The sequence below is a fragment of the Xiphias gladius genome, chromosome 23 (genome assembly GCF_016859285.1).
Source record: "Xiphias gladius isolate SHS-SW01 ecotype Sanya breed wild chromosome 23, ASM1685928v1, whole genome shotgun sequence".
In the NCBI taxonomy this organism is placed as follows: Eukaryota; Metazoa; Chordata; class Actinopteri; order Istiophoriformes; family Xiphiidae; genus Xiphias; species Xiphias gladius.
This window is the reverse complement of record NC_053422.1, coordinates 3,036,021-3,157,767: the sequence shown is the minus strand read 5'-3', so window position 1 is coordinate 3,157,767 and position 121,747 is coordinate 3,036,021. Positions and strand designations below refer to the sequence as shown.

At 44.0% G+C, this 121,747-nt stretch overlaps 1 protein-coding gene across 4 annotated transcripts; it reads right to left on the bottom strand.

The window, feature by feature from the left end:
- Nucleotides 1-11,602: 11,602 nt before the first annotated feature.
- On the bottom strand, nt 11,603-108,233 carry glra1 (glycine receptor, alpha 1). Of its 4 annotated transcripts, none has more exons than XM_040120812.1 (10): nt 108,007-108,233; nt 96,747-96,871; nt 87,003-87,041; nt 62,968-63,035; nt 50,844-51,067; nt 45,048-45,130; nt 42,951-43,088; nt 33,161-33,375; nt 28,586-28,732; nt 11,603-12,444 (listed from the first exon to the last, which is right to left on the bottom strand). In XM_040120812.1, the coding sequence occupies exons 1-10, from the start codon at nt 108,093-108,095 to the stop codon at nt 12,160-12,162; spliced, it is 1,413 nt and encodes a 470-aa protein (XP_039976746.1). In that variant the 5' UTR covers nt 108,096-108,233; the 3' UTR covers nt 11,603-12,159. The 4 variants fall into 4 exon arrangements, with proteins under 4 accessions (XP_039976746.1, XP_039976742.1, XP_039976743.1 ...); XM_040120808.1 differs by lacking the exon at nt 11,603-12,444 and adding an exon at nt 20,510-20,847; XM_040120811.1 differs by lacking the exon at nt 11,603-12,444 and adding an exon at nt 26,535-26,642.
- Between the last annotated feature and the right edge of the window lie 13,514 nt (nt 108,234-121,747).

Below are 121,747 nucleotides of genomic sequence, written 5' to 3'. Positions count from 1 at the left end.
GTGTCCTGAATTGTCAGCTTTTTTTTTTTTTTCAGACAGATGCAAACAGATGATCTCGAACAAATAAAACTTCAAACGCAGTAAAGGAGGAGCAGAAAAAACACAGTGACTCTTTCCATTAAATTACAAGTACAGCAACTTCTAAATAATGAACAGCTACTGTGTGTGTGTGTGTGTGTGTGTGTGTCTGAGACAGGGTTGGGGGGGGGGCGCTGGTACCTGCAGTTGATTTCACTTGAACATTTTGTTGCTATGGCAACCATTACTGCAATGGTTCCATAGCAACTGCAGTTTAACTGACACCGCTACATCCACCGACCTGTCACGGGCGGCCAAGCAAACGTTTACCCACTCCCCCGACGACGTTGCGTCCTTTCTCGAGCAGAGACCTGATGCGACGAAGCCCTGGCCCCTGCTTTCAGCCTCTGTTGGGAAATGTTATTAGTTGGCTGCGAAGCCACGCGAGGGCCGACCGGTATCGTTTCGGCGTACCGGACACCACGTTGTCACGCCGGCATCCGGGGCTCTGTAGACGCGTTCCTGCGACCACAATGACTCCACGACAACGCACGGTGGAAACCCCGCTGCTCACGGCACAAGCATCTGAATGACTGAGTGAATGATTGGCTCATTGGAGCCTTTCAGTACCTACCTGATGTTGCTGGTTTTGGGGCCAATGCCTCAGTAGTGCTCAAAATGTTATACTGATATAGTAACATCAGACCTTATGTAGCAATGATATGATGATAAGATACGATCCGTGTTAAAGTCAGGACGATAATGAGAAATCGTGTTTTGTTTTTTTGTTTTTTATAAAAAGATGTCTGCATCTGCACCAAGCATCAGCTTAACAGGGGAGAACTCCACGGCTGAAGGTTACACACATGATGTTCATGTATCCCTGATCCAAGAACAACTTTTTGGCGCTTGGATTAACCTCAGACCGCAGGATGAAGCCCGTCCAAACGCCCCCGATTCAAACTCCCGCCCTGATGAGAAGCAAAGCAGAATGACGTTTCTGTCTGAAGGTGTGTATTTTCATGACTCTCCCTCAATTACACCTTCTCCTCCTGCTCCAGGTGACATACGTTATACATTATACACCTTTGGTTTTAAACACTCTTCAACGCTGCGACTCGGCAGCCGGGTGGCGACCAGCTGCGGGGTCACTGTCCTGTAACTGACGTTGACCTCTGACCTCTAAGGCAGCAGAGGCAGCAAAGAGAAAAGGCCGAATTCTCCCTGGAGGACCGATACAGAGCCAGAAAAGAGGGAAAGCCGGCTTTAATGTGATGATGGTGTGTCTGCGGAGGCTGCCAGATTACGGGAGCAGAGCAGACACGCTTCTCGAAGCTGCGGAATCAAACCTGACTGGCAGGTCATGAGCTCATGCTGCTTGACGTCTTTTATATCACGTACAAAGTGCAGAAAAACGCTGGGAAATCTCGATAGTTAGGTCTGCAAAGGGCCAGCAAAAGGTCAGAAAAGACAGAGTTAAGTCAAAATTAAGATGGCAATGTAAATACCAGAAGGTAGTGCATAAACACACCTACTATAGACGTTTGAAAAAAAAAAAAAAAATAGGCAGGCGACAATTTTACCATTTTCATTTTGTGTATGTTTCAGGACACAGCATTAACCCCCCCCCGTCACCTAGACGCCCAAAGTGTTTTGGGCGATACCATGTTACTGTTGCTCGCGTGCTTTTAGCAAACGCTGTCACTCTCTTTCTTCAGTTCTGCTCCCAAACTATCGGTTGCTTCAGGCTTCATCTCCATTTCCAGACTTAGTGTCACCAGAACCATCCGATATCAAGGATTTTACGTGCTACTATGATGATCAACCTCAGGTAAACGGAGCCTATGAACATTTGAAAAACCTTTCGTAACATCCTTGACATTTTGACACTTGGGACTGGGACTGGGACTTGAGGGCTCACTTGTGGTCCCAGATCTCTAAAGACCCTGGGTATGTGTTTAAGGGTTACAGGCTGATTTTGACCATGTCTACAAAGCACCCGACTGTACTCTGTTGCTCACATGCAGGTGATGCTGTTTGCCCACTTTTTTACATGTTGCAACCTCTGCTGTTCTCTTCATTTAAAAAAAAAAGGGCCCAAACCAACAGATTAAAAGAAAATAGCAGCAGAGATTCAATTAAAACTTTGCAGACATTTGCATTACATTCCTGTCCTCGTGAAAGACATTTAATCTCCGCCACTTTGAGCTTTCTAATAACTGCAAAAATTGCCGACCACGCTCTCAGTGGGCGGATCATACACAGTGTAAGCTGAACAGTTTCTTACCGTGAGCCGAATAAGGATTTGAGCTCGGTCCTGTTGTAAAAGCAGCCACGTCGCAGCTCGTGTGGGACTCACTGAAATCCTGATTTCCTCGACTCGAATGGGCCTTAAGGGCATGTTTAAGTGGTACTTCATGGGATAGCTGTACATCCGGTGACCAGGAGAGTGTGTGAATACACACTCAGCCAGGCCGAAGACTGGTTTAAATGCTGTCATGGATGACAAAAAAACCAAAACCAAACATTTCATCTTGATCCGTTACTGAAGTTTGGAGTTGGCCTGGAAATGTCTGAGAAGTGCCTTCACCCGTATGATGAGCATTGATTTTCACCCTGAAACCATCCGAGTTTAAACGGTCCGTCTGTCCCGGTGACTCACGGCGTCCTAATAGTCAGAGTCTGCCCTTCAACATACGAACGAGGGCAAGAGTTTCCCGCTTACAACGATTTTCCTTAATGAGTTTCAGATTCATACACGACCTTTATTCATCTTACCCATGTCTCCGCTGTGTGGTTCCTGAAAGACGACACTCGTCACTCATTTTTACGCCGCGTGTCAGAGCGAGAAATATCAAGCCACAGGAGCCAGTAACTGCAATGACGGCAACATTTCGAAAGCCCCCGTGTAGGATGCGAGGATTCCCCTGGTGGTGCTTTCCCCCCAACGACAGCGGGCAAACCCCGCCACGGGGTCAGTACGGGGCAAAAGAACCGCTCCGCAGGAGGCCGACAGACACACAGCCCTAACACACAGGTCGGTGTGAGCAAAAGTGCGCTTTTCCACATCCAGGCACAGCAACGTCACCTTTTCGGAGGCGAGCTGGAGTCCACCTGATGAACCCAAGTCCAGCGCGCCCTCTCTTTTAGCTGGTTTTGGTCTCCAGCAGCTCCGGAGGGAAACATCTGGACCTTTAGCTGCTAATTGCTCCACCATGTTCAGCAGCTGGTCTCTGACCGTGTCGGTCTGCTGTTTGCCGCTGAGCAGGTAGCGGACAGAGGCTTTGTCGGAGCTGGTGTGCGGACGGTGTGGGTCTTTCAGCGTGAGCAGCCCCTTTCATGTCACCCAGATTTGTTAGATTCTTTGTTCACGTAATATTTCTCTACTGGACTCCAGGTTGTCCTGTTTCTAGAGCAACCACGGCTTTCACAAGTTGAGAGTGACCCAGGTGAATTCAGCTGTGTGTGTGTGTGTGTGTGTGTGTGTGTGTGTGTGTGTGTGTGTGTGTGTGTGTGTGTGTGGATAAACTCGAAAGTGTGTGAGGACAGAGCCTGGAGCTGGCTGCAGATGTTGTGTGTGTTATTCCAAACGTTATTCAATTTGTACCGAAAGAAACAGATTAACTGGCTGCTCTGAAGTAAAACGACGAACCAAACCAGCTCTTTTTAATGTGTTATCACACAACATCTGACAACTTCTACCGTGTGTATGTATAAATATATATATATATATACATGCAAGTTATTTCTCCAGAACTTTCAAGTTAACAAATTAAGCTGAATTTGAGGTTTTTAAAAGATGCTCTTAAAAGCCATTAGCAATCAGTTAAGTCAGGTCAGTGTTTGCTCAAGGACACGTGGTACTTATTTGACTCTGTTGCGGGGTTTGAACCTGTGACCTTCTACTTGCAGCCCTTGTTAAGACATGGCCAGCTCATTCATACAAGCAGTGCACTGTGCAGTTGTGTGTGGATCAGTGTTCAGTGAGAGGGCAGCCCCCCCCCCTGCTGTGAACAGACACATTGGTGGACCAACATGGCTCCCAGCATGTCCTGGTCCAGCTGGTGGCAAGGCCCCGAGCTCACACACACACACACACACACACACACACACACACACACACACACACGTCAGTATTTCGGTATTTGTGAGGACGCTCACTGACATTACCGGTTCCCTGGCCCCTAAAAACTAACCTCAACCTCCACAACTAAATGAAGAATCCCAACTTAACTTAACCTGAAAATAACCTCAACCCTAAAACCGAGTCTCCGCCCTCGACTGACCTGTGACGGAGTGAAGGACAAAGACGTTCCTCCAGAAACCAAAATGTTCTGACTGTAGGTGTAGACACAAAATTCTCTCTCAACACAGTGATCACATTACTATGTTTTAGTTGTCAGCACATTGTGTTGGCTTACATTGAATTCTTAGAGACTTAACTGCCTTTTTAAGAGAGTTTTTGTCTCTTGTCCCCACATGTCAACAATGTAGACAAGGTTGTTCCTTCAAGTATGGTGAATAGATAGCACAAACACACACCCTGCAGCCTTGTGAGGACCTTACTTTTATTTATTCATTTTTTTTTACTGAGCTTTTTACTGTTTTTATTTTATGATCCTGAATGCATTTGGCAGTGAATAGCCGTTTTGTGTGTGTGTGTGTGTGGCCACATTTAATGAGCAGTAAAAAGAAGAGACAGACCAATAAAACCTGGGAAAAAAGAAACACAAAGGCCAAAACATTGCCAGAGCAAGATGAGGGCGCTCTGTGCAGGAAGGGGGGCCGTTAAGAAAGGAGCGGAGCACGAGCCCACGGGCCTCATGGGCTTTAAAGACTTGCACACAGGTGATTCCTATCAGGTAATTATCCTCTCCTGGAATCTGAGCTGGTGGAGGTAGAACTGCAGCACATAGAGAAGGACAGAAATGGGATTTCACAAGCAAATGTGATTAAAGCCAGTTTCAATGAAATGTTGCTGTTGTCATTCTTTGATTTGTTAGGCAACACATATTCCATAAAGACAATATTCCACGCTCTAGCAAATAATAAATAAATATGACGTTGTACAACTCCTCCCCCAGGTTTCTTGAGCTCTCACTGGCTGTAGCTCGTCGCCGCACTCGTTGCCAGTCACAACCGGGCCACGGCTCTTTTCACACCGCTGGATTTGGGCTCCCAGCGAGGTCCTTCTATTTAACCCTGCTAGAAATCTTTGGGGCGTCTGCGATCCATCGGCGGGTCTCTTGGAACGCCTTTTCGAACGGGTCACGAATAGCGATCGGGCGGCGATTTGCCATCGCAGAGCGAACGCCGGTCCGGGGCCTTTCTCAGCGATCTCCAAAAACTGTCGGCGAGTGGAAAGTCGTGGCTAAAATCGTGTCGTGTGAACTTAGCATTAGCTATATCAACTTTATAAGGTGAACATATGGCAGGGCCATGTGCCTGTTAGCTTGTCTGGAAGCTCTTTTGCCTCCAAAGGCCAACAATAGTCAGGCCACTATAGAGGCTGCACTTTGGGCAAACAGGCAGGACAAAGACCTTCTACCAATGCCAGAGCACAAGGAAAAAGCTCGGACAAGATGCAAGGAATGCACGTGATTGTTATCTCCGCCAAGGAGGTTATGTTTTCACCCGTGTCCGTTTGCCGGTGTGTTTGTTCGTCAGCGGGATTACACAAGAAGCACTGAACCGATTTTCACCAACCGTGGTGGACGGATGGGGAGATCTGTGCTCCTTGGCGGAGGTCTGAGCTCTACCCAGTGCCGGTCTAGTTAACGCGTCTCAATGGAAGTGACCAAAAAATTCCCACGATGAACAAATGCACAACTGTTGAGACAGAAGTCTATCCGTCGCAGGGATGTCGGAGAATGAAAACACCCTGGAGCAAGGATTTATTTGCAATTTTTAATACTTTTTCTTTAATGATTACACAGATCCTTGAGTTGAGTAACAGAAAGCCAAAGATCCAACTCCAACAACCTTGACAATGTTCAAAAACAGGTAAAGAGATTTTTGTTCAGAAAACCTTTAATCGTTAATAGAATTAGTAGTATGACATATTTCAATAAATATTTAGATATATACAGTTACAGCAGAAACAGTACATTCTTTTTTTCTCTTCAAATTGCTTCACATTTTTTTTGTACAAGCCAAAATATCTGCCATTGTATTTATATTCATGCAAAATATTGTTTTTTTCAGATTAATGAAAAATAAAAAGGATTTGTTGAACTTTTCAGTTTTTTTTTTCATCCTGCTTTGATGTGCACTCTCAGATTATAAGCATCGTAATGAGCATCATAATTTATGCAAAGAAAACGGGTGCACTTTGTGCCAATACACAATAGAAGCAAGTAAAGCAAAATTAAGGCCATTCCAACTTGTGCAAGGAAAATAAATAAATGAAGATAATAATCCTAATAATAATAACGTTTCGTTTAGTTCACAGCAGTTCAGGACTCACTGTATTTTTCCTTCTCCCTCAGGGCATCGGATTGTACAATACATACAATAAAATACAAGAGAACCAAACAAAACCCCAAAAACCAATAGAATCATTAATCATCAACAAATCAAACCATGCTACTTTAAAATCCAGTTCAGAACCTAAGGATTTATAAACGTCCAAAAACATGTCCTTCATCATTCAGTCCGAATGCATGACATCGAACCTGAATGCAATATAAACCCAGTATCTATCTCAGGTTATGAACCCCTCCCTCCCCCAACCCCATACAGTATAACAATGATCAATACAATAACGTGAGGCCTATGACGAAGCTTAGAATGACTATGAAACACACAACACCCACACCTGAGGAAAGGGTATGAATACGTGGAAAATACTTCATGTAAAACGGTGGCTGGATGAATGCACGATACGCTTGTAGGTTCTCGTCTTGTAGTTGCATATTCAAACCCCCCCTATGGCACGACAAGATTTGTATGAACGCTCTTGAAAGTGGACGACCGCTGTTGGCAGAGAGGCTGACGGACAGAAGTGCTTCTGACTTTTTTCCGGACGCAGTGTCTATGGCACAGAGGGAAAAACAAATCGTCCCGATTGGACTGAGCCTGCTGACGTTTCTCAGTCGGGTTTAGGCCGTGATCAAGGAGGAGGCGCCGCTGCGAAACAGAGGAAGTAAGAGGTGGGTTTGTTTTTTTGTTTTTAATCATTAATGTATTTCTGTTACCCCACGAAGGAACTCTAGATGGCGCCGGTTTATATTGCAGTTGGAAAGTCAACAAAATCTTGACCAATTTCTTGCCCAGCGACCATTTATTTTGGCATTGACTCTGTAAGAGAGTGGCTCCATCCCTAACTCCTCCAATCACGAGAGCTGCCTTTTGGTACGGTAAGGATGAAGGATTTTTTTCTTTTTACTTTAGCGTACAATTACTTGTACGCACAAGATAACGATCTAAAAAAGTTTTTAGTATCTTTTGGGACTTTTAAGACTCTGTAGGGTTCAGGTGTCATGCATGCAGAATGAAGAACTCTTTTTGTTTACTTGTCATGACGTGCTATTTAAATACAACTGCCTTGTGTTTTAGCTAAATAGCGTGTTTGCTTGCTTTTGAACTAGTTAAGTAACGCTCGCCTCTCGTCTAGTTTGCTGCCTCGCTTCTACGTATATAAGCAGATTTTACTAGCAAGCTAATTGTGGAGCCAGCTGTGCGCTGCATTTTGCTTTTGTTGTAAGTTCACCTGTGGTGCCTGCATGTTACACAGAACGTGAAATACCGGAGTAACTTTGGCCAACACAGGAAAGCCATCTGGAAATTGCACACAAATTTCCTATAAAGCAAGCTAAGTAGCGTGCATGCTTTTGACCAGCCTGCCACAGGTAAGCGTGAAAGTCGACATCACTAGCGAGATTGTTCTAGCATTATCTCTGAGCTGCTCTATGGGAAAATAAGGGCTTTCTGAGGGAACTTGGGTGATTTCACTAACAGACCACGAAAGAAGGGTCTCATTTGTCCCATCAGAGAAACTCGATCTGGAGCTTGGACACAAATTCCCTATCAAGCAAGCTGAAGAGCATGTGCTCCAGCTTCTTGGCTAGCTTACCCTGCCTACTCTTCTCACACTTTGTAAGCACAAAATTCAGTGTTGCTAGCAAGCTACGTTTAGCTTTATCTCTGAGGTGCGTTTTTGGCAAAACTAAGGACTTTTTGTTGGAACACTGTAGATGCTGCTAAAGCCGACGCTCATCTCCATGAAACCGAAAGAAACTTCTTACGCTTAAAAACAGGAGTTGCTCATTTCGCCTTTTTCTGCAACTTTCATCACGTAAGTCAAAGTCTGAGTCAAAGTCATGCAAAACGCCTGCTGTGTACGTGACAGTAGACGTGTACGTCTGCTCTGACCAAACGACTGAACCTAAAACGCGTCCTTGGTGATCATGGCCTCGAGAAGGTTTACGTCACTGTATCCGGGAACAATTTACTGAATGAAATGCATAGTTTCTGGGGAGAAATGTATTCTATGGCACTTCCAGTTTAGAGTTAAATCACGTTGGAATGTGAACAGAAGAATGTGGCATAGCCCTTCGGATCAGTCTGACACACCCTGAAATAACTAAGTTCACGAAAAGCAGTATTAAAATATAACGGAATGAAACAAAGCAAAACATCTCCTACACACATGTTGACACACTGTAAGAAAGATCTCTTCTCATTTATACAGGAGCAATTTGTGCAGAGAGATCAAATATATATATATATATGTATTAAAAAAATCTTAATCTACTCCGCTTAAAATAAACAAACAAATAAATAATAAAAACATGTTTTGGAAGAAAAATTGTGTAGGTAGAAAGGGGATAAGGATTAAGGGAAAGTGAGTGATCAAATAAAAATACCCAACTTCCTTTAAAAAATTAAATAATACAAGAATGAGGAGGGAAATGTTCCATATCAAAATATTTTGTAGATATTATAATAATATTTGTAAATCTGAAATTAATCCAACGCAGTCCTCCGTCTTGCAATCAGTTATTGACCTCAAAGACAAAGTGAATATGATAAAATGTACCGGCCGCTACGTCAAACACGAGAAACAAAAAACACATCTTTGGTTTTGCTTCAAAACCAAGTTGGACTGAGGCTTGAACCTTTGAACAAGTAGACATTTTCGGCGAAGTGCGATTTTCAGTGCCACCAACAGCGGATTCAGACTGGTACCTAAACACGCCTTTGCCTGCGCGTGATGCTCAAGTGTGACGAGTCGGAATAAAACGCTCCGCTGTGCTGTTATTGCGAGGTCACGTACGTTTTAAATGTCCTCGTCCGGGAGGCGCTCCCCACAAGAACAGTCGAAGGAGCATTTGCCGGAAGTTTGAAAACCTTTTTAGCTTCACAATAAAAGTCCAGTTGTTTTATTTCAAACTCTGGACTCTGTATGACCGAGGTGATTTCTTCACAGGAGAGACAGTGGCTCACTAAACAACATATGGTGACGGAACAGTTCAACATTTCGGAAAATGCAATTGCTCGCTTTCCGTCAGAGAGTTAGATGTGAAGACACCATTTTTTATGTGTGTTAAGTAGGGAGCTGGGATTGGGAACGGGGGGGGCAGCTAGCCTGGCTCTCCCTAACTGTCACGGATAAAACCAGTCATGCTAAGCTAGGCTAATCTCCTCTGCACTCCTTGCACTAAACACACAGAACGCCATCGATCCTCTGGCCTAACTCTCTTACAGAAAGCTTAAAGGTGTATCTCCCGAAATGTCGAGCAATTTTCGGAAAGAGTTTGCCACGAAGAAGTGACGCTGTGGCGGAAAATACCGTATGTCTCTGAAACACAAGCCGAACACTCTTTTTGGATACACACAAGTTCAGGGTGAAAATTCAAAAGACAAAATGCAATAAGAATACAATAAATTTTAAAATCTGTATGAAACTAAGTATGAATTATTCATTTTAAGTTTTGCTTTGCTATAAAATTGTAAATTTCACTTTTGCTCCTGTTGTGTTAAAACCTGTTGTGGTTGTAAGTTTCTGCCTGGTAAAGTAAAGAAGCAGTTTGGGATTTTTTTTCTTTTTTTTTGAGTAAACGATGCAGACGTGACAAGATGACAGAGGAAAAGTCTGAAACAACCATTCACACAGCAACAGAGAACAATGGACCTGTACCATTTAGAGGTTCTGCCCTTTCTTTCCTAGTTCTGCCTGGCTCAGAGGTTTGGCTCCATCAGCTTCCTGCTGATTTCTACTGTGAAACATTTTTCCACACGGTCGTCTGCAGGCGTTGGGCAAAGGTGGCCAAGGGTTGCTACTTTTTACTGTTTTACCACTGTGTCGTCGCCGTTCCTTCCGTATCTACCTATAAGCACGAAAGACTTTGTTTAGCAGTTAGCAACGGGGTGAGTGAGCCAGAAAACAACTCACACATAGGTGGTGTTCTTGAGATGGAGGAGCTAAAAGAAAGGACAAAATCATAATTGCATATACTAATCATTGCATAGAAAAAGCCTGCTGCAAAGGAAAAGAGAAAAACCACCTGACCTGCCGAACGATCAAATCCTGTCCAACGTGGCTATGACAAAATAAAAGCTGTTGTTACGCTCCAACGGGATGATGACGTAGCTTCTCACCATTTATGAAGTTGGCAGCTACAGTTGGTGCATGTGAATGAGACGGAGATCCAGTTAATTAAGGTATAACAGGTGTTATAATCTGTACAGTTCACTACATATGTCCTCTCAGCTGAGGGTGGGAGGGGTTTGGGGTGTCACAATAAGGCGGGAGTCAAAGCAAGGAAGCACTAATAAGATGTAAACATATTCATGTTTCAGTTCCGATGAACACAGCGAGGGAGGCAAACGATCTGCATTTCACTCTGTCCAGGATCGATTTGTTCCACCTCCGGCTGACGAAAACAAACTGATATCTCAGGGATTAAACAAACCCCAGAAGTGGCGTTTGAGGGGACGGCAGCCGACGCGACAGCTGATGTCAAACCCGACACCCCCTTCCCCTCGGCGAGAAGGTCGGGGCTGCGGAGCGCTGCACGGCCGCAACAAGACATGTTTAGTTGGCACGTAGATGAAGAAACAATCCAAAAGAAAAACAAATGCAGTATGAAATAAATGAAAGACAGGTGGAGGAACACGTTGACCACATATAAATGAGATCTTTCGTCTCATAATCTCCAGCACTGCTCGTCCAGTGGGGTTTTTTTTCATTTTTTTTTTCTTCTTTTTGTCCAGTCGCGTCATCGACAGCGGCAGCAGCAAACCTCAATTGTCTCTGCAGTTCAAGGTTTCGTTGTGTTGGCGGCGGGGGTGGGTTGGGGGGCGGGGGGGAGGAAAAGCATCGACGAGTTCTTGCAATACACATTTGAAGCAAATGTAGATATATAGAATGCGTGATCCTTGCATTGCTTTAATTAATGGAAGCACCGATCCACCTTCCTTCCTTTTTTTTTTTTTTGGGGGGGGTGAAAAATCCCTCATTTCCAGATGCCCGCCTTTGGAGATAAGGTTCATATTTTTATTCCATTTACGATAGATATATGAGTATATTACACTGCTGTATGGTTCTTGCGCATCCCTCACCCCGTCCCCACATGACTTTTTCATAGAATTATATATCTGTCTTCACACAAAAAAACCTCAAATCAAATACCAAAACCTTTACAGACCCTCTCATCGTCTCCTTTCGCTCCAATCCATCCACTCCCACACAGTTCGTCGGGTGTGCCTGCAAAAGTCCGGGTTTACTTTTTCGCTTTTAATCTTTTCATTTATATATTGCCACATTCATATATCATGCATTTTACTGCATTGCTATTGCACTGGTCCGGATTATTCGGGAGGTGTAAAGGGAGGGGAGCAACAGGGCTGGGATTCGGGGCAGGAGAGGAGAATAAAGGGAAAAGAAAGCAATAGATATCTCAAATAATGTCTAGTAGGGGTCAGGTAGGGTTCGCCACCAAAAGCATCTCATCCTCGACCAAAAGTGAAAGAGGATGAAGGAAGAGGACGAGGAAAGGAGGCATGGTTGGCGTGAAAAAAGGGGCCATGATATCTCCTATTGGAGTCATCTCTCTCTGTTTCCTTCTCTCTTTTTGTTCTCTCTGCATTCTCCTCTTTGCACCATCTTCACCCTCCTCCTCCTCCTCCGCCTCTCAACTACTGCTTGTGGATGTCCTCGCTGCGGATGATCTTGTAAATGATCCAGTAGAAAATGTTAAAAATGAGGAAGACGAGCGGGAAGGCCACACGGGACACAGTGTCGATGCGCTTGGCCCGGCTGATGAACAGCTTCTTCATCTCCTCGATGCTCTTCTCGGGCGCGGCCGATGCCGGGGCGTTGTTGTTGTTGCCCTTGATGGCCATGCCGTCCTTGGCCTGCAGGCAGGCGGGGCCCATGCCGTAGCCGGGGAAGCTGAAGCGCCCCTCGCCCGTCTCATCCTCCTGCAACACAGGCCAAGACTCAGGCTGTTAGGAACCAGAGAAAGACATTACTGTTGGAGGTGTGTGTGTGTGTGAATGCGTTTGTGAATGGGCGTCATTTTGTGAATGAGGTGAGTACGAGCAGGTGTGGAAGGCGCGTAGGCCTATGTGTGTGTGCGAGCGCGTGTGTGCTAGACGCCAGGTCAATTTCAGTTTAGTTAATTAGACATGAAAATCAAATACCACAGATGATATGAAGTGAAAATGAAGAGTGAGAAGGCGAATCACTTTGTTACGTGACTCTGTGTCTGCATTAGGCTGAAACCTTTAGAGGGAATTTGTGTTCGTATTCCACTTTCTTCAGTCTGCATAATGTCTGCCACTGCATCCTGACTTTTTCCTCTCCTTTATTTTTTTGGATTCCTACAAATTAACATCGCTAGCTGATACGGTAAGCCAGACATAAAAGAATGAGACCTTGAAGCCAATGTAAGACGAGTGTTACCTAATTATTTTTTTCCTAAATTTCAAGGAATAATCTGATTTGCTGTCCCTCCAGGAGTTTAATGAAAATATCAACACCAGGCTCAATTCTGTCCATTCAGTAGGGAGGTGTCCAGAACATATCTAGCACAGTCTCCATCAAAAACAGGAAATGTGTACCTTCCAGCATTTCCAAGATTCTCTTAACCACCTATGTCGTGAAAGCGGGCATGCTAGTCACCACTGCGTCCGAGAGTCACCTCCGTTTGTCCAGAAAATTGCTCGGAGGTATTGCGTGCAGTCGAGTCTTAAACACACACGGTATAATTGTAAATCAGACACATCTGGATCTGCAGCAAAGCAGTTTTGATGAAACTAAATTGGTCTTCGGTTATTAAATACAAATAAATGTAAATGGCAACAGTTTATTTTACTGCTGAGCTAAAACTTCATTCAAACACAGGTCCCGCTCGGATCTACTCCATTTCAGGAGCTCAACAACAGCCATGTACCCAGGTAGTTATTTGGGCTGAGAGGTTCATGGATCTTTAAATAAAAATAGTGACCGAAGGCCTTAAAACACAAGGGTTTGTATTTTTAACTCAGCAATGCTGATGCACAGAAAGCAATCTGCACACGCAAAACACAATTTGAATACTGGTGAAAACACAAGAAACACATCCGTGATAACAACAATACAGTGACCGAAATGTGGGTTCACTAGAAAGGGAGAGAAAAAAATCATTAAGGTGGTAACTGATGAATATCAAAGTATCGTAGACATTCAGAATTTGTGTTCTCCTACAGTATGTCCATGTCTCTTCACTCAGAAGAAAAACAGACACAAAAAAATGCAGCTATATTGTTGCAGCTGCATGGACAATGTCACACCAGTTCATGAACATTGATGGTCCTGATGTTACCAGTGGTCAGTTGTGGCTGATCCGCTGGGCGAGTAGCAATTTATGGATTGGTCCTTGTGTAATGAAAGCCTGCGCTGGTTGGCTTTCTTCACAGTTAGTCATCCTCTCCCTGGATCTATAGGACTCAGAAGAGGGATGAAAAAGGTTGATATTCTATCCGTCCACTCTTTGTCCAACCGCTTTACTCCTGGACAGAGAACCATTCACCCAATTTACACCTGCAGGCAGTTTAGAGGCAAAAAAATAACCTAAGTCGCATGTAATATGCGCCGCGGAGCACCCGGGGGCAGACATGGGGAGAAAATGCAAACTCAATCTAGTGGCTTCATAGATTATGAGCTGATCAGTGATCACACTACACACCGAGCCGGTATCTTCCCTTTGTAAAAGTCATCAATATGAGCTGAAGCCCAACACCGAGCGTGTTTATCTCGCCCGTCGAGGGGAGCGAGGGGGTGAGCTGGGGTGATTGAATGGATTGAATTGATTGACGTGCGCTGTACCTCAAGGTTACGGCGTGTGCGCCGCGATTTCACCCGAGCGCGGTGAGATATTGAAAATTCTATCTGCACCGTCACCCTGCCTGCCATTATAGGAGACACAATGACTTCCTTATCTGGTTCGGAGACTCCGACACAAACGCTGTGACGGGCTGAGAGACACTGCGGGTGTGTGTGTGTGTGTATGCGTGTGGAAACTAAACGAGGAAAATAGCAGGTGCTCCAGGGTGCCCTTCAAAGTTAAAACAACACCCATGAAATTACAAATTAGCAGACAAGAAGCTCTCTGATGATTAGGAGTCATGTTTGTTTGGATTCATATTTTTCGACTTGGATTCCCTGTGGGAGCAGCCTATCAGCAGGACGTCTTTCCGGTGCGTTCTGGCTAAGAAAAAAGGAGCGTTTCGTGATCGGAAAACAAGCAGGAACGCAGCCTGAAGCAGAAGGAGCTGCTGGCAGCAGGAGAACTTAATGACTGACACAACACGTCTGCAGAAACAAATCAGCCCGCCAGTAAAAGGGAAGATGGCTCAACTCTCTACTGTGAGATCAGCCTCTAGTTGCCAGCAGCAGGAGAGAGGCAGAGTAAATGTGTGTGTGTGTGAAGGCTTATATGCTATCTGTGTATCCATAGATACAGTTCATTCAGAAAGTATTCAGACAGCAGCCAGAGCCCTGACTGGAACCCAATCGAACATCTCCGGAGAAACCTGAAAATGGCCGTCCACCGTTGGTCCCCATCCAACCTGACAGAGCTTGAGAGGATCTGCGGAGAAGATTGGCAGAAAATCCCCAAATGCAGGTCTGCAGAGCTTGTCGCGTCACACAAAAAGACTTGAGGCTGTAATCGCTGCCGAGGGTGCTTCAGCTAAGCACTGAGCAAAGAGTCTGGACACTCATGTCAATGTGGTAGTTTGGTTTTTCCTTTTTAATACATCTGCAAAAATGTCTAAAATTCTGTTTTAGCTTCGTCATTGATGTTGAGTGTAGATCGATGAGGGAAGAAAAATTAGCAGAAGGCTGCAACGTAACAAAAATGTGAAATAAGTGAAAGGCTCCGAATACTTTCTGAATGCACTGCGTGTGTGTGTGTGTGTGTGTGTGTGTTAGACCACCGGGTAGCAATCCATTTTTAGCGCCCATGTCCCCGTTCTGTCCTTGCGCCCACACCAACCCATCTATTACTGTTAATACATGTACACACAGACACACACACACATCGGGTGTCTACACATTAGCCACGATGCTAGCCGACCTCTGCCTGTCCTTCAGTGACGCTGCCAAACTATTACAGATGCTCTGCTTTATTCGCTCTGCCATGTGATTAATGTGGAGGGTGGAGGGACGTGAGGAGGAGGCGCAATGAGGAGGACAACGGAGGGACATGGGGGGGGGGTGCGACGAGGAGAGGAAAGAGAGGACGAGGAGGAGAAAAATAAGGGAGAAAGGAAGAGCCCTGCAGCCTTCAGACACCGTTCAGGGCAAACTTTCAACGTCAGAAGACCCCCTGACCGAAACCGGACCTATGCCCTTGGACATTTGTTGCATTCATGCCTGATTAGAAAATTCCTCCATTAGCACGGGAAGGACCGGGCTTGTACAGTCGATGGATGGATGGATGGACGGATGGGCAGAGGAGATAAACAGTGGGTGAAATAAAACTTTGCCCTTTGGGTTGGACAAAGGAGCTCAGTAAAACAGCTCTAAAAAAATGTTGGAAATGTGGCCGCTGAGTATCATAGTGCTTGAGGGCGTCTGCATTTCCCTGACCTGACCTAACCCCAACCTCTCCTGGCCACTGACACAGTTCCTCTACCTGCCATAAAGGGCGAGTCTTCGAGACTTATTCAGACCGGTTCATTACCATCCGGGCCGATACGGGTAGGGCACTGCGTCGCGGGTGATGTAAATAAGTCAAGTTTCCATTCGTGATGCTCTCTATGTAAAGGGCCTTTAGCTAAAGCACCTAGAGTGATGGGGGGGAAAGAAGTGGAAAATAAGAAGAAAGGCGAAGAGAGAGGAAAAACAGAATAACAGAATGAGAGGATGGAGTCAAGAAATCAAGCTGAGAGAGAAGAGGACGGACAAAAAGGTGGAGAAAGGTCGAGGAAAATCATCTGCAAAAAGGAGCCAGAGCAATGGAAGGAGGAGGAGGGACGGAAAGGAGAGAACAGAATGAGAAAAGAAGAGAAAAAAGAGGAGCGAGAGGACCTCTTAGCTCGCTCATCCATCACGCTTTCCTCTCTCGATTGAAGCATTTATACCTTCGCCTCTGCTGATGTGATTAATCGAGCAGATTAGCAGGAAGCAGAAAGCAAACTCCGTCAGGCCCGCTATCCTCCGCCATCTCCTCTGCAAATATTACCCTTTTATACTTGTTTCAGAGACCCGCATTTACATAGTACACGACCCGGAAAGGTGTCAGACCCAACTAACAGCGGCATCAGTCTCTCCTGAAACAGGCAGGAGGAGGAATTCCTTGGCTTGCGTTACGCTTTATGATCCCCCCCCCCCAGAAGCAATTCCAGCCCAGCATGGGGGAAGGAAACATATTATGAATTTGCCTTTGCTGATCCATTTTCTGGTGCATTCATTTCAAACCGTCCTCCACCCTCCCCTTCATGTCTCCCCTCCGCCTCTCTCTTCAGGCCATTTGAGGCCTTTTTTTTTTTCCCCAGGATGTTTCATTATCAATATGTCGGTGGTAGATGGATTCTGTGCAGTTGCAGTTGAGTGGAATGTCTAAGTAGATGTAAGTTTAAAAACGTTTCTCTTTTAGTCTGCGATTCTATTTATAAAGGTATTTAAAGATTTTGTCGGAGGTGCTTATAGCATTATGTCTCCGTGTTAATTTTCTTTAAATCTGTGATTTAAAGTTGGGTTGGACTGATATCCAGCCGTCGGTGGACTGTAATTCACGCCCGAGAACGCACCCAGAATCCATCTCAAGCTACCCCCTGGGGATAGTGTCCGCATCACTGCTAACATTTGATCTTATCTGTAGGATTACTGCGACTGCTGCTGAGCAGTAACACATTCGTGTCCAGTCGTCCTGTGAGGAAGACAGAGGAGAACGTTTGGTCACCTCCTCTTGTGTACAAGCACTGCGGCCTTGTATGGCGGACGCATGCCGACTGGAGCCGGGGTTTTTCATGTCGTCCATGAAGACTCCAGTTGTAGATGTACAGCAGGAGGTGCAGAAAATGCGCAGTTCCCCTTTGCTCCCCGCTTTGCTTCTATCCATCGATGCTACGGGCGTTAAAAGAAAATCGAATGACATGACGTCCCGTGATGTGGCTAGTGGTCAAGTTCAAGTGTGTCCTGGCAGTTTTCTGGGCACATCTGCCACCATCTGACTAAATACGACCCATTTTAGTATTTGAACACCTGCATACACTAGCTACAGCCAGAAAGGCTCAGTTGCCTTGTTTTTCAGAGTCAAACTTGATCACTGATGAGCTCATAATCTGTAACTTAGCTTACTTGTCTTTTTGTTGTTGACACACATCAACATTTGAGCTAATTTAGCCTTTTTCTAAACATTTTTCAAGCTCTTCTTGGCCTAAAAGTCGGACAAATCAACTGGCCGGTTAGGTAGTTATCGCCTGTGCAGCATTTGTTGTGGAGGGGCGAAGTCTTTAGCCACAGCCAGGCTACAAAAGTCTCATCAGAATGCGTAGATGTTGGGTGGGATTTATCATGGGTAAGAGGTTTTTAACATTTTTACTGTATCTTGTAGTTGTAGATGCACCAGTATCATGTTGAAAACGTAAGCTCTAAGGTAAAATGAATGAAATAGAGGCTACCGTTGCTTAAAAATGCAGCCCGACCAGGGCTCCACATCGCATCCGTACCGCTCTGTGAGCGCCACGTGCCCGGGCTAATCAGTTAGCTTATTAATTGACCTGTGTAGCATTTTTTATAAAAGAAAAATCACACATTTTGGTGCAAAGCAAAAGTTCAGTTACTGTGACAAAGGCCCGATAAAACCATGAAAGACAGGAGCAACACGCTGAGCATCCGCCTTAGTCTCAGAGCATAGAATGGTTGTGGTGACCCCAGCAGCAAATCTGGAGAATGTTATAAGAGGAATATCTGAGCCGTTTTAAAACAATGCTTCAACATGACAGTGTATGCTACAGTCCAGTTGGAATTTTTAGATACCGCAGCTATGTGTCATTTGCTTTTGGTGACGTCTGTGTTTAAAGACCCACGTCGGTTAAATTCTATAAACGCCCCCGATTATGTTTTTTCTAAAAATCTGGCAGTGAGGTTTTTGAATCTCCGTCCGTTCCCTTTTTTTCCCTCTCTCCTCCATTGGTTTCCACTGGAGCCCCCGCTTGCATTAAAGCATGGTATGTTAATGTCTCTCGTTCATCAAGCCGCTGACCTGGAAGGATTATCCACATGATCTGCTGCACCGTTCTTTTCTCTCTGCTCTTCCTCTTGCGGTTTCAGCGGTTGGATCTGAATAACATTTGAGGGCAGCCACAACACATTCAGCTTCGTGAAATAAATCTGACATTTAAATTTTAATTTCAGTCAGGGTTCACTTCAGCTCAACGTACGGTTAAATGTTCCCTTTGATTTCAGAAGGAAGAAGGATGCGAAAACATGGACATTAAACACTAAAAGCGAGTTAAATGTATGTGTATGTCGTTTTCATGATTGCTCACCAAGTGAAGTTCTGTTTGCACGTTCGCAATTTTCTTTTCACATGGTTTATTACAGAACACATACGGTTTTTATTAGTGCGTGCTTGAAAACCTGATTCAATTACATCTGTCTGTATTTTTTTTTTTGGGGGGGGGGAAATCAGCCCGAGAGGAACTCGGGTTCGATGCAGGATCGTAGACGGCCTTGTGTCCGAGGGGGCGACCTTTCAGTCTTGTAAAAACATAGACAGCCTGATGAAAAATTCACGTTTTCACTAATCCAGCGGCTTTTAGGAGCCAAGTAAGGGCAAGAGGTCAAAGCACTCTCCTCAGCCAACGGGGAGCCACATTATTCTGAATCTTAACCAAAAAATGTGCAAGTTCATAGAGTAATTTGGTCACAGTGAGTTACATTCATGACATATGTGTCGTAAGCACAAATGCAGACTGAGTATTGAAGGAAAGCGATGACCTCTGCGGCCGCTTCCACTGCAGCTTTCAACTGCGCGCTTCTCCATCTAATCAGGAAACAGTGAAAGTGCCACTTCGCAGCCAACCTGTCAGTCTGGAGGCTGAAGATCTCTGATCACTCTCCCCGTGCTTCTTTAGGCCTCCTAATCCCCACGCTCTCTTATCTGCCTTTGTTCTCAAAGCTGCTGCACAGCCTGGGAGATCAAGGCATTTAGAGCAAAACGGCATGTAGAGGCCCCCCCCCAGCCGAGAAAAGCCTAATCAAGGCTAACGAGCTGATTATAGCTGATCAATCAGAAAGTCGGTTTCCCTAATAAGGCGCTGTCGTTGTTAAACGGCCGGATGGCGTCTGCAGTAGCTGGGGGGGGGGTCACATTCCCTAAATGTTCATCTCTTTTCCCAGATGGCTGACTGAGACAGAAACAGAGCCAGCTGCAGGGGAGGCAGCCTCTCAAGGCTCACGTTGCCGAGGTGAACGAGGAGCGGAAGAGGACAGTCATCGGGCTCCAGTCGCTTTCTGCCCCGAGGCTAAGTGAAACATAGTTTAATGTACTTTCTTTACTCTGATACTGGACGTTATCTGGGACTTGTAATGTGGGCCAGTTATTCTCGATGCGTCTGACGGCAGTGATCGCGGTGCAGAATGGATAATTCCTCGCACACGATGTATTTCAATCTCGATCTAAAAACACTGATTTGCACTGAAGACCGTCCTGATTGAAATGGAGGTTAGAGGCAGCAATGTTCGACTTCCCTTTGATTTCTAGAGGGGCCCTTTCTTTTTGTCTGGAGAGCTTGTCTGTGTTAAAACAAGCGAGCTGCTGCCAGGCGGGCCTATCCTTCAAGGATGAGTGGCGCCATTGATCCGGTCCTTCTGCAGTGGCTTCGGCTCCCCAGCAGGGGGGGGTGTCGCTCCGCCTCGGCGCTCGGAGGAGCCCCCCTCCCTCCCGCCCCTCTCTCTGGGCTGTGGTGTCCGTCTATGCGATGCCATCTCGCTCTGTCTTTCTAATTAGACAGCCCTCCGAAGCAGGTATGCTCAGCGCGACCCCCCCCCTCTGTCTTCTTCTCTCTGGACTATCAGTGTCGCTCATGAATCAATAAAGCATCAGGGCAGAAACCACAGAAATCAGCGCAGCTGGGACTCCAACTGCTGCTGCTGCTGCAGCTGCCCCGCGCTGCAACGTCCAGCACTGCAAGACGAGCCCAGGTGCGGCACTGTATTCACGTCGAAGAAGGGAGGAACGGAAGCACCGTGGCACGGCCTTGCGTCTGAGTCAGTTCCGATCGGACTCCGCGGCCCCAAAACGCTGGACTATCGCTCCCAGAAGTCACGGAACCACTCGGCCATCTTCCCGGTTTCAATGCTGTGGCTGATCCGTGTACGTGCCCTCGCTGTTTCAAAGAACGGCACAAATGCGTCTCAACAGTTGCATGAAAGCCATAAAACCCTGGAGGGGGCCACTCTTCTCTCAGACTGTGGAGACCCCCCCCACTGTACTCACAGCTATTCACCACTGTAACCATGTGGCCATAATCACACTAAACCAACACCTCCAGGGAATGGTTGTTCTAATCCAGTGCTTCCTGCCACCAGAACCCAGTCATCACACAGAACTGAAGATGTGTGCTAACCTCGCCAGTGATTCCCATAAAACACTGTGCCGTAGGTCCTCGCCAATGCCGACAGAGATGACTTGGTTCCTCCCGCGGAGGAAAACCTTCTTCAGACAGCACACACGGACTGGTAATTGTGCCGTAATAAGAAATTAACATCATCCCCTCGAAGGGTGTCACTGTTGCGTCTGCAGTGACAGCGAGCGGGAATTCGGGGTATTACAGCTGTGGATCAGAAAATCAATTTGGACAGTTATCGTGATACAGGCGGCGTTGGAGCGTCGCTGGAGCGATCCACCGGTGAACACAGGATACCGCGAGACTACACGGAGCCTGCCTGCGTCTCGGCGCGCGCATGCCATTGTCAGTTTCAGGGCAACGAAGTGCTGTGGTGTAACAAGATGTCACTGCTGTCACCGATGCAGGCAGCAGGACGCCGTTCTCCAAGTTTGCGGGGACAGCAGAGCTGATTCATCGAAGGGGAAACCAAAGGAATGATGGAGAGCGGAATCAGTATTCTGGTTCCTGCCCTGGCCTATTGACCGGCAGACTGGATCAAAAAGTCCGACTGTGACAGAACCAAAGAAAAAAAGATTCTTTGGTTCTTTCACAGTCGGACTTTTTGACAATATCTGAATTTGGCAAACGCACGTGGCGAAAACATTAGGGTAGGACGGCGGTTATGGCCGATGAAGTAACGCGAATCGATCAGAAGAATCCTTCTCTGTCTTCAACAATTGCTCGCCGACCTGCCTCCTCCGACAGTGCTTGCTCTCCTACTCTCTCTCGTTTAAAAAAAAAAAAAAGGTCACTTGCTCTGCACGTTCTGCATGTGCTGCTTCATGCTGCTTCATGCTGCTTCATGCTGCTGCATGCGCCCGCAGCCCTGTGACACTTGTGTTGGGTGGAGCGTGGGACTGAATGTTGAGGAGTCTTGAAAGCTTCTCCTCGATCCGCCGGGGCTTGGAATCGTACCACGCCGCCTCCCCCGCCTCCCTCTCCTCCTGTTCTTTCCTTTTCGGAAGAGGGAGATTGGACCACGCAGTGACTGGAGGTAGCCCGGTAGCCTCAGCAGGGTGGCTGATGCGCGCCGGAGGCCGGCGGGGACAGTTCCTCTGCAGCGAGCTGAAACCTGACTGATAGCCCTCCCGGAGCCGTAACGGAGGGCTGTGGATCACATTAGATTCACATTAGAAGGACTGGACAGAGAGGTTAATTAAGAGCATGTGACGCCCCAGGACTGCCTCTCTCTCTCTCTCTCTCTCACTGCCTGTCAGTCTGGTTTCACCATCGCTGGATTTATTTCACAGCATCGCAGCTGGGATTAATGGTGATGATCTCACTGGGGGTAATCGTAATTTTAATAAGGAGATTTCATTCTTCAGTTTTTCAAATTGTGCTTGATGGAAAGCAAAAAGACCTGAGGAGCTGAATTTCACACTGAACACGTTGAATGGCTCCTCCATTCGGACTGCGTCACGCAAGCCTCTCGGCAAAATCCTATTTCAAATGCAAATACCTCAAAGTTTTCTCAGTGTCCTCAGAAGTGCGCGTAGTTTCGCAAAGCTTTGTTCTCGATGAACAGAAGGAAGCTCCTCAGCGTGTGCAGCTCTCGAGGCCTGTGATGAGATGAGGTAGTTTGTGCGCCAGCGGTGGGAAGTATATTCACGCACAGTACTTCAGTGCAGTTTTGAGGTACTTGTCCTCCGTTCTATGCTACTTTATTCTTCTAATCCACCATTTTTCAGAGGTAAATACTCTGCTTTCTACTCAGAGCCAACAACAATGTTGCACAGTTCGATACTTCAAGTATGTTTTTCTATACTTTTCTTTTTAATTCTCGTTTTGGTCTTATTTATGAATGTGATTATTTTCTTTACCTCTTGTGATTAACTGTACATCAAATGACGTTGAGGTTAAAACGTCTTCTCAGAAGTATTACTTTAACGCCCGCCTTATATAATAAAAGGTTTTAAATGCATCTCTGGAGCCCATCTGAACCCCAGTAAGACCCTTTCTTCATTAAATAGAGCATCCGACACTGAAACCACAGGGCACTACTTTCCATTTGGTTTTAAATCAAATTGAAGAAAAAAAAAAAAAAAGTCTGGTGATTCAGGCGTCCTGCAGGTATAATTTATGGAAATGAGTAATGATGCAGACTGGAATAATTCATTATACTCGGTGCATTATTTTCTAGTATGAATTGTTGTCATTTTTATACATCGATTATCTGATTACTTTTACGACACTTCGTTCTTCCTACTCTTATCTGTCTTATTCTCTGCTGCAAAGCTCTTGATCTGTTCTCATAAAATTTTCATCCAGTCTAAGGTGATGTTTCCACTTTCAGTAACATCTCTGTCATTTGGTTGATGGTTTTATTAAAGTTGCCTGACAGCGCTATCAGTACATTTTTTTTTTTTTTTTTTAACATGTGTGGCCTCAGTGTGAAAAGGCAGAAGTAACCGGACAAGTGTGTGTTCACATACATTCACTTTCCGCCACGTGTTATGGATAGAAAATCCCTGATGAATAAATCACGCAGTGTGAAAAATAGAGTCTTAAGGAGTCACTTGACTTCAGCTCCAGACAGAAAAGAAAAAACCCATCACACACACGTAATGAACCGAATATATGAAGATGAATAAAACGAAGCTCAGCCTTCGTCTTAAATTCACCTTCTGCTACACAACATGGCACAAAGAACCCCAAGGCCGAAAACAAACCATATTATGTAAGAACTCGAGGACCTGAATTTTATCCATTTTGTGGTATGGGGCGAAAAAACATCGACAAGGAATCCCTGATAACAAAAATGCTGTCAGCTTCAGAGTCGGTGTGTTGACCTCAACTGAACAGACGAGCTTCTTCATTAACAAAACTCAAATTACATAACGCAGCGATGGCCTAAATTCACCTCCTGCTTTCATCATACGAGCAGAAATAAACTGTCTAACAGAAAAATTATGCAAAAGGTTCAGTGTGCCAGATGTGGGTCAATCCTGAGCCCGAGGTCCTCTAGCTCTCCCTCTCTCTCTAGCTCTCTCTCTCTTCCTGCTGTTGGGGTGAGAGAGGGTTGAGAGACAGAGAGGTAGGCAAACAAACGGAGTGAGCGAGGCGGGTCTGGGATTGGGTCTGATTCACCTGAAAGTGCAGCGACAGCCGGACCACTAATCTACCTCTTCACCTACCATCACAGCTCAGGGGATTGGAGATTACAACAATGGGATTTAGGGTTTATACTGTTTTATTTTTATGTATTTTGTCCCTCAAACCCCCTCAGCTCCCTCACCACTCTTCCCTATTATGCTTCTGTTGACCGGGACTCTGAGACCGATGTGGAAGGAGGTTATACTCACCCAGACTCAGGCCGATTTACAAACTAAAGGTAGCGATTCGCTTATTTATTAATTCAGCTTTGTCCACGTAAGAACGATGCCGTCTGAAGGTGAATTTGGTGGTATAGAATAATTAACAACCAGGTCTTGATTGTCTTCAATGAAAAACGGTTCCCAAACTGGGGGTCAGGCCCCCCCCAAGCGGCACAAGATACATCTGAGGGGTTTTTTTTGTTTACTTTCTGAGATAACAGCGACTAAACTGACAAAGGTCAGTCTAGTCGATGTTATCTTAACACGATCTTAACATCGTTACGTTATCTTCATCAGCAGATGGAGTAACGGACCCGCTGATATTCAGTTTTCCATGTTGTTTCTGAGCACTGTTGGGATTACTTGTCCATGTTGGCTTAAGAGCTGAGGCTCAAAGTTAAGTCTTTCACCTTCAACAGCAACGGCAGCTGGGCAAACGATCTCACCTCAAAGGGCGAAGCTGTTCTGGAGCTTGCGACGTGCTTCGGCGAAGATCATGTGATATGAGCTCTGCTTTTGCTTGTGAAATCCTGGCAACCTTCTTAGGGACTCTCAAACTATTAAAACAAAACAGTTTGAGCGGGAACCATTACTAATTACACATTATTAACATATACAACCTGTGACAAGGGGTTCCGAGTGGGATTGCTTGGCTTTCAAGGGTCAAAGGCCAAAAAGGTTGAGAACCAGTGTTCTAGTTGAACTAGACTGAGAACACAACCTGCACCCAGTACAGGTAGGGACCCCAGAGCGCAAGGAGTTATTTTTAGGTGGTCAGAAGCCGAAACTAATGCAGAACAGCCTCAAGTGGTGATACCTCTAGTTACTGCTTGATACTGACTTCAAAAAAAATCCAGACAGTTCTGAAATTTATTCAAGTCCTACTTTTTTTTTAGTTCTAAAGCCTGCACCAGCCAAAAAAAAAATAAAAAAATCATTTTTTGTCATGTTTTATAGTCTGTGCCCAGTAATCCAATCAGTGAAATCCCCATGTTGGTAAATCTGCTGATGAAGACCAGACCAAACGGGTCAACACACACCAGTGATTAGTTCTCAGCAGTGCTGCACGTGGTTTCTTGTCATTTCATCATCACTGACAAGTGTTAACGATCTGCGCCGAATTTATTAGCAATGCATTTTGATAATCACGTCATTTATCAAGCTGCAAAAATGCCCCAAACTTACTTGCAGCTTCTCCAATGTGAGGATTTGGCTGCTTTTCTCTGTTTTACATCATTGGAACCTGAATATCTTGGGGCTTTGGACTGACGGTTGGACAATACAAACAGTTTGAAGACGTCACCTTGGGTTCTGGGAAACTGTGGTGAGCATTTTTTGTTGTTGTTGTTGCTATTTTCTGACACTGTATGGGCTAAAAGACTAGTCAATGATGGAAAAAAATGGCCAAAATGCATCTCAAAGAAAATAGTCCTCCCTTATTATAATAATAATAATAATGATAATAACTGTCACAATGTCCAGGCCCAATGTCCTCACTTTGCAGCACCTTCGTCATCTTACCGGCCTCCTGAGGTCCTCACAAATACGGTAACACATGGACGTGCTCACACACACACACACACACACACACACACACACACACTAAAATGTGTCAAACTCAATCAAGCAGCCTTAGTCAAGGCAGGCACGAACACATGCCCTACAACGCCCAAAAACGCACGACAGCACTCGTGGATGCACTCGTGCGTGTCCACCGGACGTATGGATACGATCCCCCTCTCTCTCTGTCACACACACACGGATTCAGCTATTTACGGACTGTTTACTGCAGGCTCATCGTGCATTTCTTGTGGGCGTTTGCATTTTCTTGCCCTCCGCCCACATAAACACAAACCACCAGTTTCACAATCAACCGGCTCTTCAATATTCCCCGCGGGCCTGACAGCTTTACTCCTTATTCAATACAGCAGCCCGGGACTGATGAATCCAACCAGACAGATAGAACTGATTGATTAAATGCTTCAAAGACAACACCGACTGAAGAAAGTAGAAGAGGGGAAAAGGGAAAAAGGAAAAAAAAAAAAAAATCTCTGATCCATCTCAACCGTCCTCCGGGGAAAAATTGACATTGTCAGTTTTTACTAAATATATCCAAAGCAGTTTTGATATATTAAATAAAGTGACATATTTGCAGGTCTCCACTTTATCTTCGTTTCATCCAAAGTCATCTTCATAGACCTGGAGACAGTTAATAAAAAAAAGTGAAGGTGGTTTTGAGGCAGATATATTTGTTTTTGACTTCAGAGCGATGTCAAACCTAAAAAAGATGAAGGCTGTTGATGTGATTCTTGTTAAAAAGCTGCTGTTTTTGCATCGAGAAGGGTCAGATAAACCAGTTTAAGCTGGATTTTCAATACAGCACACGGACACCAACATGGTCACAAACATATCAGTGCATACATTTGTCCCGCTCACATGTGAAACACCTTTCTGTTTGCTAAAAAAAAATGGCAGTTAGCAGTTATTAAAAGGAGTTATTGGACATTTTAAACCACTTGGTTCAACTTAGTTGCACCACAAACTAAACCAAAAGGTCCATTTGGCAGTAGCTCTGAAGCTTTCCGCCATGTTACATGATCTTCATCAGTGGATGGAGTTTGACGAGTTGTCATGAAGAATGAAGATGCTCAAAATCACGTTGGCTTAAGAACCGAGGTTCAAAGCTCCTTCTCGACCTTGCAAAGAGTGGTTGAGACGACAATCTCGCCACCAGGTTCGTTTGGTGGCTGCTCCGGAGCTTTCGATCATATTCCACGATCTGCTTCCAAGGTCAAGAATGAATTGTGAGCCTGAGTTTTTGAGCCAACATGGACCGGACGACTTCTGGGGTGTTTAGAGTTGTTTCTCAGCTGCTGTTTCTGAGTGACTTTGAAAGTTTTGACAGTGTGGTTTTGGCAGGACATTGATGTTGGAATGTTAGAGTATCGAAAATAAACGACTCGACGCGCACTGATCACGTTACCGGGACTAAAGAGCAGGATTCAGTCGGGACATGGACACACACATTCTCACTGAGGCGAACACTCACAACTACACCTCCCACCAAAAAACCACTGTATTACTCTCACTGCTGTTTCTGGAAAATTATGCATTTTCACAAACCAGAGTTTCACAACAGAGGGAAAAGTTTCTTCTCTTATTTTTTTGTTTTCTCTCCTCTTCCGCATTGTGAATCCATTACGAGCCCGGTCTCTGTTTGCTCCGCGGCTCAGCCTTTAATCATGCTCAACACAACGCCAATGAAACATTGATGCCCCCCTGTCTCTGCCGGCTGATGAGCACTGAACAAAGCTAAGAACAAAAATGGAGTGAATTTTTCAGGATGCCCGAGGACGGAGGAGAGCAGGGATTTGGGGGATTTTAACTGCATTCTGGTGTTTACAGTGCACGACTTCGCCGCAACAACCACCTACCAACCTGGAATGCTTTACTCTGTTAAAAGCACGGGTCTGCCCAGCAGCAGACGATATTCCACAACAGCAGTATCACTCTTCATTCTTTAAAAACAACACTTTTGAGGTCTCGAACTATTTGCTTCTCTTCTCTTTGGGTGGTTAGAGACCACAACGCAGGTCTGGCCAAATCTGGGGCTCGAGTGTGGACGAAACGAGTCTCGAGCTGTTTGTGTTTGGCCATTGGAGAACGGAGCTGGTCTGGTTACTTCTTTGTCTTAAAGATCCTTACTTCTTACATATTTTATTTTAAATTGTGGTATTATCAGACGATGTCATCAACAGTAGTATAAACAGTCAAAGGACAGCACGTAAGGGGCAAATATGGAGGGTTATGGATCAGAGTTTGATTCCAAAATGGGGCAAAAACAAATCGTCATTCAAGTTTAGCATCTAAATTCCATCCACGTTTCCTGTTTGTTCTCTCTAGCTGTGTATTATTCTTTAAAAAGCACAAACACCTGGTTTCATCTCATGTTATCAGACCTTTTGTCGCATGGATAAAATCTCATATACAGCTCTACAGAAAACAGAATACAGCTCTTAGATCGAACTGATCTCTCCGTTGATGCACTGCACAAAAGACAGAATGGGTGAAAAAACACAGGAGCAAAAACCGAATGTGAGCGTAAGTGTGCGATTTTGCCACAGACGTGAGAGCGCATTCACCTTCATGTGTCGTCGCCTCCGTCTGAAGCGCAGCAGCTCCTTGTGTTGGCGGGCGATGAAGTTGACGGCGGCGTACTCCAGCAGGGCCGAGAACACAAACAGCAGGCATACGGCCATCCAGATATCGATGGCTTTCACATAGGACACCTGCGGGCGGGGGACGGAGAGCAGGAAGGCGTTAGGTGGTTGCTGAGTATAAAGGCTTCCAATCCCTTACCAACCGTGTCCGAGCGCAGGATGAATAAAGGAACTCTTACAAGAAACATAATGATTAAAAAAGAAAAAACTGTCTGGACAGGTGTCAGGTAGGGATACTATGTTCCATCAAGTTGATCATTTATGCCTTTAAACTCTAAATACTTCCCACAAATTACTCATTTGTATGCACTATAAACTCCCCCCCCCCCTAAATTTAGTCAACTCTGCCCTTGAGGAGATCATTCATGCTCCTGGCTGTGAAAAGTAGGCTTGAATTATAACTTATAGGTTTCGTTATGTTCAACATAACATGGTGTTTAAGAAACCAAACCCTGAGTATGCCTATGATGTCAGGCCGAGATGTAAACAAAACAGTTACATCCCAAGAAATAACTTAAAGCTATGCGTCCGAAGAAATGAATGACGTTACGACACAGGACCATCTAGAAATTCAAGGACACAAATGATTAATTAAAGGAACAAATCAATTAGGTGCATAAAGTACTAATATGATTTATGATATGAGGGGAAAAAAACAACTAATTTAAAAGAACGATTCATCGAGAAATTCCTTCCCTAAACATACAGTGCTCCACAGTTTCACATATCAGGGAAAAGGGGATATTTTCTGTTTGTTAAACTTGGATTTTGTCTCATTTTCTTCTTTCTTTATCATGAACACGTATCGTTCAGACCCACCTAACTCGTAAAAATTCTAGTCAAGATCATGCAGACACAAGACGCTGTGTGCCAGACAAACACAAATACAGTTTAAAAAAAACAAAAGCAAATACAGTGAAATACAAGATACACGTGAAGCACAAACACACATTTGTGTTTCATTTCAGGTGCCTATAGGAATGGCAGGGACAAACGGTGTTGCCCAGAGTGTGCAGAATCTGCTGCTGGCTAAATACATTAGCAACCAGCCTGGAAAAGACTCGTGGAGGTGAACAGGAACACCACACCAGATGACTGCACTCATTAAATTTATTGAAAATCCGTAACACAGTTGACTGATTCTGGAGTGAGAACCTGCCGTTTCTCAGGTTTTATTGAGAATCAGCAGCCTAGATGATGAGGCGGGTTGGTGACTGGACACTCGCGGGTTATTCCAGGTTTGAGGGGTGATGGTGAGGGGAAGGCGAAATTTCTCCTGCTTCAAACTCTCCTGCTTAACTGCACCTGAATCCGACGCTGAGGTGGAGCTGCAGGGGGTCAGGCCAGTTCAACCAGCGCTGTAGTGGGAAACTCCCCGATGTGAAAATGATACTAAATGAACAGGGGCACAAACACATGCATTTCCCTGAACGTACAAAGGTGGGCCAATCGCATAGGAATTCGATCACAGCTTTACAGTGCTATATTTATGTTGGTAGATTTACTATTCCAACTAAGTGGACAAGCAGACGGACAAAAAGACACAGAACGGAAGATGCAAAACCAGTCGAACGTAAGCAGCTTTTACGTTCGATGAGCTTGGTGCGAGGCAAGATGGACGAGGTAAGGACTGTCCAGATAATGAGCGCTAAATGAAGTCTGGCGGGATCACTGTCTGATTGCTATCTGCCCACCAAGTGCCATCACTCAAGTGCCTTCAACCCGGCCTGTCACTGAAACTCGCCACCTCCACGTGCAAGTACACCGTGCAGCCTGAGAGGGAGATCCCTGCTCTGGTACAGAGCGAACAAACCCACAATCCGGCCGGTCAACTCAGTTCAAACTGTGAGTTTAGATCACGTTACACACACACACACACACACACACGATGCTTATCAGCGCTGCTGCTCCTTGCTGTTGTTTGCGCTCGTTTGTACTGAGTCTGACGGTTATGAAAACATTTATCTTCGAATGCCCGACTGATTCTCCCGCCCCCCGAGCTGCTGAGAGCTGCTGAGAGCTGCTGAGGCCTAAACGGTCAACTGGTCCACTTGGTTTGATGGTCATCCAGGCAGAGAGAGAGGGACAGAGAGAAAAACAGAAACAGAGACAAAAGAAAAACTAAAGAGAGGAATCTGAAATTACCCCAAGTTTGAGACTGACTAGAGACTGAAAAATAGGATTTTAAAAAACCTATTTTGGAGCCACTTGAGGAAACCCGGGCATTCTTCCTTTGTGTGAAACAGTAAGTATGAGCAGCCTCAAAACCATAATGGCCTTTTTAAGCTTCCGCACCCAAAAAATGCCTAATTCAATTGCTCTTGTGTTTGAGTCTTAATTGGCACTCAACGAGTCTTAAAACCACTGAAATCAGGATTTGTTTGAACGCCGCAGTGTTGCGTCCATCCAGTGGCTAATGTATCCATTGAGTTTCAGATTGCTGTGTGTCAAAAGTGTTGAAAGTAGACAAGAGATCGCCGGCTACCGGAACCCGGCAGGCTGAGCGGAAACAAGCCGAGCCGGTCCAGGCCGGTCTCCCCGCTCGGCCCCGTCCTCTGTGAGGCCGAGAGCTTCCGAGGGACCAACTGAGGCGGCTGAGGTGGCCTGACTGAACTCACGCTTCGCGGGACGATGTTCAAAGAAGAAGAAGAAGACGGCGGGGGACTGCAGCGGCCCCACTGGCTGACTGATCAGCTGAACTGGTTTGGTGACTGGTCAGCTATTCGGCAAAACGAGTAAATGACTGGCCGACTGACGGACACCGAGTGACTGCACCCTACCACATCTCCACCCAAATACAGAATTATTGAGAAGTATTGATAATTAACTTGATCTCTTTTTAACATCTCCATTTGTTTAACAACTGCAGAAAATTGTTTGCGTTTCATGCTTTTTAATGATGTAAGATCTTATTTTTTTTAATTAATTATTATTCTTAAAGCCTTAAAAACACTAAAATGTTCTGTACAGCAAGTTTAGAAAATTGTGTTTTCCAGAATTCGACGGAGCCCTGCTCAGACCACCCGCTTTAAATTCCTGCCTCGACACGTCGGAGATGTCGAACCCCGACCTGTCCAAGCTCGCAGACTTTCTACAACCTGCATTATGTGCAAGGGTGATCAGGCAGGACCAGGCAGGGACCAGGGACAGCGTTTTGGGATCAGAAAGGTCCGCAGCTACGCTGTCCAAATCGTCACAGAGCAGATATTGTCAAACTGGGTGAGAGCAGGCAAATTAAACCTGTCATACACGTCTCTCGTTGTGTTTCCCTGTGACACACGGAATGAAATGACAAGCTGTCGCGCCTGACGCGCCTTGAACTGAGCCATGTGTGTGTGTGAACCCGGCTTCACCTGCTTTGGAAACTCATCAAAGAGCTGGAAAAGCTCTTGAGAGCAGGTAAACGCTGCTCACCGGCATGAAACTCAGCGCGACCAAGTTTTGTCGCGTAGCCGTGCGACTGCCTGATGCTGTGCACGTCATTTTCCGGTGTTTGCACTGTGCAGCCGGCCAGCCACAGTCTCTGGTCTCTCCGAGACGTTTCCTTTCTGTATTACTACATTGTTCTTCCAATCACACTGTGGCGGCAGCGTAATAGTGACGATGGATGAAGCGCTACATTTATGAACTGCAGCGCCGTTGCCAGGAGCGGGTCCGGGTGGATGGCGGGCGTAAAACAGCGGGGTCCGCGTCCACAGCCCTGTCTGCGGCCAGGTCGTCAGGTGGCCCGATCGTCACCGTCTTGTACAGGTACACTGTGGGTCAGAGTCTAACTTCAGCAGCTTGCGCTATAACATCCTAACGTACCGCTCTGCTTTATTCTCCGACGGTAACAAGATCCCTCCTCCGCCTCTCCTCGTCCCTTCCTGTCCGCTTTCCTCACCTCACCTCTGGGCCACGTGAAAAGAGCTGCGCGTTCGGGTGCGTGCGTGGGCTATCGGTCACACACATACGCTCTCTCGGATGCACGCGTCCGTGTGTGAGCAGTATGCCCACCTAAGCTCAGCTGCGCCGTGTGATCATTATTGTGACAGCTGAACTGCAGAGGAATCACGGTTCACTTGTTCAATTTTTAGAGCGCATGAAGCACCTAATGTCAACAAACGCAGAGCGAATGTGTGTGTGTGTTGGGGATTACAGCTTCCCTGGACATAATTATACAATCCTACTGGCTCACGCAACCTCGGACCATTTTTTCCCCTTAATCTGAAAATCCCTCACAGGAAGAGATTTCTCTTGTTATTTTTTTTTCATCTTTGTCTCCTTCAGCCTCTCTCCTCCCCTCCATTTTTCTCTCTCACCCCTCCCTCCGTCTGCCCCTTTAAAACCCCTTTCTATCCACCCAAACAGAAATTTGTCTGTATTCTCTCCTCTCCTTGCATCAAACATTTATTTTGAAGAAACTGCATTGAGCGAGCAGTGACACGGCCGCTGATGTTAATGTTGTATTTCATTAGAAAGAGCTGGTACTGAAAGGCGTGTCGGATTCGTCCTCACCTTGGGCAGGGAGGCTCTGGAGCCGGAGCTCTGCGTGGTCATGGTCAGCACGGTGGTGATGCCGAGACCCACCCGGGCGGGCGCGGCGTCCATGTTGATCCAGAAGGAGACCCAGGACAGGATGACGATGAGCAGCGAGGGAATGTACATCTGGATCAGGTAGTAACCCATCTGACGCTCCAGGTGGAAACGAGCCTCGATACAGGTGAATTTACCTGCAGGAGGAAGGGAAATAAAGAAGGAGAGGAAGGAGGAAGATTTTTTGACCGTCAGCAACGAATTTACAGAGAGGGAGAGGTTTTCGCTGGAACTGTCGCAGTAAGATACAGGGAAAGAAAAAGAGCTGAGAGAGATTTGATGGAGGTCCTTGAGTCCAGAAAGAGGGAAACCAGGTGTGGGGGGGAATGAATGAAAAGTCAACTGATTCTCATTCTAATTACCTTCTGGCAATCTAACCTCTGGTTAACACATTGTCACTGGAAACTATTACAGTCCCACTCATCTCGATTTGGAAATGAACCTGATGAACAACGGAGTAAGTTACGGAGCAGGACTCAACGAGCCTGGGGCAGTGAGATTGTCGTGGAGAGTTCCTTTTGTCTTTGTAAAAGCTGAACCTTATTCCAAAATATTCCATTTTCTAACATCCCCGAGCATCTACTACTGTACTGAACATAACATATAGGCATCGCCCTTACGTTGTTCATGTCTGTTCTGCCGCTTTTCCCATTCGGGCCAAAATGAAGTCTCCTCAGAAAAGCCCGTATGTAGAGATACTGAACAACATCTGACGCTTTGAGGATGCTGATGTACATTATTGTCCCATGGAGCACTGCAGAGAGAAGACGGAGGGGCTGCCCACGACGGCCCAAAGCCAACTAACCAAAGTGCATTAGATGTCTTTAAAAAACGTTTTTGTTTTGTCTTAATGGCGGAATGACAGTCGCACATATTGTATCATCTTCTGTTAGAGCAAAACATGTTCTATTGTACACTATCTTCAAAACAGTGTAGTTTAACCACCAGCAGCCAAGGCTGTACGTTTTTGGCCCTAAAGATTTACGTCTGTGAGAGTAGCAGCATACAAAAAGAGTAAAAACCATCTAGTTTGAATCCATTCTGGTGTTCTGCATTTTAATAGGAAGAGAAACAGTCGCACCCTCCAAGAAGGCTATTATTTTCTTCACGAGACTGTTTGTGACACTTGCGGCTTCAAAGACATTCATTATTCAGTTTTACATTCATTGAGAGATCAGGTGTCCTGTTTTTCAACATGTATACCTCATTTGGAAACGACCGGTTTTGCAGTTGATCAAACGCACAAGGTCGATTCCAGGAAAATGAAATAACAACGCTGGTTAATGTTTAAACTCTACATAAAACCAAAATGTGCTTTCAACAATTTCCCTGCGGCGGTTCAGTTCCATTAGCCATTAGTGCGTTTCTGAATTCCCCGATAACATCGTCCGAAAGGGCACGTCCCTGTCCCCTGAGAGACAGGTGGAAATGATGAGAGAGAGAGAGAGAGAAATGGGTAAATTAAAAGAAGGATCCGCAGATATGAGCAGGGAGGGAGGAGGAGGGTGAGAAAGAGGGATCAGAGAGGAGATGTTGGAGTGGCAGTGAAAAGGAGGATGAGCCAGAGTGAAGAAGTGAAGGAGAAGCTGACACCTCTGAGACAAAATGTCACCTCTCTTCGGCACCCGCACTGAGCCAAAGCGTAAAGCACAAGCGGGAAATCGGAATATCAAATGACGCCAAACATGTTGAACATCTGAGGACAAACACAGGAGTGTGGCTTTGGATTTACGCTGCCACTAACTTGTTGCTGCAGGGGCCTGTCACCGAGTATCCGACAGGTGGTTCGCAGCTTGTCGCCACGTTCGAGCAGTGACGACACGACGGACGCTGAAGTTGTTGCCTCTGCCTCTCTCGTTAGACAGAGAATGGCAGTTTAAGTTTCTGTTCAGTCCTGGTGAAAAATAATAATCAGCAGCAAACTGCTACGTCACATTGACATTTTCACACTTCATCACGACGGTGCTGAATTTGAAACACAAAGCTTCGTACGCTGCGTCAACCCTTCTTGGACAACCATGGCCTGGATGACTGGGAATCTCCACAGACATCTACGGGACAAAATGCACCGAGAGTCCGTGGCGGCCTGATCTGCATTGCACAGAGTGGTTCAGTTACCACGTTCTGGAAAATCCATCCTCATCATGGCCGATTAAACGCGCTTAAATTCAACCGTATCATCGTGTAGAGGTTTGTGCTTCAAAGGCCCGTTTCCTCCAACGGCCTTCATCCGTCCTGAAGGAAAGCTTCTCTAAAAATATCCGAGCGTTGCGGTGTTTAAATGGAAAAGTATACCCGAGTGTTTCTGTTTGCCCAAGTCTGGGCTTCAGGATCAGCTTCTTGTCAAGCTGCAGTTTTCCAAGTTTCAAGAATGAATTTTCAAGCTCAAGAGTTTGCTTTGTTTAAGTGCAGTCAACAAAAACTGGGGCTCACGGGGAGCAACTGTCTGCCGGCTCTGCAGCCGCCTCCCCAGACACTGACGTGCTGGACTTAGTCCCTCCCTGTACTACTGTCAGCTCCTGGGAAAAAAAACGGGCACAGCCACAGGTCGTTGCGGATGAGATTTGTAAACTCCTACAAGAAGCTTCATCGGTTTTAAAGACGGATGGGGGAGGAGTTTGACGAGTCCTCATACCTGAACCAAAAAAAAAACCAACCAAAAAAAACAGGTTTTTTGTCAGAGCCCTACCAAAACCATATGGGATGAATCATATGAGTCCAACTAGCTGTTCTGTCTGTTTCGAAAGATATTGGACCCTTTCTTGAGGGAAATGCACAGATGCGAACTTGATCGTTTTATCCCTCCTGGTGTCCCGTTTGTTTTCACCGGCACCTTAACTTGACTTTTGTTGCGTCCTCACGTCGGTATATACTGCGCGCGCCGTGCTGCTGCAGTTGAAATTCTGGCGGCCCGCGGCTTCCTGTTGTGGTCCGCCAGGAGCACCGTTAGTCCTTGTGAAGCCCGCGAAGGCAGAGTAACAGTGGATTGTTTACGCTCGCAGCATTGTCGGCCTAAAAGGGGGAGCGTAGAGATTAGGAGGGAGAGAGTCGGGAATTTCGCCTACTTCTCTGAATCGCTCCGCTCCTGTTTTACCACAGAATGCTACGACTATGCTACAGCCTGCAACTGCATGTCGGGCGCTCGACACGCCTCGCTCTTGTTTTTCAAGCCCCGCTCCTCCCCGCAACCACTGGCCAATCAAACAATGCGGATTCGGTTTAAGTTTCTGGGGGCGTAGATCTTTTCAACCATGAGGCCCGTCTCTGCTTATGGCAACAAATACTCGTATTTAATTCCGTAGAGGATTTTGGATAAAAATAATAATAAAAAAAACCAAAAACATATATACTGTATATACAGAAAGGGTAACTTCCTGCACAAAATAAATAAATAAATGAATAAAAGAAAAAGAAAATCCAAATCCCGGATAATTAAGTTAACACATGCTGCAGTGGGCTTATTTGCATTGTGGTACAGTAGCAACAGTAACAAATGTCCCTCTTTCTCCCGCTGTAATGTAATGAGCGCGCTGGCTCTCATAATACACCACGAGAGAGCCGGAAAGCAAGATGGCCGACGATCCATTTAATCAAAGGAGATCAATGGAAGACAGTCTCATCAATTAGAGTTAACCCTAAAAGACTGGAGAGGAGGAGGAGGAGGAAACGCTGGGATGGAGGAGGAAGGAGATGGGGAAAGAAAGGGAGGGGCGGCAGAGAGCGGAGGAAATGCGATGTCAGAGCGAGAGGAGAGCGGGATGAGGAGGGGAGGAAGGTATGAGAGGACAGGAGGAAAGAGGGAAGGAGAAAATGACAGCAGCAGGAGGAGGAAGAGAGGAGGAGGAGGAGGGTCGATGAGCCTGGACTTGATTTATAGCTGTGATACACTTCAGAGCTTTTAAGTGCTGTCCATATTTTCCATCTGATAAGAAGATTGAAATTATTCAGCCGGGCCCCTATCTCAATGTGGGGGCTGAGTCTGTGTGTGTGTGTGTGTGTGTGTGTGTGTGTGTGTGTGTGTGTGTGTGTGTGTCTAACACTGCACACACTTGTGTGTGCTTCTGGAAGATCCATGGTCACACACACACACACACACACACACACACACACACACATACACACACCCACACACAATGCTTCCTGTCATGTGTGCATGCGTGTTTGTATGTACATATTGGCTTATAATCAATAATTTCATTCACACTGTACGTGTAGTGTGTGTGTGTGTGTGTGTGTGTGTGTGTGTGTGTGTGTGTGTGTGTGTGTGTGTGCTTGTGAGGGCCGATTTGAGAACTTTTTTGGGGGGCACTGGCAGCCCAGTGTTTGAGGCACATACATATAAATGAGAACAGGAGCCTGTGGTTGGATTCCAGCAGGGGGCCCCTGCTGCCCGATGCTCCCACCCTCTCCCCTTGTTTCCCGTCTGCCTCTACACTATCAACCTTCCAATAAAGAGCAAAGTGCTGAAAATACAGTCTTCAAAGGAGGACATTCTTGGAAGGTGATGACATTTTTTGGCACTGAGGACTATTTGGTTCACTGAGGACAGTTTTGCTGAGCGAAAGCCTTTTGTCAGGTCGACCGAAAACCGCCCTGCATTAAAAAACAAAACAAAAACAGAAAATAAACACAAAAGGATTCATCAGTAATGGTAGGGGCCCCCTTTCGGTTAAGGGGGCCTGTTTTACAAAAGCAATTTGTGAGCTCTGCTTACTCATACACTGCAAGAAGTGGCAGTGTCCTATTTCATAAACGATCGCTGCTCGTAAATTGTGGCTAAATTTGCCCTGGCAGGCTCACGCATGGGTCTCAAGTTTGGCGTTTGTGCCAATTGGCAGATCGTGTAGACGCTAACGTGACAGAAAAGAATCTCATATTGCAAAGTGATCAAACAGTAAACATTTCTCAGTGGTTAATAATACTCCAAGACAAGATTTTAAGACTCTGGAAGGTTATCATGGCAACGGTAGTTTTATCTCTCGTCGTGACAGCAGCGAGCTAAACGGCAGAAATGAGCTGCCGAGCCAAGGAGATCTGTGGTTTGCTTTCGGGGCTAGGATTAGAATTAGAATTAGGTTTAGGTTATCGTTAGGGTGAAGAATGGGATTAAGCGCGAAGGTGCTGGTTCAGGTTCGGGTGAAGGGCTCGTAGATGCATTATGTTCTGTACGTGTTTGGGTGTAAACGTCTCTTGTACCCAAACAAACTACAAACATATCAGCAGCCAGTAAACAAAAGTGCCCTGCAATGCAGCAGAAACTGTAATTAGTATTTCAAACGGGGCTTTTTCTTTGTGTGTGTGTGTGTGTGTGTGTGTTGGGGTGGACGGAGGGATGGAAAGACATAAAAAAGAAAGACAACAGTCAGTGAGACTGGAGGAGAAAGAGATAGAGATCGAGAGAGAGAGGGAAACGCTGTCCTTCTCCTGGAGTCGCAAAGGACTGCAGCTAATAAATCCGAGGGAAAACGACACCTTAATTCCCTCTTAAAGCTTGATTGGGAAGCACCGAGGCGTGTGCACGCTCAGCCAGGCTCGCTGACGCACACATACACGCACGCCGTCGCACACACAGTCACAGAGGAGCGGCATGGCTGGAGAGTAATGGGCCGGAGATGAGATGAGAAAGGGGCAGAAACAGAAATGTAACAAAAGGGAAGGAAGAAAGAGGAGGGGAGTAAATTGTCCTTGAAGAATTAATGCCTTCTACTGATCGAAAGAAAGGAAAGACGGGGAGAGCAGAGGTTTTAACTTGTTAGAGTCAGATTTGACAGGGGTCGCCTGAGAATGCCCAGAATCTCTGCAGAGCCTTTTAGCCTCTCATAGCTTCTAGTTTTGGTTTTATGGGACAATTGTTTTTTCGGCTCATTCTTAACGCTCTGATGCAGCAGCTGCAGGCAGCGTCTTACCGCAAAACAAACGAAAACCGCTGACCTCCGGATTTGGTGATTTGCTAAATTTTTCGGAGGAACTTAATGACTACGTGTTCCTCTGCGGTTCGACGATTGAAACCCATTCGTGAAAAGTCGGAGATGCATGGTTTTCACAGGGGCGGCGACGGTACGCCACCTGCCCGGCACCAAACAGCAGACATATTGGCGGATGAAGCTGGCAGGGGACCCTGGGGCACAAAATTGGCTGCTCGGCCCCTACTGACCCCCCCCCTGCGCGGTGTATGATTGACTCTGTGTGGGGCTCAGTGACGGAGGGAAAACATATATAACAAAGCTGTGGATTATCTCCTCATTGTGCGTGCATATGAGTGCATGCATGAGGATATGGATTTGTGTGTGTATTTGTGCTGCGTGTTAGTGTGTGTGTGTGTGTGTGTGTGTGTGTGTGTGTGTGTGTGTGTGTGTGTGTGTGTGTGTGTGTGTGTCGCTGCTGAGTCGTGTCAAGGCTTCTCGTCTGGAGGTGGATCGTTCATCTCCTCAGCGGCGACAGCAGACGTCAACCTCTTCTGTGTGAGTGATGGCTCTGAATCTGAACTAATCAGCCAGCTGCACGCTGGCGCTCGCTCACACACATACACACATACACACATACACGCACGCACACACTGACCGGTGGCTCCATTTTTTTTTTTTTTTCAATGTTGTATTTTTGTGGAGGAAGGTTTCGTTGAAAATTGAGAAGAATAAGAAAACGAATCCAGGGCAGCGTCACAGCTTGTAGAGGCCAAATAAAGATTGAAAACTATCCTCAGTGGATTTGATTGTGATGCTCTGTTGTGTATAAAGCCACGTTGAAAGCACCATTTTGAGAGCATTATCCTCTCCGTCTTTCTGTGTTTCTTGCAAGTGGACGATTTGGATGGGACCTAATTTAAGGAGGAACCACACAAAAGAAACAAGAAGAAAAAAAGCACAAGCGTCGCTGTTGGGTTAGTAGAGGGAATGAAGGGGCAATATTTTGAGAAGAAGTTGTAATGTTTGGAGAATGAAGTGGTTAAAATCAGATATACAAAAATATTGTGTAATATGGTAATTTTATATAAAAATAACATAATAAAAAAAGCACAATATTTCACAAATTGTCTTGTCTAAAGACTGAAACTATTAAAATGTTGGATGTTATGACAAAGAATTCCCATCGTTTTAAGTCACAAAGCATCAAAACAATTAAATTCTGATTTGACGGAACGATTTCTGGAAACTTCCATACGTTTGGCACGAAAACACTGATACTGTCATTTTATCTTCAATTACAGTTCAGCTGTGAAGTTCATAGAACTTTGATATGAAAGTAAAAGAACGACAGTGTGTCAACTACTGAAACTGTGCGGTAAACACCATAAACACCGTCTGAACGATGCTGGGGGCAGGAACCGACTCGCGCGTCCGCTGCGTTACGCCTGTGATGATCATTCGGGTAAAACGCTTAAAGTTTATTTCATAAACATTTCGTGGCCCCTTAACCTTAGACCCAACATCCCATAACACGAGTTCTGTTCCTCAGTTTGTCTCGGTGTCTCTCTGAGGGAGACCGAACTTAAAATGTCCCTCCCAAACATCCACAGCTCTATTTCTCTCTTTTCTGTTTCAGACAGCCAGCTACTCGGGCTGACACCGGATACCGTATATATTTATATATTTAGCGTTTTCTCTGGAGTGTAAGAATTGTGGACCGGCGAGGTGGACTGGACAGATGGTTTTCAGCCACACTCGGAGGACCCGGAGGGAGAAACAGAGCGTGGCGGCCGCCCCCGTCCTCCCCCGTCCTCGGGTAGATTCTCCTTGCTCGTCGCTTTTTCTGATTTCTGCTGCTCGTCGGCCTCCTTCTCACACGACACGATACAGTCCTTTCTTTTTCTTTCCAGTACTTTCTATTCTTATCCTAATCCGCCTCCTCTTTGCTATTCTCACCTCTTCTCTCCTGCGGTTTCCTCCTTTTCCTCCTCTGTACTGTTATTTTCTTTCCTTTCTCCTCTCCTTTCTCCTGTTTTCCTCTAATCTTTAATCCCCTCTCTCTTTGACCATTTTCTGTTTCCTCTGCTTTCGCTCACTTCATTTTACACTGAATCATTCATTTTTTTATGATGGTTTCACATTTTTTATGATTATCTACCCAGAAAAAAAGTTTTAATTGGAGAAAAAGGGACTTGATCAGCAGTTATTTCTGAGTTTGTGGCGGAAACACACTTTGCAGCCCGCCGTGTTTTCCTCGTCACTGAGCCACAACGAAAGTTACCTGACGCTGGAAGAAAAAGAAAATAAGAAAACATTTGGGGAATATGTATTTCCATTTCAGCGTAGTATCCCTGTAATTTCCACATTTCACACATTCAAATGAAGGAAGGATTTTTCTTAACTCTGTCTCGGACTCACACAGGATTTCAGCACTCTCCGGGAAAACATTTTTAACATCTCCCTCTAAGACTGTGCGGTTGCCAAGTCTGAATTTAGATAATACTCTCCCTTCATTAAATGGAGATGCATCCCTCTTGCTTTATTTTCTCTTTGCTCTTAACCAATCCTCTCTTTCTACGCCCCTGTCTTTTACAGTGCAAACCCTGGGAAGAACCAGGCAGAAATAAAAAATCAAAATGAGGACAGAAGAGGAAAAGTGGCTCGATGAAAAAAGGGAGTAAAGTGAGGATTAGGAAGAGAAAGGCGAGGAAGGAAGAGCAAAAATCATGGAGATTGGTTTGGTTTTTTTAAGTGCAAACAATCAAAAGTTGAAAGTAAAAGTGTGTTTTTCTACCTTTGTTCTTTGATTGAAGAAAATGTTCTCATTTCTCATGTCAACAACGTGCACAGTTCTCTGCTGCACTAGTCTGACATACTCTTCCCACTGCAACATATATCACATGCAGCCCTTTAATCACGACATTGTACTTAATCTGCCAGTGATCCCGCTGCTGCGGCCGCTGTTCACACAGCATTTCAAAAGCCCCACCTCCACGTTCATCCACCTGCAGGCTCGGTGTCTACCTTCACCTGGGGGGGGGGGGACCTCAGCCCCTAGATGCCAAATATCATCGCCGCTGCATTAAGATAATAATGTATTTTACGTGTGTTGGCCCGACTGAAATGTTATTGTGTTGCACTGCAAAACAATTCTCTCTCTTCTGTCAAACTTCCAAGTCGAAAAGAAGTCATTCCCGTCTGCTATCGAGCCTTTAAACGTCTTAAATCCTCAAATCACTGGGTCAAAAATCGACCCAATGAGGAGTCACACTACTAGATTTACTTTGCCCAGTACCACCGAGTTGCTTTCCCCCAGTGTGAGTAACATTTTTATATCGCTGTTGGGTTCGTGGGCCGAAGCAACCCACTGTATTAGTTGAAATGCTATACTGACCTATGCTGGATCAATTTTTAATCCAGTGATTTTTGATCTGGAAACACGGCGACAACGTCACAACGAACGATGCTAACCAGCCAAAGTCCAACGCCACTCTCAGATCTTTGGCTCTACTGTCCCTACAACTACTTTAAAATGAAATACACTTGTTCTTAGCAAGTAGTAAGAAGACAGAGTGAAACAAATCACCACACAAGAATCACGAAAACATTTCTTAATTTTCGATTTGATTTGTGCAAGAAACAGGCTGAAATCAATTCCCCACTGCAGCTTTTTAAAATTTGTTCGAGGAAGATCAGACTCACAGCAACATACGCAACAGGCGCAGAATGAACGAGAGAAACGCTAATGAGAGAGAGAATCAACCAGAGACTGACGGAAGCCAACTCTCCGTCCTGGTCCCACCCACCTGTGTTGTAGTGCTTGGTGCAGTAGCGCAGGTCCTTCTCCTCTTTGAGTATGAACTGAGGTAGCGTCAGGCCGTCGGCCACCTGCACGGCTCCCTTCTCGTCCCACTCGAATATGAGGTCATTCATGGTGTAGCCGACTGGAGGAGACAGCAGGGAACAGGAGGTTAGTCTGTTTTCATTTCAGTCGTTTCCCCTGGGGAGGAAGAGGATGTTTCTGTGTCTGGTTGGGGTGCGGGGTCACCCAGCGAGAGGTTCACGCCCTGCGGGGACAAGGCGGTCCCACTCCCGAGTCGACGCCCGGTCAGGGACCTGTTGGCGTCATTTTAGCCCGGCATAAAAGCTGTCTCTTAAAAATGACATTTCTACACAACTAAACCGCAACAGCAAATACGTTTTCTGCAAAACGTAATTGTCAGGAGACGGTTCTCCCGTTGGACCACCCTGCACACCAAAGGGCGCCTGACTGAGCGTCCATATGTGACGACAAGGGAGCGCGGATGTGCCGGCAGGGATTTTGAGGTTAAAGGACCAGTTCAGGACAAACTGGAAATTCTGTTACCTGCCCACCACCGTGTCATGTGCTGATTTTGGCTAGCAGCAATGTCCACAGCTCTCCAACAAACAGAGGAATGTGGCCATTTGTAGCAGAGGTGAAAGAAGTAAAAAGGAAAATCGACAAAAATAAATAAATCTCATCGTGAACAAGAGCAGAGTTTAGTTCGGTGTTGAGGGAAGCGCCTCATATCTCCAGTGTGGGGATTTTATGTTTTCAGCTCAGCTGAATAGCTGAATGAATAAAAAACAGAGAAAGGAAAGAATGAGATATGAGGAAAGAATGCAAGACAGAGGGAAGGAAGAAAAGAAACAAGAGAAAGAATGAAATTTGGATAGAGCAAATAAATAAATAAAGATTAAAGGAGAGAAAGACTCAGCTGGAAGGAGGGAAAGTCAGAAAGGTGGCAAGTGATGAAGTGAAGTAGGAAAATAAGTAAGAAAGGAAAGAGAAAAAAAGGAATGATACGTGGGATCACGGGAAAAGGAAAGAAAGAAAAGTAAGGCAAGAATCAAGAAGAAAGGAATAAAGTAAGTTAGGAACGAGGGAATGAATGAAGAAAAGAATTAAGACAAGAAGGACTGGAAGGGATGGAAAGAAAGGAAAGCAGAAAAACAGAAAATCAGAAGGGAGGGAGGAAAGAATAGTCAAAGGAAAGAAGAATAAATTAAACAATGAATTAAAGAACAGAGAAATAAGGAAAGATTAAAGGGCATTGGCTCATGTTGACAGTAAAACTCGGGCTGTCAGCAAATCAGTGAGACAGTGAGAGGAAAAAAAAGGAAAAATGTCCCCGAGACGTAGTCAAAGAAAAACGACTTTGTCGCTTTCCACCGGTTGACAGGAACCGTCTGACTCGCCTGCTACAAGGAGCCTCTTGGGTTTCGCTTACGTGTGAACGAGGTCAGCTACGCCGTCAGATATCTGACCTGTGCCGACCGGTGCATTTCAATCCATGACACACAACTCGATACACACAGTCCTGCTTATTTTCCTCTGCTGCGGTCGTGGTGGCTGGACACGTTTCGGCGGCGCTGTGAGTGACCCGGAGGCCGAGGCGGAGTGATGACGTGATCGCATTTTGGGCCTGAGCTGTTCCTTTAAGGAAACAAAATTCCCCATGAGGAGGATTCACATCCCATCGGCGCCAACATTCATTCCCGGTTTAAAAATGCCAACGTGCCGGCGTCAGCGTCAGGCTTGTCGGCGTCTGTCGCTCCCCTCTGAAGCTCTAACGTCAAACCCGACACCGAGTATCGGTGCGCTACCGGGGAGCACTCTGTTGTTCTTCCTTTGTTTTATTATCGCTGACCCTGCTCTGTAGACGCACACAACTCTTTGAAATGCAGCTGCTGTTTCCCCGATTCCTCTCACGCCTGTTCAAAGAACGAAAAGGCCACAAGAAATCTATATCATATCTCTCACCCTGCCAGCTGCTCAGTGACTGATCGACTGATGCTCTCCACGTAGCCCTCGCCGCGCGCGCGTGCGTGTGTGTGTGTGTGTGTGGTGTGTGTGTGAGTGTGTGTTTGTAATTACTCACAGCTCTCCAGCTGCATGATGCAGGTCTGGACGTCCATAGGGAAGTTCTTCAGATCCATGGGACAGGCCAAAACCAGTGTTATTCTGCAGAAACACACACACACACACACACACACACACACACACACACACACACACACACACACACACACACACACACACACACGAAGCAGCACTTAGACTAAGAGGATTATCCAGAGCTTTATCAGTGTTACTCAACCAGCCAGTGCCAGGCCACCATTCCCAACACTGACAGACCAGGACGGGTTTTAAATGGATAAAAATTAACACATTTTCTCTGTTTTGGGGCATTAAAAAAAAAAAATAAATCAATTTAGCCACCGCTGTTATCCAGACTGACTCGTAACAATAGCTTAGCTTCATTACTGTCATACATTCGCTGTTATCTGACTAATGTCCCAGATTTGAAAGAAAACTAATTAAATGATAACACAGATTTGATGAAAGGATGGGCTACTTGAATTAAATACTTGTTTTGATGGAGACACACGTCATTTTGATTAAAACAGATTTGATTGGATTAGTACTGTAACAATTAGTCAATCGATCAATTAGTCTATCACCAGAAAATGAATCTGGTGGAATCGTTTAAAGTCATTTATCAAGCAAAATGCCGGAGATTCGGCTCGAGCATCTCAGATGTGACGACTTGCTGTTTCTCCCTGTGGGGAAACCTGCGTATATTTAATATTGATCGAATGAATTGAATCAATGGTGAATTTAACTTTGTCTTTGGGTTTAAGACCGTTGGTTAAAAAAGACAGGAATTTGAGGACGTCCCCCTGGGCTTCGAGGGGGACTCTTCTCATGGCTCGTGTTTTCTTTTTTTTGTCACTTTATACACTGAACAATTACAGGATAAGTCTGGTGATATATGAGTATTAATCCGCCACTGAAAACAGTCCTCAACAAATGCGCTATTTCCTCCTATTTGAGTAACTTTTTCGTAAATTACTGAGCCTTTTTAAAAGTGAAACCACACGTTTGTCACAAGTTTTTAAAGATTTACTTTGTTAGCAAGAACTGATGAGCGTGGAGCCGAGAGCCACAGACGGTGCAGGGAAGTCAGGAAGTACGAGAGAGCAACTAACGCATCGCTGGTCCTTTCACGGGATTCATCGACATCCTCATCTTTTTATTGAATCCATTTATTCAGAAAGATAATCGAGCCCCAGTTTCATTCATCTCATCTCTGCTAGCCATTTCTGACACGGCTTATTAGCAACGCTTTGCTCTTTCTGGGTAACCTCCAAAAACACTGATTATCACGAGGTCAGGGTTTCACTGCAGACCTCGCCACGTCTGCTTCTCTGCCGGAGGACTAACAGGATGAAAACCTGTAGCTGGGCAGGCGTGCAGCAACATGGGAATGAATCTTGTTTCATGCAAGGCTGATCCATGAAAGTCCTGAAAATTAAAATGTTCGGGGAGGCCGGTCCCGCGTCACGGTGACACATTCGATTTCTGAGTCTCAGGCACCGAAATTAATTACTGCTGTCACGTAGAGAGAATGTATCTCCACATAAGTCAACTTCTCTTTTTTTTTTCCCCCAGAAATTAATGGAAAAACCATTTTTTTTAAATAACTGATATGATGCATTACTGGAATTAAAGACTTTCATTTTAAAATGAGATATCCGCCATTTGAAAGCTAAAACACGTGCTCAGACTTTATTGCTGCTCCACGCTGCCCGTTAGAGCTCAGCAGTTTTGGAGCTGGTCTGTCTGGAGCTGTGTATTCAAAAGTGTGGACACTGCAGAAGATGTAACCATCTCTGTTTTCAAATAAAACGGAGCCATTCAGAGACGCGGGCGATGCTTGTCTTCAGTATCCGTCATTAGCGAATGCGTTGTGCAGCGTCTGAACTGTTGAACGTTACAAGAAAATATCCTAGTGTTGCTTATTTGGGATTTTTTAATGCTTTCACCAACAAACAGATGGTCGCTTTACTATCGTATAATTATTCAGTTATCAATAATAAATCGCTTTATCAATTCGGCATTAATACACACACAAAGCTTCGCAGTAACAGAATATGATTTAAAATAAAGACTAATGTCCAAAACAGTATTCCCAGATGTGAGAAAGCAAGGTCCATTTAGTAGCTGTTCTGGAGCTTTCAATCAAATCACATGATCTTGAATTTGCCCAGTTGTCAACGAATGAACTTTGATGGACGAGAAGTCTGTAAAGTCCTAGAAAAATGGAAATTTAAACATCTGTCAACTCCATTTGCTGATGACGACCATGTGATACAATTGAAAGCTCCTGGAGAGCTACTAAATGGACCTTGTGGTGAGACTGTTTTTTTTCTTAACTGCTGTCTCCAAGGCCAGGAATGAACTCCGAGCTGAACATATTCTCGTTTGTCCATCGTACATACGTCATCGGTTAACGTCATCCAATTGGTGGAAGACGTTGCGGCTAATAATTCCCATAATGCACTAATTGCTAGGCTTCATTGTTTGCTTGGTGATATATTGTGGTGACCAGGGAGCTTGTCACCTTTCATCTAACTTTAATTCCCAGATACCATCCATCACCACAACTGGACTAATCTCTAATCCATAAAATGTTATTTTCACGAGCGCTAGGTGAACCCCAGTCCAGCTCCCGTTTTATTTCTGCAGACTGTGGGCTGTCAGCAGGCTGTCGTGACGCGCAGGAGGTGATTTCACTGCTCTGCTCTAACCGGTCACCCGCCGTTACGACACACACAACCGTCCGGTTGGCCCGATGTGCCAAATAAACAGTGCCGCGTCTGCACATTGTTACGAGTCCCCGACAGAATGCTGAATACGTGATACACACATGATGTAGTCTCCACAGATGTCCCACTTTCTCAGAGAGGAGATTCAGCGCTGTGGTTTCTGTCCGCTGCACCGTGACACCTACATGCCAGATGCTGACAAAGTTAATTCCTTTGCTTCGTGCTCGTAGTGCTTCAGCGGGAGTAGAGCCTCGAGCCCCGCAGGTGCTTTTGTGCTTTTGCTCCACTAGACGAGCGGTTACATGGGAAATCCTACATTACTATTGCGGGATAGATGCACAACTTGGTGACCTCAGCCGTGTCTGACATTAAACACATCTGACTACAGTACGAAATTTTTTCTGAACTGTGTCAAATGAATTCTGAGCTCAAAATAAAGCAGGAAGTATAATGTTGTAATGGAGTCAGTGAGTGACACTGTGGGCTACGACTTGAGCCCATAGTTTGAGCCTGTATTAGTCTATATTTTGGTAAGAGTATGCCGAATTTGCAGATAGCAGTTTATGTTTGCAACGTACCCATGGATGTACAGACAACTATCACTGGATTATTTGATACTGAAGAAAACTTATAAACGTAACAATTTTAAGGAGCGTCTTTTTTCCGGGATTTCCAAGGGAAATCATGGATGTTTATTCGTGATGGACACTGGAGATGATGATATCGTTTGAAAGTTAAATCACACTGAATATAAAAATTTGAGTATCATGTCTGTGTGTTCAGATTTGACTGAATCATGCCTCTAAGAAAAGGATTTGGTAACCGGGCGCTCGCGTTTTAAAGTACCTCGATTGCCTCCATGAGCTGTGCGTCGCAGCCTCCGCTTCGGGTCCGACTTCTGACTGCGTTGGTGGTGAGCAGCCAAATCAGCGGGTGTAGCTACAACAGCTAGCCTCCTGTTGTTTTTAAAACACCAACATGCACCTCTCCCTTTCACCTCACAGAGCGTCTTTGCCTCAGGACTCTCCCCCTGCACCTCCCTTCAACTCTCAACCCTCACACTTTGAAAACCTTTCCTTTCCTTTAAATCCATTAAATTATTAAATCTAAATAGTAAGTTATTCTGCTTATTCAGAAAAATGAAGACAAGTTACTCTATTTATCTATCAATATCGATAGCGAACACATAAGGTTTGACATCAAGTGCATCATTCTGTATTTAATGTAATTTTATGTAGGTGTTAACATTTTCTTTACCCGAACGACATTTGTAAAAGTGTAACAACGACCACTGCGGTCGCGATGTCCTCCTGTGATGGGCCATCCCTGTGTTTAAGGCTTGGTTCGGCCGAGGCACAACACAAGAGTGTGATCGTGGTAAAAAATAGACCGATTCTGACTGTTGGCAGAAAACAGGGAGCGAACACTGGTCTCGGAGTCACATGTCTGATTGACCAGTTCATCCAAACGTGGGTTGTATTTAGGCCAGAAAAATGACAAAAACGAAGAAAAAACATAGTTTTTCTGTTGAATAAGAATGAACTTTTGGTAATTTTCTCTTCTAAAATACACGATGAAATTAATTTATCATATATTCTGCTTTTGATATATCAGTTCACATGCCCACTTGATGCCCCACACCAGTTCAGAGGAAGCCCTGCGTTTCTGTTTGAGGTGCAGCAGGAGATTGGACTACTTGCGAACCTGGTTCTCCGATCTCAAAAAGTTTACTTTCATCTTGGAGGAGACGCGGTCAAGACTTCTCCTCGTGCTGCTCCACTGTTGAGCGATAAACATCAAAAAGCAGAGTAAACAACATTTACAAGACTCGCTTTCTCCTCCTTCCCCCGGGATGGTTTAATATCCCGAGCCGCCTCCGAGATCAAGCTGATCAACGGAGGGTTCATTCTGATGTTGTCAAGTTAAAAAATGAAAGTAGCGGCAGAAGAAGACTGCAGGGTTCATCCCTTTTTTGACGATATTTATAAAGGGCCAATCTCACTCCTTCTGCTGGACACGAAGGTGAAAACTGAGGTTGATAACAGATCAGACTCGCTGCTGGAATACTAACAGGGTGAGTAGATTACCATGGCTGCTGCGACGGTTTCTCATCCACCCCGGAGCAGAGGCAATAAAAGCGAGGAGGAAGAGGAGGCACCGGCAGGCTAAAAGGTTTGTCGGCTCAAGGCGGCTATAACTCTGAGAGCCTTGAAAGGGATGTCTTGGTGATACGAGGAATAAAATGTGAGGAAGTCGAGCCAAGGAGGAAATAAAAAAAACCTCCACCTTTGATGCAATAAGAGCACTCTAAAGCAGGGGATGAAGGTCTCTGGAATGCAATAAACAGGCAGTCAGAGCAGGAGAGTCACTGTCTATCTTCCATCATAGTTTTATAACTGATTGTTTCAATACAACCTCCAGACTTGTAACATTCCTCCTTCATCTTCTGCTACAACGAAAATCTTTTTTCCATTACTCTTATGTCTTTTTAAAGTCATCATTGTATGGACGCGTTCACCCGGTGTGGAGGTCTCTAATTGTGCTTGTAGTTTTGGTAATTCTGAGAGAAAGCTAGTTCGCATTTTTTCACTTTTATTGAGTGAGTCTGAATAGGAGAACGTGAAGTGAATTTTCACCTCGCATCGTTGGTGCAAATTTAGCTTGCGGCCGGCGTATGCTGGTTCGCGTTTCACCTTTATTTAGTTCTCCTTTTATGAACTGGAGTAAAACAGCTTGGCTCGAACTGAAAAGACAACAACAAGTGCAGCTGCACCTTTGCCTGGATTTGTGCCGCCGAGGGAGAAGAAATTAATAAAGGATATCGATAACATGTGAGAGCATAATTCTGTTTATTTGAAACTTTGAAATGAGTCTCATTTAAAGATAAATAATTGGATGATCCACACACAAATCTTACTTAAGCATTCAAATGTCCCCTATAAACATTTCTAATGCTGATATCAGTTTAATTTGATGCTAAACGCGTGATCAGAATACTTTCCTGTTCTATTAAACTTGAAAATCCCAACACTTGGAATATTAAACCTCACACTTCCTCCACTCACCGTATGCTGTAGAGCACGTTGCCGTTCTTAGAGATGCGTAGCAGCTTGTTGTCGGTGGTGACCTCGTGGAAGTTGGCCCCCTTCTCGTTGGCGAAGAACAAGTCAGGTTTCCAGATGGAGTCCAACATGGATGGGTCGAGATCCAGCGAGTCGTCGGGGTACTCGCTGTAGGCCAGCCGGGGGTCGTTCCACTGCTGCCTCAAGAAGATGTTCACTCTGTAGTCCTGAGGAAAGACAGAGAGGACGGACAACATGCAAGTGTTAGAAGGAGAGAGGGCAGCAACAAAAGAGATGCTCAGCGGAGCGCGGAAGTAGAATTTCCTGCCTTGCATTTATTTTATTTACCATGCATGGACGGGAGGATAAGGATGATCACATATTTTATGACAAATATAAATAACAATATTCAGAATAAAGCTACTTTAAGACCATCCTATTATTTAAAAACTGTTATATCCTATAACTTGGAAATGTGCATCCTGCATCAGTTAGATTTTGTTGCATTTAGTCTACCACTGGCGTTGTAAGTTTAGCCCACTTGGGGAGGGATTTACACAACATTGATGCAGCCGAAAAAACAGGAGTAAAACATTTTCCCACATCGTAAAATCGAGATCTGACGAAGGGTGTGGATATTAGTAAAAAAGCTTCATCCTCAAGGTATTTTTCACTCGTCTCTTCATACCAAAACAAGAACGCGTTGCATTCAAAAATGGACTGTATGAATGGGTGTCATCACATTTTTGACACTGCGTGATCTCCCTGCTTCTCCTGTCTGTATGACACATCCAGTGTGTGCTACAAACGTCAACTGATGCATGTCAAATGAAACAAGTCTTTGCAAGGTGGCTGGTACGTGTCACCATTTAGAGAAAGATCACCTTCATGACAGGATGTGATGTGATGTGACTTTATACGCATATCCAAGCTTTGCAATGTATAACAACACTTTTTCCACCTGTGCTACCAACAACGGTCACGTGTGAGGAAAAAACAAACACAGGTCAAGTATTTGAAGACCACTGCTGTCATTTCTGATGACGATACTGACCACTGGAAGATATCTTTTCACTTTGCTAGGGGACAAACATCAGTACGGTGGTGGAACAAGAGGGGTTCTGTTGGTCAGCAAGCAATGTGCAATGTGCTTAAATGGCTGAATGAGTTTGTTCAGTGATCATTCTACAACAGTCTCAGTTTGCCATTTGAGAAAAGAGGGCAACAAAATGAGGAAAAAACTTACGATACAACTAATTCGTGAGGGAACATTGATTTTAGGACTTATTCTGCTGCTCATTGGTGGGTTTTTTAAGCCTGATACCAAAAAATGCCTTTGAAACATCAACAATTCAATGTCTGATTTTGGCCCCCAATTATCAGCAAAGAGGAGGCAGGAAGAACAATGTCTACACCCACAGGAGCAGGAAAGAGACCAGAATGCAATGCATCAACCACACGAAATGCCAGTTTTGCTTTTTCTCAACTTGCAGAAACTCTCATCTTTTAGCTCATATTATCCTGTCACTGTCACCAGTGCCCTCTCCACCTATGACTCCCACAGCTGCACTCTCTGGAGGTCCAAAGTCTCTCTGAGGTCAACGGGACAGTTTGGAGGGGAATTGATTCGGCAGAGAAATTGAATTACTACAAAACGGCAAAAGTTCTAAAGCATAAATCCATGAAACACAAGGGCAAAACAGAGAGACGTAAGAGGCGTCCGCATGGAGATGTTCCCTTTAACAAAAAAGGAAAGATGGGGGGAAGGGCGGAAAGAAAAGGCTCGTCAAGGGTCATCGCACTGCTGACTCAAGATGCTGTAACTCCATGCGGGAGAGGATCGACAGACACCGCCAGATGTAGAGACGGCGTGATGGACTGAATTTCGCAGTCCGATGAGCGGTTGGTTACGGGTCTCCATCCAGATGTCCTTTTCTATTCTCTGTGAACGTAAGAGATTTTTCCGATCATGGCGAACTGTGGCTTTGAGCTACAGTATATCCGAGATCTTGTTCCTGCCAGTGAGCCGGTGCGCTGCCTCAGACCCTCCTCAGCCTTGAAGACTACAGTCGACTCGGTTTTTGTCTTTTTTTTGTTTCCCAGCTCTCTATTCTTATTGTTCTAGTCCGTCTTGGAGGCTTGCGTTCGCTGTTGTTTGATTGATAATGCACTTTTTAAAGGTTTGTTTCTCAAGCGCTACAGAAAGACGCTTACTGGTACAAATAATATAGACACTACAAATAAGATATACGCTACAGACAAGCGGACGGATGCATGGACACTTGTCCTGGTACAAAGCTGGAAGGTAGCTGAAGATCACTGAGCTGCTGCTCCCTCTTTAGTCTTACACAGGGAGATGGAGAGATACAATTGGACAGACAGTGGGATAGATGAACAGAAGACAGAGTGCTCTATAGAGCGCATTTCAAAGACAAGGCCTCGGGGCTGGATGTATACATTTCAAACTCACAGATCCTACAAAGAAGAGATGTTAACGAATGGCTTCTGTTCGGTCTTTTGGGTTCTTGTTGTTGTAAAAACAGGAGAAAGCATTATCTATCATCCATCTATCAAACCTGTCAGTCGTGTAGCCAAGAATAACATGTTTTTAAACTTTTGTGCTTTAATGAAATGGTGCCTCAATTTTTGGAGGGAATCCATTCAGTGTTGTTTGCAATATTTGGCCACGGTTTGTTGTTCCATTTCTACCTGCTATCACCCAATATTTTCTGAAGAAATTTCAAAAACAAGAAAACGTTAATGAATCCCGCAAAACTTCTCCATCTAAATAAGTTAAAATCAAATCTGTGGGTAGGAAAGTTTAATCAGGTCTATTATCTTGAATCATGTAAAATGGAGGCAGGAGAGAAATCTTGAGCCGAGGATTTAGTTTTGCTGAGATATGTCAAAGTGCAATGCATCTGCAACATTAAGACCTCACGCAATATACAGTTCGTCCTATACGAAAACGAGCGTGGTCAGATGTTTGACTTTTGAAAGCTGCTGATCTTTGCCTGAGCGAAATGGATCAAAGCCTCAGAGAGTCATGATGTTCACTGCTGGTTCTACAAGGTTCCTACCAGCCGGAGTCTGAGCCGACGGAGGTTAAATCCAGACTGCGGTGCGGAAATGAACCTCCACCGGGCGGCTTTAAGACCTGCAGCCTCCACTGTTTATCTGAAGATCAATACATCATCCACAGGTCTGACTGTGTATGCATGCGTGTGTGGGCACAGGTGTGTGTCTCCTGCTCTCCTATCTTTGTGAGGACCAATTTGAGTTTTAGAAAGTGAGAACATTTCTGGAAAATGTAAATATTTCAGTAATCATTAATCATTGTGTGTTTACTTGTAAACAAGGCAAGTTCTGAGTTTTCTCAACATAAATATTTGACTAAAATGAATGATAAAGAAAAGTAAATGAAACTGTAAAATCTAGTCATTGTGGCTTAAATTGCTGAGATGAAGAGTTTGGGCAAAGAGTTGATTTTATTGCAGACTTGAATCCCGCAGACTAATAATTTGGCTTTTAGTGTATTCAACTTAAATTTTAAGGCAATCTGTTGCTTTACGTTTTTCAGTAAAGGCAACTTGTCTGGGTTTACAGTATGGCTGTGTTTAGATTTAAAACCACTTTATTAATGTTAGGAAAGGATCACGGTCATGGTTCGGAAAACTTCTTTGAAAACAAAGGTTGACTGTTTGTGGGAGACAGAAACCACTGTCTCCTTGTCAAGGTCTTTGGCGACCCGGCCATCCAGTGTAACAACAACACACTGCACGTAGAAGTGTTTTGTGATCCGGCGCCCTCATCGGCAGCACAACATCATTTGTGACAACGTGACCATGTGGCGACGCTCTGGTTAGGGTTTGGTTTGGTTTGGGCACAAAAACAACTTGGACAGGGTTAGGGCAAGTTGGCGTTAACATAAGAACCTGGTTGAGGCTGGGGGAACTTCTCCATCATGGTTACATCAATAACTACCTGGTTAAGGTTAGGGAATTATCATGGTCCCGGTTGAAAGAAATCAATGTTGACTCGGAATCAAAGAGGAATCTCCTGTCTTACATTCTCATGTTTTGTTGACACAGCCATCCACCTCCTCCCTCTGCTGACTCTGAATCTCTATAATAACGCCACCTGATTTCTTCCTTTGCTCCCGGCGGACAAGAGTTATAATTCCACTGCAAGGCTCCGTTGCTTGAACGTGAACGATTGTCGTTTTTGGGGCATTTGCCAAAACGAACGAGTCTATCGTTTTTTCAGAGTGCGGCACAGTCGGTCTCCGGTAATCACTCCCGAAACTGCAAGTGGTGTTGTTTCCAGAAAACGTAACATTGTTTGGGTAGTGAAGGCATTTTGCCCGGTCCTCCCTCACCTCTTCAAAGGGCTGTTTTGACGGTTAGGGTCAGAAAAAGGTAAAGGTTAGGACTGGAGTTTAGATTGGTCGAAGGTTACTTACAGCACCTAGGGAATGCATTACGCCAATGAAAGACAAACATCACATGGACATGTGGGTTTGGTGAACAGAGCTTTACACAGAGCATTTCTCCATCTCCTTCTCTATTCACTTGGATATATTGTTCTTTTTCTTGTATATGCAAATCTATATATATCTATATATATCTTTATATATCTATATATGCATGTTTATTGTAGAACCTCATCCTCAGAGATGGAGCCTCTCTATTCAGCGTGGGGTGGCATTTAGCTCGGCCCTCCATCCCCCTAATTGTCAATTATTCTCAGAATACGGAGCTCGGCCACTTCGTCCAGGATGGAGCCATCATTAAGCTGCGTGGCGTAGCAGAAATGCATCGCAGGGACGAGGGTTCGGCCACGCCGTCAGCCCCAGCGGGTGGCATTTAAAGGAGCAATCGGCCACGGTGCCGCATGTGTGTGAGTGTGGGCGTGAAATACAGTCACATCAGCCTCAGCGACACACTCCTCTGCCGTTTATCACTGTTTATTAGACTGAATATCTCACATGAAACAAATGAGCTTGACCTTTCATGAATGAGTCGCCTTTTCTTCTGCTCGAGAATGTGATAGATAACCTGAAATGGTGCAGAGATATTGAGTGTTATTTGATGGGGAGAGGGAACGAGGGAATACAGAGGAGAGGTGAAAGCCCACGCCAGGATCATCAGTCAGTAACCCGCCTGCAGTCCAAAGCTTGGAAAGAGCAAAAGCTGAGCAGAAATGGCCTTGATGGAGTCGCTAGAGACTGAGATAATTATGTATTCAGCTATTACACACACACACACACACACACACACACCAGTTTTTACAAGGGGAATAAACTATTCAAAGTCTAGAAATCATAAGTCCAAATCAAATATAATGTATTAAACTACCTCTAAGTTTTTCTCTTTAATCCATTTAGTCAAAAACACTAACTTGTTCTCTTTAAGTTTATGTTAGACCTTCACCTCCAATCCATTCACATCTTTATTTATGAGCGGAAGATACCCTGCAGTTTGGGCTGTCACATACAGTGTTGCATTGTTCTGACATCCCTGGAAAGCATTTAATAATTTAGGCACTTTATTGTATCGTCGGCAAAACTGGTCAGGTTTGCGGAGTTCGCTTGGGCCATAAAACCTCAGCTCCACGAGCCGGACGAACGTTAAGTGCATTAACCAGAGGGGAGGACGATGCTGCATTCTAGGATTCAACTGAGGGAAAAGTCATTTGAAGGAGAAAATGAACGGCTTCAGAGAATAACTTAGAACTATTCTCTGAAAGGTTGACTAATTTAAATAGTAAGAAAAGTCGTTGAAAGCCCTTCCTCCTCCTGAAGGTGGAGGGAAAGTGCAGGCAGGACGTCGGCATATGTGCAGTAAAAAAGTGGGAGTCCTACGACGTCTGTAGGGTCACACTCGTGGTTTAATATCCTGACAGAAGGCCGTTGGACTGTTAAGTGCTACCCTGAAATTACCATCCACTGCTGCCACGCCACTGCGAAACCATTAGCAGAAGAAATGCTGTACTTACACAACACCACACTGATTCCAGCGTGCATTACACTCAGGCGGTAAACCACGCATGGAAGACTGCAATCCTCATCCTCCTGCCATTCTTCTCCTTCCTCCTCCTCCGACAACAACAACTGCAATAACCACAGAGAGGAGCAGCTGCCGTATTCCGATTCAGCTCCTGTCATAACATCGTGCCGGCTCCCTGGATGCTGCTCAGGTAGGAAGAGGAGGTGGGAGGTCACGGCGGCTCACACATTATGGCAGCACATCTGCTCTACTCACACAACGCTGCGCCGAGAGAGAGAAAGATGCTGTCCTCGCTGCGTGGTGTCAAAATAAACCCCGCCGCCACCAGCAGCAGCACTGCGGGACGTCAATTCAATTCACGACGGCAAACTTCTCCCCGGATCTTCAGGTCATTTTAATGAATGAGGGGTTTGGCAGATGATGCTGCAACAAGTCTCTCTCTCCCCAAAACCAAGATGGGAAACTTCGAGGTCAAAACCACCTCACATGGAGCCGGAACATCTCCGATTTATCCTGTGCGACCTGGTGTCAAGTGGCTGGAAAAAGTGCTCAATTAAAACTGGGAAATGGTCACTTTGCTAAGGAGGCACCGCTGCACATCAAAGGCAGACCTAGCATATCTGAGACCAGCGCTGCAGTCCAGAGTGATGACAAACCCAAAGCAGTGCTAGATCTAGATCAAGACTAGTGACTGTGTACAGTTGCAGAGATACACACCAGAGAAAACGAAGTCTACAGACGCAAACGGTATCTTTTATCGTTCACACTCAGCCCAGTCACCAGGAAGTTACAGTTATATACAACTAAGGTTTGGAAGGGAACGTAATTGTGACCGGATTATGTTTTCTACTAACATAATCAGGATATCCATTAATGTAGCACTTCATTCATTCAAAAAAAAACATGGCCTCTGAACATAATCCTGTGATTGCGTCTGTTACCACGGTGTAAGCTGCGAAAAACAGTTGGGAAATATATGAATCATTTCTAGGAGACAAGGTTACACGGCGCATAACTATTGTTTACTTTCCTTTCTTTTGTTGTTTGAGATTTCCAAGTAAGTCAACTGATCATTAAAACTGTTACTTCTGCCGTATATGACTATTATCAGTGTTTTGTTTTAGTAGCACTGGCAGCATCGGAGACGGAGGAGCGGGAAGAAGGGGTTTGATTCATAAATTCAAGTTTGGAGATCAAACTCGATATCCTCCCCCCCCCCCCGGGTATCCAACGATCTCTGCCGCGGCCACGGCCGTGCACCGTCCACAGGAGGAGGTGAGAGACTGAATGAGAGAGGAGAAAGCGTAGAGCCTCGTATGGAGGGTGAGAGTGGGAATGAATGGGCCGAGAGAATGAGCGTGTGTATGTGTGGGAGAGAGAGAGAGAGAGAGAGAGAGAGAGAGAAGACACAGGGAAACAGAGTGATGGAGGCTTCGTTGTGTGAAGGATAAAGAGACATGGCTCCGTGGTGAGAGAGCACAAAATTTGACGTATAGTAAAGTATATCACATATCTTATATCTAACCGTGAGATTTGTGGAAATGTGATCACAGCGTGACGTAGAGCCACGGTTAAAATGTTTACATTAGTCATAAATGCCAGCACCGTGGAGGAAACGGGCCAATGAATGAGTTGTTGTTAGAAGCCAAGAGTGTTTGTTTTTTAGTAAGAACCAGAAAATATAGGTCACTTTTTTTTTTGTGGATAAATTTCATTTCATTAATTCATTTTTCAAGAATCATTTAAAGAGATTTAAGTAGGACACATTTGTATTTTTATCTTCTTTTTTCTTTTTCTTGGTTTTTACTTGATAAGCACATTTCAAATATAATTCAATACTTGTATACCATACATATATATTTTATGGATATCCAGTGGATATTGATGTCTTGGTCCTGTCATCCTTGCTCTGTATGTGATACACGTGTGTCTGTGTGTGTGTGTGTGTGTGTGTGTTGTACAGAGAGTGTCAGAGAAAAGCCAGGTTGGTTTGAGTACATGTGTGTATTCAGAACGAAGAGGGAGAGGAGGTGGGGGAAGGAGGAAACGAACCACAGAGCGAGAGACAGAAGGGGTTGCGTGTCTATCTGAGAGTGTGTGTGCTCTGGAGAGAGAGAGAGAGAGAGAGAGTGAGCGAGCAAGCGAGCGGGGAGAGCGCTGAAACAGGAATAAAGCCGTGTACCGCCGGGACTTGAACAAGCACTGCGCCATTCTACCAACTCCATCTATCACCATGCTCCAGCCCCAGCAGCAGTATCTGTGTAAGTGTGTGTGTGTGTGTGTGTGTTGAGGATGGAGGGATACTGAATCCAAGCTTAAAGTGAGAGCCACACACTGCAACGAACACCATCACTGCTTCGAGCTTCCCGTTCGCTCTGCGTTTCGCCTCCCGTACTTAAAAATGGATTTTCGGCTTCGATAAAACCTGATAAATCCGGTTATTTCAGTACTTTGTTTTTACTTCTAATCCCTCCGTTGAGAGATTAGAGCAACGGCGCTGACTGCGGTCTTCAGTGTGTGAACTCAGCGTGCAGACGTCACCCTGTGTTCACCGCTTGATTGACACCCTGCTCTGCCTGACAAGCGGCGAGCAGGGTTACAGGCTCCGAAGACATCTGAGCTCTGACAATTACATTTTATTTACAAAGAGAAAAAAAAATCTAGTTTGGTTTTGTTTTTTTTGGATTATTTTTCCCCACAGGGGTTGACGATTGGTACGTCATATAACATCCGCTAAGATCATCGAATTCGATGAGGAAAAGATCCAGCGGAAACTCTGGAAGTCGGGGAAAAAACAAGACTAGGTCACAACCGACTACGCGGCTGGACCGTGTACGGTCAATGTGCGAAATTGAAGACGTTGTAAACAGCTGCTTTCAATGGAAAGTAGCTAAAGCCTGCTGGAAAAGTCGCTAATCGTCGCTAGATGGTGCAATAGGCTGATTAGCATAATCATGACGCCATCGCGTCGTATCTGCTTTCTGCCTGGTGTCAGCTGGTTTCAGCCGGTTTCAGCCCTTCATCTGTCTGCTTCTCTCCTGCTCTCTGTGCTCGTATATTCAGGCATTTAATCCACCTGAATTCCCGCTAAAGCCGTTCTGATTTACACGTTTTTCTGTTTCTGTTGTCAGACAAAGGAAAAAGTATGAAGCTGTGACTGAAACGCGGCCCATTAGGACGACATGCTAACCAGCAGTCACTTCCAAGACACTTCCAAGCTGCTGCTCTGCTGAGATCCTGGTTTTATAACCGCGACGTCGTCTGATAAAATCACCAGACGCACAAGTTAAAGACAACGGCTGCGATTCCGGCTGCATTTGAGAGAAAAGTTAGAAGCTCATCCACGTCTGCGTCAGCTGCCGTGCGGTCAGTGGTGTGGCCGCGGAGGGAAACCCGACCTCGCGCTCGCGGGGCGACGCTGAAGACTCTCTTCTACGGAGAGTTGCTGAAGTTTGTCCAAAAAGTCTCTAGATTTGTCGCGATGTGCTTTTTTGAGGAAAAGCCGCTAAAGCGGTGGACAGAAGCAGTGTAGCAAATCACAGTACGACACAAACACAAAACAGGATTACAATGTACCAAATGTGGAAATTTAGAGGAAGACCTGCAGCCATAAACTCTTCACTACTTTCTATAACATCCCTGTCTCCAACAAATTATGTTTACATGCAACTAACTTGCAACAGCAAATATGTCCTGAAGGAATTTCATGCAAAAAAACTTTGCCTCTGAACATAACGAAATCTAGGCAGCGATTACGTTTGCCGGATCACCTGTGAGCGGGAAATCAACTTAGTGCTAGATCAATGTAATGTCAGGGAGGCGGGGTCTAAAATTTAGCTTCCATTTGATAGGTTAATATCGTGAGCAGGACAAGAGCTTAATATGTAGAAACAGAAAGAAAAACGCTCATAACCTCAGGGCGGCTTATCACATCTCCAGAACACTTACGAACGAACGCGCCAGACAACTGATAAGCCTTCACTAAGCGGCAATTAGCTCTTCGTCCGCGTTGCGCTTTTTTTTTTTTGCGCTATCGAGCAAATAACTGCAACTACATTTCTATGAGAAATTACTTAAAGCTGGTGGAGCAGGAGCTAATCAGGGAGTGTAACAGGTCCAATAAAATGTTTCCCTCTCACTGTCGCTCATTCGCTTCTGTCTCGTCTTCCTCTTCATTTTGAAACAAAGAGCCCCCCTCTTCTGTCCATCCGACTCCCTTCTTCATCCCTCCTTCTCTCCCTCCCTCCTCAGTTGTGACCAGGATCGATTCTGCCTCTGCAGGAGGGAAAACCTGGAATTTGGATCTGCAGCGACCAGCAGTTTCAGTGCAGCGGTGTGTGTGTGTGTGTGTTAGTGTTTACTGGGGAGGTTCACACCGGAATCCCCTCCCTTCCTCGCTAGAAGTGCCTTTGTTTAGTCCCACCTTTTTTTCCTACATTTTTGCTTGTCTTCTCACCTCCCCTCCTTCCTCTGATCTTCCATATACTTGACATCTTCCTCCTTTCTTCTCTCCTTCCTTTTATTTTTTTTTACCTTCCTTCCTTTTTAGGTACATTTGTTCTGCTAAGGCAGAGGCCTTTCAATATTCTGTTTTATTCTTATCGTACCCGAATCGCATGAGAAGTGTGAAACCAACATCATCTAGTGAGTATTTCCTGCAGCAGGACCGTGCACGTGGGATTGAGCCAAAACGGTCTAATGAAGGAACGTGACTCCCAGAGCTACAGTGTAGATCGCTGATGTGTTTGTAATAGCTAGTGGACGACAATGGAGCTCTATGGCACAGAGGAATAAGACATGTCAGGCTTTGGATACACACACAGTACTTGTTAGTACTGAGAAGTACAAAGAAGAATACAGAACATCACTGCCCCATCCTTTAACTGTAACCTACAAGGGCCTGAGGGCCAATTTTCTCAAGCAGCTTCTTACGGCTGAAGCAAAGAGGTCCTGCACGAACGCGCTATTATCTGCCATTGTTTCTTAAAAAGGTCTTGTTATTTATATTTGTTTTGCGTGCTTTTTTCTTTCTTTCTTTCTTTTCTTTGAAGTGGACTGGGCTTTGTTGGAAAAAAGTTGATGTTAGGATTTCATGCACCAATCAGAGTTGAACTGTCTAAGAGGGAGAAACCTAATGACAGCCGGTTGGTTGTTTGTTCACGTTGCCAGGAAGACACCAGTGCCCGTCAAAACTGATCAAACAAGCCAAAAAGATGGTAAAGTGCTGCCTGACATCCCTCAACCACTGGGTTACATATTACAGAATTCTGGAGAAATAAGAAATGAGTCCCATCAAAATGATTTTGAAGATACTGAGCCTAAAATATGTCCAAATTCCCCATTATTTTTTGTGTGTTTGTACATTGTGAACCTGAATCATTGCCACATCTACAACCACGGACATAACTTCAGTGTCCTCAAAGGTACCTAAGCTCTGCAGGTTTTCACAGCCGACAAGCTCGATGCATTTGGTGGGTGAAGAGATGACTCATGTATTTAATATCATGTGGGCATGCGTGTTTTTAACAACGTTCATGAACGCTGTGGGTGCACACATCACCTCTGCTGTCACGCACATGGAAAACACACACACACACACACACACTACGGTTCAGTGTTGCCATATCTGCTTTGGGCCTTGTTGCTCTGTAAAGGTTGATGGTTCGGTTATATTAACACTAATGGATTTTCTGTGTAATGAAGGAGCGGATATTTCCCCCCCATTGCTCACAAATAGGCACGACGGCATCGCCGCCGATGCGCTGTTATGTAAATGGCCGCGGCGGTGATGCGCTCTTTCAAATGAAGTGTTGGAAATGGGAAACAGGCTCAATGAGGCGGAGAAATTTCTAAACACTCAGCGGGCAGAAGGCTTTTAATTTTTGAAAGGAAATAAAAATGAAACTATACTTGCGCCGAATATCAGCGTCGTTTCAATTAATCGCATTTTTCAGGCCAAATTACACTGGCTGAAATAGAGTTGCGACGAGATGCGACAGTTTCCATTATCCGCCCAATCATCCACATCCACACGCACACACACAAGTGATGCATAAATGATATCAAAATCTGCATGTCAAGTTGTACGGCCAAGTGTTATTGAGAATAATTGAGCTTACCATTGTTGTCTCAGCAATGGACCCAAAACTGTTGATAAAAATGTTGCAGGTGACGTTTACAGGCGGACCTGCAAAGGGAGAAAAGAGAGGGAAAGAGACAGAGAAGTTAGATGTCATCCAAACGAGTTTTTAACAACCAGCATGACATAAAATCATTTCAACAAAACAACACATCAAGAGGTAAAACTATTTAGGATAAGATCCTCAGAAACGCCAGTGAACAGGAGTAAGAAAGGGCAACAAAGACCGTATTCCCTACAGAGGCTGAATGTTATTCAGTTGTTAAGGGTTTTTTTTTTTTTTCCCCCCCTGATCCGTCAGAGAATCAATCAGGATCTAGTCAAATATTTTTAGCCACCAACTGGCCCGGAAAGCAAAATCAGTCTTAGTGAATCAGAACCATCCCTCATGTTTAATTTGACATCTAGCCTGATTATGACACACAACTGAGATTTGTTTTCACTGTATTAATCAGTCTGACATCGTGTTGCCGTTAGTTTCTCTTTCATTAGTGGGTTAGTCTCCCTGACGGTTGCTAACATTTTTCATGTCAACTGCAGAAATATGCCAATTTCAAGCTACAGGGAAGTTTTATGAAGTTTATATGAAGCAGTTATGGGTAATGTGTTAGCAAACAGTTAGTTGTAGTGGTTACACAGAGCAACGTTATCATCTAATTGTCCACGGTAACTCTTTAGCTTCTAAATGCTCCACAAAGCTCATCGGCTAGTTTCTATCTTTGTCTGTCAGGTAATGTACAGCAGGTTTTTAGAGCTTCTTCTCCGAGACCGGCAACAAGAGTGAACCAAAACAGTAAAGTTGTGGACTGTAAAAACCAAAACAATGAGCTGAAAGACGTCAAAACGCTCCTTGAAGTTGAGGGGAACTGCAAAGTTGGGTGGTAATTCTCTGCGAGTTTGTCACTACAAGCACCAACTTTCGAATTGCACGTAGTCATTTGACCCATTGTTATTACTGATAAGTTCATTGTTAAGATTTGTTTCGATAGGTCGACTCTGAACAACCTGTGCAGATGCATCGGTCTCGTCCACACTCATTGCCATTGTTATGGGTAATTTTCTGGCACATGACAAGGACACCCCCATTCTTAAACGCACGTACAGAGCTTTGGTTGTTTCTCCAGCTGGGGAAACAGCTGTGGATGAGCACAACACCTATTTGAGTATATGAACAAATCAGAGAAGGCTACAAGGCCTAATGTCCTTCCCTCCTATTCAAAAACACAGGTCTCCAAAAATTAAGGTCAGATAATCAGATTTTATAAATCTTTTCCTTTCACAGTTCTAATACACAATGAAGGCAGGGTGCATTTGGCATGAGGCACGACTGCCTCTGCACTGCCTACCACCGCATCCTAGCCTCAGTCTTATTTGTTGCATTTTTTAAAAATCAAATGGAAATTTTATGGTGATACAGTTGAAAGTTCTGCAAAAAATCTGATAAATGGACCTTGAGTTGGTATTGATTTGATAAAGTATTACTTTCAAGGTCCACAGGGTCAAGAAGCGCTATGGTTGAAATCGTAGTATCGAGTGAGCCTGCATTGCGCCAACACACCCACCTCCAAGACAACCTAGCAAATGCCATCTGCTGATGAAGACCATTTTATACTTTTAAAAGCTCAGGAAAAAACATAGTAAGTGGGCCTGGAGTTGGGATTCTACTGTCAGACTTTTTTTCATTGTATTTTGTACCGTGTGAGGGGCTGACTTTCATCTTGCGGGACAATGAAGACCTAAACTAAACCGAACTGAGGTTGGACTGGGTCCAGGTGTTTTGGTCCCCGTGTGTGACTGGATATTAAAGCAGCAGAGAAGACTGAAGCTGAGGTGCGCTGATGACAGACTGCAGGAATTAAGCAAAGTGAAAGAAACGGTCTGGTAAGGTGGGCTCTAACACCGGCTGTGGGGCTGCGCTGTGCTTAAATCTGTCCATCTGTGTCCGACGACTTGACAACAAGTCCAGGAAGTTTGTTCCAGAGTTGCTGAGAAGGAAAATGTGTAGGAAAACTAGAAACGAGAAAATGTATTCACACCCTCTTTGAGACTTAAAAAGTGCTGTTGGCCAAACTCAGGCGATAACAATAAATACAGAGAGTCATTTCAAAGGAATTCATAACTCTCCCCTCAGTGGTGCGATGCTGTGTTCAAGGTTGTTTTCAGAGGAGTGAGTCAAGGTGAAAGTAAATAGTGCTCAGGCCTTTGGCGGCTGCTCCATTGATTTGCTGTATTACCAGATTGTACAAACACAAATGTGATTACTTGGCGGCAGGAGTGGAGTTGCGGTGAGGAGCGTGGAGGGTGGCCAAACCGACAGCCGGGCTCTCATGTCTTTCAGGCACTGGACATGATATTGGCTTTCACAGCTAAATCAAAGTCAGTAGTCTCTAAACTCTTCTTATCCACGGAGTCAGGTGGTCGCCGGTTTGATCCTGACAGAGAGTCAGTCTACCCAGTAAACTACAGAACTAACATTTTTTAACTTATTACTCTGAGTGACTGAAAGGCGGCGTCACCTTTTATGTTGAGACCAGGAGGCTGCAGGCCTTTTTGTCTGAGAGTTAGACGAGAAGATCGATACTAATCTCATGCCTGGGCTTTAGTAAGCCCAGAGCTGGAGTTAGTTAGCCTAGCTTAGCATAAAGACTAGATGCAATGGAAAAAAGGCCAGCCTGGCTCTTGTTAGGCAATAGCCTAATTTATCCATCCACAGGGCACTTCTGTGCAAAGAATCCCCGACCACGGGGCTGACTGAAAGTCACTGCACCGTACTATTGTTTGCGAAGAAATAGTTCCAACACTCCCTGCGAAACCACAAATCGTCTGGTTAACATTTCTGTTTTTGCATGTTTTAAACAAACAAGATACAATATACAATCAATTAGGAAGATTTAAAAGTGCTGGTAGGCATATTTCTAAATTGTGCACCAAGCTACGCTAGCTGTTTCCCTGCGCTCCCAGTCTTTATGCTAAGCTGAGCTAGCTGCTGCTTGGCTGAGCGTCAATCTTCTTATCTCACCCTATGAAAGAAAGCTTATAAGTGTTTTTTTTTTAATTTTCCTGAGTAAATATGTTATATGTCCCATATTTTACTAATCGGCTCACACTGGTCCCTGTTGAATAGTGTTCATTGCAGCAGTAATTCTTTGCTCTGGGGTGGAATCCAACTTTCACCTCCGGCATGGAGGTTATGTTTTTGTCGGGTTATTTGTCAGCAGGATTACGCAAAAAGTACTGAACAGATTTGCACCCGACTCCCTAGAGGTGTGAGGCCTGGGCCAGGGAAGAACCAATTACATTTTGGTGCGGGTCCAGTTAAAGGGGCAGATGCAGGAATTTTTTTATTGCTTTTCCTAAACATTGCCAGACAGGGCATTTTTCAACATTTTCGTCAATGTTTGGTCTTGGCAGAGGTATGCGCTCTGAGTGCCATCTTAGTTGAATGTGTGAGGGGGGTGTGTTCAAGCTAAAAATAAGGAGGGTGAAGGTACTCTTTAAAAGGAACAACGTAGAAATACGAATTCAGAAATATAGACCATGAAAAAAAAAAAAAAACATTTCAACTTATGTCACAGGAGATTCAACTGACTAAATCACCAGCGCAAAAACAACTACATAGTCACGAGCTGGATGTCGGCTTTAGTTTGCGACTGCAGTTCTTCGTCAAGGCAGTTTTTCTGTGCACACGCCTTTTGGCATGATTTTCCAGATTGTTTGCTTTGTGCTTCCCGCACTTTAAAAAGATAATTTGATCTCTTTATAATCCAAATAGTCTTCTATCAAAGCAAGGATTTGCCAAAACTCCCTCAGAGTTGGTAAAGGCTGTGTTTGTTATTGTGATTTTAAGACACTGTACTTTCGAGCTCTTTCAGTAGATGTTAACATTTCGTTTTTTTTCTGTTTGCTGAGGGGAAGGAAGGAATCAAGGAAAAATAAGAGAACGCTTTTTTTGAAAAGCGTTCTCTTATATTTTTGAATTCAACTCTGAACTTTTTCATGTATAGAAATGAATTAAAATCTGTAAACAAAGCGTCATTTTCAGTTCTTTGTCTGTGAAATAATCATCACAAATCACTGTCTACAAATTTCAGATACATCTTGTAATCTGATTACTGTAATCCCATTATATTTAACTCACTCCTCATCAGTCCCTGTGTGTTAGAAAACGGGTTTTCAATACTTTGCTAGATGACAAAATGTAATTTTTAGTAAAAACCAAGAGGCTGGATCAGTCTTATTCTGACACATGTCGATGTGACTTAAGGCCAGACTGGGCCTCATGCAAAAACATGCGCACAGACACACACGGACTTGTTTCTCTATTGCCACGGGGACACTAATTGACGTAATGCATTCCCGACAGCCCCTTACCCTAAACTTAACCATCACAACTAAATGAATAACTCCAGCCCCGACCCGTGACCCTAACCCTAAACCTGATACTAATATGGGCCCTAGAACCAAGTCTTAACCCTGAAAAAGCAGTCTCTGCTCGAGGTTGATACGAGTCCCCATGCGTTAGTGTGCATTCAGGTTAAAGTCCCCACTGGGATATAAGAACACGTACACACGAGCACACACACACGAACACACACACACACACACACACACACACACACACACACACACACACACACACACACACACACACACACACACACACACACACACACACACACAAACACACACACACACAGAGTTTGTGTTGAATGTCCCTGGCTAAACTCAATGTCTAATTCCACTCGCCGGCGGCTAGCTGGGGATGAAGAAAGGGGTCTGGATTATTTTGATGGCCAATTACTCTCCCTGTCACAGACTGAGGACTGCTGGGGGGGGAATATCATTTGAGAGTCATTCACATACATACACATACATACACAAACTGTGGTTAAGCCATAGAGTGGAATCACGGAGTTGAAGATGCACGGTTAAGAGGGAAAAAATCAGTACAGCTGGCCGGAGGCGCTCGTTCCCTACATACGGCATCTAATTAGAACAAACAATAGATTACTCACAGGACTCCGTGAGGAAAGGAGGATGAAGTAATAAAGATGGAGGGAAAAAAAAGTTTCAGATATTAAACCAGGTTTGCTTCCAGTGCAGCAAATGAAACTAGCTGCAGATGAAAGGAGTTTGCTCCAGCGTAACCAGAGAGAAGGTTTATTATATTTAGGTTCTACGGATTTCCAACAAAAACAGCCAGATCCTTTTAAAAGAGGCAGATAAAACCGTTTCTTTACTTGAACCCGAACCTGTTGCGTTCCCTGCCGCAAGAAGGCACCAATTACCATGAATCTAGTAATAGAAACTGAGGAGAAAAATGGGGATAAACACAAATGGGCTGATCATACTCTAGAGTCCCTCAAATTACTGGATTAGCAGAGGTGCCAGTAGCCTCCCTAAACCAGAAGAACACGTGACAAGTACAGGCAGCAGAAGGGGGCATACATTGTGTTCAATAATAATCAATTGTAGGGTACAAATTACTCATTTGTAATATACTCCCAGTTCCACAACAATAGCATCACTTAAATTCTTGAAAACATTTTCTACATGAATAGAAAATGAATAAAATGCTTGCATTACTTGACACTGCGAGAGTATAAACAACTGAGGGGACGAACGAACTGGGTGGAAACACACTCTTAAGGTGAATGGACTCTAGAAGCTTCTAATAATTGTCTCTCCCAGACCCACTGACTCCGTGCGTCTGACGTATAAAGGCTCCACAAACCCAGTGAGCACAAGCTCTTATATGTCTGAGTGCATCAGAAGGTTTATCCATCCGCCGGCCGGCATCACACTATCGCGGCGTTTTTCTCACAGAATGGCTTTTCAGGCCTAACTCAAGCCCTCAGACACGTTTTCCTCTGCATCCCGACTCTGCTCAAATCCCTTCTTCAAAGTGCTCTCGCTCCTTGCCAGGAGGGGAGGCGAGCGGAGGGATATCATGATGTGTCTTTTCCCGACGCGAGAACCCTGATGAGGAAGAGGAGGAGAAGCTGATGCCCTCCGAAAACCTTCCTCCTTCTGCTTTCTCTTCCCTCTTCTAGTACAGCGGTTCACTTAATAACCATCCAGTAAAGGAGAGAAGGACGGAGAGAGACAGTTTGCTTTATGGCTGTCCAATAAAGACAGAAGACGTGGGGGCAGCAGAAAAAGACAGAGAGGAGAACGCGGAGACAGCTCATTAACTGTCATGGAGGACGGGCTGGCAGTGTGACTCACAGGTTACTGTGGCTGCACACGCGTATTTGCCACAGTGTGTATGTGCCAAGCGGCCTGAGCTCTACACACACACACACACACACACACACACACACACACACACAGTCATATACACACAGATACTGTACGTCTACACTTCCATATTTGTGAGGACCCTCGATGACATAATGCACTTGTCTCTTGAATGAAAAGGAAATCCTTCTTATAATTAAGGAGGTTTAGCATCATTTCAAAATGTTTCTTATCCTGTGCTGTCTGAGCTTTACATTTGCTTTTTCTTCTACGCTGGATCTCTTTAATCTTTGACGTACAGTATGTTTGAGCATTTCCCATCACTGTACGATGTTTACCTCACTTCCGATGCGAGCTCGACCCTTCTCTGTTCCCTGCCGACCTCGGTTACTGAACAACTGTGGCAGATTTACCCCTTTAAAATCCATGGTAATATTTAAAACAAAGTGGGTCCTTGATTTCTGCTAAAAGTAAGAGTAGGCTTCTCACTTTTTGCAGGCAAAACTGACTGACCTTGGTGGCTGAGACGACAACCACTGTCTGCCACTGGCAGATTTTATCAGTTGCAGCTAGTCCGCTAGATACCACTAACTCCACACATTAGTTGGAAACAGTCGTGAATCAACAAAAAAGGACATGACCCTCCAGATTCTTAAGATACCAAGAATCGCTGTTAATGGAGCCCAGTGCGCACCAATTTTAAAGCTCGCCGGACCTGCCGTACCTAGTCACGCTCGCTAAGCTGTGACCGAACAACCGCTGTTTGGGGGATGAGGTTTAACCAATAGTCAGGTGGTAGTTCTCACAATCCTGAGCCAGGCTTGGATTTGTGTCCCTATCCAGTCGGCCGCGACTGCACCTACAGGTCAGACTAATTTGTTGGAATGTTGTTCACCAAATGCTGGAACTCAAACTTTTCTTTGTAATAGAAATTTTAATGGAAACAGATAAAAGTGGCACAGGCTGCTTCCATTACGTCTTTCCGTCGCCTTGACCCAAACCTTATTCTAACGACTGAGGCTGGAAACTCGCAATGGTCCTCATAAAGACAGCGCAAGTGGAAAAGAACACACGCGCGGACGAAAACACAGTATACCCTGAAGGCACCAACATACATATACTAACTACGCTCATATACGCAGAAGGTGAGAACTGTACACACACCTACATATGGACAGACAAGAAAAAAAACACACACACACACACAACCAAATGATAGAGTGATAAACAGTTCACACATGTAGTGTACAAACACACACCAAGGGATCATACGTACATGCGCAAATGAGCAAAAATGCTCGCTAAACAAATACATCAACTTACCTGGATACACATTCACACACAAACGAACACACATATACTCACACACAGAAGATAACATATAGTTTTGCCTCATTGGTTCTTAACCTTTTGCACGGTATCACTTTAAACACAGCCCTCGCCCTCTGCATGTTCTCAGAGTTTGTCCCTGCTGGCCACCGTACCTCGGATCACCACGAAGCAAATCCACTGCCAGGACAGTTACACTGCGTATCAAAAAGTGATATACAGTCCAAGATTAAACTGTTACATTACTAAGTAATTTAATATGAAATGAGTGGATGTATGTTTAAGCTTAGTGAACTTACTCTTTTTTAACACAGTACTGATGGTGTTTCATAAAAGTGCACTGAAACTGCACTTCCACTAAAAAGTTAATTTTACTGAATTAACACACACATACTCTCTGTCTCTCCAACATACACACACACACACACACACACACACACACACACACACACACACACACACACACACACACACACACTGAAGAGGCCAATCAAGGCCAGTGACTGTGCTGAAGTCCTGCTGAGGTGTGTCGGCACAAACCCCCCCCCCCCCCACCCCTTCTACAGCTGAACTCTACTTTCATTAAAAACAAGTGACAACAGCAATAAGGCAGGATGAAACAAATGTCTCGGCTCGACCTCTCAGCACTTCCTCTAACCGCAGCTGCTGCAGCCTCTAACTGTAGAGACGCTCCAAACAGTCCCTGAGCTATCAGGCTCTAATGTACTAAAACTAAGGTTTTCTTGTTTTATCTCGTTGATTTTTTGCTGTCTGATGCCCGATAAATTCATTTTTAACCACAGAAGTTTCTATTTACACTGAACCGTTGACACACTGATCTGACTTTATTGTGTCCATTTTCAGAATGAGCAAACGTTTTTGGTGAAGCATTGTACTGAAGGGGCTCTAAAAAGATTTCATTCAAAGGACACAAAAAGTCCACTTTGCTCACTGCCAGTGATTCGCCACGTTGGTTCTTTGTAGTACACTTTATGTTTCAGAGTGTCATGTTTGGTGGTCATCTTCATCTACTCATTTTTCACCTCGGCGCAGAGCTGGCAGAGAGAAAAGAGTGTTTGGTGGTGATCCAGGAAGCAGATAGGTCTAAATAGAGATGGTATGAAGATGACATCCTGATAAACCTGCCAGGGAAGTGCCTGTAATTGCTTTTTTAAGGATTAATAGTTTGGCGGGTTTCGACTCCAGCTCTGCAGACTTGGAGCTTATTTCCACTGTCAGCGTAACATCTTGTCCATGTTGTGATTTTCAAACCGATGCTGGAACCAACACCAAAGCTGCCAACTGTGGATCCGAGCTGTCGGTTTCAGACACGGGCCTGTGGGAATGTTTTGCTGTCGTCTATAACCCAAATTAAGTTTCAACACTTTTGAAAACATGGCAACTTGCCATATTTTTGTTTTTGTATCTCATCACTGCTACAAGATTTGAATTCCCACTGGAGCCACTCAAATTGCAAATGTATTCTCTCATGACATTGAAAGGTATATTGGAATAAAGAATCCACTAGATAACAGCAGATTATGCCACATCCACCGAATACCATATGTTAGGTGCATATAGCAGGTGCATAGACTCTGCAGGGAGCATTATTGCTGCCAAGGTAGTGGTGAAACTCCAATCCAATAATGCCCAGCTGACACTTAAAGCAACTATATGTAGACGATTTTGTGATTAAAGCATGTTTCAAATAAAAAAATGTTTTGGTAAAAACTGCTGTAGTCTGAAGGATCTTGAAAAAAAAAACCTAAGAAGAAAGAAAGAAATGAAGGTAACTTCAATGAAATAGGGTTGCACACTGACACCATCATAACTGAAACAGGAATGCAAACACAGGACATGAGGCAACTTTCTTGCGGTGAAATTCCGTCTTCTATCCTTTCTCTGCAACTGAGACAACTCAGTCGGTCATTTAGCAATTGCATTTATGGTATAATCAAATACTATATCTCTCTCCTCTGTCTTTGCCCTCTCTTTGGAGTCGTGCTTCTGCCAATACATATTTTATTTAACCTGTCACTTGAATGCACAACAGCAAAAGCTGGGAAAGATCCATCATTTCTGTTTGGTTATTGACCGGGTACTAGCGGCTTGACGTAAGCTTCAAGATGGCAAAGAAGATGTTGACTTGCGAACGCGGCACCACTTCCCTCTTAATCAGCCTCCAGTGAGACTCGGAGGTCTTATCAGCATCAGTCCAGGACTCACTGCAGGCACAACCATAAGCCACTTCCGGTGCTGGCTTGACTCCCATCTGCCAACAATGACTCAGACAACAATAGCTGGTCCTCCTCGCAAACAAAACTCATCTGACACCCTGCAGCGCTGACAGCACATACAGTTCACCTCATGCTGGGGATGTAGGCAGCTGAGCTGTGCGTGTCTGTGGAGCAGATTTAAGTTTTTATGAGCTCAGGAAGTCAAACTGCCAGATGTTGGTGGTGGACGGTGAAATTAAATCCACAGACCCTTTAAGACGAGTGTACTCTGGATTCATTCATGAAGAATCAGCAGTGGTTAACTCTACTGAAGACTTTTACTTCTTGAAAAAAGGTAAACCAGGTTAACCAAGTAATGTATATCTAATTTATATTAAGTTTGCAAATGCCCTAGCACTCCATATCTTTGATAAAAACTGCATCAGAAATCTTAGCGTCCATCCAAAACAGATTATCATGTTGGCGTCACTTGCCAATTTGGTAGTTTAATGTTTTGAAGACTTATGTTTTGTTGAGAAAGGGCTGAGAAAAACGTATTAACTTTTGAGCCAATAAAATAACCTAAGACCCATTTACCTGCCTTTTTTATCTACTGTATCTACAGTCAAAATTTCCTGAAAGGTAAGGTGCAGACCAAGAAACCATGCCCAGGTTCACCTAAACAAAGAGTTCTGAGATCAGTCACAAGTCAGAGTGTTGCATGATTCCTAAGGAGTCAGAATATTGTTATACTCCCATGACAAAGAAAAATTGCTCTTTGCACGTTCTCACGCCACAATTTGTGGCACACATCCTTTGCCAACAAATAACACAAAAAAACAACAAAACAAAAAACTGAAGCGACAGCTTGCCTCACTGATTTACCCGGATGAGCAGAAATTAATATGCAAATTCAACTCAATGATACATTTCTCCTGGGAGGATAAAGAACAATGAACTCCCACTTCTGACTTCTTTGATGCCCGTGTGGATGGTCACTCCAGCAGTTTCTTGTCAACTGTGAGAAACAGCCGAGCAAAGAATTAAGAAAACGTACCAAACATTTGAACACCAGTAAAGACACGTGAATGTTGTGTAAACGGGCTGAAGGCACCGACTCTGCAGAATTAACTTGTCCAGGACTCAGAAACAAGACATACTGTCACGGACACATGGTTGTCATTGTCGCTGGTTAAACCTGCATTGCTTCCTCAGCGTAGGCAACCACTGGCACTCAGTAGCTGGTATGGCCGCAAGGCTTAGTGTTAATTTCATTCCCCTAAACCTAACAACACGTCACGTTTCTCCGACACTTCCTTTGTGACTAGGCCGGTCAAATTGGAAAATAAGAGAGAAATAGAAATAAAGCCTAGGTTAGAAGGAGGAGAAACAATCGAACTTGCCTGAAATCAAACGATCAAATCCCCTGGGGAAGAAGGCCTGAGATCCACTTAGACGGACGGTAAACTGAAATCAATCTGCCAAATCTTCTTTGAACGAGACTTTCTCCTGTACATCTTTCCTTGTGCACTTTCCATACTGATGTTGTGCTCTTCGCTAATGACACTGCACAGCTGCGTTTCGTCCACTCTTTTGTGAGAACGAGAGCCTGAAATTCTCCTTCCGCTACAGTGGCCTTTTTGACAATCCTGAACTCAGATGTATTTATCCAACTGCTGTTGGACGGCCTACAGGGACTCATCCTAACCAGCCTCCCCCCCCAAACGCCTCATCATCAGCACGGAGTTTACAGGAGACCAATTAACTGGTCAACCCATCCTGCTGACATCCTCATTACTAGAACCTCCCCACTGTAGGGTACCTGGACTATCAAGTGGAACTAATGAGGCACCATAAATCAAACAGACCTCATGCTTTTACAACAAGGGAAGAGTATAGGTGGTATAGTGGTGCTCGGCCCATTATCCGGCCTTAGGAGGGTTGTAAAACAGGTTTTTGGAGGACCGTCTTGGCCTTGCTCTCCGATCCGATGCTTTATTTGACCCTCTCCTCTCCTGATGCCCAATTTACGCTAAGTGACACCTAAGCGCCGCAGCAGGGAAGCCAAATATATTCATAGCAACAAATGGCATAGTGCTAAACAAAGGGAGGCAGGGGAAGAAGTCGCAGGCTACAACTCATATGAATAATACTCCGAATTACGCAGGATCGTTTTGCAATTGAGCCGCCGTCAGCAAAAAATACTACGATGGCTGTGAGACATTAAATATTTATAGGGTGTCATATGTAGGCTTTATGGTCCGGGGAAAGCAGTTTTACTTTTTATTGAAACTAATATAGTGTATATCCCCCACACATGCCCATGGAAGTTGAGGAACATGGATTATTGTACAAGCTGAACTGGGGGAGAGAGAGTTTGAAAGAGAGAGAAGTAGAGCTTCGTTTTTCCTCTCCCATTGTTGTTTTTTTCTCCATTACGGCCGGATACGACACCTGAGGAGGTGACCATTTTGTTCTTATTCTCCATGAATATACATCAGAGCTGAAATGCCAGCAACAGAAAAAACAAGTTTCCCTGTGAACTTTAATGCATCACAAATCTCCTGACTCGATAGTGAAACAGTGAAATAATTAACATTTTATCACAGTGTATCAAACTTCACTTTTTTTACTACTTTAACTGGAAGATTGTTTTTTCTCTTCACTGCCACTGGATCTATAATGGAGCTTTTCAGTCATGGCCAAAAGTGTGCAGACACCCCAGCATTAGAGCCATATCTGATCTCCTGGAAATTAAGTTTATACACAACTAATTTTGCAACAGAAAATACATTTTGTAGGAAACATAAATGCAACTGGATTATGTTTTCTATAAATGTAATGAGGAAATGTTGTTGATTTACATATTCAGCAACTCGCTAATATGTTGACACTGAATGTATCATTAAAATGTTCACAGAACAGCCGCACTCTTTCTGGGATAATGTTCTACGGACAGATGAAACCAAAGTAGAGCTCTTTGGGGAATGCAGTGCATCTGTTTGTTTATAGGCGACGAAATGAAGCCCATAGGGCGAAGAACGACCTACCTACGGTCAAACATGGTGGAGGTTCTATCTTGCTGCGGGGCTGCTTTGCCGCCCCTGGTGCTGGAGGCATTGACGGAATGATGAAATCAGAAGATTAACAAGGGTCTGACCAAACTGGGTAAACCGTTTCTTTAAGGAGACGGTTTTGTGCATGGGGACACTGTCATGTTGAAACAGGAGAAGGACGAACCCAAACAGTTGCCACAAGGCTGGAAGAACACTATTGTCTTTGGATACTGAATCTGCTGCAGCCTGCTTAGATACTGAAGACTTCCCGTCATTGGAGCTACAGGGCCCAAACCACGAAAAACTGGCCCCAGAACAAAAGTACACAAAAGAAGCGTCCACATACATTTGTCTAAGCAGTGCTTTGGTTGGCTTTCATGTAACTTTGAGTCCTGAGTCTTTTTTGTGGCTGTAAGGATACTTATTTAAGTTAGTTAAAGGGACTGTCCTGAGATTTTATACATCAAAAGCAGTTCACTAGTCATGGTTAGTAATACTTAGCAATAGGTATATATCGTCTACTGTGGCCCCAGGGGACCTTTATCAAAGCTGAGACAATAATCTTTGATGACATATGACATATGACTTCATCGTATGTCATATTATAGTCACGTCATTAGCGTTGCCTCGGCTTGGGCTTGGAAATTAAAAATTTGTAACAGAGAGCATACATCACAGATTGGAACCAATCGGTTTGAAAGGCATTGGAGTTTGCCGAGCAGGGTGGCTCCACGGAAAAGATGCTTTTGAGTTGCATGATGGGAAGTGTAGGATATAGGGTTAGTGAGGGTATTTTGGCCTCTGTTGACTCAATTTTGACCATTCAAATCCGTCCCTTTCGAGTCCTCAAACTTTATGGGAGATCAATCCTAAATTTCCCCTTAACTCAGTGAAACCTGGTCTGATCGGGGATAGGGCCGATTCCAAACAGCATACTGATTGATCCGGCTGCTCCATGTGGACAGAAATTACAGCAACTTCCAAGGCTTTATTTTTTCCTCAAATCAACAAGCTTTCAAGGATTTCCCCTGACTTTCTGTACATGCCTACAAGCAGGACCACGGGCAAATAAAGAAAGAAAGAAATAAAAGAGGGAGAATAACTTTCGCTCTTCCTTCGCCTGTTGCTCTTTTTTTCAATTCTTTTCCTCCATTACATCCAGACATGACAGTTGAGGAGATAAACATCAAGGCTGTCTTGCCAGGGGGAAAGAAAAGAGAATGCTCAAAGGCTGTGAAACATTAAAGCGGCGTCCGTCTCCTGACTCGACAATGAAACGCTACTGAAACAAAGCTTTTTTCCCCCTTTTCTCTTCCTTAAGTCTACTTTCTCTAAAGCGACACCGACACCTGAAGAAAGAACCTGTGTGCGTCTTTCTCTTGATTACTTCTGCTTTTATTCCCATGCAGATCCCAGGGCCCATCTTCCCGTGCTCCATTGCTCTTCATTTATACAGACAGCGCTCATTATTCTCCCGCATATAAACACATCTACCTGGCTTCTCCTATAGAACGGTAAACCCTTTTAGGTTTAAACGAAGGAGTAAACAGTGCGTTTGATCAGCGGCAGGGGAAAAACCACTTGCTGTCACATTTTAATTGGAGTGGTGAGATGAGGAATGGTGGTTTCTCCCGCCGACATATTCAGCCATCCATCATCGCCTCTTCCATGGAGTGAACTTTAGGGGAAACTTAATTTTCCTCCCCAGCCAGGGAGGAGAAATACCATTATGATATGTTTTACTCCACCTCCTCTTCCTCTTCCTCCGTCCGTCCTTCACTCCTTCCATGAATCTGTTTCTTTTTTCCTTTGGCTTTTTCCTTTCTTTTCCTGTCTCATTGTCACTCAGCCTCTTCATCTCATTCGTATTCTCCCTTTCAGCCACAGGGTGTTCAAGTTTCATTATGAGATGAAATGTATTCAAAGTGGGAGGCAGGCAGAGAGGGGAGGATGGAGAGATGGATGGATACATGGCAGCCTGGTCAGAAATCACCTGAGGCTTTGTGTGTGTGTGTGTGTGTGTGTCTGGTGTTTGTCTATGAATACGTATTTACTCAAAATTGGCATTCGTGCCTGTGAGCATTTTCAGTTTCTCCGTGTGACTGTATGTTTGCAGTGAGAATATTTGTGTGTGTGTGTGTGTGTGTGTGTGTTTGCCTGTCAGCATGTGCTTGCATGTGTGCATTTCCTCTTTGCCATATTCCCTCTGTTTATACATGTGAACCTAACACACAGAGTCTTATCTAGGCTTCAATCACGAGCCAAAGCACTGACAAACAAATCTAGATATGAATGTTTTACTAAATATAGGGATTATATTTAAAGAGCTGAATAAACCACTGAGTATACGCAGATATATGCGCTGATGTTAATCAATGTGATAAGTACCAATTTAACTTTGAAGCTATGCAAGAGAAAATTCCTGGGGAATTTTCAGGAACTTAAGGTTCAGTCGGTTAATACATTTTAATTTGGCACTTTCCGTGCACGGGTGAGTCTCTGAGGCACAATTTAGAATGAGTGAGGATGAAGAGAGGCTCCCTCAGATCAATGTTGGATCGTGGGTCATTGACCACGGTGTCTACATTTTAAGGTGTGAAAACACAATGGTCGGAAAACGTAGGAATGTAGGAGGAGGTGGTGGTCACAGATCACGATGTTGTGTTTGCAGGTACCCGACGGTGTTTACGTTCCGCCGGGTCACATCTGCACCGGCTGGTTTTGGTCACACTCCTGTAGTCTCTTCTCTGAGGCTTTGCCGCCTGAATCACTGCAACATAGCGGCAACCAGCGTGACCCGTGGCCCACCACAGACAAGTAAGCATGAGATGAAAAGGGGATTTTGCAGAATAGAAGAAGAACGCTAGATCTGTACGCACTGGGTCAATTGCAAAAAAAAAAAAAAAAAAGTGCTTTACACTTTTTTTTTTTTGGTAAAAACTGGTGCTAGTGATGCAGACCCCCAACCACCAGTGGGAGTTTGGACCAAAAAAGGAAACAAAAAAGAAACAAACAAGAGTCGTGAGACTCTTATACAACTCTGGAAACTTAACACAGCAGCAGTCATTTCATCTTAAATACTGACGATCGTGAATACAATGTTTACGTTGCAAAGTAACTACAAGAAAAAGTGGATTTGTATGAATTTGATTGGCTAATGCGGCGCTTCATCCAGATTTTGCACTGCGTCAGGTGAAAGGTGAATCGGGTTCAACTTTTTTGCCAGATCGCTCTGTGCCGGCAGCCCCTTCATTCATCATGGCACCGTGTTTTTTAAATGCAGCTCTACAGTCGGTCTGAAAGTGGCACAAAGAAGCAACCAAGGCAAATGCCGCAAAAATGTTCAAGCACTCCACTACACTGAATTGGAGGGACCGACACCAAAACCTGACATTTGCTGTCGATGTTTTCGACTGCTGAAACACTTTCTGCCATCATAAAAAGTATAACCATGACGCAAAAACGTTGACATGTTTAAGGGTAAAGTCGAGCCCTTTCTCCCCCCAGAAATACATTGTTTTTCTCTTATAAGAAGCAGATACCAAACAAAGTCTTCAGTGAATTACTCAGCATTGGCCCTGGCCCTTCCAGGGCTTTCCAGGCCACATTTTGACTGATGGGCGGACATGTCAGGCTGGCAGCCGCCTGACTGCAGAGGAACAGAAATCAATAGCAGGTCTACGGCGGCGACCCAGCGACAGAGACGAGGTGACTGGGGCTTTATTCCACTGCATAACTGAACGCTAGTGATTCTGCAAAGCGAGTCCGTTTGTGTGTGAGACCGTGTCTGTGATTTAAAAAAATCAAAAATTGAAATGTGAGCAGTGCAGTGTTTGTATTTGTACTGTACAACTATTGTGTGTCTGACTGATTGTGTGTTTTTGTGCATGTGACCATGAGCGTATATGTTTGCTCGAGCCTTCCTGCTTGTTATTTGCATGTTTGCTTGCCTGACTGTTTGTGTAGATATACTGTTTGCCTTTTGTGTGTGTGTGTGTGTGTGTGTGTGTGTGTGTGTGTGTGTGTGTGAGAGAGAGAGAGAGAGAGAGAGAGAGAGAGGGATAGTCATCTGCTCAATAAATCAGTGTGTGATTTAAGGGTGTGTCGTGATGCTCCGCTGTTAGCTTGATGCTTTTAATCATCTTGAGAGGAAGGTTGATAGTCATGTGAGATTAGTGGATGAACACACACACACACACAGACACACACACACACACACACACACACACACACACACACACACACACACACACACACCGCCCCCTCACCTTATCCCTCAAACACATGAGGGATAATGCATACAGTCCTTCTTGCAACCTCACTGATAATACAGGTCCATTCAACATTGTAATGTCCTTCTCCATGTTTCAGATAATTCAAGAGTGAGTTTAGTGATTCATAATTTGAATGTTACTTTACAATTGTAGTATTTGGAAAATCATTCAGGAAACTTATCGTTACTTTCATGGCATTTTTCATTTAGATCCTGAGAATTGGGTCGGGTAGAGTAAATGGATGGATTTTCACTTTTAACTTGGGATGCAGAGACCAATACTTTCTTCATTTTTATTGACCTTTTTGCAATTGAAGAAAAAAAAAAAAATCAACCCGATATCTGACAAATTAGATGTCTTGCCATTATAACCACATGCTCAGTCACATGCGAGAAAAAAATAAAAGCAAAAAAGTCCATTTCTGCAATCCAGCACATTTAATCAGAGACTGTTCTGCTCGTTGACTATAAAGTTTGCATAAGAACTGGGATTATCATAAATCTGTACCGGGATGGATTCTGGCTTTAACAAACGCTTCACATGTGAATGCAGCATTTACAGTTTGAAAAACTGAAAAAATAAAAAATGTAAAAACTCCTTCCATGCATTCAACCATTACTGAAATTTATCCCCCCCCCCATTCGATTTTGATATATTCATAGAAAGCTATAAAATATCCATTTTTTTGTAGCTTTTTCACCATAAATATGGAAAGAATGTATAAAGCTCTGGTGCGTCTGTGTTTTACTGTAACATGAGAAACTGCGACCTTTCATGTAGGTTGGCACCTGCAGTATGATAGGAGGAGGTCGCTGCTAAAAATGACACTTTTCACCGTTTCTGGCTCAGACCAATCATCACTCTGCTCGGTCTGACTCAGACAACTCCGAATTTCTGAGGCTGTCCTCCCATGAAAAAAGGAAATTGGTCATTGTTGAAATGAGCAGTGTTTGTGTTTAATATTGTTGCAACTTGCCTCACCACAAAACTCAACAATGCAGCGCTGCGACCCCAAAGCGTGCCCAAGTGACAAGCGCTTGCGCGTCCGTGAAGTTTTCGACTTTCGAATGGACCCGACCTGCCTGGAAAACGCCCCCAGAGTTCCTCCAGAGCTCCACAAGACGTTACACTGTAGAACGGTTCTGACAGGGCTGAGTAGTGCTGTCCATGACGAGTACACTGATGTCGATGTGTAACAATGGGTGGCGTTCCCCTTTCATCGAACTGACTGAACTAAAACATACGCCGATCTCAATGATCCACACCACGTCCCTCTACACAAGATTGTGCGCAATTCATTGTGAATGCAAATGGAGTTCAGTGGAGTTAAACTTGTGCTTCTGATCTTATGCGACTGTGCTGCCCATACATAAATAACTCAAGCGTGGTAGAAAATATCAGAAAAAGTGGATATATTAAAATAAATTTGAAACTGTTTACATTCGGATGTAGTCTGTAGCTTCCTCATTAGCTTCCATGCAGGAGGGGGAAAATGTTTTATGTAATGCTCTACCTCGCAAAAACCTTGCCTGGGGAGGCTGAAGTGGACATTTGGCCAAACAATATACGGTACTGCAGTATGAAAGGGCCGGGGCTTGCATTACGCCTCCTGGGACCAGTCATCATTGGTTTTCTTTTAAGCATAAAAACAATCATTTTTTTTTATCTTAACCAAGTAGTTTTAGTTGTTTAAACGTTACCAGACTGTAACTATCCAGGTGAGCGATCAGACAATCAGCCATTTCTGGAGGGAACTGACTCGTTTTGTCATGTAAGTACGAGGATTTGTTGGAATTTCTAGAATCAAGGAAAGCCCTGCAATCACACCCGAGTGTTTCCCCTCGAAAAGCACCATGCAGCCTTAATATACTCTTTAAAATAGGCCACTTGGACGGGCATTAATCTATGTAGGGGGATATTCTGCTTTACATTCACTAAAACCAGACTACGGGCTCTGGCCTGCAGTAATCTTTTTGCGGCGTTAGCTTTCTGCAGCACTGCGCAATCACATTATAAAGGTGTTCTCCATGAGACAGACCACTTGGATAAGCATAAATCTACATAGCAGCAAATTTCTTCGCCCCTCAATAAAAAAAAGTAAAATAACCCGCAATATGCTCCAACCTGCGGTCGTCACATTAAAGTGTCACCTCTCTAAAGCACCTCGCAATCATATTACAAAGCCGTTCTCCATGAAAACGGGCACTCGGATAAGCATAAATCTACAGAGACGGACTGAATCCTCGGGCCTCTGGCATGGCACCGAGGGGGAAGGAGAGCCTAGAACCCGTTAGCAGACAAATATCCCTTGGCCCAACATTAATCTGCATAAAGCGCCGGAGCGAGGAGGTGAGGTGTGTGTAAGAGTTGCCGAACATCCCACGACAGAAGGAGCAGAGCGGAGCCTCAGGAGGAACGCCTGCTGCCGATGGCGGACGTGGCAAGGCTTCGGTCCCTGACCTGCTGACTGAATTCTGCTGAACACGCCTTATTTCCTGTCCTGTCTTTTCTCTCCTCTCTTTCCTTAATGTCATTTTCCCCTTTACTTTTTACATATTACATTTCCTTCCTCGCCCTCTCTTCTCTCTCACCTGTTTCCTTTCCTTGTCGTTATTCCTTTGGTGTCCTACCTTCTCTCCTTTCCTTGATAGTCTTGTCTCTTGTTTTCATTTTCTCTTCCTTCCCTCATCTTTCCTTTGATGTCCTCTCATCCCCTTTACGGTCCTTTAATTTAATTTGTTTCATCTTATTTCATTTGTTGTCTTTTTTCTTCCTTTCCCTGAATGCAATTTAATTCTCTCTCTTTTCTTTTTCTTCATTGCCCTTTTCTTTGGTAGATTGTCCTTTCCTAGGATCCGCCGATCCTCTCCCGTCTCCGTCCCCCCTCTTCTCCTCTTGCGTATTACACCTTTCCTCTCTTCCTTCTACAGTGACCCGATCTTTTCTCCCCTCACGTCTCCCCCGCTGCCTTCCCCCCTCTCCCTTCCAAAGCTGACATTTCCAAGGCTGACCAGCTCTGCGGATTTAAAAGACGAGTGCGTACGTCGGTGACCATCTTTACACGTTAAAGGTGTGCGGGTCTCACTCAGGACGCCCGAGGCAGATCAGGTGAAAGAAAATAAAGTACTCTCTTATTGCTCGCTGTGCAGAGTGAGAGCCATGTTCAGAACAAATCAATAAGCTCTCATCTCCAGCTTGCCACATGCTTTTTGTTAAGGTGTTAGCTGACAGTAGACTGCTTTGAGGTGGTTTAACACTATTTTCGACGGCCATATTGGAGGAGCTCATCATTTCATCAGTGCTTGCACTTAGCCCCACCGTGTTAACGTTAGTATCTGTCTCTTTCTCTCTTTGTTCAATTAGCCTCCTGGATTGTTAGCTGGCTAGAAGATTTCTTCATCTGAACTTAACTGAGTGGGAAATTGACAACGGAAGACAATGTGAAGACGTCAAATCCTTAAGAAACCAGTTTAGTACACCTTTGTATTAAACTAACACTGCCATTTTCAATTTAAGCTGAATTTGTCCTTTTTTCGTGATCCTGTTTTAAATTCTCATGTCGATGAGACAATGAGAGAATTACTGAGTTGTATGGCACACTTCTTCATTACTTTAAGAATATGGAGGAGAGCCTAAAAATTACAATGTTTGGAAATTATTGAGGCTCAAAGCGACAAAATGAAAATGACAAAACAATCCTGCTCAAAGTCTCGGCAGCGTTTAAAGCCTTAAATGGACCCGAAGGTGAGATTTTTTTGTCAATCGGAAAAATTCCCTATGTGGAATGATACATATCTATGTTTAAACCCAATCATAAAAATGCATCACATCGACCCCAAGGCTTATTTATAAAGTTAATTAAACAACAAAAGGTGGACCATGTATTATGAGTAAATTTTCTAGTAACACAAGTGGGAAACAGTCCATGGATAAAATTAATCAGATTCGGATGTCTTTGGCTGATCCAACATATCAAAAACAAAAAAAAACAGTGAGTATCGTCGCCAAAGTCCCATTTACACTGTCACTAAATTCTTAGACTGTACTTCATCGTTGCTCATTTTGTCTTGTTTTCATTAGTTAACACACTGGAATTAGAAAAAGTTCAAAGTCCAACCATTATTTAATTCTAACCAGCAAAGCAAGGCAAATTACTATGGGAATCGCATAGTAGTAATCACAAACACACACGTATTTTTGCACCTTTTCCCGACAAGGCCTCAAGTCATTACTACAAAGATTATAGTACGAGATGAAGTTTGACATACCCATCGTTTCATAACACATCTCTGAACTTCTGAAGCTATAATTCTCCACTTGCTATTTGAACATTAAAATGAGAAATTCATTCTTATTAGCTCTGCGTTTTTTTTTTCCCCTTCTCCTGAGCCAGAGGGTAAGTTATGCATCGCAGCAGCCTGGAGGCAGACGGGCTGCTGCCTGCTAATACAAAACGTCGTCTCCCGTGAAGCCGACCGCATTGGCCACCAAGGTAAACTCAGGAGGTAATTGGGGTCTTTAGTCTGCAAACCAACCCAGTCTCTCTCAATAGCATTAGTCACCCAGAGTAATCAGACACAAAAAGGATCATATCTGCAGTAACTGTGGATAAAGACGCTGCTGAGGTTGAATTTTAGTTTTAATCACCTTGAGACGGCACAGTCTCGAGTCAACTTTTTCAGCACAGGAACCTCAGCACTGGTGCCATAATAACTGAGGAATATTCTGTTCCCGGGAAATAGAATTAGCCTTCTTAACCTGTGTTGACCGTGTCTGGCAGCGTTGCCCAAAAAGGTGGCCCGCTGCATCACCTCTGCTGTTTGCCCCATCACCAGCCGTAATTGTCTGGAAACTCCTGCGGCACTAATTGCAGGAAGGACCACTGTGTGTTACCCATGCACATGTGTGTGTGTGTGTGTGTGTGGGTGTGTGTGTGTGTGTGGGGGGGGGGTTTCTGCCTTGGCCTCCACTTTGTGCATGCAAATTAGGGCCACATACACATTAGTTACGAATGACAGGAGCCACCGAATAAAGGGCCTGCTCTGCTAGGAGCATTAGCACGTTAAGCTAACGAGCTAAATGGGGTGAGAAAGACTCTTCAACACGGATCAACACAGAACAAACAGAGAGAAGTGTTTACCAAGCTACTCTGAACTCTACTGTACTCTACTGTACTCTACGGTTGTTCATTACCACACTATTCGATATCTATTTTAATGCACTTTATTGTTCCGTAATCCTTAGTACTATGCTGTGCTATATTATAATGTACTGTACTACATTATACTGGACTGTATTCTGCTATACTATACCAAACAACTGTATTCTAGTGTACTGTGTTTTACTTTTTTTTTATTACCATTATACTATATTTTATATTTTATTTATTTTAATGGACTTTATTGGACCGTAATTTGCGATGTACTAGTATACTATCCTACACCATATTGTACATTATACTGTTCTGTATCCTACTGTACTGCGTGGTACTTTTATTCATTAACACATTATACTATACTGTGTTTCATTTTACTGCACTTTACTGTATTATATATACCTAATACTACTGTGTACTATACTGCCACATTACACTATACTGCTGACCTGCACTTTACTCTTTTGTACTATATTATTGCAATACTCTGTCCTATATACTACATAAATACACTATTTACTGTACAGCACCTCTGTAATTTGCTCTACTATACTTCAATGCTACTTTTTACATATTATACTTTACTAAACTACACTATACACCCCTATGTAAATTATACCTCAATGCACTATACTATAGAACTACTACCACTGCTCTACTCTGATATACCACACCACATTCCTCCATACTGCACCATAAGATGAATCAGAATGTATGAAAACCAAAAGGTTCAGGTACTTCCTATGTTTGCCCAGCTCTGAAGATTATTTGAGTTTGGAGAAGCACCCAAAAGATTTTCTCCGTGAAACTTCTGTGGGGCTTTCGGCTTCTTTTATTTCTCTCGGCATAACGCTACGAGGAACCGAGAGCAACTCTTCAACTCGGTAAAGGTTGTGCTGAGTCGGGATGTGTGGTAATGTTAGCTCCCAGCTGTCAGGTACAGGAGCTAATACTGTAGATGACATAAGGGGATACAATTTTGTTAACAACACTCTAGACTTTCTACCACACTCCAGACCTTCAGTAAAAACGGACTGAATCTACTGTGGCACAATATTTAGTCCTGATAAAATTAAATGAGAACATAATTCTGATTGAGAGGCTCTACAACAGCTTATATAACATCAACCCCATCAGGGCTGGTCACGTGTCAGGCAGATGTAAATACAGTTTGTCTTGTACTTCAGTCGTTCGCTTCTTTTTTGTGCCAGTTCTTTTTTTTCAAAAACCAGGCAAAAGCCATAAGTTTCTTAGAAAAGACCTCGTTCTGCCAGACAGTTTTACGGTAGAGAAGCAGGCACACCTGAGCCTGGGATAAAAGGCTTAATGTCTGCTGTTTTGGAAGAATTAACTGCTGTCATACTGAGCATTTTCTTTTCTAACGTGTTTTGCCACTAATGGAACCATTGTGTGTGCCATTAAGGGAGAGAAGAATCTGTGTCAACACAATGAATTCAGCAAGGCTTGAAATACTGCAGTTGAAATATTACTGAAATATTAACAAATACTTTTCTGCTTAATTGCTTCTGTCACCAGAAGTTCTGAGTGATCTATGGACAGAAAAACAACAGAAAAACACAAAACATTCTCCATATTTTTACATGTGTTAACCAAATAGGCATATCCCTAATGTTTCTAATTCTCTCAACATTTAGAAAATGTCTCATTATTGCATGAGTGATTGACAAACACAAAACCATGGTCAGGGAAGAAAAGAAGAAGAAAAAAAAAGAAAAGGAAAGTACCTTTCTTGTGAGTAGCTTCATTTTTGGAGCCTTTGGGGTCTAATAAAAAAAAGATCAGAATTAAACACAGCATAGTCTAACAACACGTTACCAACTATACGTTGTTTGTCCTCGATAAGGAAAACAACTGCTTTATCTATCAAGGAGCGAACAAGACAGCAAGGCTCGATCATCTAAGGTGTCGCACTGCTGCCAACGCTCAGCGGGGGAGAGTGTATGGCAGTGGACTTAGGAAGGGCAGGGAGGAGGGGAGGAGGGAGGGGGGCAACATACTTTGAAGGCAATAGCAGGAAGGAAGGATGCATGAGTCTGTAGAGGAACAATCTACCGCCATACTGCAGCGGGCAGGAGAGGAGAGGCAATGCACTGAGATGAAGAGGAGGAGAAGAGGGTTGCAATGCAGCTGTGTCGAGAGGAGCTGAAGTAAGACTAGCAAAATGCACTACAGGAGATGCAAGAGGCCAGAGAGAAAGGGGGAGGAAGAGGAGGAGGGCGGGGAGAATGCAAAGACTACATGTCAAACTGGCTTCGTTCAGGTTTTTGCCTTTTTTGGCCTTCGAGGAAATTACACATTTTATTTCTTTTCATTCGGGCAACAGGTTGGTGGTGAGTTGCATATTTCAGAATGACTTGACTGACTCCCAAATGAAACGAACCGCACTAGTAACAAAGTTCCCAAAATGGATTCTCTGTCCCTTGCAACAATTTGACTGCAGCTACAGAAAGTGAGCTGTAATCCCCCAGGAATGGATAAATGATCTTCAGATCTGAAATGAAATCCCACTATTTTCCTCAAATGGGCACCATTAATTTGAAGTCATTTGGCTGAAATGGAGCCCATCAGAGTGACAAAGGGTTGTACTTCCACCCCGAAAAACGTTCAATTCAATTCTTCAACCTCCTCCAAATGGGCCACATAATTTCAGTCACACCACCGGAAGGGGACTTTCAGTCCGCCGAGAGACTGATCGAAAACGGAAAAATGCCGACCTGTTAATGTCAAGGATTTGGAAGTCAAGGCTGAACTAGTTTAACAGTGGCAAGGCCTTTTCCACTGTTCACATCTGGAAGGTCACCGTCTGGTCTATAAAGGACTGCGTGTGACGTGCCATTGAAGATCTGTGGCTCATCGGACTCATCCATAAAGTCCAGGTACAATAGGCAAAGACAAAAGTTTTACTGTCCTTTGATCAACAGATGACAACACTCCCCCTTTCACCCTTAATGTTTGTGAAAAATACGCTCACGCGACTACATACCCGAGTGTCTCATAGGTTTTATAATAAAATATCCCTCTGTAAAGGTCAATGAGTGTACAGCTCATTCTGACCCTCAAACATTTAATGGGTTTCGTGCAAATAATGATCACATCTGTGCATCTGACCTCAAATGTATTTCCTTGCAAGTCATTTTCAACAAAAGCTAAAACTGTTGCATTTGCAGCCTTTGATTTTCATCACCACGAGACCTTAATTGTCTTCCAGCTACATATAGAGGAGTTTTTTTTTTCTCTTTCATAGCTCAAATTTGTTGATCGATGTCCTATTTTGCCTCCGAGCCGCACTGAACTGAGTAAATCGGGCCCGGCCTGCTTTGCTGTACTTGACAACTGCCATTGTGAGGGATGGCGACTGTGCAGAGAAGTCTGGGAGCGATATTGTAATCTGTCATTGTCAGCCCAAAAAAAAAGGGAATGGCTCCTAAGATAGATGGAAAGAATTCGTCGTGACCATGAACTGTTGTAGACAGGTGACTTAAACTCTATAATCTGCCTGAATCCATGAAAGGCAATTTTTCCTCCCTTCTCTGTGCACGGCAATCTCTCTGTGTCAGGGCTAAGCCCGGGCTTAGCCCCGTGGCCAGGCAGCCTGTCAAACATCTGAGCACCTGATCCTGGCATTAAAACCGCAGCAGCTTTTGTTTTTGGGCTTTGCTTTGCTGGCAGCGGAGATCTCATAACACGAGCTAATTACTAGTTCTGTGCAGAATCAATTCTCCTGGCTTTGTAGGGAGGTGTAAACACACACACAAAAAAACAAAGGTATTTTTTGCAGATGAGTACAGGGATTTTCCCCATTTTTTTTTCTCTCTTCAGCGTACTCCCACGTTGCGTGCATCAACTGACAATTAGACACGTCTGCCATGTGGAGACTGAAAACGGCAGCTCGCTGCCTTCGTGACTGTGTCAGAGCGGTAAACAATTATGCGTCAACCTCTCCATCAGTACTGTGGGCTTCAACCTATTTTCTCAAGCTGGTAATTAGAGGTGTGGTAGGACTGAATGGCCTTTTACAAAGCAATAATCCCTTCCTTATAAACTTATTAGCCATGGACCAGTGGACTGCAGGGGGAGGAAGACAGAGTGATGCAGCTGCCAACTGTTCTTACACATCCCACATTAGCTTTGTGTTGCCTCAAGCTAAAGAGATTCCACGTTTTTGCTATCTTTAGATTTAGAAGAAACAATAACGATGTGAGGTATTTATAGCAAACTGTGTGACTGAAGAGATAAGGAGTTCATTCATTTTGACAGCACGACTCATTTGACAGTGCTCTAAATAGCAGCTGGAAGGTTTCTCCTTCAGCCCTTGACAATGTACAGATTCCAACTGCTAATTTTGGCTGAAAAAAAAAAAAATCAGTTCAAACATCCTTGTTTATTTTTTTTTTTTTCCCGCTCATCCCTGCCCGTATATCAGTCTCTCTTTCAATCCCTTTTGAGTGCCCTAATACATTTGGCTGCCTTTTACCATTACCCAATTCAATATTGCTCTCTTTGCTGCCCTTGCTGTTCCCCCTCCTCCTGCTAGACGCTGAAACATGATCAATATTTTTGTCATAACTCAGGGGAGAGTCACCTCTCAGAGATGAAATTAAAATTCCTCGCTCTCTGCAATATAGTCCCCGTCCAGATTTCCTGGCTTGGAGAGGATACGGCCGGTACCTGGAATACTAAAGAAGCCACGAGACCTTCCTCTGGGCAAGGATATCCCCTCACTCCAGTTGATTTCTGTGTTTGCATTGAGGTACAAAGTAGCCCTCAGAAAAATAAAAATAGGAGGAGGGAGCAGATATTACAGTGTGTAGCTCAAAGCTGCTTATTCATGTCTGCTGCAAGTGTTATACATAACTGAGCAATACTCAAGCCCACTGGGAACTGTGTTAGCATCAAAATTCTGGTGCTAAGCTAGTGGAAAACAGTCTGTTTATGCAGTGTGAGAACCTGGATTACACTTTTGCCATCTGCAGTTCTTTCCAATCTCCTGTCATAAGCAAATCCCTCCAAGTCGGTTAGCAATGCTTTCCTTCCCTCCCTTCCTTCACCTCTCTCTCTCTCTCTTTCTCTCCCCTTCCTTCACCCATCCATTTTTCCCCCTGCAGCCATTTCTCCATCCCACGCTCATTACCTTATGCCCATTAATCCCATTAAGTAGCCATTAAACAAGTGCTGATAACACCAAATGAACGTCAAGCTCCGAAAGCTAATAACTACAGTCCCACCTCGGCACGTTCAACCCTGGCAAGGAGAAAAAGGAGGCGCGGAGGAGAACGGGGAGGGTGCACAACACCGCAAGTGTAGTATAGAGTAGTGCAGCAATCTGTAGTAACAAGTACTCGAGCTTTGGAGAAGGAGAAAGGGGAAGGAGTGGAGGAGGAGGAGAAAGGAGGAAGCCAAACATGGAAATATACTGCCGTACTCATACTATATATATACTATTACTATATTTACGCATGTGTACTTGTTCAGACAAGAGGGAGTGCGCCATTCAGCTCGGAAGCAGAATGAAATCAACAGAGGGGTTTTTTGTTTTGTTTTTTTAACACTGATCATCACTGAGATTTAAGAGCAGAGAGAAAAGAGGGAGCTTCGCCAAACCAAGCGTGGAAACAGCGTGAAATAAAGAGGATTGTATCGAAACACGCGAGGAGTTCAAGAGAGCTGAGGATGAAAACCTGCTGACGGAGGCCAACAGAACCCTGACGCACACTGAGTTCGAGGTTGCTGTCACATTTAGGGTCTTTGCACTAATTCCTGTCTCGCAAGGGGGAAATGGCGATGGAAGTGGGGGTGGGGTTAAGTAGTGGCAGCGAGAGATAGCTGGCTCGCTAGCAGCCCGGTCTGGTTGAGCTTAAAACCAGAATCTCGCTCACAGCCGTTGTCCTCGCTGCCGCTCAGTTTGAGTGATGAGGAAGGACAAGGTTATGGCGGAGAGGGAGAGGGGAGTCGCAGCTGTAGTCTGTGCCATTCATCAAGTGCGCGCACACACACACACACACACACACACACACACACACACACACACACACACACACACACACACACACACACACAGGAGGAGTCACACAAACACTCTCACGACACACACAAGCACAGCTTCCCCTCAATGGTTCTCTCTCTAAGCCCCTACCTCACACACACTTTTTTTATCTGTACACTGCCATGTGGCCATTCATTACCAGGCCTAGTAGATCAGAAAGGCCTGGTGTTGCCATTCGACTATATGTCCTCGCTGCCGAGACACTGTACAGTCTCTCTCCCTGCTCTTTGAGTTTAGCTGTTGCCCGTCCACCTGGTCATCTGCGTCAAAAGGTGCCCAATTTGTTTAACAGTTCAGTGGAATTTGTGGGAGGGTCAAATGAGAGGGAAGGGGAGGAGATGCACGGGGTGATCACTGTTTTAATGACTTTGTCTTTCACCCCTGCAAGAGTGAAAATGGACAAGAAATGTGCATGGCGAATGAAAATTGAGAGAAAAGACAAAAAGGTGGGAAGAAATGATGTCAGAATTAATGACTACATAGATCATGTTTTAGGAAAGATTTGTGGGACAATGAAGGAAAGTAAAAAGTAAGAAATCAGGGGCAAACACTGAAATAGAATGAAAGACTGACTATGAAACAAAGTAGAGAGGAATAAATAATAGGGGAAGAAAGGGAGGACGGAATGAAAAAGGGGACAGGAATGTGTGAGCTACAGAACAATTGGGGAAAACTGAGCCAAAAAACAATGGTAAAATTCAAGAAAGGAGCGGGTAAGGGATCAAGAGAGGTATCAAATCATGACTGAGTTAATGAATGAAGGATGGAAGGAAGGAGTCAAGGAAGGGAAGAGAAAAGGGGAGGGAAAAAAATACTAATAAAAGAATGAGAAAGCAGAACGGATGAACTCATGGATTATAAATGGCTTGTCCTAAATGTGTCAGGAGTGTTTGGTCTCCTCTCTCCCCGATGGAGGAACCTGCTAAATCAATCGGAAGCTTTTTGCCCACACAGCGGACCCCCGGTCATGATCAGTGTAATTTCCTCTCATGCTGGCACATTCGTAGCTTCGGGCAAGTCTCATCTCTTCCCTCCGCCGTTTCCCTCGCCGCCCTCCATCCACTGTTGCCGCACGGCAAAATTAGCCAGACTGGTGCTAATTTGATGAGGTGCGTGTAAACTATGTAGGCAGAAGAGAAGAGCAATCATCTTGCATTAAACCTTCTGCACTCCGGCCCACGCTCCGGTGCCCTTAACCGTCCACAGCGCCAAACGTTCCAACATTCCAAGGGGAGCTCTAGAAATTCAGCTTTCCAGCATTCCAGGGTCTAGAACGGGGCCAACGCGGCATTCAACGTGACCCCGCCCCCCCAATTCTAGCCTTCCACGATCCGTGATTATCCATACTGGTGGCAGTGAATGGCAGACGTCCATAAACAGGTTGACGTCACCTAGTTTGTTCAGAATCCCGCGGTTGCGCAGACGCCCTATACAAGTTTACTGCCGAGCTTGTGAACTAGCTAGATAACGGGGCAGCCTGTGAGCTCACTCAGCAGCACGAGTGTGTGTTACCTAGCAGTAAAGCTAGCCAGCTTACCAGCAAGCGGCTCTCGGCTTCTCGATGTGAGACTCTCCCTCTCTCCAGAAAAGTGTGGCTCATGACGTCTCTTAACTTTGACAGGCTAGCTAGCACGACAGCTTTGTTGTTAGACGGCGGTTGACGGTCAACGTGTTTCTTTTTGCAGCGTTAGAAACAGTGCACTCTGGGAAAAGCTTGCACATCTTAAACTAAACAAGATGATGTTGCTCTCCAGCAGTTTAGTTTAGCAGCTCACTAGCTGGTTAGTTAGCTAGTTAGTTAGCAAGATAGTCCCTAGCTCAATCGCTAACTTGTAAGCTTGCTTGCTGGAGGGTCAGCTTGCTCAGTAATTAGATTACTGGCTAACTAGTGTTAGAATCACCATTCATTTTCTTATCAGTCTGTTCTGAATTAACGAGATCAAACAGTGATGACGGGCAAACCCCGTCTTTATCAACCTCTGCTATTTTTGCAACGCTGCAGCATTACCACCTTCCAGAGAGACAAATTGGGGTGTATTCAAGTTTTCCACAACAGTCCAAACATGGCGTTCCATCTTCACTTGTTCAATATCCCAACATGTATGATCATTGTTACTGACAATTCCTCGTCAGTCTCCAATTCTTATTCTTTCACCAAACTGCTTATTCTTTTACTAAACTGGGGTTCCAGGGCACCAGGGGGTCCTTTTTTGGGGTCGTGTGTGTGGGTCTTACACAAATGAGGATTCTTTTAATTTTTTATAAATATTGATTGACTTTACATAACATACCATTAATTTTAAGAATCATTCTACACAAATCTACATTAAATTAAATCCTAAAATCTTGCCATCACCTTCCCTCAATCCAGTAGTTATTATTATTATTGTTATTGGTCGACTAATAAACCGCACTGTTGCACTATTGCAAGCTTTCCTTTTGCCTGTGCGCGACTGGCTCCCTCTCATGCTGTGCACAAAAGTACACTTTTTTTTTTTTCCTTTTATTAAGGAGCAGACCCGTCAAGATGCTTATTTCATGACTGTGATTCACGTGGGAGCTGGTTGGGGACACACAACAAAAAAAAAAAAAAAAAGAAAAAGAAAAACTGCATGAATGAGGAATGAATGAACAAGTCGGAGAGCTCATGCTTTGGCCAGTCTGTCGACCTGACAGCCATGACAGAGTCTGGAAATTCACAACACGCCCAGTCTGCTAACAGTGGCCCCTGACACAGTTAGCTGAGCATATTCCACGAATACCCCCGATTATGTATCTTCATCACAGATCACCCGTCAGTACAATTTTAGCCACAAAAGAAAATTGGAGTTTGTAGAATTCTTATTTAAGAACTTTATAATTTTTTAAGTCATCGAGGTAGATACTTCTGTGTTATTGTGGAAATTTTGAAAGCTGTTTAACATCAGCTGGGGGATTGTTATTATTCTCTCTCTGTCTAATACGCTGCCAGAGAGTAATTCTCATCTGCATTTAACTTTTTTTTTCTTTCATTACATCACATTAGAAGAACAGAAAAAAAAACAACATAAAAGCTGTAAATTCAAATAACTGTCACTTTGTCCTGTTTAAATCCTGATTTGTAAAGGTCAATGCAGCACCAGACTCAGTAAATCAGTCTGGATTGTTGCCAACCAGAGCTGAGGGGAAAAAAAAAAAAATCAAATTTAAAAAATAGAAATGGTGTCAATAAATTGACTCACGACGAAGCCTCACAAAACATCCCGACGAATTCTTGGCAGGTCAGGAAAGAAGAGCGGTTTCGGCTGTTTTGCGGCCATGGCAGGTTTAATAATACACACTTAGTCACGGTAAAACCCCTCCACCCCTCCCGGTTCTACCTTGCATGAGCTGAGATATCCCACTTACTAAGATCACCATATAATGGGTTATACCATTATGGCCTCTGCTAAAAAAAAAAAAAATTCCATGGCAGCATTCATTAAGATGAGCTGTGCTTCAGCGCTGCACATTCCAGCACTTTGTTTACCTGTGTGTTCAGTGTACAAAATATTAAGACACCTTTGAGTTTCCCCTGTTAAATCTGCTGCAGAGATGGAGGGGAGCTGCAGACAACTATGCAGACGGCATCCCGGCCCACACATGCTGCAGGCACCGCTTGGGCCAATCAGTAACAAGATGAATGTCCCTCCAGGTTTTATTAGTTCCACTGGTGGAGGTTCACAGGGCTACTGTCAGGCCTCCGCGATTTGTAGCCCCTCACTGCTGGCTATTTGGTTTTTGTCAAAATCGGACCAGCCGAGTATCGACGTTTTATCTTTGAATAAGAAAGCACAGGAAAAGGTGTATCGCGGATCATCAACTAAAAAAAAAATCGAATTAGCCAAAACAAATGTCACAATTCTAAAATTTGGAAGAGAGTAATTTTTTCTGATGCGCTTTGGAGGAAACTTGCATCAGACCACTTTGGTTCTATGTTCACGTCCAACCAGCGTGAATCTCATCTACAATTCTACCTAAAAACTACGGTACACTGCTGCACCTGAAGGAACTCATTTTTAACTCAAATATTACCTCACAGATGCCACTGCTGTGCTTTTGATAAAACTAAGAGGTCAAATACAAGTACCTCTTCCTAGCGATTGAACTAATGTTCATATCCAGAGCCCCTTGAAATAACTAGAACAGGAAAATAAGCTTTACGCTGCAGATTTACAAGTTGTCAAGGTAGACGTCCGGGGTCGCAGTGTCATCGCAGTATACAATACCTGCAACCCTCTTTTTATCATTTATGAAAAGGAAACGCAGGCCTATTCTGTAATAGGTCAAATGGATTTTCACATTTATCACCATATGCCATCATACACAGTATCATCGTAGCACAAGGGTACTAATATTTTGTACACTCAGAATACACAAATGACCCGATGGAGTAAACGTACGGCAATCGAAATTACTCACGTCCATTGTGGAAGCCTCAGCTTTGGCAGTATGTAACATGCAACCAGGCTCACATTTAACACTTGAGCCCACTGATCACTTATATCAGTCAATGTTGAAAACTACAAGACCAAGCCCAGGCCAATTCCCGTTTTGTTTCTGTGCATTGATATTTCTGCCTGTTCCTATTGCTTTAAGGTTATTGGTTTTTTTTTTTTTTTGTTATATTATACAGTTAAATGAATATGGCAGGTTGCCGCAGTTCTCCAATGTCATACAAACGTATCAACGTCCAGACTGTGTTCCTAATGCGAGAAAGTTTGATTTAGAAACCTCTGACATGTGTCTTTATGGGGGCTTCCATTCAGGGAGAGGTCACTAAATATTATATCATCATCATCACCACCAACATCATTATCATTATCATCATCATCATCATCATGAGGTCATATTTAGCAGCCCGCTCGTGGGAGACAGGCACATTACCTTGACCACCAAAACAAGCACTCAGGATACTGTGTGGATACCAAGGAATGTAGCCAACTAGCACCATGATAACTAATATTTTGATTTACAGTCTGACTGGGGCTAAAAGTGCAGGGACAGGGTTATGTAAAGACAGAGAGAATGGGATTTGGGGGTCTAACACCTGAGATAGCCTAATTCTGTCTTTAGCATGTTGAGCAAAGGGCAGAATTACCTTTGTTCCACACTGCAAAGGGCAAATGAAAGAGATTGACAGATTGTGAACAACCAGAATCATTGATAAGGTTAAACAAACAGCAACGGAATTTTAGCAATATTTATGTATAAACATGTTTTTCTTCTTCTTTTTGATAAAACAAATTAATACAAACCTTTATTGGTGACAATCTTGGCTATTACCTTCAAAAAGGCATTTAGAGAAGGTAATAAAATGTGGAGACAACACATTACCAGGTCGTTTCAGGATAGTGTTTGGCTACATTCCTGTCTTATCCAACTGAGTCTTGGTGGCAACTCCTACCTTTAAAATTCGGTCGGATTCTGGCGTCGTAGCCCGAAACTTTGCCCATGAGTTTGTCCAGGAACTCGGAGGGCGGCATCGGAGAGGCGGCTTTTCTTGCGGCAGCTTCTTTCGACGCTGCCAAGCTGGAGGAAGGAAACGTAAAATTGGTTAGAGAAAGGTACAAAGGGGGAGAGATGATGTATACAATACTGTGACTGGATTGTAACGAGAAAGAGAACTTTTGACGGGCGGAAACATGAATGCGAGATTAAATTGTGGTCAAAATACATCAACATTTTTTGTGTGAGATGTTGAGTCTCACGTCCGAGGCAATTTATCGTCTGCAACGGTAGCCTGGCAGTGATACAAGCACCCACCAGTAAAAAGAGGCAGGGGTCAAAGATCACAGTAGCCTGACAGTAGACCGGCCATATAAAGCAGGAAGCACTATACGGAGAAGATACTGTCTTCTCCAGAAAACAACAGCATCGGCTGCTCATTAAAATTCCTTTAAATGACGTGGATTTCCATTAAAAAAGGTGCCATGAAATATGCAGTGGAACTGCTGGAAACCAGAATGTCACTGGTGACGTGAAGCGGCGCTAAATACGGTCATCACACTACCCATCTTATCAAATCAAACTGCTTATCTCTCCCATTGAGAGACCGCTGCTTTACACTGATCCCTTACTGTCTAATATTCCACTCCAACGTCCCGTTTCAGATGATGATAAATTACATTCAAATGACAGCGATGAAGAAGAAAAACAACGTTGTCCTTGTAACGCAGCCAAACGTCACACACAGAAGGCAAAGGTGGACGGATGGATGTGCAAAGCGAGTGACTTTGACACTAGAGAGCAGCATTTGCCTCCCATCCTCCATAAGAGTCAGTGTTCTTTTCCCCAGACATGATCTTCCCCTAACCTTGACCAAATAGATTCAGTTATGTAAACTGGAGGAGAAAATTTAAGGGCTAAAAATACACGGTAAAAGCCTGTCCCGTTTAGTTCTCATTTTATGTCTGCAACTCCCAGTTTCTACTCTGTGTTGAAGTCAGAATTAAATCTATGTATTTCAAAAGAGCATAAAGTATTTCTGCCTTAATTTGATGTATTTAAAATCGAATTATTTCTGATGTATTCTTGACTCATTTTTTGTGACTGAAATCTTGACGTACTACTAAACAAAAGAAAATAATTAATAACGTATAACGTTACTACAGGACGAGAGATTTAAATGCACTCGTGGGGTGTGTATGAACTGCCGTACGTCAGAACTGAAAGATTAGTATCTTGTGTAGGTATCGATCCTTGAATGCCATTGTCATTCATTCATTGTTTGTACGGCTTTGCTGCTGGAGGTTATTCCAGCGTGCGCTTGGCAAAAGACAGGACCTGTCCACGACAGGGCTTCAAGTAAGATGAATTTATCCTCATTTACTGGTAATTATATTTAGTTTGATCTAATTTGATTAAAAACTGAATAATTAAAAGTGGACTTTTACAGTCCATGCTGAGTGGAGTTTAATGCATTAGTGGTTATAACGCACACGTCCTTTCCTAAAGGTAGTTATTCAAAGTAATGCTCCAATTCACTTAACCAGCACCGTGTCCTGCCGAGTGCCACATTGATTTTACAATAAGGCCGCGGTATTTCCACAGTTGACTTCTTTACCTTATTAAGCCCATCATGCTCATTAGATGCTCTCTGCATAATGTCAAAGCCCCGGGTACGTCACATAGCCCAGAGACATACAATGACTCCAGCACTAACAGTCAATAACACTGCGACACGCACGCGCACACACACACACACACACACACACACACACACACACACACACACACTATGAACACAGCTGACGGATTGAACCAAAGTAAAAAAAAAAAAGGAAAATGACACTACATACATAAGAATGAATAAAAGAAAGATGAACACTCTCTTATTGGCTCCCAGATGCCACGGCGATCGGCGTGGCAACTGACATACCACAGCTGTAGAATATGTTTGACTTGTTGTATACAGTAAGTGTCGATGTTAGCTCGATACACAACAGGGTCCATTTGACTTGTGTTCCTGGGACTTAATGAACTGAAGACGGACTGTGTTCATTACCTGCCGTCAGTGTACGAAGAATAGTGAATCACTGGGCTGCTCACTAGCTGTCGTACGCACCCGTGGACATGTTTGCACTGTACTTGTGAGGACCAACTGGACATAATTGCCTGTTTGCACTGTACTTGTGAGGACCCGCATTGACATAATTCATTCCCTAACTTTAAGCCTCAACCCTAAACCCAAAAACTCATCATTTTCCCAAAAATATTTTCACGTTCCAAAAACATGTCCTCACTTCAAAAAAAACTGTCTTCACTTTCTAGAAATGTCCTGGCTTTCCAAAAAACGTCCCTATTTCCAAAAATATCTTAGCTTGGCAAAAATGCCCTAACTCAAAAAAAGAAACTCTCCATTTCTAAATGTCCTGACTTTCTAAAATGTCCCAACTCTCCAAAATTGTCCTGACTTTCCAAACTTTTCCTTTAATTTAAAACACGAGTTGACTTTCCAATCAAAAGCTTTCCATAAACTGTCTTGAATTTCCAAAAAAGAATGGACACAAGAATGTCCTGATTTTATTGTCTCATCTTTCCAAAATGTCCTCTCAAGGTCTAAAACCTGAACAGGTCCTCATAAAATAGAAGTACAAGATCTCACAGACACACACACACACACGCACACACACACACACACACACACACACACACACAGCTAACCTCACTATCATTGGTCTAAAACCTGAACAGGTCCTCATAAAATAGAAGTACAAGATCTCACAGACACACACACACACACACACACACACACACACACACACACACACACACACACACACAGAGCTAATCTCACTATCATGCTCTTTACCCCTCAGTTCACCACATTGGATATTTATTTTATGAAAAAAATAAACATTTAGTTTAGTGTAATTTAATTTTTGTGCATTAAATTGATTAATTCTTTAAGTGATCTTAGCACTAAACCAAAACATGTCATTTCCCAGTTTTAGGACTCAATGTCTCAACCATTCGTTTATTCACGTGCAACAGCTGATTATAAGTTACTGATGTTGCTTTCAGGTTCTGTGTTACTGGCTGTAGAGCCAATTTCAAACCGACAAGTCTTTGGATTTGAAATGAAATGCTTTGCTGCTGGAGTTAGATTGGAAAGTGAACTGACAGCGGCTTCCTTCTGAGCGAGGACTGAACTGACCCGTGGCCTTACAGTACAACCGCACAGCAGCCACTTGTGGTGCGGTTTGTATTTGATTGCATCATTTCCCGCTGCGCCTGGAGAAAGAGCGCGGACAGCAGTGTGATCTGGGCTATAAATAAGCTGCTGTACTGACCCATTTCATTTGACTACGGCTTCACGATGAGCTTTGTTAACCAACAGGACACAGGAAGGCCTCAAAAGCCTTTTTACAATTTTAGTCGTCGAGCTAATTATGGCGATCAGAAGTGGAAAATAAGACATGACAGCTGCTGGGAAAACTAAGTAGTTACTCCCATTCGTTATCTACCGTGAAAATGGCCGTACTGTTTGAAAAGTTTCTTTTGTTTTAATATTTGTGTGTTCCCTCTTTAGAAACACTTGTCCATTATTTTGTTGCTGACTGCTAACTGGTGCTAAGAAGAACAGCCAATTTACTTTAGGATTTTTGGTGTCTTTTCTCAATTAGTACCGTCTTCAATTAGCACCCGAATGTCAACTCAAGTCAAGGTTTATTATATCCCGATATCACAAAAGTCCGATAAATTACATATGAGACATTATAAAACAAAAAAAACCAAGAACATTCAAAAATGAATCAAATTTGAGATGAAATACAACAACATGAAATATGCCTACCAAACTTTTGTACAAATTAAGTCTAGATGAGACGTTTTTTTCCCACATCTGTTAAACTCTTCAGCTCTGCTGGATTCACTTCGTTTTAGAATGTGAAGTGAAGATATCAAATTTTCCATCCATCTCAAAAATGTCAGGCTGAATTTTGGAGAATGACGAAATATTCTGGCTGTCTTGTGCATTTATATGGGATGTATGGGATGGTGCCATCATGGAAACATAATATAGATATCATAGCCCCAGTGTCGGAACATGTGGCCAGAGAATTTACTGCCATGCGGTTTGAGGAAAGCTTTCTGCAAATCTCAAAAGAAACCTAAAAAGAAATTGGAAGGGAAAATCAAGAGATGAAAAATTCATTCAAAGCCTAATGGGGATTTTTTCCAGACATGCATGTTTTATTTTGGTTCTGGCAGAGCCAAACTTTCACAGAGTGAGGACAAGTCATAGACTGTGTTCATGAGGAATAATTCATTTTGGTGCTGGAATATTTTCACTTTGCAGCACTCAGACCTCCAGTCAAGCAGCAGTTAGTCTCAGCCATCAGGACGTCCTCTCAGCTCATCGTATCAATGATTGAAAGCAGACAAAATCATTTCCGGAGGAAGCTAAGTCCGGGTTACAGATTGTGACAACATGAACTGGATCTGACGTTTCTTTTTCCCCGTTTGCTTGAGTTTCTTGACTTAAGTTCAGAAACTTAATGGAGTGGCCAAAACCAGCGTCTGACCTTTCTCATCCCCAAGTTAAAGGCTAAAAAATTCTCCAAACATGCCTGTAAGAGCAACACGGAGAGTTTGAAGTGGTAAAAGTCAGAATGACGATTATTCAGCCACCAGTCGAACTTCCTGATGAGTGCGGGGGAGGGAAGCGACGTCGCAGCATTAATCTCATAAAATCAAATGACAGAAGATACAGTCGATTGCGCTTAAATATTCACCTTCTAAATGTAAAACTGCTAACCGTGACTTTCACTATGGTAAATTGTGACGTGCTGCATGATGAATGGCGCCATTAGCAATTCATAAACACGTAATGCACTCGGCGCTGTCGCTTTATCAGGAAACTGCTGATCAGAATCACGGTCCGCCGGGCGAAAATGGGAATTATGGAGGGGCCGTGTTCGGAAAACAAAATAAAAAAGGGACAAATCCCTTGTTAGTTGTTGTCTCATGATATATTCATGTGCACAAGCCCGATACCGAAGTCAATGAACACACGAAAGCAGCTACGCACAAACTTGTGTACAAGACTGCACATATACTCACTCTGCTGCAAAACCTTCCACATGGACACACAATGATAGACAACATATCACATGCATTCACGCATATGCATGCACACACATACACACACACACACACACACACACACACACACACACACACACTATTGTCTAGTCACATGCACATGCCACACAAACACACACACGCCGACCTTCCGACCAACTCGACCTCATCAGTGAAAAATATTGGAAAACAAATCATGCAGGGCACCAAGGAGGCACCGCGAGGAGGATGAAGGAGGATGATATGGGTGTGTGTGTTTGTGTGAGAGAGAGGAGGGGGTGCAGGAGAGGAAGAGGAGGAGAGGAGGGAAGAGGATGCGAAGGAAAACAGTAAATGAGGTTTGGCTGCGACGAGCGGCTCAGGTCACCCCGTCTGTCAGGTCACTGGCCGAGTTGCCTGCAGAGTCACATGACCTTCTCAACAGACACGGACACACACACACACACACAGCCAAAAGCAGCTACCCATGATGGACCCAGCCATGCAGTCGCCATCTGTCTGCGGTATTAAAGGGTGACGACAGCAACGCTGAAGTTGTAAACGATCGTAAATCGTCAGACTCATAATGACGCTGTAATAATCACAAGTGTGGACATCGATAATGCTGCTGGAGTAAGTTAAGATTAGATTAAATAACATAAATAAGGCCCTCGTGGGGTTAAATGGCCGATGAACGATAATGATGATGTTCAAGAAAACTAGCAAGGACGATGCTACGATAATAACTTGAACTCTCCTTTCAGGAATACAGATTATCCACGTTTGCACTAATCAGTCCTTTTTATGTTAGTGGATCAACTGACTACGTGTAACGTGACAAAGAGAGACTAACTCACTAACTCTGCCGCTCCATAGAGTTTAATTTTCCCCTTTTCAACTCACTGTTTTGGTTTTACAGCACATTTCCTGTTTGAGTCTCTCTCATAAACCCCCTGTCCAGCATCAGGCTGCTGTGTTCATCAAAGTAACCTGACCAAACCAGAGCTAACAGACTTTTTTTTTTTTTTTTAACCCGGGCAGGTCAGACTACGTTGAAATCTTTAAAGTGGCTATAATGGCAGCTACATGACAATGCCAAAACAATTTGAAAATGGTAAAGACGTTTCTGGTAGTGATGAACCTAAAGGGAGTTGTCAGCTGAGTCTGCAGCTCCCGCTGGCATTATGGAGCCTTAAAGCAGGTTTCAGCTCCTGGTTTGTCGGACCCCTTGCCCCGTTCACTGTTCCGGTTCACTCTAACCGCCCTCATGGCGTTGGTGCCGGCCGCAGCAGGCGGCCGTTTTCAGAGCCGTGTTGAATTACTCTTTATGTGACTTCTGAAAATCGTTTGAAGTGTCTTTAGAAGAAAAATGACCACATTAAAATAATTATTCCCTGATAATATATTTGATTTTTACGTAAATCACAACATATGTTTTAATGAACGGTGTCCACGGCTGACAGACGAGGCTCTGCTCTCTCACTCTGTCTCTGCTGTTAAATGACAGCGATGCTGATGATGTTGTAATGATCATAAATCATAACACAGAAGATTATATTAGAACCACCATGACTGATGATGTTGATCATCAGACTGAAAAGTTCAAGTGAACATCACATTATAAACGCTGTCATGGCTTTTGATGAATGTTACGTGATGGTTACATGTTGTTACGTTAGCCCCTTAGCTTTTCTTTAATTGTAGTACGCTAAATATCTCTAAATGCCTTTTTTTCTTTTTAGCATAGTTCCTCTCACTGGTTTTAAGGATTTAGTTTTCTGATACACCATTGAAGAATGCCTCTTTGAAAGCTGAAACATTTCATTTTCCAAAATTTGAATAATAATAATAATAATAAATAACCTTAAATCTTGCAACAGTTGATTCATTTCATGAGACATTTTGGTGTAAGCAACCTTCATCGGGTGAAAGTTTACGACTGTCACCTAATGGCAGCGGTGTGGCTTTTCCATTGTTGAGGCATCTTACACTGACAGAACTTGCATCAGTTTGAGTGGATGAATCCGGGTCTAAAATCCATGCTCAGCCCACGATAAGTCATGGAGAAGGGGCAGACACAGTTTGAGGGACTAAATGACAAATAATCTTGCAGTGTTTGACTCAGTCTGATATCTCATGATTCAGTGTGAGTCTCCTTTTTTTTTAATTTGGAACAAATGAACATGATCGAGGCACGCTTTAGGCCAGTCAGGACCAAGATATATTAAGGGTGTGTAACATTTGTGGCCTTTCAAAGTCTGGATATTGACCTTTAGTTGCGAACCTCCCATTTGGTGAGCCTGTAATTTTTTAAATGCCAGTGCACAGAGCCAACACGTGTCAAACTTGTATCAAAATCAAGCCAGAGGTGTCTGAAGTGTCACACTTGAGCAAAAACGTTGACCCTGGATGATGGCAGACCAGACGAAGCCTGTTCACAATTCATGTCCATTAAAGTTTCACATTTTAAAAAAAATGTCCTGTTTTAAATGGAGGTTTAGCAGTTACCAGTGTGTACATTCAAGATTCAGCAAAATCCAAAGAGAAATGATGAAAGATCTGAAAACGTCACAAAGACGGCTGACAAACAGTCCCAACAGTGGTTGAAGGTCAGAGGTCAAACCACTCAGACAGAGCGATGCCAGATTGATCTGGTAGGACAAAGGCTCAGGTACAGTGAGCGGAGGGACCACCAGGTTTCTGACTGGGTTTGTAATTCCTGCCTTTCTGCTTGTCAGCAAAACAGGGAAGCTGCTGCTACTCAAACTTACGTCCTACGTTCTCTTTTCAACGTTAAAGATAATTAGGTTTGATTAGCGAGATACTAATTCGAAATGTCACGTGTGCCGATTTTTTCCTACTGCCTCTTAATCATTAAAATAAGCACATCAGTGATAATGATAATATCTAACATAATGTGGAAAATATGCTCAGATTTGTAATGCAGAGTCTACAGTGCATTTTGTGGAGACTCCTGTCTTTCATCAGCAGATTTCCTCCAGGCTGTCCTTGTTGTGGTGGCAGAAGGTCATGTGTCTGCAGGCCAGCGCTGCACTTTATGTTGTCACTCCTCTAAAATAAAAACCTAATATTACCCCCCCCCCCCCTCACACTTTAAGACTTGGAACAAAAAGCAAAATCTGCACAGGTTTTGAAACCCTCCAGCTCTACCTACAAAAAGGTCAGAATCGGTTCTCTTTTTCCAACAGCATCCCGTATGTATGAAATACATCGGAAACGTGATTATTACTGCCCCTCCATAATGTTCTGGGATGTGTTTAACATCGTGAGTGGCCGAAATTTACACCTAATAAACACACTTGACTGGATTACACATGATTGGATTGTATGGAGATGCAAACATGCAGACACAAGTTTGCCCACTAGCAGCCGAAAACTACAAATATCACAAATGTCTAAATAATGTTCACTTTTCTACAAAACACACCCCAGTTTCGACACCTTTTGACGTGTTCCCTCAGTTTAAAAGCAACGTTACTCAGTATGATCGATAACATGCTTTGTATTTTATCAAATCCGTTTATTTATCGGTTACTGGTTGCCCACATGGATGGACAATGTTTCCCATAAATGCAGGAGATTGATAGCAGACGTAGAAACTTCTGAAAGCTCTTTTATCATCTTCTGAGCCAAATTAAAGGTTTCAGAGGCCAATTTGGCACCACTCTACGTCCGGCAGCCCTCAGTTAAATCTTTACTCAGAATTCAGACGTGAGCAGCAATTTGGAAAAGGCCAAAACTACTGAGTCTTTTCATCAGTAGGGAAAGCGCTGAATGATCTAATTCCAAAATATCATCGACTAGCTATTCTGGAAAAATACTGCCCAATGATGAATTATCAGAATTGCGAAAGAAAAAAAAAATTCTATCGTTTAAAGTTTATGAAGCTGTAAATTAAACAACTGTCTGGACCGTGGCTGAACAGAAAGCAGGAGCGATAGTGGGACCAAAGGCTTTCACTCATTCACACACAGACACACACACACACACACTCTCTAAATGGGATCCTTTCTGCTGAATTAAAAACACAGTGAAATAAAGCAATTTTCCTGGAGGCTCCTCCGGGCCTCCTGCAGGCCCCTGGACCTCATCCTGACATGTCTGATCAGAGGTGGAGATGTTCTAACAGAAACCGGCCTCATTCGAACACTTCCATTACATTTCTCAGTGTTTCAGTTCATTAAGGATCCTGTAGTAGTCACAGCTTCAAGCCACTTTCTTACTTTGAACATTGAACATGTCATCAAACGTTTACATCCTAGAAGAGCACGGACTTCACCTGAAAACACCGATCAGTCAGTCAGTTTGATATGAAGCTGCTACGAGAAGCACAACAAACACTTGACTACACAAACGGCACACAGGTACTGCTCTGTCTGACTCATCCTTGTATAAATCCCATCTATTGAGCGCGTGCAGAGCGTTATTGTGTTACCTGTGAAACTGATCTGAGATTAGAGTGACCACGGAGATTGAATCAAGACGATTACCCCGTGTTGATCATTTTCTGTTTGAACATTTCACACTAACTGCTCTCTTGTTGAAATGCTCCCGGGGTCACGTGGGTGGGGGATGAGAGCGAGGGAACTGAAGTCCGTCGTTGATAATGATCAGCGGCTCTCAGTAGTTTATCAGAGATTACAACCTCACGTGCCACCAGAGATTCGGCGTGGACGACCTGGAGAAAAGCGCCATCGCTAAACCATCAGTGATCAGAGAGTGGACCCCGACTGCGTCTCCCAAAACTGCAGAGCTCACACGTTCAGAGTCGACGCCAATCAATAAGAAGACGTCAGTTTTTTGTTTTTTTTTGGAGGTCCCTCACACTTCATCCGATTCTTTTCTCTGTGACGGCAAATTAGGTGGATCAGAGATTATCTCAGCGCCAATAATTCCCACTGCGACGTGACAAATCCCAGATAAATCCTCTTTACAACCACGACAAGTGTGAGTGCGATAGGATCAAGCTCTCGCAAAAAAAAAAAAAAAAAAATTCTGTTGTTTGAACACAGCTCTCGCTGAAGAGATGATACAATAAAGCATAAGACCCGTGTGAAATTGCTCTCAAATTAGCATTGAACAAACACTCTGCTGGGCTGATGATGGTTGAATCAGATTAGTCACAGATTGGGATTACACCAGCGTGCCCTCGACACAAAGCTAATTTCCCCCAGACGCGAAGCGTGGGGACACCTCTTCAGGCTGCATTACACTGACACCGTGAAATTTAGAAGCGGGGAGTTGGACACACACTGGTGGACCTTGAGCTTGAACATGGCAAACTGGGCGGAAGCAGGCAGGAGGGGAGGACAGAAAAAATAAAATAAAGTAAAATCGGGAGGGGTTTTAAGAATTGATGAGTTAAAAATAATGAACCTCTTTATCATATTACCCCCCATACCTGTCAGCGTCCCCCCCCGCCATGTGAATTCTCTCACCAAGCAGTTACATGAACTGGGATTCAAACGACACTTCACAGACAAGACGTCAGTCCCACTCTCGCTCTCTCAAGCTGGAGCACTGTCACGGGTCAAAGTTCATTTGGATTGGGGAGCCCGTTGAGCGCAGTACACAACCCCACACACACACACACACACACACGTAAAATTATCCACTAAAACCAAAAAAGAAAACAACTTTGGCCTCTTAATGTAAAAGTTTACTGCTAAGCATGTTGGTGTTTACATGAAATCATTAGCGCCTAATCTGGTGATGGTGATGATGTGATTGTTGTACTACCTGGCTATCTCTTCCTGCCTGCTGCTACATTTTTCCTTTCATGTGTGAGTCAAAATTATAGGCAAAGCTGACACGTTTTAAAAAAGGATTCAAAAGAGAAGATGCATTTCAGCATCATCCTGTTCAGGGGGCCATAGAGGCAAATGTCTGTCTTCATTTCATTGCAAACAGTTCACACTGATAATGCACTGATATTCTGTTACCATGAATAAACCAGTTACAAGAATCTTCCTCTTCCATCTCTGACTGACTCTGCTGTTGGTACCTTGTGTTACAGGGGAAAAACAGAAACAAAAGCTCCTGCAGTTAAGTACTAATGTCTCTGGAGGTCCAAAACTCACCGCCCAAAAACAACCACAGTACGGGACAGCGTGAAGCATAACATAGCACACACAGTGAAACATTTAAAAAAAGGTCTGCACTGTCTCATTGTTTGTCATTTCACTTGATTTCTCACGGTGAGTGAAAACCTCTCCAGCTGTGGCTCACTGTGAAAGGTCTTTTCCGCGGCCTATGCGGGTCCAGGCGCAGACGTGCGACAGCTTCCACACCCCGGCAGCTACCACAAACAAAGGTACAGCACAGCAGCTGGAACGAGCCAAAACACCTTTTTCTATGGCAGACTCTTTGACTTGTCCTAACAGGTAAAGCACAGGTGGAGCCAATAACAGTAACGATGGCCCTTTAGGTTCCAGTGAGCTATACCCCGCTGAGGCAGCATGCACAACGGCAGGGTCCTGGTCCTTTAACAACTAATGGAATGAAGCCACTGATTCTGTAGCTTGTTGCACAGGTGTTTGACGAGCTGGAATATGTACCATGACAAAGGTCTAGGTCCTTAAAATCATTGTCAGATTAATCAATTATAAAAATAATTGCTGCAACTTCATTAGACCCTGACAACCTGGTAAATCAAGACGTCTTTCAAACTCCACATCCCAACATTAAAGACGGATAATCTGATGACGTCGCTGTAACACCGTCGGGGTTATTTTCTCAGACGTGACGAAGCTCCTCCGGAGTCACATTGTACAACTGCTGTCACAAGACAGTCCCCCCAAAAAGAACAACAACATCAGTGTTTTCAGCAAATGCCCCAAAACGGCATACAAACTTACAAGTGGCCTAGAAATTATTAGAAATTATGACAGGAGCAAAAGAGTACGTAAGGTGACATTGCTCTATAACTATGTCACCTTACTTACTCTTTTGCTAGTGTCATAAGTCCACATAGTGGGGAGGTCGGGGATGGATGGATGGGTCAACAAAACACCAGGCTTTAACATGGAAGACCACTGTTTGTTTCCTGTTCCCAGCTGAGCTTCAATATCGTGTTGTTTTTTGTTTTGTTTTCTTTAACTACGACCTACGATGGTTCCCTAACTCCAATCACGTCTGTATTATTTTAACCATAACGACGAAGGTGGAGCAGTCATTTCAACCCAAACCACAATGTTTTACCCAACCTTAACAAAGCACTTTTAACCACAACCCAAACCAAACCATGATCTGACAACCAAGTTGTTGTTGTGCCCAAGCCTAACAAAACCTTAAAAACATTGTCGTCCCATCATAAAACGGATCCATTTTTCAACAGTGATTTGTAACAGTTTTGGAGGGTACTGAAAGATTATGTCATCCTGCCAATGACAGGGGCGTCAGATCAGAACGTGCTTCTTTATGTCCTTCTAGAGGACAAAGACATATAGACGCACTTTTTAAAGTCCTTCTAGAGGACAAAGACATATAGAGGCTCTTCTGTATGTCCTTGCCCCCCTCCCTTTCTCTCTCAACCCAGCCGATTGAGGCAGACGCCGCCCCCTCAAGGTTTCTACCTGTCAAAAGCGAGTTTTTCTTTGCCGCTGTCGCCAAGTTCTTTCTCATCAGGGAACATTGGGTCTAACTACAAAGAGTCCAGTCTAGACCTGCTCTGTATGAAAAGTGCCCTGAGATAAACTCTGTTATGATTTGGATGCTATATAAATAAAATTGAATTGAATTGAATAGAAGGACAAACACCATAGTTTGTCTTTTAATCTGGAGGATTTGTTGGTTTTCACACACTGAATAGTACTTCCCATGACTAGTAAAATAAGTGGAGCGTCAAACACGCTTTTTAACTCAGGAGGCATCCACGGTACTTTCACTGGGATGGGGCCACTGTGGATGCAAGTGCTTCACAATCGATGGTTGTAACCGGTACACAATCGCCAACATAGTCGAATGGCATCCAAGGCTTTTCCATCTGCTTTTGTTGATAATCTTCCCCCTAAACGTCTTTTTCTCTGGGTTTCCATGATCAAAGTTTGGATTTGCTCTAATTAATTCAGATCAATGTTGGCTGTGGCTACCGTGGAGACCCGTAGCCAACGCTGAGGCAGCAAAGAAGAAGAAAAAAAAAAAACAGCTGAGTTGTCCTGTGCCGGTGTCCAATATGCACACAGCAAGAAGAGAGAAAAGCGAGAGCAAGGCTAATGCAATGCTCCAATCATTAGCCTTAAGTGTTCCTCATTATGTTCCTAAAGCCTCTGAAGACCTGAATCCTTAATTGATCTCATCCTGGCATTTAGTAACACTCAGGGAAGCAAAGCTCTGCTCACTTCCCTGGCACTAACAGATAGGCTGACTGGCTCGCCCAGCAAACACTCGCTCATTACTACAAATGAAGGTCTGATACTCAGATGACTGGGCTGCGTCACACACTCCACTGTTCCAATAACACCAGAAACCACAGCAAAAAAACCGTCACATTTTCCCATTCTCAGGGCAAAAAGTCAAACTCCCTCAGTCTGATTCTCAAAGCATTTTGGTCGGTTCGGAAAAGATTTTACTGGATTATTTGCAGTGCAGATTATCAGGTAAACACTTCTGTTTGCGGCTGCTGCGGTGGGTCGTGTTGGCCCGTATTTTCTGCTCCTGGCGGCTGTGTCTTGCCAACATTTCCGACACGCTGCAAACTCAGTTGTTTTCTGTTCAAAGTCTGCCTTTTTTCTCCCAAAAAATTCCACATAGGCTCACATGAATCACCGTCAGTGTCCGGTAGGGGATTTGAGCGCACGTATGTGTGCACATTTGATCAGTAAACATTTTCTTTAAATTCATCATGGAAATCTATGGAAAAATTTCATTCAAATCTACCAAAAAGTGATCCTTCCCCCTTTCCATGGCCAGGATAACTTGCTGAGGATCCGGAGCAAAAATTAGCTGCTGGGCCGCTATCAACCCCTGTTCCTCCCACTGCTGTGTACAGTTTTCTCTGCAAACGCTACCTGGCTGCGTGGTTTGCTGTGTGGTACAACACAATCATTAGTAATGTACAACTATTTGGGAAATAGGCTTTCTCTCTACAAGTTAGATGAAAAGATTGATTCTACTCTCATTTCTGCATTCACTGTGGATCTAGCTATCTATGGAGCCCAGTTTAGCATAAGGACTGGAGGCAGCGGGAAACAGTGCAAACATACAGCCACAAACTTCTCAGTTACTAACAAGTTATATCTTGTCTTTTTATTCCTTACGCAAGCAGAAATCAATACATGGCAGTTTGTGATTTAGGGGGACTTCCATGCTGGAACCAATTCTTGGCAACCAACAGTTTACCTATTCACGCAGCACTTGTACGGCATCTAGCATATAGTGCAGCCTGTCATGTGGTCGGCGAGGGTCAGCACAGGCACGTTGGTATCAAACCTGGCAACGTCACTGTGATGACAAGTTTACCATTGAATAGTTGTTGCATGTACGGTAGACATATTACCATTATAACTTCTCCCCCGATTCCAGTCTTTATGCTAAGCCAGGCCAGCTGCCCTCTGGTTCCAGCTCCAGACATGAGACTGATAGTGTCCTTCTTGTCCTACTCTTGGAAAGAAAGTGAATGAGCAAAATGCTGAACTATTCATTCTTTTAAGGCACTTGTAGCTGATATTATGCTTTATTGTGTTTCATATTCCCAAAGACGTAACCATAAAAACCAGTCGAGGTTCACTGAGTGTAAAGCCTCTGGGGCCCCTGGAGTTTGGAGGTCCTGAGGCAGTTGCTTGCTTTACCCGGTTGATAATCCAGTTCTGTTCCTAACTGCTGTGCATTTAGCAACGTTTGAATCCCATTGAAAAAGGGAGTGCATGTGTCGCTTTGACAGACCACAGGGCTGCTGACGGACGCAGCATCAGTTCTCGTCAAAGGGACTCAACCTGTGACCTTCAAGTTTCCTAAATCACTGAGTCCTGGGGTTGTTTGTAAAGGTTGAAGTGTTTCTACTCTTGCAACCTTTCAGGCTTTTAGCTGCATCACTGGGCAAAACGGCTAAAGAGTGTATCAGTGCATTTAACTTTGATAAAAAAGATCCTAAATTAATGAGTAACCCAACGCAGTAGCAGAAGAAGATAAGCAGGAAAATGTAGGTTGAATGATAATCTCATTTATTGTGTTGATAGAACAAAACAGTCAGGGATTCACTTAGGTTCTCTGCCAGGGGTTTGGGGTTCGATTCCCAGTGGGACCTGCCATGTTAAAAATGCATGTACTCATGGTACGCTGAGGCTCTTTGGAGACTTTGGAGTCCATCAACTCTAATAAGTTTTATGTGATATTAAAGCTTCTAAAATTAAAAAGCTTTGAGGGCAAGTTGGAAATGAAAGTTGAAGTCTATATTTAAATTCCCAAGCATCAGAAATTTGCACAGTTTCAGTCCCAGAGGGCTGCAGCTCACACAGAGACGGCTCCTCAGCATTTTTCAATTTTAATAATTTAATTTTTCATATTTTAAACTAATGAAAACATTTAATAACATCGCTAAACAAGTAGATACATGATTTGTTAGGACATAATTTTTATTTCTACATAAATATACATTGTACTTTATTAACATGGTTGTGATTCTGAATTGTTCTGAATTATTTGATCTAATAAACTTTTTTTTTTTTTTTGCTTTTGTATTGATATTATATTTCTTCTCTTCCTGCTTAACAGTATTATAATTGCTGCAGACTTAATTACTTTCAAATTTGAAAATTATTTGCATCTTAAATAATAATACTGCACTGTTGTTCTTTTCATTTCTGAACTACACATTGTAGTGGTGACACAGTAAAGGCTGGTGAAACTGCTTATTCCATTCCAGTTTCGCTCCTTTTTAAACCAATTAAACATAAATTAAAGATGTCACGAGTGACAAGGTCAATTGATAGAACATCACCTGATTTTTAGATACTTTTGGGAACGTCCCAAAACAGGCTTTGCATAATCCGTTATGTTTTGTATTTTTCTGACCAAACAATCAGCCCGGTTGTCCGGCCTCGTGTTGCTGTCCAACTCCAACACTTTCATTACAGAAATGCACAGTAGCTCCTGACATTTCCAGGAACTCACCTTCACTGTAACTGAGTTACAGTGCTGAGCAGCCATTGATGATATACTCTGTTATTTATGGTGCAAATCTGTCTCTGTCTGCTAATCAATAATGTATTATCATACATCAAGTTTTGGAAATGAACCTGCCCAGAAGTTAATTAGTGTAGGGATGGTAGCGAACTCCACCAGAGCAGTCGATTGTTTTTCATTACAAGACTTGGGAAATTGATCACAGGAAAAAATATATATGTTATGATTTGTTATGATGGGAGATGTGAGTGATAACTATTGGCTGGGCACCTGCAGAACAAATGAAACAGCCCGAGGGCAGGTTCATAAATAACACAGTCGCTTTAATTTGGCTGCACCAGGAGTGTATGCTAACTGACACCGGATGATTTCTGAGAGGAGCAGCTGGCAGCGGCGAGTGCTCCGCTCTCCACCTTTCTGTAGTGTCCTTGAGCAAAAACAATAAATCCGGGCCCGCTCCGGAGATTCTGCTCTGTAGCTGACCCCGATCCGTGAACTGTGACCTCTGACTTTCACGATCGCAGCTGCAAGTAAAAAGACAGCTTTGTCCCCCAGGGGATCAAAGAGGATTATCGAGTTCTGAGCTGGGTCCAATAATTCAGACCAGCTAAGTCAGATCATTTTATTTGTTCGCCCCTCACATCCTTTAATCACCCTGTTATCGTCGGTCTTCGATGCTGAATACGCTCCCAACGGTTATTAACTAAGATTCTAAACTGCTCTTTTGTTTGATCAACTTTCCCCTCGATCTGCCACTTCTGCTGGTATTTAAATTGGTCGTCGCGTAGCTTTCACAGAAGAGAGAACCTCAGCTTCCACGCTACACACGGCGTGCCCTGGGCTGCATTGCATTCTGGTCTACTGAGGCTGCTGAGCGTAGGGAAATAATTTTTGGCATATTCAATAAGAGATGCGCTTACGTTTGTGCGAGTATTCAATATCCTTTATCAGCTTTTTAATAAGATCATGTCATATTGTATGCAAACTTATTTTCTCTAAGATTAAAGAATGTAATTGAAGCCTGATAAATGAGGCGGCGAAACATGGTTAATTGCATTACACATTCATTTGACTCTCGTGTGTGATTTTGTAAACATTTTCTGGACTGTAATATATATTGATATCAGCAATTTAAAACTGTAACACTGACTTCAAAGATGTCACCGGCTCCAAATAAAACGCCAGTCACTCAAAAAGAACAACTGATTAACGTGGGCGATGGGAGGAGCACGGCTACGGACAATGACTAAAAATATATCCGGGACACTCGGCGGTCCGTCCGCCCGCACACCTGTGCAACCCTGCTCCTTCACTGCAGAAACCAGGGCTTAGTCTGTCAGTTTCGGAGAGTCCCTAAAGCCAGTCCTCTTCCAGACGTGTATGGGCCTCTATGATTTTGCCACGTGTGCTCTTCACGAAGAATTCAATGTTTTCATTGCAGCAGACAGCAGCTTGTATTTTGGGGCAAGTCCACGCCAAGTCTCAAGTCCCGTCAAGGCAAGTCTCGAGTCAAGTCTTCGTTAGCAAATATCAAATCTTTTTCAAGTCAGCAGCAGATCCTCTAGGTCTCTGAGTGATGTCTATTAAAATGACATGGCATTTGACCACTTTTTCATTCAAAGCTGTTAATACTGTCTTTACACAACTGAAACTGAGTTTTTTCAGTGCAGAAGCCTGATATAAAATTCCGGGTATGTGGCCACGAGAGGCCCGTCTGTCAGTGTCTCACACTTTTAGTCTTTGGGGAGTCAAGTGTCAAATAAGCCAAATATCAACAACAGTCATGTCTAGGTCAAGTCTCGGGTCTTTAGTTTTGTGACTCAATTCTGACTCGAGTCTACGTCTCAAGTGTACAGCTTCGGTATTTACAATAACTTCGCTGTGAGCAGCAGTGTTCTAGTTTCCCCAAGGAGCAACAGCACTAGAGGAGAAAAAAAAAATGCTTTTTTTTTCATTCTTTCTCCCTTAAAAATTTGACCTCGGACTCCACACAAACAACCAAGAACAGAGACTCCTTCCTGTCCAGTGTGTTCTGCGTTCGTGGTCAAACCTACGATCTGGTTGGAGGAAAACAGAAAGCAAGCTTGCAACGTGACTGTAAACACGGATGACAGACAACACTGAGTCACAACACTCACCCAGCTAATGAAGGCCACAGCTAGGAATGTTAGCTACACCGAATAAAACACCACTCAAGCTAACGTGACATTCCAGAAAGTCATTCTGTCGCAGCTCTGTTTTAGCTCGCCGGCTACGTGCGGGCTAACCTTTTATTTAATGAACCGGGACCTTCAGTCTTTTTTTTTAAGTCACTCTGTTCTCTGTAAAAAGTCAGTCCTGTCCCAGTTTCAATCCTGCCAGTTCAGGATAAGGACTTTTATTTAATATCAAGACTCAACAGCGTCTGACATCCACGGCCTCTTTACTTAAAATAATTTAAGAAAGCCAACGAATGACCTTCTCTAAATAGCCAAATTTCAGCATCAATTTATTTCATGAACTGGTTGAGTCAGATTGAATTTACCCTGTGACGTGATGGAGGCGTGTGTGTGTGTGTGTGTGTGTGTGTTTGTGTGTCTCCTGAATAGAGATACCTAAATGCAGCTGCTTTTTCAAGGCCGGCTCAAGGTTACCTTCCAGGAGCAGATAGGTAAACCGCTTCAGTTACAACTGAATAGGCGTCCTGATAATATAAATTATAGATTACATTGTCCCTATAGATTCTGCATATATCTTCCCCTTGAGCAGCTATTGATGGCGCTGCACATACAAATCTTTGAAAGCAGCACCCATAAGTCACCCGAGAGGTGACTTGTTTACGTGTTTATATGGACTGCTCGCTGTTTCCACTTGAGATAATGTAAGTGTTTTATTGAATATAGAAATCCAAAGAGGAAAAGGTCGCTTTCTGCACATTTCGTTCGGGATGAAGGTGAATAGTTTGCATACCGCGGGCTGTTGCATGATTATGTTCATAGTAACGATCCGCGCAAACACCCAGAAACGAGCGAGGCGATCAATGTGTGTTGTCACAGCGAGGCGGATGGGAAATGAGCAAAAAACCTGTTTCTCTGGAGAAGCTGAGCTCTCGAAACCTGTAGATACTGTATTTGTTGCGGTTGCACTGCGACAAATGAAGCCATAAAACCACACAAGGTCTCGCCACAGATCACCTCCGGTGCCTGATTTTTTTTTTTACAGACAAAGTGTAAACTAAAAGCTTGCGCCTCCCTTTTTCCACACCCCTGAACAACTGTGAGATAATAAATTTGGCCCATAATTGTGTCTAAATCAGTGAATTTAAATTTCCCTCGAGAGGACTTTGTGGCAAACTGTAAATATGCTCCGGATTAACATAAACCTCTTTTCCCTGAAATTGAAACACATTCAGCGCAAAAACGTAAACACATGCACAAAGTTGAACTCAAATACACGCACGCGGACACAAACATCTAGAAATACCCAGTCAAACACACACAAACGTCACACTGCAGAGGAGAGCCTTCCCCACAGCTTCCTGTTCTAACCTCAAGAACTCTGCTGTTCCAACAACAACAGGCTGTTCCTGCCTGGAAGAGAAGCAATGAGGCAGCGATGTCAACGGCTGTTCAGAGGCCTGTCAATCATTTTGATTGACCGATTGGTATTCCCCGATGGTCGTGGTTTGTGCGCTGGCATTCTCCAAATGCAACGCTGACCGGTTTGATTAATCGTTCCTGCCTGAGCGGTCGATAGAAGTGGACGGCGTGCGGACGAGGCCCGAGGAGCATGTCGTGTTGACCTTGTGCGCCTTGAGTCTGTTGTCATGCTTGTGATCCTGATTCCGATATGGACTGCGAAATAGGGGAGTATTATGGTTTATGTACACTGACATTACCCGAGTCAACGGGTCGCCATTGGCAGCCAACTGATTTGCCTTGTGTCTGGTCAGCTTGTTAGCCAGCTAGCCGCAGTAGCTCACCATCACTGTCTACTGCTGTATCCTAAATGACAACCAGTCATTCACTCGTCCTTAAAGGTGTAGTTTAGTGTACTGTAATTTACACCTCTGTCAAAGGCAAAGCGTGCATGGTAGGATTTCTACCAAAAAAAGTAATGCACATGCTGCGAACCACCGGTCACCAACATTTTCCGAGCAAAGATCGCGTTGCTCGAAACCCAAGATCAATCATTCGCCAACCTTATCAATATGACGCATTTCCTGCTCTTTCACAATAAAACCCTTCATTTCATTTGATTTGCTATGGACTTTTTGAGGGCCCTATAGTAGGTGCACTGTTTGGATATTCAAATAAAATGGCAGATAGTAAATATAGCACTATGTAGCTAGGGACACGGCACACTGGCTTTTTTTAGCTACTGAAAGCTAGCAATAGCTTTAGCATCAAGGATATCGGTATATCCAGTTTTTTAATATATAGACCAAAGCTAAAAATAAATGTGACCCTTCGGACCATTTACTGTTTACTTAAGTCATTGTGGTACTTGATCACCTTGGATGAAAATTTACGTTGCTTTGTGAGATTGAAAGGCTGAATGTGACTCTAACTGACTCTCGATGAATATTTTATTTTCATTCATACAGTTTTCTGCACATTTGGAGTATCTGGTGCTTTTATCCCCAGTAACTAATACAGTAGTGTGACAGCAGAACAAGATTGTTTCTTAGATCATCCGATGCAACCAGCACAGTGAAGAGGTCAAGGATCAGTTTCACTTGTTCCACTGGTGTTCTTCAAACTAGTCACAGTGTTTTGAAATAAGGCCGGTTCCTCATTTTCTTGAAAAAGTCATACCACTTGATTAAAAAAAAAAAAAAAAGTTGAAATGTGCTGGCAACGAGGGAAATGATCTCACCTTCTTGGCACTTTCTTTCACCTGTCTTGACAGAATTCACAGATTGAAACCTGAATACAAGATTAAAAGGTTTTGTTGAGATGAACATTTCCTGCAGGTCCATTCTCAATCTAAATTCTCAGCTCTCCTCTCCTGCCTCTTTGATGAATAATAGGAACAGGGGCTGAGGAAGAGAGGGGAGAGATATGTGCGAGCATTAAATGTGTATTCGTCAGGTCTGGCCCCGGCCAATGACGGGCTAATCAATGTTTAGTAATAAGGCTGAATGTGGAATGAGGTGTGGGGGGTCCGGGTCGGGACGGAGGGGAAATAGATATCAATTAAGCAGGGAACTGCAGAGTCCAAGCCCGAGGAGCTGAGATGGCAATATCCGGACTCTGGTTCATTAACTAAACAGTGTGTGCTGAATGCAAAACTCCTGCAGCCGCCCCCTCCAATACCACCACCCATCCCAACTGTAAACGGCTGCCATACTCAACGGGAAGGAGGGGGTCGCTCCAGCAGGTAGGAAGACGCTTTTGATAGCTCACATTATGAAACACCGTCGAGGGAAATAATATCCACATGTGACGCAATAACGCAAAACACGAAAGGTGCCTGCAGGTCGGAAATGCCAAGCAGGACCCAAACACATTTCAAAATTATATTCTGAGGTATTTGCATACAATATGCATTCAGTGTAAATTGGAAAAAAAAAAACAGTGGGTAAAAGTAAACAGGCCCATTCCCAGTTTACAGTTTGTTAGCAGGTCAAAATAACTAAACCTGATCATTTAGTATTTGAAAGATTCTGTTTGTAGGGGTGAAACTTTTGTCAACCAACTACCTCCCAAAACAAACCTCCTATTAAAAAAAAAACAAAACAACTGGTTTCTTTCAGGTTCTTCATATTAAGTAAATATACATTTATTGTACTGTAGAAGTGAAGAAGGGTCCAAATTGATGCTGCGGAGCTGAGATAACCTAACTTATGGATCAAGCTTCAAAAACTCTGGGTCCTACAATATTTACAGAATTTCTGTAACAATTGACATCATCAGGGTTATTTTCTCGGTCTTGACAAAGCTCCTCCAGAGTCACGGAAGACACGGTAACACTGTTTTCACCAGTAAACTAATTTTTTTATGCGTAAAATAAGTGGAGTGTCCCTTTGAAATTGGTTTCAATGAGCTCCAATGCATCATTTGTTAATGTATCAGTAGGATTATCCAATAATAAAAAAATATTCTAATACAACTCTGAAAGGACCGTTCTGTGCTAGTACATCTTGCGGAGTTCCAGAATGCAGAACCTTCCCTTGTTTCAGTACTTTCACGCCGTGTTTTGGCAGCTTTTTCTTACGTAAGGGACAGACTTCTTCGACCGCGACGTGCCAATCGCCACGCGCATATAGAAGTTAGTATAAAAGTGTTGACTTATCATGCGAATGAGTGATTCACACGTTCCCCGAACCCTGCGAGCTCAACAGCCCCCAAAACCTGCCGCTAATATTTATGATCCCGGGAGATGAATTTAAAGCCCGTGAAGGGCAGCGACACTTTTTCACTCTTTGTTAAATGCATTTCACCTTGTTGATGATGCACTGGACGTCCCAATGTGGCCCGGAGCCAGAGACCTCCAGAATCAACTGTGCCTGTTCAGTAGCAGTCCTCCATCTTTCTAACGGTGCAGAATTGTCTTCAGAACGACCCCGAACCTTTGTCATCTGTCTTGGTGCAACCGACGGTCTTTTTGTTTCGTGTGGTTCGTTAGTTAGTTGTGGCGGTTTGTCTTTTCATTTTTCTTGACTTTTATTGTCATTGTCATCGATAAGCTTGATGCGGATGAACATTTTTACCGCAACATGTTGCACAGCTGTCCACTAAATGTACAAAAATTCCCCCCCTAGCTGCTACTGTCAAACCCCAACACTTGACATGACCATGACCATCGTTCACAAGCACCACAAATGTCAACCATTACACTCATCTGCCCTTTCTGTTTACAGGAAATTCAATATCAGCCAAAATCAACAACTACCAGCCCCAGTCACCCAAAAACACCAGCTGACAATGACACCGCCAACACAGTGGCTGCAAGCTTCACGTTTCGGGCAACATCCCTCTCCATCGTCCGATCTCACGGCGGTGTTACCATATTTGCCGCCCACTGCTGCGACATTAACATGAGGATTTTGTTGCCATGGGGTTTCCATGCAGCGTGTGAGAAGGGCCTCGATGATTAGGCAACTTTGGATGCAGAGGGGATGAGTAAACGTTGCCCGGAGCAGTTAGGGGAACTGGAGATGACCTCAAAATCAACATGGGTACAACAGGCAAAAAAAGATTATCGCTGGCTGTGGCTGCCGGCAGAAGTACTCCCACAAAACATGACATTCATGACAACAGAATAAAAACACAGAATTTGAATTCTGATAGCAAAGAAATATATGTTTGACTGATCTGTTGTTTTTGTTCTCGCTGGCATTTTAGATTAAGCTTGATGTACAACCGGCGCAGCAGCTGCAGCACAATGTATTGCCGTTAATCGGTTAATGGATTGCTCGTAATGTCACAGCCCAAACCTCACAACGACTGATTGTCTTATTGAATCAGCGGGACAAACGAGGTGAGGTTTTCCAGGAAAGACGGGCTTTGTAGGTAAGAGGCTGAAAAATTACATTTCCATTGTTTTGGGATGACGCCCAGCCCCCCACCCCCTCGTCTGCCTTCTACACACTGACTGACGTGACCTACACAGGCTAAAAACATCAGAGTTCATGTGATTAGCAGCTCTGGGAGTCATGGGTGGGAGGGAGCACCCTCTAAATGCCACAACATGCGGTGCCCCGCCAGGCTACCCTTTTTTTCTCCCCCACATGCCTGTTGACATCCCGGGGAAGCATGTCACAAACGCAGCCTGCCCACTAGTGGTTGCTGTTTGCTCCCCGCAAACGATCCAGCCCGGATTCAACGCGACTCGATTCAACTCACTATTACGGGCGGGCAGGCGTGCACGTGAGCGACAACACACTCGAGCCAAAGGCAACTTTGAGTGGATTTCACCTGGACCCCCCCCCAGCCCCCTCCAGACTTGCGAGTGCATGTCCCAGGCGGCGGCAGAGCAATAAAAATGCAAATTTCAGTTTCATTAAGCCAAACACAAATGACAAACACATCATTTTTTTCCACTCATGAGGTCCGTTTCATGCCTCTGCTTACCTGAAGAACACTACCGTTTCCCACAAATAGATCCCCAGCACGTTTAGTCGGCACATTTTTGCCAGTCTCATTTTGTTTGGAGGGGGTGACAAGGTGCTGCGGAGGGGGAGGGGGGTCACACTCTTGAGAGGATCAATTCCTCTCCAGAAATTAAAAAAAAAAAAAAAAAAAAATCCCTTTAGTGGTGGAAGAGGAGGAGGAAGAGGAGCAGAGGGGAGGGGGGTTTATGCTTATGGTTTATGACCTCCAAGGTGAGCCGAAAATGTTCCGCTTTGTGTGTGTGTTTCAGATCCCAGAGTCGCCGGTGCCGAGCCGCGGGATGCTCAGGACCTCACCGGCCGTGAAATCATGCTTGTGTCCGCTCTCCGCGCCTCCGGTGCCGGCCGCGGTGCAGCCGGGGAAAATCCACAAAATCCACCCCGAGATTGCGCTCAGGACCACGGGCGGGGGCAGGCAGAGACACCGGCGGGGGGCTGCGGGGAGGAACCTCGTCCAGGGGTACAGAGAGGGGAGGAGGAGGAGGAGCAGAAGGGGGGGTCACGGAGAGGAGGTTAGCCGCTCACAGGCTGCTGTTTATTGAAAAACAATTACACCCAATTACTCTTAAGTCCAGTCTGTGCGATCCACAGCGGCTACAGAGGAA

Coding starts and splice junctions, on each gene's coding strand:
- glra1 (XM_040120812.1), bottom strand. CDS start 108,095: ATGAGACAGTGCAGACCTTTTTTTAAATGTTTCACTGTGTGTGCTATG. Junction 96,872..108,006: donor ACTGTGGTTGTTTTTGGGCG/GTGAGTTTTGGA, acceptor TCCTTCCTCCAG/CTTGGCAGCGTCGAAAGAAG. Junction 87,042..96,746: donor AATCCGACCGAATTTTAAAG/GTAGGAGTTGCC, acceptor TTTTTTTATTAG/ACCCCAAAGGCTCCAAAAAT.